This window comes from Dama dama, chromosome 33 (assembly GCF_033118175.1).
Source record: "Dama dama isolate Ldn47 chromosome 33, ASM3311817v1, whole genome shotgun sequence".
Classification (NCBI taxonomy): domain Eukaryota; kingdom Metazoa; phylum Chordata; class Mammalia; order Artiodactyla; family Cervidae; genus Dama; species Dama dama.
The window spans coordinates 37,666,631-37,810,809 of NC_083713.1; the positions used below are offsets into that span (position 1 = coordinate 37,666,631).

The window sequence follows — 144,179 nt, forward strand, 5'->3', positions numbered from 1 at the left end:
ACAGGGTTGGGGGGGGAGTGGTGAGGCGGGGACGGGGGCCCTCCCGAGGACATTCACCTCCCACTTCTCAGGCATCCCGCTCACAACTGCCTCGCCTCGGCGGGGGTGGTTTTTTCAGACTCAGCGTTTCGTGTGTGAAGCTTTTTTACCTGGGAGCTGTTCTTACCCGGCCACGCGTAGCAGGTGCCAAGATGCAGCCCCTACACGACTCAGGATTGAGAGAGGAGACCCGGCGGGTGCCCGCTCCACTTATCAGGCTGCAGCCAGCACCACCTCTGCAGTGCAGGCTTGGAGCCTGGGTTTCCAGGCGGCCTGTCCCTTGGCCCGAGAAGGCCTCTGGCCCTTACAAGTTGGAACTTGGGATAGCACTGGAACCTAGCAGAAAACAAGAGTTCCCCGCTTACTAGAAGTGATGGAGGTGGGAAAAGGGTGGCCTGGAGGAGTCAGTGATACACTCTGAGTCCCTTTCTGGGCCATAATCTCCTTCCGTTGTCAGTAGGCTAGTAGATGTCAACTGTGAGAGAGGAACTCTTCCTCACCTAGGAAAAGAGAAGGAAAAAGAATCGCCTTTCACTAGATAGATGCAGTGGTATATTCTGGCTGGAATACGTTGGGAAGTTTTTTTTGAATTTTGCGTGTGTGTGGGAGGAGTGAGTGAGAGGGGAGGTTGGGTGGGCGGGAGGTAGGGGGGAAGGGAAGAGACTTGGATAATTGTCTAGGCATTTCCATTCAGCCCCAGTGGCAATGAAAGAAAGATGTACATGCCTCAGACCCTTCACAGTGAATGCCTAATAATCACTGTCACCTTGCTGAGGAAGATGTCAATGTGATGTGCTTGGCACCCGGAGAAGTCGGGCCACCACTCTCATTCTTCCACAAGCTAAGGCCCTTCACCGTGGCACAGGTGAAATATGAACAAACTGCTCCAACCCCTTATCAGAAACCCTCCCCACAGCTTTCTAAAACACTTGCTCCCAAGAAGGCTTAATTTTCTGTTTTGAGAGTTGCAAATCAGTGTTTACTTCATAAAAGAGAAGCCATTCCTCAAACATTTTAAAAAATTGAGAGTGGGGTGGGGGAGGGAAGAGAAACCTAAATGACAAGAATCTAGGGAAGTCTCATTTTAAACAAAATTCTGCAGTCTTCTGAATTTGGTATCCTCTCTCTTAAATATCCACCACTGGTCATCAGGCTGCTAACAATGAATTAACAATTTCTCAACAAGAATGTGAACATTTCTAATATAAATAAATATGGATAATCCTTACAAGGTTTTAGATTTGCTCCCATTAAAGACAAACGTGTTCCTTTAGAAAGTTTAGCTTGAAAAATAATTTTAAATTTCAAAGTGATCTGTTAACTGTAATAAAATGTCACCAGATCTGGTATCACCCTTCTTTCAGATTATTGGAAAGAAACATGAATTATATGAATTTCCCCCAAATGTGATTTATTTTTTTATTCAGGAACAAAGAACACATTAACTATCACAACATAAGCAACTCTTAATATTTAACTAACTTCACCATGTAGCTATACATACAGAAAGAATTAAACCTATGTCTATTATTTAAAAAAAACTAAAGTTTTTAAATAATCCCACCAGTGATTTTTATCACCGAGCAACAAATGTCTTAAGTTTGGCACTTACTCAGATATTTATCTTGTCTGCTATTCTCTATTATAGGTTTATTCAAAAAGAACACCCAATGCATAAATAATCTAAATTTTAAAATGAAAACAAATTAAAAAAACCCTATAAACATTTGACATCACCACATTCAATAGATCTAACTAGAAACCCAAGCAATAAGCTTAGACATTTGAAAAAACATAAATTATTGTTACACAATTGCATAATCCCATACATAATAAAGACTGTAAACATGAATACAATGAATTACAGCTTTGTACAAAACAATCTTTTAAAAGGCAATAAAAGACAGTTACGATATTAAGTTTAGAAAAAAATTCAAATAGCAGTGACTGGACTTTTCAGTAAATGATCTTGAGCTAAGTTTGCAATCAAGTATTAATATATAATATTACAAACCCAAAATCATCACGTAGAACTTGAGATGTCTGTTTTCAAATGCATCTTAAGTCTCCCCATTAAAGTGTGAATTAAGATGCCGGAGGAAATCCCCCCTGGATGTAATGGATGGTGGGAAAACTGCTTGACAGAATTCACATACTCGAGGTATACGCAGTTCAGAGCCTGTTCCACTTGGTACCGATAAGTCACTGTCTTGATTAGGAAAGGGCTTCCAAATGGGCTGCAGGAAACAAACAAAAACATCTTCTGTTATTTGTATTTAAAATCAACTTGCACTGAGTTTCAAATTCAAATTTTTTGAATGGGATATATACATATATCTGAAATTCCCTAATATGAAAGCAAATTACCTTTCCATAGAATTAGCACAAGGACATGACTCAATTTTCTTTTTTATAAAGGGTATAGCTTAACTTAAAGAATCACTTAAAATACATATTCACACACTTTATCTTCACAAACTAAAAAATCTTTCAGCTTTAACATCAGCATGTTTTAATACCCATTATCACAGTGATAATAGTTCTGGAGCAACAGTCAATACCGAGACTTTAAAAAAATTAAAATTCTATCTTTTTTATTTTAATTGGAAACTTTCAGTTATAGGACCTTTATTAATACACAGCACACTAGACCTGATGTGTGTGAACATGCATTTTGATCAAGAGTAATTTAAATTTTACTACCATTTACCAGCAAATCCACAACGAATAAATCCTAGAAATAAGTACTTTAATTTTTGAAAATAATTTTTTTAAGTATGAAATGAATTCTATTGATCAGTTCTTTTTTGAAACCTCAAATATTTAATCCTTCAACAAAATCCAACACTGGATGCATTCTTTTGACTTCTTATTTTGCTTCTGTTATACAGTGTATACTTTGGCCTTCTTACCTTTTCTAAGTGGCTAAATAAAGTGAAGCCTGTCAATAGTTGCCCAATTAAAGAATCATGGAAAAGCATAATTCAACAGAACTACCTCTAGTATAATAAGCAGCACATACATATTCTTAATTGTATTTACTATTAAAAAAATATTTAGAAGGATAAGAGAAAGCATTTAGTTCAAGAGTAGGTGCTCTGTAAATGTTTGTTGACTGGAATATCTTATTTTCCTGAAATGCTATAAGCCAAATTATTTCTAAAATTTGCTTTCTTATCTTAAAACATCTAAACTCTGGCACTCTGAGGAAAATCCCCTCAAAAAGTCAACTTAAAGAGACCCCTTTGTGCTCCTATTACTAATTTGCTTTTAAAATAACAACCTAATCCAACTCTTGACACAGTGTTAGTTTTCATTCCCTTAACCAATCTCTTTCATCCTGGCTAACCAATCATTACGTAAACAGTATATTACTAACTGAAGCATTTGGGTTTCACGTCATCAATGTCTTCTTATAAACATTTTACTGGACAGCTGTGTACAGTTGGTGTAAATATACAAAGTCTGTCTAAGCACCCAGATACATTCAAGTATCAATACAGAGGGCTTATAACACTGACTCAAATCCTTTTGTGAGAAGCAACAATTTTATAACAAAAAACAGTAATATTTAAAATACATATTTGAAATTTGGGGTGAAATCATTTCCTTTCTCCCATGATAAAAGAAAAGCAGTACTAACTGTGAGTATATAAGAGTTATCTAGACTTAAATTTTAGTGTTGGCAGTTTAAACAAAAATTAATAGGTACCATTCTAATGGGAAATTGATATGGATATAAATAAAAGATTATAAAGTTAAAGATACTTTTAATTAAAATATGTAAAATAGTTATAGGCTCAGGAGCAAACTAGCTTTTAAATTTGATAAGCCAATCTTCTACTGCCAATTAATTTTCAAAGTCCATACTTATCCTTCTCTGTTAGGACCTATTAGTTCAGATTTGATCTTTTCACAGAATTTGGTTGGGACCCCAATGACTGACTCAGCAAAAGTAGGAAGAAAAGAAAATCACATAAAGCAAAATAAACAGATATATTTTAGACTTTATTATGATAGCTGAATGTATAAAAAAGGTGTTAAGTAGTAATGATATAAAAGTAAAAATCTGAATTATGAAACCAAAATTTCACTTCCTTTTGTTATCAACAACTCAAGAATTTTGTATTCCTCATAGTAGCTTTACTAAAGCAAATAAAACAACAAAATGTTTTTAAAAACCCATTTTAAGAAATATCCTTTGAATCCTAAACTGTAACACAGCATTCAAAACAAACGAGTTTCTCTGCCTTTTCTGCCAAAATATCAATTATCTAACCTTATGCCCCATGTCTTGTGACAGCTCAACACCAATTCTCCTGCATTTTTTAAGCTGAATACTTTTCCATCAAGTTGTAATCACATACCAGCTGTTTCTCTTGCTGTAGCATAGAAAGCAAATGCACAATGCAGGGTGCCATCTACTGAAACATGACCGTACAGACTAGTAAAAGAACAAGCAGGAGATATAATGGGGAAGAAGTAACAAGCATTAGAACTGACGTACTTCACAGCTCCACAGGAATTCTACTTGCAATAAATGAAATTATTTAATTTGTTTCATTAAGTAGTAACTATAACTGTGAATATGATGTAAAATAAGGTACAATGTAGAACATAAGTGAGTCAATAATTAAAGCTTATTGTCAGAGCTGCCTCCTTTTCTCCACTGCTAAACTATACCACAGCTTGAGTACTGCCTTCTTTGTATGTGGATTTAAAAGTCTATAACCTATAAAAATACTGACAAAGCCAAAGAGTATTAATCAAGTTGGTGGTGTTTTTTGGTTTTCAGTACAATATCTCAAGGCAAAGGGAAATCAAACAAATGTCCTTAAGTTGTTTTAGACACTTGTATCAATCTGCAGTTTTTTACAAGCTCCTGTTTATTTTAACAACTGTATATTTTTCAGTTGTCTTCAGGCATTAACCCTCATCCCCAATTTTTTTAAACCTAAAGAATCATTTTGTAATAGCACCTGAATAAAAGGGAGGGTAGGAAGGGACTGGGGTGGCATAAGGGTGGGCTGAAAGTAGTCTGCAAGCTTTAGAAACACTAAAGAATTTGATAAAAATCATACATATATAATGACTATTTAAAAAATATATTAGGCTGCATGTTCAGGGCCAGATTAGAAACCAAAACCAAACCCTCCAGATCCTAAGTACTGTATAAATGAGACTGCAACAAAAGTATTATTTGAAAGACAGTTCACTTATTTTCAGAAATAGAAATATACAGTGTGATTATTTACTTATTAAAAAATGATGCATTCTTATAAAGCTAAGTATGATATATACAACTTTTTGATAAAAAATGACATCGGCTTCACTGAATAAAATTTAATAAAAAATCTTATTATAACAATGATACTGAGTAAAAATCTGAGTAAGGGACTAGGTAAGATAATGACACATACTAGATATAGATAAGGTTTACATCTATTTTTAAATGTGCCATAAATTTTAAGGTACTTTGTAATAGACCTTTGCCATAATCATCTTTTAAATTTCAAGTCATTTATTTTAAGACCTGGATTTTGTTAGTTGAAAGCTTAACTTTGGCTAGTCAGTAGTTTAAAAAAGATGTCTGATAACCTGAAAGAGATGCGTATCTGTGCATGCATGGCAAAATGTGTGTTCACACATAATATATTTGTTAATGCAAAACAGTTACCTGCTGTGGTCCTCGGATAGCTTTTCCTGGGGAATCGAGTGAAGGAAAAGGTGCATCAGATGGGTCCTGAAGTGGGAATGTATTTACAAATAATGCATTATGGTCTCCAAGTGGCAAACACGGAGCTCTGTCCAGAGATGTCCTAATACAAGGATTTGAGGGTTTTGTTTTGTCAGTTGTTTTAAGGTTTTGTATAGCTGAAGCTATGGGGTCAATTCCCTGAATTTCAAATAAAGTTTCTTCTGTTTTGACAAAGTTTCCTGGATTGTCTCTGGGCTCCATACTAAATTGATCCTGGCACACAGTCTCAGCTGTGACAGAACCAAGGACATCGGGTCTTTCTGGAGTGCTATGTAAGAAAGTCGAGTCATTGTCCGTAGGTGGAAACTTGACATTGAATTTAGAAAGTGAATCAAAAGATGTGTCTTCCTCATCTTGGCCCAGTCCTCTTGGTGTGACAGATGTGATGCATGGTGCACCTCTATTTATATCATCTTTTGCCTGGGGCTTAAACAGCACTTCTTGTTTATCTGTTTTATCCGTACACTGTATAGGCATAGAGCACTGTGTCTCTGCAGGGAAAAAAACACAAAAGGAAAACAGTCGCATTTCAATCATTCTTACAAATCTGAATGTTCAATTAGCTTTGGATAGATGAGTATTATTTTTTCTATTGGTTTTTATAGTAACTGAAGACAACTGGCATTTTTTTTTTTTACATTTGTGACCATCTTACACAGAAATATTAGCAGTCTCCAGTGGGTGAACTGGAATATAACTTATTAGTCACAGTTTAACTACTTTGTCTTTTCCTAGGTCTTGTGCTGTAAGCCTTGAGTCTTGTTCACAGTTATTTGCTCTACACGTAAAAACATTTGCTTATAGTATATACATTTCAACATTTTGTCAGTAATGGAAGCTGCAACTGTTAGCTTACTTAGACAAGTAAGTTATTAAAAGGGAAACTCCTTACCAATCACATATATGTACAGGTTAAGAATCTATATGAATTAGGTCATTTACTCCCCTATAATATGTCTGTGTGACAAATATTAATATATCACCAATCAGCTTAGCCACTGTCTACTCTATGTGAGGGAGTGGTGGTGGTGGGTGTTAGGGACAGAAAAGCTTGGAAGCAAAAGAAGGATGAAATTTTAGGATGCATGTTCAGAAAACTCTATGTGAATATAGGATTTTCTCATTTAGAAAAGGCCTCTCTAGGTAACAGGTAATATCAGGTAGATACTAGAAACTCCGAAGCTCATTTATCTAGAAGATACTTTTCCAACAAATTCAGCTCCCAAGGACATAGGCAAAAGCTAGAAAATAAGAAAATAGTGCTTTTGAGGAGTCAGGTTTAGAGCCACAAGGCCCACTGATGAATTTTGCTCTTATTCTCATTTTAGATTCATTCTAACAAGCTTGATGATGTCTGCCTAGTTCATAGCTGGTTAGAAGCAGCACACTGCAAGGTATGGACCTGAGTTGTTGAAAGCGGATGCAGGCATCAGTAAGAGCTGAAAGCACGAGACAGGAAAAACAAAAAAGCAGATATAAGAACTCAGAAAACACTACAGTTCAGTGTAGGGCCGACCAGAGCTACGTTTTCCAATGCAAAAAAATGATGATCAAAGCACTCTCCCTGCTGATGATATTGAGAGATTAGAAAAAGCTAAATTACGCCCCACAATGTTACTTAAGATGACAATGAAATTGGAGGCTGGTAATATGCATATTTTCATTAAATGGACAAATGGTAAAAAAGAAAATTTTTAAGTGAAAGTGAAGTCGCTCAATTCTTTGTAACTTCATGGACTGTAGCCCACCAGGCTTCTCCATCCATGGAATTTTCCAGGAAAGAGTACTAGAGTGGGTTGCCATTTCCTTTGCCACTGGATCTTTCTGACCCAGGGATTGAACCCGGGTCTCCTGCATTGCAGACAGATGCTTTACCGTCTGAGCCACCAGGGAAGGCTGGTGATTTTTTTAAAAATCAGCACGCTAAAAAGGTAGTCATCAGTGAAGCTGTACATTAACCAATGATGCCAATTTAAGCAGACAGGGTATAGAGAGCACTGTGCAATACAGCATTTGCCCAGATCAGTAAGCACTTAACAAATGTCGTTCTTTTCCTTTCCTTTTGGTGTTTACAGTCTCATGACACCTTTCTCTTCTTTGCCAAGCTACATTCCAACACAAGATGTTTACTGTTTGGACATGATTGTAGTACGATGCCAACAGCTTCTTTAGTTCATCCTGTTACATACCTCTGCCTCTCTTTAGTATGTACCATCTTCTCTTACTGGATTAACTACAGCAGCCTTTGAACTGTTTCCTTGCATCTAAATTTTTCTCATATCCACTCCACTATCTACACTGCTTTCCCCTACCCTGCCTTAGTTTTTCTAAAACACGTATTTGGTCAGGTTATTTTCTTAATAAACCCTTCTCATGGCTCTCCAAGCCCTTCAGCCCTAACATTCATATAAAACAATGCGTGATTGGTCCTTGATCATGTCTCCATGCTGCCATCTTTCACCACACCTGCTCCATTCCTTACTCCAGCTTTAATGAACTTTGGTACAGTTGTCCCAAAGGCCATACTCTCTTGTCTTTGGGCCTTTGCGCATGTGGTGCAGACTATCTGAACTGCCCCTTTCTGATACTCTTTGCCAAACTCTTATATGCTCTTCATTTCTTGGCGTAGGCATTCACTTCTCTGGATGGCTGGCTCTGGCTTCCCAAGACTGGTTTAGTAATGACTTGTGGGTGCCCTGAGGACTAAACACTCTGCATTTTATTTGCAAATTACCTCTTTCTCCCATTAAGGTAGATTTATTGAGGTCCTTAACTATGTTTTGTTTCCCACTTTCTCCAGTACCCTGCTCAGAACTTGCACATAGTATGCCCTCAATAAATGCATTCTGAATTAATCTGTGTTCTCTTTCCCATGGAGCTTAGTATAATAATCTACATTTGCTAGATAATCTGTCTGTAACTAGGAGTGAAAAGTGAAAGCGCAAGTCTCTCAGTCATGTCCGGCCCTTTGCGACCCCATGGACTACAGAGTCCATGGAATTCTCCAGGCCAGAATACTGGAGTGGGTAGCCTTTCCCTTCTCCAGGGGATCTTCCCAACTCAGGGACTGAACCCAGGTCTCCCGTATTGCAGGCAGATTCTTTACCAGCTGAGCCACAAGGGAAGTGGTACAGTATTAAGATCAAGCACAACTGGTTGGCAGGATTTCTTTGTCCTCTGAGGTTCTTAAAGTCCATTAACTCTCAAGTAGTCATTTTTCCTGGTAGTAGACTTAAAAAAATGGTAGGAAATTCTAGGAAATAGTACTTTCTTTGTAGATTACTTACTAATTGCAAATAATAAACCAGGAACCACCTCTTGAGATAACTAAATTTTGTTAACACCTTAGAAGGAGGAAACGCTTATCTAAATGTTCTTCAATAGGAGAACAGGGTGAAAGCGAAAGAATCTGCTGCTGCTGCTAATGACAACTATTAACATTAACAGAACTTCTATGTGCCACACACTTATAACCATTGTATGTGTGTTAATTCAGGGGTTAATTCCAGGGCTACACAGCTAATAAATGAGTGGTAGATCTGGAACTGGAACTCAGGCAGCCTAACTCTAGAGCCTGTTCTGAATTATTATGACACATTGAACGTGCTGCTTTCTACATTATAGAAAAGAATCTCCAAAATGATAGAAATGTGCTTTAAATTTCTTTTCCAGAAGTAGATCTATCCCCTTTGTGAACAAAACATAGAAAACCCAAACGAGTATAAAAAAGCATATATTTTCTTTCAGTATAGCTAGTTGGCATACCTCTCAGCACATTAATCTTCTGAATTAATCTGTTCAAGCAACAAGAGTTACTATTAAAAAAAATTTTTTTTTTTGTTTAAACCTAAGATTTCTAAGGCTACCAGAAATCTAAGCTTAGAAAATTTAAAACTCAAGCTGTATGAAAGCACTTCCATTCTGACACTATACTAAGAAATATGATTAGGTGAGCTTATTGTCTTTCTACTTTGTTTACTTCAAGGACACTTATCTCTAAATTTTAGATTTCTAAATTTTAAGAACAGGCTGTCCCTTTGGACTACTTCTCAGTTTAATTATCTGGTATATGACAAAAGAAAAAGATCTGATGGTTGTTTTAACTTATAGTCCTGTATCTTTGTCTCCTGATCCCCAATGAAATATGACCCTGCTTCATGGACCAAATAGTTCTTCTTCCTGAAGCCATAACTGCTTAAGCATACATTTCATCTTTATCCTTTCTCAAGGTTATTGTCATATGTGGATGAGAAGAAAAAGTTAAAAGAAAATTTATAACTCTACTAACTCAGCAATTTATGAATTATATCTGTTTCTTAGAAGTAAAAATCAAATTTTAACAAAAAAATAACACAGGGGACAATCATGTTAAATATACTTTTTCCAGCTATATTATGCAAATCACATTAATACAGTTACTTTGTATTTGTATTCAACGTAGTGTTCACCCTTAAAATAAACCTGAATAGGCAGGCGTCTTCCCCAACCCATCTCCAAACATTTCTTTTTCTTTTTTTCCCCTTTTATCTACTCCTTTCAGAAGCAGAATATGTGATATTGTGGTTTGTTTGGAGTCAGAAAACTTCATTGGAATTTGTAGCACAAAAGACCTAAAATGTTTCCAGAATAATGCTGTATTTATTATTTGTGACACAGTTAATATAAAACATAAGAATATTGTTATGAAGCAGTTTTAGTGGGAAAGGAACTGAAGTTAAACACTCCAGTTAAGTATTCCAGTTGACAGATACATACTCATATTTAGACCTGTGCAACTTAAAAATGGTCAAAGTATTATGCCATTGATAATGGGTAGGTTCTCTGTGTAACAAGGAATATGTCACCATTACAATGTTTTGATAAGATGTTGATGTTCAAAGAGGCATGTTTATGAATTCTAGGTACATCTCTATAGCTAGTAGATTTTAAATAAAGATAATTCTTTTACTTCAGAAGTACTTAGTGTTTTCAGTCTGTAGAAAAGATCAATTTCTCATGAAAATGACAGAAATTAAAGTGTAGAAACTCAGAGCTCTTTCTGGGGAAGTACAGCAAAGGGACGTGAAGTAAACTATGTCTGTTTACAAAGATTGTTTTGCTTTTCCAACAGAACACTGTGTACCTTTTCTGAAAACAAAATGGTAGTAGTAAGCAAAAAGTGAATTTACACAATAAAATGATTTCTTAAATAGCCTAGTTATGAGTTTTAAGAAATGGGAAGTGATCTTTAAAGGGGTGTTTCAGATTGAAAACTGTAAATCACATCTCTTCAGAACTGTATGCAGAATATCTCAAATCACAAGGGTAAAAGAGAATTTATCATTATAAATGATCAGTTTACCTTCCTTTTGTTTACACAGATGCTTGGTAGCCAAATTCAATCCTTCCTTGGTATTTTGCTATTCATATTTAACCACTGAAGCAAATACCAGGAAGCCTGTCTGGGGTTTTAGGGAAGGGTAGAGCTTTTAAAAACCACACTGCACGTATCTGTAAAACAGATATTCCTTTTGAGTTGTATTTTATGCTAAATTTGCACTTGGTACCTTCAACAGAACTGGACTCATGAAATGTGAAATGTTTATTTCTTCAATCAAATTAGAAGAATGTATCTATGGTGTACAATTAACTTTCAGGCAGAAGTTAAAAAACAAATCTAATATTATAATTTTATTTAGCTCATATATGATAGTGTAGCTTCTAGGTTGTTTACTAATATATCAATTAATTTTAATAAGACACCCAGTAGCAATTGAAGATTTTGAGAGATATATCCTATATTTATTTTTCCAAGGTAGGACTTCTTATTAAGAGGATTAGTAATTATGTCAATCAATTCAATCTGAATAGCGCCACACAAAATAGAGGGAAGAGGCCAATAATTATATAATGTAATAATTATAGAATTTAAACAGTACTTACCCATTTTAAGTGGTGAAAGGCACAAGTCACAATCCTCAGCACTTAATAAGCATTTAGAAACATTTTCACAATCAAAAAGAAATCAATTTCAACCAATTAGATTAACATTACTGTATATTAAATCAAACCTTACCAGCTGCAGTGGTTGGTACATTAAGTTTGCTTAAGTGGTCTTTTTGTGCTTTAGCTAGCACGCATATTCTATGAAATTCTTCTTTCAGATCCCGGAAAGTCTTCTCTATACAGCTTCTGAAAATAAATCAACATTTTAAAATGTAAAGACTATATCTTCAAATTTTAAAAATCATGATTGAATTTACAAGCACCTTTGAATGTACCACAAAATAATTACTGAAAGGTTCAAGTTTAAAAATGTCATTTTAAATTCCTAGACAATATTTCCTAAAACAACTTTAATATTTGGCAAGCCAGGCACAAAGTAAATGATAAAGTTCTAATACATACATATTGCACAAACTAGCATGTCTCCTTATTCATATATTCCACTTATGCTGGCTGTCTCATTCTTGCATTAGAAACTACAATGTATTGACTTTTTGTCCTCTGTGGATATTTTAAACAGAAAAAACTTAATTTTTTATTTTTCACATTGAAAAGATTAAAGATCTATCCATATAAAATGATGCGGCCATAATACTTGTTCTACTGAAATAGGAGAACTTCAGAGAATTCAGTTTTTAGAACCATCTCTGATATTAACTGTATGACTTATTTAGGTCATTTTAACATGGAGAAGCCTTGAGTTCATCTCTTCTAGTTTTAAAAGGCTGCTGTTTCTTACAATTTCTAAAAACTTAAATATGTAAATAAAAATATATTTGAGTATTTATAATTTGTAGAGTGGGCCAAGAAGGACACAGAACTACCTTTCATGGAATAAAGGAATGCCAAGACTCCTTGGTGAAGTTTCTTTTCTTGGAGAGGAAACCTCTTGTCTTCTTACCTTCAAGATATAAAATGATTACCACTTTAAATTGCTTCCAAACTCAAATGAGAATGGATTAACAGAAAACAATGGAACATTTATCTTCCTCACTGAAAAGTAAGTTTAGTTAGTTTTACATATATATGTTTATATATATTAAAGTGAAAGTGTTAGTCCCTCAGTCATGTCCAACTGTTTGTGACCCCATGGACTGTGGCCCACCAGGCTCCTCTGTCCATGGGATTCTCCAGGCAAGAATACTGGAGTGATTCCCTTCTCCAGGGGGATCTTCCTGACCCAGTGACTGAACCCTGGTCTCTTGCATTGCTGGCAGATTCTTTATCGTGTAAGGCATCAGGCAGGGAAGCCCCATATATATGTATATATTACAACAGATTTTTAAAAAATGAGAACATTCAGTGGAAAAAGGAAAATGAAAATAGAAAAATAAGATGAAGTCATGAAGTATTTCTGGTAACTTCAATACTATTTCCAGTATTGATAATTCAAGGAATTTCCTCAAACTCATATCTTGATGAAATTGCTACTCTGATCAGCATCTGACATGACTAGAAACTTTAGGAAAAAAATCCATGTGAGTTTACTTCTTTTCCGTTATTGGCCTATACATCTAAATCAGTGTCTGCTACAGATTCTTTGATGAGAAATGCAGCTGTATAAGAGGAATAAAGAAAACCAAGTTACAGCTCTTTAGCATTTAACAATCATTTTTAAAGACAGGGCAATTATGAATTTAAGCTCCTTTAACACAAGTTCTTGCCACCACCCTGTGGCTTCCACTGGTATTACACTTATCACGATACAAGTCAACATTAAAGAACATGTAATAATTTACTGCATAGTTTAGATTTTTAAAAAATCTTCAATCACACCTAGAGAACTTTGTGTAACTTTTAAAATTACAAATTGATAAATTCAAATATTTGAAAAAACCTTAATATTATTCAATTATTTATACTTTGGCCAAACTGCATAGGATCTTATTTAAGTTCAAATTCAAACCAGTATTTTGTATTAAGTGACTTTTCAGATTTTATTCAATTAAGGTCACTGTAGCTATTACTAAAATGGATAATTTTACTTCATTGCTTACCACCTGAGTACATCTCCCTTATAACCTTACTTTCCAATAGGTTCTTTTAATTTCTTAAGAGTATTGTTCGTTCTTTAGGGAAAAATCTGATTCTAGTTTGCTCTTCTTAAAATTCATATCTGCTCCAATTTCTTCAGTTTATTGTTCTACTTTTCCAGCTTTTTCGAAATACTAGTGTTTGCTTAACATTTCTAAAATAGTGTTATTAGTTTATAGTAAGTAGTAAAATATAATTTTGGCAACACAAACATATGCGATTTTATATATTATGTTTTCAAACTGAGGTAAAACAAAGATCATTTGCTGATGCATACTTTTTGTCTGCAATATTTAGGCCATTTCTTCTTCTGGATTAAAACTGCTTTGTTGAGCTTTATGGCTTCCCAGTTGGCTCAGTGGGTAAAGAAGCCACCTGCAAAGCTAGAGATGCAAGAGAATGGATTTGCTCCCTGGGTCAGGAAATCCCCTGGAGAAGGGCACTGCAATCCCTCCAGTATTCTTGCCTGGAGAATCCCACGGTCGAAGGAGCCTAGTGGGATACTGTCCAAAGAGTCGGACATAACTGAAGTGACTAAGCATGCATGCATGCACACACTGAGCTTTATAAAGCAGTCATATAAAAGACATTTTCACATTCACAGTTTGTTTTTAAAAGTGGTAGACAAGGTTTTCCTTTGGTGTTATGTGCAATTAGAACACTCAGTAGATTTTAGTGTAGACCAGGCAAAAAGGCAACATTTTAAAGCTAACCAATCATGTCAGGACACTACAATAAAAACCTCTTAAAAGGTTATATTAAATCTATAGCAACAAAATAGAGAAGAGGTAATGTTAAGAGAACGGAAACACCTGACAATTTAAATAATAAAAAAGGTGATTAAACTAATAATCTCCTTTTAAAATTTAGTATCTGAGACTCTCAACATGGAAAAAAAAAAAACAACTGTGTTAGGAGCCAGAAATAACCAAAGAGAAGTAACTCCTATAATTTTAGCCTGAAAATGAAGATAGTTAAAGAAAACAGTGATGACTTCTCCAGTTTTCAAAGTATACTGATTTAGACATAAAGTAGGAATGACTGCTTCTGAAACTAAAGAAGCCTGAAGACCAATGGGTGGGGGTGGGGTGGGGGAGGAGACAGAGGTGAAGAAAAAGGTAGGAAAAGAACGATGAATTTTTGTTTGGCTTGCCAAATAACTTGTGTCGACTTACTTCTGAATTTATCTGGAAAAGACTCCTGGGTTGTACTGGCAGGAGGTAAAGGAAGACAGACTTACTGAGGAATCTATGAAGCATCTAAATTAAGGACTTCAAGTTTCTTTGGAGTTAGGAACGGCTCTACTTACTATTATTTCTGTTACTATTGATATATTTCAAATGAAATTTTTATGTCCCACATCCCAAGAGAAAATTCAAGAGATCTTAATACGCTAGTTAAAAAAAATAAAGGAAAGTACATTTTGAAGCCGGGTTTATCTAGAATGGGTAGAGAAAGTTAATGTTAGTTTCCATTGTAGCAATCAAACACAATTTTCTGAAAAAGATTATCTATTTTCTCATAGGATTTAAGATTAGTACAGTTAATAGCAACTCAGAAGCTCAGAATTTCTTTTAAGTGGTAAAATTATCTTACCTAATGAAGACTACTCAGTTTTGTAAGCATCTCAGAGAGTAAGTAAATATTAGAAGAGATAACTAATATTTTGCTATTTTCAAATATTATCCAGGTGGGTCCTGCACTGCAGGAAATTGAAGTTACTACAACTTCAGATAAGGAAGCAAGAAAACTCTGAACATTATATTTTAGGAGATTTTTAACATGAAATCATTCAACAAATGAATTTATTTCGAGGTACTAAAACTTAAAATACTTAACATTATAAACTGTTCCAAGTACTAGTTTGGAAATGGCGAACTTGTGGAATGAATACTGAAATAAGAGTTTTACACGTCGTACTTTTCATTTACACTTCCAGTATGGCACTGGATAAGTCATTCAACTAAATCATTAAGATAAACCCATTTGAAACAGTTGGAAGACGTTGTGAAACGATTCCTTAAATTTCCTCTTATGTAAATTGGGAGAATTTGTTTTAGTGTAAATCAATTTAGGTTTCTCATAGATGAGTAGTATATATAAAAAATGTTCTGTTCAAGACCTAGTTAACTATGCAAAGATATTTAAGAAGGAGAAAAATGAAAAAGTGCTAATATTTCATTAGTCCAAAACCTTCTTATTCTTAACGCATATGATAACAGCAAATATTTTTGTGTTGGAATCCAAGATTTGTCACACATCAACATTTCAAAGAAAGAAATGTATATTTCCCCCAATGCCTGCCTTTTTAATATTTGGCACTAAAAGTATTTTGTTCTTTTTATAAATCAATGTAAAAAATACAGAAATGATTCACAATAGCAAACATATGAATTCAATCTATGTGTCAATTGATGATGGATGAGTAGTGAAAGAAAATGTGGTATATATGCAATAGAATATTGTGTGTGTATATACACACACATTTTACGGATGAAGACATCAGCTTTAAAAAAAGAATAAAATTCTGTCATTTGAGACAATATGGATAAATCTAGAGGACATTATGTTATGTGAAATAAGATAAGAGAGGCACAGAAAAACAAATATAGCACAATCTCGCTTATATGTGAAATCTAAAAAAGTCAAACTCATAGAAGCAGTGTAGAACGGTGGCTGCCAGGGTTTGGGGGAAGGTGGGGGGAGATGTTGAGTACAAAGTTTAAGTCATGCAAGATGGATCAATTCTGGAGATCTAAAGCAGAGTATGACAACTACAGTTAATATTACTATATGTATATTTGAAATCTGCTGAGAGTATAAATCTTAAATGGTTTCACCACAATAAAAAAGAAAATTATATGAAGTGATAGATATGTTAATTAGCTTGACTGTGGTGATCATCTCATAATGTATACATATATCAAAACATGTTACACATTGTAAATATATATAATTTTTATTTGTCAATTTATACCTCCAAAAAGCTAAAGGGAGAAGAAGAAATGCAAAAAACAATTTTAATCAGAATCATTAGTTGACTCTTAATAGTTTTTCTTTAAAATCATTAGTTTTTAAAAATTTTGAACAATTAAAGTCAGCAAAATTAAATTGAGTTATTTCAAACTCTTTAATACTTTTAGGGTATATTCTCTCATATGGAAGGAATTTTAACTTTACAAGGCTATTACTAAATAAAGGTGATAAGTTTTCAATGATACGTATTTGAACTATAGCAATCACTAACACTTTATTCTAGGATTCATATCAAAGATTCTCTCTAAATTTAGCTGAGATCCTTTCATGCACAAGGAATATTTATTTTCCAGTATCTCAGGCCGCTGAGTGTAGGCTATATTTGATTTTACTTCTGAGATTATGCTTTTAAAACAAAAGAGAGGTATGTTTTTACTTGGAACCAATATCAACCAAGAAGTCAAGGTGAGATGGGATGGATCAGTAAAGGGAATGTAAACTGTGGAATAGTTATAAACACTAGCTTAATAAAATTTACTACAGAAAAAGAAAAATGAGCAATGGAAAAAGAAACTGAAAATAAGGATTCAGTTATCACTTAGATTTCTGAAACTAAGAATGAAATGTTAAAGGAGAAACTGAGGTTGCATTTGTTAGTTTAGATATACTGAGACAAAAATGGACTAAGAAAGCGAAGAGCTTAAAGTAGAAAACAGGAACAAAAAAGTTACAAGAGATTTGATAAGAATATAAAAGCATATTAAAAGAAAAGTTTGAAGACAAAATATAATTTTAAAAAATACACAGAAATTGTATTTATAAGAACTTATGACCATGTGAAATCTATGGTTCTCTCACTCTCAGCAGTATTACTGAAAATCTAGAAAAGCAAGAGGAGCACAAATTCTAGGAGCCTTATTGGTTCTGCATGATGCAGTATGCTAGGTAGATCCACTACCAATGCAGGAACAATTCCAGGGCAAGATGGGATCCATCCCAGAGTTCTGAAGGAATGGCAAGAAAATAAACAACATAAAAATAATATTAAATATCCCAATTATTTCCAAGTGCTTCACAGGGTTTTGGTTTAATGTTAATCCCCCCAAACTTCTATCAACTCAATGTTACAATAAAACACTAAAAAAAGTTATCTTGCTGAATTTTCTTAACAAATAATTGTATCTAATTGTGGGAATGCCTTTTTATGTGGAACAGAAAATAAATGATTAATCTTAAAAAGTAAGGTTTCCCATACTTCCCTCACCCCTTTGCCGAACACTGCATTTAAAACGAAATAATCTGGGAAAATTCTTTTCATTAACTACTCATTTTATGTTTTATCATTACCATGGTGAACAGAGAATATCTTCATGAAAATAGCTGTTATTTAAGCAACTTGCATATATTATTTAACTTAATCCACATAATTTTGTGAATTGTTGTTGTTTAGTTGCTAAGTCGTGTTTGACTTTGCAACCGCATGGACTGTGGCCCACCAGTCTCCTCTGTCCATGGGATTTTCCAGGCAAGAATACTGGAGTGGGCTGGCCACTTCCTTCTGCAAGGGATCTTCCCAGGAACTGACCTTGAATCTCTTGTATTGGCAGATGGGTTCTTTACCACTGAGCCACCAAGGAAGCTCAATCTTGTGAATTAAGTATTAATACTTGAATTTGATTTTAACATTTGCTAGAGGCTTTGCTAGAGGCTCCCTGGTAGCAGAAGACACAGGTTTGATCCCTGTATCCAGAACATGCCCTGGACAAAGAAATGGCAACCCATTCTAGTATTCTTGCCTAGGAAATCCCGTGGACAGAGGAGCCTGGCGGGCTAGTCTATGGAGTTGCAAAGAGTCGTACATGACTTAGCGACTAACTACAATAGTTACTAAGGCTTTGGAGAGGTCAAGTAATTTGTCTACCGTCTAGTAGGAAGAGAGGCTACAATTGGAACCCCAGGCTCTCAACTTCTTGGCTTTTAGGTCCTAATTGCTAGAGGAGTAAAATAGTAAGGTTATCTAACCTGGAGAAGGGAAAGGCTACCCACTCCTGTATTCTGGCCTGGAGAATTCCATGGACTATGTATAGTCCACAGGGTCACAAAGAGTTGAACATTACTGACTGAGCGAACGTTACTGAGCGACTTTCACTTCACTTCATCTAGCATGGTGAGGAAGATGGATAACACACATTGCACCAATGCAAAGAAATTTTAAGATTCTAAAACTTGTCTGTCATATAACAAATACAGTTCTCAGTGAGGCATAGTTATAAGCCAAGTTTTGATGTTTAAATATTACCTGGGGGAAGAAACTTTTGGTATGGCCTTTTTTTGTGCTCAAGAATGTCAAGAAGAAATTTAAACCCCAAAATCACCTGGATAGATTTACTGAAATTTTACAAACCAGTTCATGTATCAGAGGCAATTTGGCAACAGTTTCTTAACCAAAATTTCAGTTTAAGTGTTTCTCAACCTTCTGACAATGCATGATAACTGGAGTACCTTACTGTTAATTCTCTCCTTTCAAAACCTTACTTCTCTACCTGCCTTCCTAAATACCTCCTAATAGACAACTGGACATAGTTATAGTAGCTGACTGAAAATCCTTGTCTGATAATCTCAGTTGGTACATTATCTCATGATAGATATCTGTTCCCTTGAAACTGGGTGAGACTTTTCTTGACTCACCATATGTTGAATAATTTTGGATTATACCCCAAACATTGTGAATATTACACTGAGGAGACAGTATTTTATGGTGCCAAAGGGTGTTGATGGTTTTTGTCTTCACCAGGTAATTGAGTGGTTTGGATGCAGACCCCACACTGCCCCTCCTCTGAAGAGCAGCAGCTCAGATCTCAGCTCATCCCTTTATGCTTTAGCTGCAAACTGCTTCCAGTGTGCCCACACATCCTTGGTTTTGGGGAGATCCAGAGACTTAGGCTTAGTTTAAACACAGAACTTTGAGTTCATTTTCTCTTGCTCTCTCCTCTCTGGGGCTCCTTCCCTCTCTGGTGACAGCTGTTATTCTGGGCTCATTTTCCTTTCTGGTTCTTGCAGCCAGGATGGTGGGTAGGCTTTCAATTGGAATTTCAGCCACTCGAAGTGTGGCCCACCCTCAAGACAAAACCACAGAAAACTTGTGAATTTACTCTGAGCCAATTATATGCTCCACATTTTGACTCCTCTCCAAAATATGCAAAGTTCATATCCAAAGTCCTCAGATAATTGTTTTGTTTGTATGCTGCACAGTTATTACTGTTATTTGTAGAGGACTGGTTTGCTCAGTACTCATTCCTCATTGTAACATAAGCTGAACTTCCAAACTCAATTTTCTTTTGTTAACCCCTCCATTCTTTAGAGGATTCACCATGGTTTTCTAGAGATGTCTTCATCACCAATCCAATGACCTTTCCTAAAGTTCACCTTCTGCTTAATGCTCATTTGACAGTTTTTCACCCTAGTAAGCAGCTTTTCTTTCTTGATAACTTTTTGGGTACCAGTATAATATTTAGGTTTTCTTAAGTTCTGGTGTTTTCACTGGTCCTTATTCTTCCAAGACTAAAAATGTGGGTATTCTCTAAGATTAAGACATGAGGGTATACTGTTCTTCCCTCATTATACACCTTTCTTATTCTTCATTCTTATGTTACGTCTATTGAGTATTCATTTCTTAAAGTCTGTCTTCAGGCTCACCGTCTCTCTTGATAGCCACTCTCAATTTTCTTTGAATCCAATATATTTTTACCTATTCTGTTGCCTATTGTAGAGCACCACATTTTAACATATAATGTAATAACCATTTCCTCAAATCTGTTTCACACCTCTAATCTTCATTTTCCTTTATTAATATAAGGCCATTCTCCTTAGCATCAAAAAACCTTAGATAAAGATAAAACCTTAAGGAAACTGAGATTAGGCTTTCCTGGAATAGTAAAATTCAAAACAAAACTAGAGGTCTGATAAAGTGCTACCAACTTTTTATTTTGCCAAGAAAAAGCTTAGTAAAAACAACTAACTATAAAGATCTATTATCTTTTTCATATAAACGAGAAACTGAGGGACTTCCTTGGTGGTCCAGTGTCTAAGACTCTGCACTCCCTAAGGAGGAGGCCTGGGTTTGATCCCTGGTCAGGGAACTAGATTCCATATGTTGCAAATAACAGTTCATATGCCTCAACTAAAGATCCCACATGCTGTAAACGAAGACCAAAGATCCTGCGTGCTACAACTAAGACCTGGTGTAACCAAATAAATTTAAAAAAGAGAGGAAAAAAAATGGACATTTATCAGAAAAGTAGAAGGGAGAGTTTTAGATTTAGCTTTACCAAAGTTTTCACTCTGTCCCCAGGACAAGATAAGAAACAAGAGCTGGGACAAGAACAGGGATTCTGTGACTGCAACATGGGAAAAGAGGAGGAGGAGAGAAGGTTCCATCAGCAGCATCAAGAAGGAAAGGATTTACTGTGGCAACTGACCATCCAGCAGGGATACATCCTAAATTACACTTTCAGGGAATCTGGACAGGTAAGTGACCCCTTGCAGCATTATTTGGATGAAATGTAGAAGGAAACATGCTGCCTTAATGTTAACTAGTGAAGAACAATTAGAGGTAGAAACAGCAGTGGGTAAACCCATCCAATATGGAATATAAAAATCATTACTGATAAACAAAAGAAGAGAGAAAACAAAAGACAGCCACCTCAGAATTATTTGGTTTTCCAAAAGGAACTTACCAGAGAAGGAGGAAAAAAAAAAAAAAAAAAAATCACATTTAATGGCTTAGAGAATGCACAGGAACTAATTTACAATAGTTTTATTAGGATTCTAGGATCTTTCTCTCTATTTTAGAGCAAAGTATCGAGTGTATGGAAAGATGTCTAATCGACAAAGAAAGAAAAAGTCTTTCAGGGAAAAAGTCAGCTTTCATAACAGGGCAAGAGTGCCTTAAGCAAGCAACAAAGACACTGAAAGAGCATAAAATACTAGGTACAAATGATAAATTAGGTGTGCCCTCCCCATCTCTTTCCCATCAAATGCTAACAATATCTTATAGAAGACTAGAAATTCAAGAAGTGTTGTTAAAGTAGCAACTTCCCTGGTGGTCCAGTGGTTAAGACACCATGCTTCCACTGCAGGCCACACAGGTTCGATCCCTGCCTTGGTCAAGATAAATCAGGAAAGAATAGAATACAGTAACTCTGTTTTGTGGACTCTGGAGAAGAGTAGAAAAAAGAAAAATGGGAAATGTAAGAAAGCGTACAAAAGGGGGAGATAAGGGGAGAAAAGCCACATTAGGGATATTTAAATCTGCTTAGAAGTCAGAGAAAAAGATTTAAAAAATAATATGCCACGTCTCATTATCTTCTCCCCTCAAAATTTATTTCCAGTATAATAACAAAGCAAAACCTAAAATTACATATTAAATTAAAAACCAGAGACTCACCAACATAGAGAAATCTGTTCTGTTTCTTTACATTAACAATAAAGTATCAGAACTGGAAAGTATCAATAAAAGAATAATGCTTTTAAAAATCACATCACCAAATAAATAAAACACTTAGAAATAAACCTGATCAAGGAGGTGAAAGACTTATATGCTGAAAACTAAAGAACATTAATAAAGGAAACAGTAGATGATTCAAGGAAATGCAAAGACATTCCATGCTTTTGGATTGGAAGAATTAATATTGTTAAAATGGCTGTACTACTCAAAGTAATCTACAAATTTAATGTGATCCTTATCAAATTACCCATGACATTTTTCACAGAACTAGAACAAATAAGCCTAAAATTTATACAGAACCCTAAAAAACCCAAAATTGCCCAAACAATCCTAAGGAAAAAGAACAAAGCTGGAGGTATAACCCTTCCCAGATTTCAGACAATACTACAAAGCTGTGGCAATGGCAACCCACTCCAGTATTCTTGCCTGGAAAATCCCATGGACAGAGGAGCCTAGTAGGCTGCAGTACACTGGGTCACGAAGTTGGACACGACTGAGCGACTTCACTTTCACTTTTCACTTTCATGCATTGGAGAAGGAAATGGCAACCCACTCCAGTGTTCTTGCCTGGAGAATCCCAGGGATGGTGGAGCCTGGTGGGCTGCCGTCTATGGGGTCGCACAGAGTCAGACACGACTGAAGCGACTTAGCAGCAGCAGCAGCAGCGATTAAAACAGCACTGTACTGGCACCAAGAGATGGATCAACCGGACAGAGTGGAGAGCCCAGAAGTAAACTCACACACCTACAGTCAAATCATCTTCGAGCAAGGAGGTAAGAATATACAGTGGAGAAAAAACAGTTTCTTCAGCAAGTGGTTACTGGAAAAGACAGAAATCTATTAAGTTAGAACACACCCTCACACCATACACAAAAATATACTCAAAATGGCTTAAAGACTTAAATATAAGACATGACCCCATAAAGCTCCTAGAAGAGAACATACGTAAAATGTTCTCTGATGTAAATCGTACCAATGTTTTCTTTGGTCAGTCTCCCAACAGAAACAAGACCAAAAACAAACAAATGGGGCCTAATCAAACTTATAAGATTTTGCACAGCAAAGAAAGTATAAACAAAAGGAAAAGATAACCTACAGAATGTGAGAAAATATTTGCAAATGATGTGACTGACAAGAGCTTAATTTCCAAAATATACAAACAGCGACACAACTCATTAACAGGAAAAAAAAAAAAACCCAATCAAAATATGGGCAGAAATATATATGGAATTTAGAAAGATGGTAACGATGACGCTATATGCGAGACAGCAAAAGAGACACAGATATAAAGAACAGACTTTTGGACTCTGTGAGAGAAGGCAAGGGTGGGATGATTTGCGAGAACAGCATTGAAACATGTATATTATCATGTGAAATAGATCGCCAGTCCAGGTTCGATGCATGAGACAGGGTGCTCAGGGCTGGTGCACTGGGATGACCCAGAGGGATGGGATGGGGAGGGAGGTGGGAGGGAGTTTCAGGATGGGGGACACATGTACACCCATGGCTTGGCTGATTCATGTCAATGTATGGCAAAAACCACCACAATGTTGTAAAGTAATTAGCCTCCAATTAAAATAAATTAAAAAAAAATATGGGCAGAAGACCTACATAGACATTTCTCCAAAGAAGTTGTAAGACTGCCAATAGGTACATGAAAAGATGCTCAATATCATTAATCATTAGATAAATGCAAATCTAAACTACAGTGAGGTACCACCTCATACTGGTCAGAATCAGTACAGTTTAGTCACTCAGTTGTGTCCGATTCTCTGCGAGCCCACGGACTGCAGCATGCCAGGCTTCCCTGTCCATCACCAACTCTCGGAGCTTGCTCAAACTTATGTCCATTGCATCAGTGATGCCATCCAACCATCTCATCCTCTGTCGTCCCCTTCTCCTCCTACCTTCAATCTTTCCCAGCATCAGGGTCTTTTCTAATGAGTCAGTTCTTCAATTTTTATAGTAGAAATTTCAATGTAAATATTAAAATGATTTGGATATTGATTTTTTTCTTAAGAGTTTTTGATATATTTATTATGACACTTTGGGAAAACTTTAAAGAATAAACTTGTTGAAAGCAACCTTCTAATTATTATTCTACCAGAAACTTTATAAACAAAGACTAATCATCAAAGAAAGTAATACATAAATGTTACATATAAAAAGAAGGCATATTTGATCCAATCTCTAAAAATAAAACCAGGGGGAATGGAACATTTGCTCTGAGAAGGCAAGCTGCTATACACAAACACGTTTTCTCCAACCCTTAGTAATCCCTAGGCTAGGCTGTCATGTGCCATTATATAGTAGGCATTTCTATCTAATAAAAGATGAATCAAGCCTTAACGGAGTAAGGGATATACATATATATACTTTTTTCTTTTTACAAAAGTAAGAATGTAAGAAGTCATTTTTTTTTTAAAGTTCCTCTCTCAGGAAAGGTAGTGAGTGTTTGGTGGTATAAATCATATTTTATTTTGTCATGGAAATCACTTGATAGTTACCTATCTTGATTAATGGTCTAATTTCTGTTCAAATAATAAATATTTATCATATACCTATATATGATAACTTTTATTTTAAAGCATTTACTATGTATATAAAACCAGGTACCTGATAATATATAGCAACCTAGCCAACAAATAAATCTAGTTTAAGATACTTACAACAGAGAAAGTATCTCAGTGGTGAGAGAAGCTATAGGGGCCTGAAACTCAGATGAAGATCGTGAAGTGAGAGGTGCACTTGAAGTCCAGAGTATATGAGATATGAACAATTCAAGGATGGAAACCTTCCAAGGCCACCCAAGACCTAGACTTGTGAGGCAAAGATTTTATAAGCTACAGTGCCTGCCAAAATTGTCACACATAATAAATGGAGGAACACACCATGGGTAAATGTCTCTTACTGAAGAACTGTCTACAGAATAAAGAAACAAAAAGCAGCACTATCCTCTGAAGTCATGATTATGTCATTTAAAAAAGGTTATAGTCAGTGAAATTGGTTTTTCAAAACCCTCAGTTTGAGCTTTCTGTTTATTTTATGTTCTGCATAGTAGCCTGGAATAATATTGGTCCTTGCCTAGAAATTATTCTTTTTCCATTAAAATACTGCACAAAACTTAAGTTTACATGTCTACGCATATAATATTAAGATATAAGCAAGTTAAGAATTTCCACCCCCCCCCCCCAACTTAAACTAAATGCTGAGTGCCTGATCAAGCCTACCTTTAGCTCACTGGGAATATTTATTTCTAAATTAAGGTTCTATATACTTATCTGTGGGCTTCCCTTCTGGCTCAGCTGGTAAAGAATCCACCTGCAATGAGGGAGACCTGGCTTGATCCCTGAGTTGGGAAGATCCCCTGGAAAAGGGAAAGGCTACCCACTTCAGTATTCTGGCTTGGAGAATTCCATGGACTGTGTATAGCCCATGGGGTCGCAAAGAGTCAGACACAACTGAGCGACTTCCACACATATTTATCTGTACCATAAAATGATAATTAGGATTTCATTTTGTCATGTAATTAGGATTTCATATTGTCTTATAATTTGCTTGCTATTATTACTATGGGTCTGCAAATCTTTGTTTCCCCAACTAGGTTGTAGCTCCTTAAAGGAGGCAGATTTTACCTCTTATTTTTTTGTATTCCTATCAAAGACTAGCAAGACTGGGTAAATAGAAGTTCAATAAATACTTCTTGTCTAAGTGATTGACAAGTGAATTTTTAGACATCAGTTTTCTTCAAATATGTCATAGCTTCTATATATACTTGCAATTGCCAGGTACAGCATATCTTATTTCCTTAATGTCAGCACTGATGGTAGCTCCACAGGTCCATCACTGTTTTACTATTCTGAACCTACAAAATTTTTCCTACTCCTCAAAGCTACCATATATTTGCTGATCTAATCACAATGATAGCTATATTAGAAATTTGCCAAGTGTCTAACTGGCATCTTTCAGCAACAACTGTATTCTTTGTATTTTTAAACTTTTGTTTAAAGTAAATACCTCAGATGAAAAAAGATGCATAAGGAATAAATTATATACAATCAGAAATAGGCATAAAAACAGCTCTTTATACACATGAATACATGGTCTCTAAATAGTTAAAAGTTCAAATAAACTCATACAATACCTACTTTGTATCCTGGATCCTAGACCATTCAATAATGTCTATTTGGTTATTAAATCAGGACTTTAAGTCAGAGGGCAGTTTAGAGGTATTGAATGAATGAGTGAAAAAATTTACTAATATTGCTAAATTCTTTTATGTATTTTACATTATTGCTCTTTATATATTGTGTCAAAACACTCTAGACTTCTGTATAACTTACACACACACAAATGGAAAAGAAAGATGCCAAAATTTTTTGTCACACCCTATACACCTCGGATAGCATTTAGTTTGACAACTGAAGTGTTTCCTAAAGCACTATTATAGAAAGTTTTGTTTTCAAGATCATAAAAATGACCCAGGGGATTTTTCTGGCAGTCCAGTGATTAGGACTCTGTGTTTCCACTGCACTTGGCCTGGGTTCGAGTCCTGGTAGGGAACTAAGATCCCACAAGCCATGTGGCGCAGCCAAAAAAAACCCCCAACATATTACAATCCTAGCTTTTTTATAAAAGTAAATTAAACAATGTCAATTTGTATTTACATTAAAATACAAAATTTGCTAAGTAATAACTGCCATCATGACATATGTTACTATGTCTGACAATGGTGTCCTGCAAACAAGATTGTAGTCTTTGCCAAGAACAAGTATATGTATTTTTGAGTGATTTGATTGTTTACAATTTTTAATTTTCACAGTAATAACATGCAAGTTTCTTGATTCTCTAAAGCACCGCTCAGCTAATCTCCCCTGGAAAGTCTGTATTCATATTAGAATTTTTGAAACTACTCTCAAGATAAATAAGCTATGATATTTCTTTCCTCTGAGATGAATAATAATAGAATTCAGGAAGTCAAATTCATTATTAAGTTCTGCCAGATTCCTTTATCTTTCATTCATATTTATCACATGGTAAGTGAAGCACTGTGCTGTCCCCCCACATACCCTTGATCTTTTTGGTACCCTCTTCTGTACACCACAATCTACAATCCCTGTGATACTTTTAAATACAGTAGGTCTACAAAAACTTCGATAATCTTTTTTCCAAGAGGAAGAACTTATTTTCTTATCTCTGGAGCACTTAGTGATTCATTTCTAATAAGCAGAATAAAGCAGAAGCAAAGGTGTGATTTTAGAGACTAGATTTTAGAAAGCACTATGGGCTCCTCCTTGCTATCTTGTATCTCTTTCTTTCTTAGTCTGAGTAAGACACCTGTCAGTGTGATGAGAGGCCTGTGTGGCCAGGTCTCTTGTCAACAGCCATCTTGGAGTAAGCCATCTTGAAAGTGGATCCTCCAACCACAGTAAAGCCTTGAGATGACTGGAAGGCCTTGGCAACATCTTGACTTCGATAACACGGGATCCTGAACCAGTACCACCCAGCTAAGTCACTCCTGAATTTCTGATTCACAGGAAGTGATAGTTGTTGCTAAGTACTAGGGTAAATCTGAGGTGGTTTGTTATATGATAGATAATATAATGAATTCTATCTCATCAAGAAACACTGTACAAACTACTGTGGTGAACAAGAAGTGAAACTCAGGTTTTCCTTTAAACTGAGGACTTCTCCCCTAAAATGTCTCTAAACTGTAAATAGAATACTAACGGTCATTCAACGATACAGGTTCTGCTATCTTGACTCTTTATATCCTTTTAGAAATCAAAGGATTCTTGCATGTGCTTTGTGTAAAAAAAGTGATGTGTTAGTCCCTCAGTCCTCTCTGATTTTTTGTACTTGTGGCTCCTTGTGTAGGATTACCATAAACAGAGACTGAACTACAAATTTCCTATTTCTCAAATACAGTCTTCTAAAAGGGCCTCTTTCCCCTCCACTCTGTGTCTCGTTTTCCAAGGCAGCCATTGTTGATATTTACTATAGTGTCCAGGGATCTTTCCCTTTTCAAATACCGTAATCAAGTCCTAAACAAGATAAATATTCCTCAAAACTTCCCACCAAATAGAAGGAGGAAAGCGCTGTGAGTGGTTAGTAGCAGCTTCCTTCTGTTACTGGTTCAAAACGTTTCTGTTAAGTCACTAATTCATTAGAGACTTGGCCAACTGATTGGGAATGATATCAATTGGAGTTTTTTATAACACAGAGAACTATATTCAGTATGATAAACCATAATAGAAAAGAACATACAGAAAAGAATGTTTACAGTATAACTGAGTCACTTTGCTATACAGTAGAAATTAACACAATACTGTAAATCAACTATACTTCAATTAAAAAAAATTAATTCATTTTTGAGAAGGCTAATAAACATAAAGTCACACTGAAAACAGAAAAAAAATTGTACCATTATCTTAGCCATTTCTGAATACTACCTACTACCTGATAGGTTTTATTTTGTGTATACATGCATACTTTTTTAAAACTGCAAGCAACCAATATGGAATTTTTTTCATTTTGAAAAAATCTTAAATGTATCCATACCATTTAAAGTTTTTAGGAAAGAATTTCACTTGTATTAGCTAAAAGTGTATTTAGTTATAACTTAATAAGCATAGACCAACATATATGCCAATGGAAAAGATTTTAATTTCAACTGGCCAGTATTTTTCTAAATTAGGTCTAAGGTTTTACAATGAATATATATCTAGCTCTTAAATACTCAATAAATCCAATTTATTCATTCCTTTAAAATATATCTGTTCTCTTTAATCCTTTATATGTTCAGGGCTTATTAGCACTTTGGCTCTAGATATATAAAAGGGCTTCCCTGGTGGCTCAGATGGTAAAGCGTCTGCCCAAAATGCGGGAGACCTGGATTCGATCCCTGGGCTGGGAAGATCCCCAGGAGAAGGAAATGGCAATCCACTCCAGTATTCTTGCCTGGAAAATCTCATGGACAAAGGAGCTGGTAGGCTACAGTCCATGGGGTTGCAAAGAGTTAGACACGACTGAGCGACTTCACTCACATATAAAAGGAGATGAGAAAATTGAAATGTAAAATCATTAATTTTTTATTATAATACAAAAAGACTGAGTTGATGAGCTACTCAAAGTATTAAATACATGTGTGTGCTCAGTCACTCAGTAGTGTCTGACTCTTTGTGACTCCATGGACTGTAGCCTGCCAGGCTCCTCTGTCTATGGAATTCTTCAGGCAAAAATACTGGAGTGGGTTGCCATTTCCTACTCCAGGGGATCTTCCCAACAAAGGGATTGAATCTGCATTGCTTGCATCTCTTGCATTGTTAGATGGATTCTTTACCACTGTGCCACCTGGGAAGCCCATTTTTAATGTATGTGTGTGCTCAAATGCTCACATTAAATATACAGTTGTCAAATATAGTAAGGAGAATTAAGAGAACTCAATGAATTTTAGATTTATTTCTTATTTGGAGCTTTATATATTTTCCTCTTATCATCTGTCTACAAATATAATCAATGCAACATTATTAATTTTTTGATAATAAGCTACCTTTGACATGATTCCTGTTACACTTAATTTCAGCTCAAGTGTTCATAACTGACAGATGCTAATAAAACTTTCAAATAATGACAAATTATCCAAATTCAAAATTAACTAAATTAGTAACACATCTTAGAGTTTTTCACATTACCCCTTTTGTTCTAATCAAGATTGCTATTTTCAAAAATACCTTCTATGTATTTTGAACTGGAGATATTTTATTATCCTCAAAGATATAATTAGAATAAATGTAAGAATTGACTAAAAATTAATGGTAAATCATGACATTTAGAAGTCCCTGAAACAAGAAAATGGTCTGCAAATATTACTTACTTAAGCACTACCTTTATAAGTCAGTATTTTATAGTAGTTTAATGATTTTAAAATGTACTTACTAGGCTCTATCACAAAACTGTATTCTAAAAGTCAGAATCACTGTTTCTGAATTTTGTGTTTGGCAAAATAAGTCTATAAACATATTCCAGTGGCATGGTTTCTTGTATTTACTAGCAGTTTTAGATAAATGGAAATTGGAGTGAGGGCGAAGAGAGCTGAATGATTCAAATAAAAAAACCAATACTGATTCTTAATAAAGAACTATGAACTGAGAGATACTGTAGGAAATTTTTCATTCTAAAATTTTTATTTATAGGGAAGTATCCAACAGGATTTCTCAATTTGATGTTAAATAAAAACAAGTTAAGATAGTCTTAATTCTCCCCATCTTTATTTTTCTAAAGAAAATATGTACCCTTCCTGCATGTATTTTTCTACTTTATTATGCATTTATATTTTTATAAATGATGTCATTTTACATTAAAAAAAATCTAAAAAAATTATTCCTATTTTATCATTTTGTAATCTCCATTATTTATTCAACACTGCTTTTGAAATCCAAGTATAGTAGTAAGTAAATGTTCAGTTTAATTTTTCTAAAATGTTTAACTGTAATGATGTACCACTGTGCTACTGATGGATGTTTAGGTTATTTCTAACCAAAGTGCCATGAACATCCTTGTGCATGTCTCCTCCACAGATATGCAATATTCATTTTTACACTGCTTCAATGAAGACTTTTGCTTCAGCTAGTTAGGTGGACTTTGTTTTTTAATTAAACACAGGCAAATGAAAAAACAAAAATGCTATTTTCTAACCCAGAATCATCTGTGTCTTACTATATTATTTTTATCTTTCTTTGTTAAATCTTTTATCTCTTTGGTAAACACCTGTGATATAGAAAAGTGAATACTAGAAAATAAGAAATTTAAGCCTTTATTTTAGTGCTTCAAATATATTTAGGAACATGTAAGTTACTTGCGTGTATATAAACAACTTCTGTTTAGAATTCCAGTGGTGGATTCACTTTAAGAAAACAAAATGAGGAAGATGTGTTATATACTAGCATTTCAATTCTACTTCTTGTAATAACAGTGTTAGGGTTGAAAAGAATCTTGTCCGCTTTCTCCAACTTTCCTGCCCACCCCAAATGTAACAGAATACTGACTAAATAATTCAGAAAGTCTGATTTTTCATTTATTTCCTTTAGGGAATGAAATGGCAGCGCAGTGTACCTTTGATTCTTTTTCTCTTGGTATTCCTGATTTTGCTTTATCATGAGGCTGATCAAGAGTCAAATTATTCTTCCTTGCTTCACTGTCTTCAAGCAGGGGAACATAGCCACAACTGTTATCTGTAAGACAAAAACCTCTTGGATCTAAGTGGGAAATCCTTGTTTTGGGTACCACTTAGAAAAGTAAAAAGAATATACACCCAAACCCCTAATTTTAAAGAGCAGAGATTTTAAACTATGGGTTTTAAAAATTCTTTAGATAATAGTTAACTTTAACAATTTACATTTGTCCACTTAGATTCTGGCATATTTGATTCGTATTTTTAAATTTTCATTCCCAATAAGCACACAAAATTCCTACACTTCCAGTATTAGTAGTATACAGAATACATAGAATTTACAAAACTAAAATTATGCTGTTTGTATCTTATCATCAGCAACCGCAATTAAATTTTTATTTAAGAAATATATTCAGGTATGCATTTGCTGTTTACTTACTTGTATAATGACTCTATGCTTATTATAAAAAAACCAGAAAATGCAGACATGCTGAAAAGTATAAATAAAAAGCTACTCACAGTTTTTATCATCTGTGAATGATTCCTAGTAACATTTTGGTTTATATTTTACCAGAATTTTTCTTTCTCAATACAAATAAACTCACAAGAAACAATTTTTTTTCATAGATAAAATTACATGTTTTTTATCTTGCTTTTCTCATTTTGCTATATATCATGAATATGTCTCATGTTTCTAAGTGAACACCTATTATTATCACTTTACTTGGCTACACAGCTGTTTCCTACATGAATGACTGTAATTTAACGGTTGAACATTCCATTATTAGAAATTATTACTGTGATGAGCATCTTTGTAATATATACCTTGAGTACCTGAAGAAATATTTTTTTATGATACATTCTTAGGACTCAAATTTTTGGTTTAAAAGGCACACACATTTAAAAAGCTTTTGCTAGTTACTGAAAAATTGTCTTCTAGGAAATTTTACCAACTTAAGAGGGCCACCATATGGTACACGTGGCTGTCCACTTTCCCATTTCCTGCAAGTGTTCATTTCTTAAATAAACATAAAACTTAACTGCACCACAGGTATTAACATACCAGAAATACTGAGAAACACAGGAAAAATAAAACAGAAAAACTTAACTTCCACCTTTCTTTTCCACAGAGGTTTAAGAAATACTTAAAAATTTAACATGAACATACCTCGACTGGAGTTCACAAGAAGTAACTGTGACTTGAGCTTGTCAATGAGCGTTTGCTGACGTGACAGCTGTTCCTGTTGCTCACGTATTCTCTGCTCATAGTTCTCAGTCTGCTGACCATAAAGACCAGTTAGCCTGGCATCTACTGACAGACATGTGTATACATTAATGTCCGTTAGTAATTACATATAGGTATGAGTTACCCATATTGCCATTTCCCAGCTACAGGGGCATTTATTTACGAGCTGAAAACAGGATTCAATCATGTACTTACAATCGTTACAAACAAAAGTGATTTAAAACACTTTAAGCACTGTAAAATTTTAGAGAAACCTTAGAGAAATTTCTGTTAAGAGCTCAATGTACAGTTTCTTGGATAAAAATTATAATTTAGAATTTAATCTGTAATGATAACAAAAAAGCATGAATGACAAAATGGATGCTACGTTAAAGTTTTTCTATAAAAATACTAACTTTAAAAAATTAAGATTTCATGTTCTTAAAACAAATGCACTTTTAAATTTATTTTTAGAGTAGAAAAACACAAAGTAGTTACAGCTAAAACACTGTGAAAATCAAAGGTACAAGCACAAATTATAAAATTACATTGATCAGAAATTCCAAGATTAGGATTTAAGAAGTCAAGAAACCACATGGTTAATTTCTAATGGACATCTTAAATACCACAATTTCCCTTATATTTTTAATCCAGTCACTTTACTACTATTGCAATGGCTGTGAGAATTAAGTAATGAAAGTCTATGGCCATACCACCCTGAATGAGCCCGATCTGGTCTGATCTTGGATGCTAAGCAGGGTCAGGCCTAGTTAGTACTTGGATGGGAGCACTGAAAAGAACACACAAGTTCGCACTGCAGCATATAAATGTTGCAAACCTGATATTTGAAAACACTCCATTACGATGATCAAGTTAGCACAAAGTCTGAAAAATATATAACCAAAAAATAACAGAGAATTCTTTACCAATATCTATCACTAGAACATATAAATGACTAAATTGTAAATTCCCTGAAATATGAAATGGGGTTCTAATAATCTTGGAATGTCCTTCAATAGATACTAAATATTTGATTTTGAATTGATTCTTAATCAGTGATCAAAATTAGTGAAGCTCTAGTATTTTCAGAGATCCACAAATACTAAGTACTTTATAAATGACACAGCTGTTTCTAGAGTCCCAAAAGAAATTAGCTTAAGAAATGAAAGCAAAATAGCACATTTTCCCAAATAAAAGGTGAAATTTTGTACTACATTTTAAACATGAGTAACTGACAAAGCTGGTAAGTAATCCAAGTGGTGTTTTGTCTTGCATGCTGCCTGAGGGTAGCTTCATGTAACTTGATATTTCTATGCAAAGTAACTTACACATAGGACATATTCAGTACAAGCTTATTGAAAAAAAAAAAAAGAATCCAATTAAAATAAAATTCAAGTAAATTTTATTATTTTAAGTAAAAGAATGAATCTTTTGAATCTGTCTGAACCATACATCCTATGACTAGGAGTGTGATAATAGAACTTTGGATACCAAATTCTAGCCTAGGGCCAGGCTTCCCAGAACAAGACTTATTCATACATAAATTTGCATCCAAGCCCCTACAAAGAGTGGGTGGGTTGACTATAAGAAGGGTTTAAACCTCTAATGCTAATTCTGTAATACTTTAAATTTGCCTTGTCTACACAGAGCTACCAGGGCTGAGGAATCAGCAAACATGCCTGATATTATGGTTTGTTCTATCTACTTTTGTGTATTTAGAACTTCCTCTAAAGAACTCCAAACTTTCCATAAACATGAACCAAAAATTATCCATTCTTTCACTATTTTTCGATAGGTATATATATTTTACTATCAAGCATTAAATGACCAGTACAAAAAACTTACTAAGTTAGAGACACACTCAGAATAAATGTATAAGTTATTCAAACCTCAGCCCATTCTCTATCTACTACATATTTTTTTCCCAACCTTAATGAAAAAACAAATGACCTGTATTTTCTTTTGGAAGCAACTCAGAAAGCCTCTGCCAGGTAATTTTCATCTTCTAGTTTCTGGCTTAAAAACATACTTTAGCACATCTCCATATAACATATTATAATAAATGAAAAATGCTGAAAATGTTTTCATTAGCAGGTAAAAAAATCAAGAGATCAACAATTTCAAGTTGAAGTTTTCCACTATTTAGTAAACCACTTAACAAAGTACTTCATAAACTTAAGCAAATTCTGTAATAATTTAAAAAACTGATACTCTGGAAGTATAGCAGGAGAAACAGAATAGCAATAACCCATGTTCTTTTAAGTTCTTTCCACACACTTTCATTGTATCAATTATTAGTCTAGCCTAATTGTTTATATGTATGATTTCTCTTCAGACTATAACCTCCTCAAGGACAGAGACTATTCTGCTATCTCCAGAGTACCTGGCACATACTGAAATGCTCAATAAATATTAGTCAAATAAATAATCTAATTAAGTTAAGAAAATATAAGAGAAATAGATATGTCTTCAGAAGTTAACCTGAAGGAATGGAGATAAGGTTTTGCTTACATTTCTGAAGAAAAATAGGAAAAATAGAGATAGTAAGTCAGTAAGTAAATAAGACAAAAGAAAATTAAGCTTCAGAAGATAGATGCAAAAAAATGGCTATGTCTGAAGATTTTTTCGTTTTTCCTTTTTTTGGAAAAAAAGGGAAGCTTATACTGTCAGAAAAAAATTTACTAATTTGAGAAGAGAAAATATTTAGAAACAGTATAAAGACTGACCACAAAGCCATGAGAGGGAAAGTCCAGAAGAGGATATTGTATCAAATTGGGAAATAACCAGAAGAACTGAGTTTACTTGCTATGTTTGGAAACTAACAGAAACAAGAGGCTTTTCTCCTTTTTATTAAATGCTTTTTGTTCACTGAACAGATGTATATAAACTTATTATCTGAAAATTCCTTTTAAAAGGTCAGATAATTGTTTCACTGTCATAGTATTTACACACACAAAAATCAGTACAATTACAAAGCAAGTACATTCCAGCACTACCAAAGACCCTACAAAACAGAAAAATTACTAACAACCACATTGAAAATGTACAACAGCAATGTCTTGTCAACACTTCTGTACAGAGCACAGACATGACAGCTAAAACAGACAGAAGAGAAGATGCTTTTGACAGCCAGTGTGTGTGAATGATTCTTTGAGTCAGATGGCAGCAACAAGTTACCAACTAGGAGATCTGCATGACAACTAACCATCCATCTGTATCAAACACCATCTGGCCAAGATGACTCTGGCTTCTGTGTATCTGACACTCCTTCCAATTCCAAAGAATAGCAAAACAAGTGGTCTACCAGCATCTAAAGAGGTAAACAGGTACTGAGGTACTTGTGCCAGAATATACTTTAATCCTTTCTCAGTGTTCAAAAGCAAAACTTGTAACAATGCTGATCAAATATAGCACACACCTTGGATTTACTAAAAATGGTTCTCCATACACTCTCTTGACTATCATAAATAAAGCAAAAAGCTTATCTTAAGAAAAGTCCCTTTATCCTGGCAAAATTTCAGTCCATCTTCAAAATTAAGGCAGCATATTTTCTATAATTTTGGACATACAGCTGCTCAAGTTTTCATGGGTTTCATAAATATTAAAATAGAGTTCTATAAACTGAATTTTTTTCTATTGCTAACATTGAAAATTCTCATTTTTCATATTTTCCAAAGCACTTATTTCCTAAATGGGAAAAAGTTCAAGTGTCCTCAGTCATCCATAATACTCTAAATAGGTCAAACATAATCTCTCTCATCCTCAAGAAATAATCCCAATATTCTGAGAAATACCATTTTTTTTTCTTCCAAGTACAAAAAAGAAGAGAAATTTAGTAAATATTGAATGGATTCAAAGAAAAAGTTTAAAAATCTTCCAAACTATTGCAAGATTAACAAAGAGAACAAAAGCTTTATTGACGGGTTTGCTTGGCTACTACAAAAACTCTCAATAGGGAACTCCATAGTTCATGAAGGAAGATAATTAAATATTAATTATTCCAATATATAACATTTTAGACAAAAACTATCTTGAAAGTGGTAAACCAAAAACATCAACTTCAATTTTAGGTTAAGAAAAAGAGAGACTGCATAGGATTAGCAACTGGAGATCTGGTTTCTACAGCTCATTTCTAAACCAAACTCTTATATTCTCTTATAACTAGGGAGTTATAAATCCTGCCCTCTCCCACCCTCCTGATACCAACACTTATCCAGGAGACCTACAGTCTGACATTAGATTATCAATCTGATTATCTACTTTTAAGTGATGGTGCTGTCACCAATTTCTCTGTATACCAAATGGTAAACTATTTTTATTTTACAATATTGTGTTTTGGTCCTGACTAATTTACTTAGGTTTTTTGGGCCTTGGTTTCTTTCACTTTGAAATAAAATTAATATTTACTTGAAGTACTGAAGTAGATGGCATGTATAAAATGTATGTTATGTAGTAAGCTCTTCGCAAATGTTAGCTCCCTTCCTGTAATAATGAACAAGGTTTCTACATACTATTATTAACATGTGTGAATATGCCCATTAACTAAAGCTCTGATTATCACTGATTATCCCTACATATACAATTTGTCACCAGACTTACCACACAACCACTGCATGCTCTAAGCCAGTTTTTTCAATTCTTCTTATAGTTCACTGTAATTTAAGACTCAGAAGCTTTTTCTCTGAAAAATCAGTGTGGTATCTTCATTGAATCAAAAACATTCTATGAAGCAATAAACAAACAAAATAATTAATAAACAAACTCTGGTTGTTCAAAGTTTACAAAGAGACAAAATAGGCTCAAAATGATTAAGAAACAAAATGGTTGCTAAAAATTACAAAAGTAGCACATCTGTTGAAAACAATGCAAAAAACAACAAAATGTCCACCATCACAACCATATCAAAACCTCAGATGTGTACAAAGTAAAAAACTAACAGTCTCTTCCTTTACTTTGCCCTCCATTCCTCCTTAGAGGTAATTCCTATTGACATTTTGGTATGTGTTCTTTCAAAACTTCAGCGTACATGTGTATGTATCTTTTTAAAAAATGTGAATTGTTCTACAACCAAATTTTTCATCAACACATTATTCTATGATCATTTCACTGACTACTATGCACCAGAATCAGAGAGCTTTATTTTCTCTATTTCACTTAAAAGCATTAAATTAACCTCCTGAGATTATTTCCCACATTTTATAGATGAGAATACTGAGGCAAAGAGCTAGAAAATAACCTGCTCAAAGTTTCTTAGTAGGAAGTAGAGCTGGGATTTGAATCCAGGTTAGCCTGACTGCAATGCCCAAGCCCCCTGAATAATCACCATGACTAGACGCACAGGAGTCTATCTAGCTCTACCAAGATCTTCTTTTTGCTATTTACTCTCCAGTTGGATATGCAGATGAAACCACCCTTAGGGCAGAAAGCCAAGAGGAACTAAAGAGCCTCTTGATGAAGGTGAAAGAGGAGCGTGAAAAAGCTGGTTTAAAACTCAACATTCAAACAACAAAGATCATGGCATCTGATCCCATCACTTCATGGCAAACAGAAGGTGAAAAAATGGAAACAGTGGCAGACTTTATTTTCTTGGGCTCCAAAATCACTGTGAACTGCAAGGAGATCAAACCAGTCAATCCTAAAGGAAATCAACCCTGACTATTCATTGAAGACTAATGCTGAAGCTGAAGCTCCACTACTTTGGTCATCTGATACGACGAGCTGACTCACAGGAAAAGACCCTGATGCTGGGAATGATTTGAGAACAGGAGAAGGGTGCAAGAGAGACTGAAATGGTTGGAGGTATCACTGAATCAACGGACATGAGTTTGAGCAAACTCTAGGAGACGGTGCAGTCCATGGGGTCCCAAAGAGTTAGACACGACTTAGTGACTGAAAAACAACCTCCCCCCCAGGCAATCTCATTTCCAGTGGTTGGTTATTTGCCAGACTTTCAAATTCTCCTTCCAGCAGACCTCTCCTTTAAACTATCTATTTATGTGGCCAAGAGCTACTGAAAAAGTATTTGTTATTTGTAGCAATGGAAAGCAGATGGAATACCTGGGAAGGGCTGTGATTTAACTAGGTTAGTATAATGATTACGAACTTAGAGGAGTCAGATAAGCTCAGTTTCAGTATCAATTCTGCCACTTATGTTGCAGTATTGATTTATTTCTGAGTCTCAGGTTCTTCATTTGAGAATGGGGCTAATAATGCCAACTTTGTAGGGCTGGGCATATTTACATGTAAAGGATGTGACATTTGTAAAATATATTTATTCATAAAAAGTTAATTCTCTTTGCTGCTTTATGAAGTAATATGAATTTAAGGACTGAAGGAGCAAAGAGAATACAATTGGTTCAGTATTATCTGGGATTACCTGACATTTTAGTATGGTCTAGGATAAAGGCTATCCTGTGAAGAAAAGCTAAAAACAGTCAAGTTTTCATAAAGACTAGAGGTCCTTAGACAAACAATTTAATGTCATAGTGGCAGGAGTGTCTAGGTATAACAATGGAAAATTTGGTATCAAGAAGAACACCTCTCAGGTCCCAGGGAAAGTGAATATACTTGATGACCAACAGGACATTAGTAGCAGTATCAGGAATCATCCTTGGAAATTTAAGTGAGATAATTTAGGATAAATAAAAGGCACTATTATTCCACACAGTAGCTTATAAGACTCATTACTCTTTTAACATGGTATAGGTGGGAAAAAATAGAGGATGTATAAGCTCAGGTCTGACAAAATATGGTTTTCAAGTGACAATGAGACATATGGATCTAGAGCTCAGAGGGTAAATCTGGAGTACGGAGATAAATTTACAAGTTATTGTCATAAGTATCCAAAGCAATGGAAGATGAAGTAGTTCATACAAGAATATAAAGTAAGATACAAAGAAGGGCTTGAATAAGTCTAATATCTAGTGGCCTGGTATTAGAGAATAAACCTACAGAGAGAAATGAGGAATTGCAACCCAAAAAGGAATGAGAAAAATCAAATATGGTGTCTGAAATGTTAAGGAAAAATAATGCTTTAAGGAAGAGGTAGCACAAGAGATACAATCAGTTATTAAATGGAATAAGGTAGTTTTGTATGTGTGAACTTGAAAGACTATCTATGATCTTAGGCAAAGAAGTTATAGATGTGAAATCCATGGTCAAGCAATTTTTTTCAAATCATAATTCTACTACGTATTAGTGGAGTGCTTGTTATTTCACCTTTTTTGTTTGAAAAATTTAAATAACAACTTACTCAAAAGAGCCATATAATAATTAAATGAGATGACTGTAACACTTTGCCAAACATAAGCTTCAATAAATCTTAGTGATGATGATGGTGAAGATAAACACAGTTTTAAAATTTTAAAATCTTTTCCAGATTAGCACAACTCCATTTTTGAAAAGATATGATTCACATATTCTGAAAGGATAGAGGTATGTTATTAACAGTGGTGACCTCTGGGAAATGAGGGAGAGGACCATCACTTTATACTCTGTATATCTTAGATTATCTGCATTTTTTTCAATAAGCATGTGCTGCTTTTGTAATTTTAGCTAGTAATATTTTAAAAAAATCACTTACCTGTCTTATTTGTCTTTGTCTCCTTTACTGATTTGGAATACTCGGATGTCTTTGCTTGACAGAATGTTCTAAAATGGATGTAGCACACTGACTTTTCAAAGAGGAGCTTCTGAATCTTAAACTGAAGTGAACTAGAAGAAACACTGTGAGAAGAACTGGCCTGGAGTATGGACAGCTGAGTGGTAAAAGGTGGGCAAGTATAAACTAATGAATGACAAGTGAATAGAAATAAAACATAGTCAGAGAATCTACGCTAATTTTTTAGTAATAGATTTTTTAAAAAAGTTTGGTAAAATACATATAGCATAAAATTTGCCATTTTAATCATTTTTAAGTATATAGTTCTGTGGTATTAAGTACAGTCAGACTGTTGTGCAAGCATCACTACCATCCCTTTCCAGGGCTTTTTCATTTTCCCCACCTGAAATGCTGTCCTTTACAACATGAATTCCCCACTCCCTTCCCCCAGCCTCCAGGAACCACTCTACTACTTTCTGTCTCTTTGAAGTCAACTATTCTATCCATTCTATGTATATATTGTTTTTTGTATATTGTATATACATATACAAAATGTATGCATATTTTGTTTATCTGTTTATCCACTGAGGGGCACTTGAGTTGTTTCTACCTTTTGGCCACTGTAAATAAGGCTGCTACAAACATAGGCATACAAATATCTCTTTGAATCCTTGCTTTCAGTTTATTTGGGTATCTATCCAGAAGTGGTATTGCTAGACTATGTGGTAATAATCCTATGTTTTGTTTTGAAGAAACATCATTTATTTTGCACAGTTGATACACCATTTTACATTCCCATCAGCAATGTACAGGAGTTCTAACTTCCCTACATCCTCACCAATACTTTTTAAAAAAATTTTTTTATAATAGCCATCCCAATGGGAACGGGATTAGTGTGGTTTCAGGGCTTTCCTGATAGTTTAGTTGCTAAAGAATCCGCTTGCAATGGAGGAGACCCTGATTCGATTCCTGGGTTGGGAAGATCCCCTGCAGAAGGGTTAGGCTACCCATTCCAGTATTCTTGGGCTTCCCTGGTGGCTCATACGGTAAAGAATCCGCCTGCAATGAGGAGACCTGGGTTCGATCCCTGGGCTGGGAAGATCCCCTGGAGGAGGGCATGGCAACCCACTCCAGTTTTCTTGCCTGGAGAATCCCAGGGACAGAGAAGCCTGGTGGGCTACAGTTTAAGGGGTCACAAGGAGTCAGAACACGACTGAGGGACTAAGCACAGTGATTTCAACTTGCATTTCCCTAATGATGTTGAATTAATGTTGGCTTCCTAGGTAGGCTATCCACTCCAGTATTCTTGGGCTTCCCTTGTGGCTCAGCTAGTAAAGAATCTGCCTGCAATGCAGGAGACCTGAGTTGGGAAGATCCCCTGGAGAAGGAAAAGGCTACCCACTCCAGTTTTCTGGCCTGGAGAATTCCATGGACTGTATAGTCCATGGGGTTGCAAAGAGTCGGACACGACTGAGCGACTTTCACTTTCACTTTCCCAGGTGGCTCAGTGGTATAAAGAATCTGCCTGTCAATGGAGGAGACACAGGTTCAATCCCTGGGTTGGGAAGATCCCTTGGAGGAAGAAATGGCAACCTATTCTAGTATTCATGTCTGGAAAATCTCATGGACAGAGCAGCCTGGTGGACTACAGTCATTAGCACGGTAAAGGGCTACACACAATGGCTGAGTGATTGAACAATGATGTCGAGCATCTTTTCATGTGCTTATTGGTCATTTGTATAACTTCTTTGGAGAATGTCTATTCAAGTCCTTGGTCAATTTTTTCATCAGGTTGTTTTTTGTTGTTGTTGAGCATAGTTCTTTATATACTCTAAGTATCAATCCTTTATCAGATACATGATTTGCAATTATCTTCCCACTTTTCTTGGGTTGCCTTTCACTCTGTTGATAGTGTCTTTTGATGCAGAAAAGTTTTAATTTTGATGAAGTCCAACTTATTAATTTTCCTCTTGCTGTCTGTGTTTTTGGTGTCATAGCTAAGAAAGTGAAAGTGAATGTCACTCACTCGTGTCCGACTCTTTGTGACCCCATACAGTCCATGGAATTCTCCAGGCCAGAAAACTGGAGTGGGTAGCCTTTTCCTTCTCCAGGGGATCTTCCCAACCAAGGGATCGAACCCAGGCATCCCACATTGCAGGCAGATTCTTTACTAGCTGAGCCACAAGGGAAGCCCAAGAATACTGGAGTGGGTAGCCTATCCCTTCTCCAGCAGATCTTCCTGACCCAGGAGTCAAATGGGGGTCTCCCGCATTGCAGGCAGATTCTTTAACAACGAGCTATAAGGGAAGCCAACAGTAAGAACCCTCTCCCAAATCCAATGTCATGAAGCCTTTCCCCTATGATTTCTTCTAAGAGCTTTACAGTATTGGCTCTTGCATTTAGGTCTTTGATCAGATTTAGGTTGATCTGTATATAGTGAAAGGTAAGGGTCCAACCCATGAACACAGATTTTCCCTCAAATGTTCATTTTTTTTTTTTAATTATTATTATTATTTTTGAGTATACCATAGAGCTTGTGAAATCTCAGTTCCCTGAGCTGGGACTGGACCTGGGCCATGACAGTGAAAGCTTGGAATCCTACCCATTAGGCCACCAGGGAACTTCCTCTTTTTAAAATTTCTTTCAGCAACATTTTGTAGTTTTCAGTGTATAAGTCTGTTGCCTACCTGGTTAAGTCGATTCCTACTTATATTATTCATTTTGATACTATTGTAAATTGAATTTTCTTAATTTCCTTTTCAGCTTGTTTAATGTTAATATATAGCAATGCAGTTGATTTTTGTGTGCTTATTTTATATCTTACAACTTTGCTGAATTTATTACTTCTAACAGTTTGATGGAACCCATTTAGGGTTTTCTATACATGGGATCCAGAAATCGGCAGAGATAATTTTTCTTCTCCCTTTCCAATTTAGATATTTTTCTTGCCTGACTGCTTTGGATAGGGCTTACAGTGCTATGTTGCATAAAAGTAGTGGAAGTATACATCTTTGTCTTGTTCCTTATCTCAGAAAAATAAAGCTTTCAGTCTTTCACCATGGAGTATTATGTTAGATGTGGTTTACTCACACATAGCCTTTATTATTTTTTTTTAAACTGTGGTTATTTATGGCCCAAAGCAAGTGGTTGGCTGTTTGCTAGAAGCCAAGGGTTTTCTTTCCTTTTTTAAAAAACTATTTATTTATTTTAGTTGGAGGCTAATTACTTTACAATATTGTAGTGGTTTTGCCATACATTGACATGAATCAGCTATGAGTGTACATGTGTTCCCCATGCTGAACTTCCCGTCCCACCTCCCTCCCCATCCCATCCCTCTGGGTCATCCCAGTGCACCAGCCCTGAGCACCCTATCTCATGCATCGAAACTGGACTGGCGATTTGTTTCATATATGATAATACACATGTTTCAATGCTGTTCTCTCAGATCATCCCACCCTTGCCTTCTCCCACAGAGTCCAAAAGACTGTTCTATATATGTGTCTCTTTTGCTGTCTTGCATATAGGGTTATCGTTACCATCTTTCTAAATTCCATATATATGTGTTAGTAAATTGTATTGGTGTTTTTCTTTCTGGCTTACTTCACTCTGTATAACAGGCTCCAGTTTGATCCACCTCATTAGAACTGATTCAAATGTATTCTTTTTAATGGCTGAGTAATATTCCACTGTGTGTATGTACCACAGCTCTCTTATCCATTCGTCTGCTGATGGACGTCTAGGTTGTTTCCATGTCCTGGCTATTATAAACAGTCACACATAGCCTTCAATATATTGTAATAGTTCCATAAAGTCTGTTTGTTGAGTGTTTTTACATTAAAAAAAAAAAAAGGTGTTGAATTTTGTAAATTCTTCTGCATCAATTGAGATGATCCTGTGCTTCTGTCCGCCTCTTCATTCTGTTAGAGTGGTGTATTACATTCATTGATTTGACCATTCTTGCATTGCAGGAATAAGGTGTATAATTGGTGAAGGTGTATAATCCTTTTAACACACTGTTGAGTTTGGTTTGCTAGTATTTTGTTGAGGATTTCTGCATCACTGTTGATAAGGGATATCAGCCTATGTAGTGCCTTTGTCTGGCTTTGAAGTTAGAGTAATGCTGGCCTCATAGAATTGAGTTAGGAAATATTCTATTTTGATCAATTTTTTGGAAGAGTGTGAGAAGGACTGGTGTTAATTCTTTGAATGTTTGGTAGAAATCACCAGTGAAGCCATTAAGTCCTGGGCTTTCTTTGTTGTAAACTTTTTGGTAACTGCTTCAATTTCTTTACTAGGTATTGGCCTATTCAGATTTTCTAGCTTTGCATCCCATTTTGTTACTGATGTCACTAATTACACCTTTATATATTGTAAACCCATTAATATAGACTTAAAATTATCTTCATATGTTTGTGTTCTAAATATGGCTATAGAAAATAAAAAGCAGAGTGACAAATCAAAATTATAATAATACTTATATTTATATTTGTCTATTATTCACCTTTCCCAAAGGGTTCTGTATTTTCATTTGGCTTCAAATTATTCTCTAGTACCTTTTCACTTCAACTTGGACATTCCTTAGCACTTCTTATAGGTCAGGTCTAGGGGTAACAAACTCCTTCCACTTTTGTTTGTCTAGGAATATTTTATTGTCTCCCTCAGTTTGGAAGGACAGTTTTGCCAGATATAAAATTCTTGGTTAATAGTTGTTTTTTCCCCCCTCTTTAATACTTAAATACAACACAGCATTGCCCTCTGGTCTGAAAGCTTTTTGTTGAGAAATCCACTGACAGCCTTATTGGGGCTTCCTTGTACACAAGTCCCCTTCCTCCTGCTGCTTTCCAGATTCTATATCTTTCTTTTTTTTTTTTTTAATCATTATTTTTTTTTTCATATTCTATATCTGCCTTTCAACAGTTTGATTACAATTTGTCTTGATGTAGGGCTCTTTAGATTTACCCTACATGAAGTCTGTTGAGCTTCTTGGATTTATATATATATATATAGTTTATTTTATAGTTTATTTTATATATATATATAGTTCCTTAAATTTGAGAAGCTTTATTTAATAATCTATTTCTTCAAAAGAATCTCTCTCTCCTTCTCCCATAGCGCATACTGCTGTACTTGATAGTGTCCTGTAATTCCCGTAGGCTTTGCTAACTCTTCTTTATTCTTTTTTTTCTTTCTGTTCCTTGGATTCCAATCTTTCAAATGACCTGTCTTTCAGCTCACTGATTCTTTTCTCTGCTTGTTCAAGTATATTCTTGAACCTCTAGGGTAAAATTTTTATTTTCTCATTTTGTTCATATTATTGCTTTCCTGATTTACTTTAGCTCTTTGATTCTGTCTTACTTTAGCTCTTTGGGCATGTTTGCAACAATTCTTTGAAAGTCTCTCTCTAGTAAATCTGATGCATATATTTCCTCAGGGCCTGTTTCTGGGAATTTATTTTTTTCCTTTGAAAAGGTCACATTCTCATTTTTTTGAATGCTTTGCTATGGTTGAAAACTGTGTGTTTGAACAGTCACTCGCCAAGCCTGCAACCTTGTGTGGATGATCTTCACTAATTAGCAGGTCCTTTAACCTTGACATTAGTCCAGGGTAAAGGTTTAAGGTTTTCTCAAGTATTTTCTGGATGTGTATCCTGTTTGGTTCTCTGTTTGTGATTTTTTCCCTCTTGATTTTTCCTGGCTGTTTGGAGGTGTCTTCTCAGGACCTCAGATGTTCCATTATATTCCTTTTCCCACATCTCTTGCACCACGTGTTCACTGCAATCCCCTCTCCACGGTTTCCGTATGTCACGATGCCACCACTGCTTTCCACAGTTGCCAGTCTGAGACCTAAACTATGCAGTCAGTCATTCCCAATTCCAAGCTTCAATTCAGATTAAGACAGAAAACAGTCCCTTGGGTAGTCCACAGACTGACCAGGATGTTTCAAAAATGTTCCACTTTGCTTGTTCCTTTCTTCCCTCCTGAGGGAATCAGGAACTGGGCTGCTTCCTTCCAGATGCACCATGCCATGCTGGGGAGGAGGTGGGTCAAGGGTGAGTAAAATGCCCTTAAATTTTCTTTATTTTCAATGTAGGTTTTTCTTGACTAAGTGTTCACTTTGTTGCCATACATCACTGACTGATTTCCAGAATTCCTAAAAAAATTTTTTCAGTCTGTTTAATTGATGTTTTTGTGGAAAATCATGGGATTGGACTTCCTACTTTATTACCTTGCTGATGTCATTCAACAGACCAATTTATTTTAAGCTTAATGTTCGGAAGCACAGCCAAGCTCACTCAGAGTACAGCTCCTGGGGCCTTTTCAGAAGGCCAGGCAACTTCTCCAAGGTTATTTTCTTGCTTCCCTTCTTCCTTTGCTCTATTCTCTTTCTCCTTAGAACCTCCTTCCCCTATCACTCCAAGTATCACTCTACAAAGCTGATTCCTAAATTTGTATTTTCAATTGTTACTTTACTTCAAAGATCTGTAACTCAATAGTCTGCTGATAATTTTCCCCAATCATCTTCTAATTCTTGAACTCAAAATATCAGATAAAACCAAATAACTTCCTTTATCAAAATCAGCATTCTCTTTTCTTGTGCCTGCATCATCAATCTTCCATTTATCCAAGCTAAAAATCTTGGAAGTGACATTTGTTATCTTCTCATACTACAAGCTTGAGAATGTGTATATATATATATCTTATATATAAGATTATGAATAGGGAATATCTAACTTGATTGAACTTTTCAAAGTTCAATCTCACTTCTGAGAGTAGACAGATAAGGAGAAATTAGTGATTTACACTTGGTACATCTGAGTCTATAATTTTAAAAAATAAATGCTCCATAAAATAAAATACAAAAAAATGTCAAAAGGATGTATAAGTGTTTTCTCACAAAAATGTTTTAGAAAAATGTTAGTTTTTTAAAAAAGGAACGAATGAGATCAAATTTCTAAACTCTTATTTCATTGTACTATAGAGAATGTAATGGCCAATAAAATTGAATTTCAGCAAGTCTAGCATCTCACATTAAAATGGGAATAATTATGTTGTCTCCTAATAATTATAGATGCCTCTGTAACCCCCTCACATGAAGCTGTCTAGTGTTATATCAAACAGGGATCGGGCAATGGAGTTAGATGCAGGAGAACAAAAAGGTAAGTCATTTGCTTCATTATTGCCACTATGGGCCATTATTCCTTTAAACTTAAGCAAAAAGCCATTCACATGGCATTTTAATTATACCAGTCTCTTCTCAAAACAGTTATCTTCCAAGACACTAATCATTTCCTTACGTTCAGGAATTTTTGCTCTTCCCTTCACGTCTCTCTAAATGTTCTTAAATCTACCACCATTCTAGGAGAAGTGCTCTAGTCTTAATTTAAGAGTTTCCTGAATTCCTCAATCTCATTCCAGCTATCCACTTTCATGACTCATTATGAAAACAGAAGATACTAAACATCAATCTTTGCTCACTGACAATAATCCATCCTTTGAACTCACATTCTTCTACTCCCGCTGTATCTGTCCTCTCACTTCATGAACACTTCATCCATAAACCCTCTTTTTGTTCTTAGTCTTAAACTCTTCCTGGATTAGCTTCTTTCTGATTTTAGCTTATATATATCTCAAAGCACATAACTTCAATTGCTTTTGTATGTACTTTCTGGTCACCTGACCAAAAATTCTTTTACTTTAACTCTACAATCTCTTAATCTTGGATCTAGCCATCCAATTACTTCTACATCAAGAAAGCTGCTGAAAGAATAACCAGCAAACACAGCAAACAAAAATTCATGATAAAGGCTGGATGCCATATTTTTCTTCTTTCACTTAACTGAAGCTTTCAAGTCTTTATTATCACCTTCAGACTATCTTAAAATCCTACAATCATTTCACTCAGTAGATGATCTTGTATTTCACAGCAAAAAACTGGACTCTCATAAGAAAATCTACTCTTTTTTGATTTTTTAAATTGAATAAATTTGACATATAATAATATGTAAGTTTAAGGTGCATAGTGAGTTACTTTGATACATTTATTTCATAATATGATTGTTGTAGTCATACTTAACACATTAAATAATTATACTATAATATTATTGTTTATGTTCATTATAACATGCATTAGATCTCCATGGCTTATTTACTACTTGTTATAAATTTAAACAACACCAATCTTCTCTGCCTCTCTCCATCTCCCAAGTAAACACCGTTTTACTGTTTTTACAGGTTTGACTTTTTTGGATTCCAGATATAAGTAATACATGATAATCCCTTTAAACTTTCTGCCATCTCCGCTTCTTACATACAAACTTATTTTCATTTGCAGCCATTTTTCTCTCTTGTGCCCTCCAGTTCTCAGGGATGGGTGTTTCTTCATGTTCAGAGTAAGTTCCTTAACCTCTTTCTGAATCTCTAGCAACCGCCTGGCTGGCCATGTTTCCATCCTCTGCCTCTTCTCTTCCTCAAATATCCCTTCACCCCACACATTGTAATTTGGAAATGTACACACTCAGGGCTATAATGAAATTGTTGTTCTATAATCTATATCCATAATCTCCAATTCAGGACATTTTCACCTGTATGTCCCAGAGGTAACCAAACAATTGCCATTCATTTTTCTTTAGTAAATTGAAACGTAATATTCAGTTCAGCTCAGTCGCTCAGTTGTGTCTGACTCTTTGCGACCCCGTGGACTGTAGCATGCCAGGCTTCCCTGTCCATCACCAACTCCTGGAGCTTACTCAAACTCATGTCCACTGAGTCATCGATGCCATCCAACCATCTCATCCTCTGTTGTCCCCTTCTCCTCCCGCCTTCAATCTTTCCCAGCATCAGGCTCTTTTCCAATGAGTCAGTTCTTCGCATCAGGTGGCCAAAGTATTGGAGTTTCAGCTTCAGCATCAGTCCTTCCAATGCATATTCAGGATTGATTTCCTTTAGGATGGACTGGTTTGATCTCCTTGCTGTCCAAGGGACTCTCAAGAGTCTTCTCCCAACACCACAGTTTAAAAGCATCAATTCTTTGGCACTCAGCTTTCTTTATAGTCCAAATCTCACATCTATACATCAGTTCAGTTCAGTTCAGTCACTCAGTCATGTCATGACTACTGGAAAAACTGTAGCTTTGACTAGATGGGCCTTTGGTGGCAAAGGAATGTCTCTGCTTTTTAATATGCTGTCTAGGTTGGTCGTAACTTTTCTTCCAAGGAGCAAGCATCTTTTAATTTCATGGCTGAAGTCACCATCTGCAGTGATTCTGGACCCCCCAAATAAAGTCTGTCGCTGTTTCCATTGTTTCCCCATCTATTTGCCATGAACTGATGGGACCAGTTGCCATGATCTTAAGTTTTCTGAATTTTCTAAGAAATCCAGAGTTTTAAATCAACTTTTTCACTCTCCTCTTTCACTTTCATCAAGAGGCTCTTTAGTTCTTTTTTGCTCACTGCCATAGGGTGGTGTCATCTGCATATCTGAGGTTATTGATATTTCTCCTGGCAATCTTGATTCCAGCTTGTGCTTCTTCCAGTGCAGCATTTCTCATGATGTATGTAATATATGTGTATTAATAGGTAGGCTTCCCCAGTGGCTCAGGGGTAAATAATCTGCCTGCAATGCAGGAGACACAGGAGATGAAGGTTCAATCCCTGGGTTGGGAAAATCCCTTGGAGAAGGAAATGGCAACCTGCTCCAGTATTCTTGCCTGGAAAACTCCATGGACAGAGGAACCTGGCAGGCTACAGTTTAAAGGGTCACCAGACATGACTAAGCACACAGGCATGGCATATTAACAGGTATATAATTATATATTTATATATAATAAAGTGCAAATTGATGGTTGCCACTTATTTTTATACTCCTGATCTTAGACCACTGCTTAGCACCAATATGCTTGTTGAGCCAATTCCACACTATTCTCTATCCTATCTATCCTCTATCCCACTGTCAGGAAGACTTTTCTAAAGCACATATTAAGTCCTTCAATATATTTTGAATGAGTAAGAATACAGTACAAAACTACTTGGTTATAATCATCATAATGCCCTAATCTATCTTCACAGCTTCTTTTCCTGTACTGCCCTCACTTCTGAGTTTTTACTATATATAGTTCTCTTCCTGCTTTCAGGATCCATCTTCCCTAATTTACCCAGTTCCTCCTAATCTTGGCTCAAGGGTTGGGCTTAGTGGTAGGCTTATGACGTGACCCTCCCAGAGTGAGTTAAGTGCCTCTTAACTGTGCTCACATGTTATCCTGTACAGATCTCTACTACAGCACTTAGCACGCTATAGTAATAACTATTGATCTTTTTTACTTATTGAAAGTCATTAAGGACATAAACCATATTTTATTTCAGTATTCTCATAACCTTATTAAGAGCTCAGTACATAGCAGACACTCAATGTTTCTTAAATTAGTATGTCTAGAGTTTAACATTTTTTCTTCTCCTATTTTTAAACAGTATTTCCCTTTCCCCTCTTTAGGATAAGTGCCATAGTGAATAAAGGTTTCTTCCACGGCAGAGATTAAATTATACGAGTTTTCAGTTGCTTACTACTGGCTAGGGCAGAAAGATCGGGAGATAGATAAATACCTGTCTCTGTCTTATTGCAAGAATATCTCAATATTCCTATTCCCTAATTCTGTATTTCCCAGTGTTCCTAGAACAGGCACAGCATTGTTGAAGTTTCTTAATGAACCTAATAAGAAAATAAGAGTAAAAGCTGCGAATTTTTGTTACTCTCTTTAAAAAGTGATTATGCCTTATACATGAACTGGAAAGGAAAACAAATCCAAATTCTAAATTTCACTTCAATAATCGAGAAAGTATCTGTCATTATCCTATCTCTGTTTCTCTTATGCACCCCTACTGAAGATCTCTAGACCATTAAGTTTACCTAAATAACTGGGAGTATTCTTTTGTAAATCAACATGAGAATCACACACAAAAAAGATAATTTTTGAGAAATGGAGTGCAGCAGGTATAACACCAGTTTTATAGTAGATGTATCAAATAGAAAGGAGAAAGGGAATTGTGTATTCCTATACTTATGGAGGAAACTAAGAACTGCATGACTAGCATATTTCTTAAGACTTCACAATACCATAGACTAGTAAAAAAAAATTTTTTTTTAATTGAGGGAACCAACATAAGATCCTCTACTTTCCACAGCCTTACAGGAATGATTTAACATAGCAGGCCTTAAGCTATTTATCTTCAGAAAGGCCTATTTGCAAGGCTGGCCCCTTGACTGGCATCTGGGAATGTAATCTTCAAAAACATTTCTTAAGTGATAAGATTCTAAGTGCTGTGCCAACCTACTTAGACTACCATGATATTTATGGTGAATAACTACTTTCCCTCTGACACAGGGTGCCTATGTAACCAACCCTTAAAAATAGCCCAAGCTCGTGAGTCTCAAATGGAGTTCCCTGTGCCAAAGCACTGCATATAGGCTGGGTGAACTTCTGAAAGCTGGAGAGAGGGTGCACTCTGTATGACTCCTCACAGAAGGGAAAGAGTATAGGAAACCTGCACATGGATTCCTCTAGACTCCACCTGGTGTCTTTTTCCATTAATGATCTGGCTGTGTATTTTCACTAGTCTCTGTAATAAATCCTAGCTCTGAATATGACAGTTTTACTAAGTCCTGTGAATCCTTTTAGAGAATTGCAGAATGTCTGGGTGTACTGGGGACTCCCAAAACACTAAGTAATGATACTAACTAAGCAACAAAAAACACAAAAACCAAAACCTCTATGATTATCATTTGACAAATGGGTATGTTAACAAAATTTTTCTCTTTATTCTGACAGTACAGAAACATAGAAACAGTATCAGAATAAAGGATAGAATTTTAAATGGAATAAATTTAGCATTATAAGAAGTTAATTACTTTATTCTTATTTTTCTCATTTTACTGTAGGTTGGTGAAAACCTTATCAAGGACCATTGACAGACATGCCTAGGAACTACTTAACCAGTAATTTTTGCCTGGATATACCTTTCTTCCAGTTTACTTTCTTTAGAAACTGAAAACACTAAGCAGAAATTTGATGTGAACAGGAGTATTTTAAAAAGCTGAAACTTCTGGTAAGACATTAAAGATTTCACTGAAATAATAGTTTATCTTTAACTTATAGTTAGAGAATAAATTAATAACAAATTTAGTTCCATGATATTTTAAGATTTGTATCGTCTTCCAGTCAGCCAAGTAACAATATGAAACAAACAAAAAACTAGCTGAGATACAGATACTCTGACTTTTAGTTTGTCATTTTACTTAAAAATTATTCATGGAAGATAACGTACTTATTTTTCCTCAATACAATCATCTTAAAATGAATTCTTTCCATAGGTCACAATATTCTTTAAAAAGTTAGCAAATAAAAACCTCAAATTTCATCTATCAATATATCCCTGTGTTTTAGTTCCTTAAAAAGTTCTTTCTTTAGTTCTAACAACATAATATTTTCCATTGCAAAAGATTCAAATTCCATTCACCAGGATAAATAACAACTTTCAAAACTAACACCACATACCTTTTGCTGTAGTTCTTTTACTGCAGAATCTCTATCCATGCATGCCTGTCGAAAGGCTTCATAAGCTTTATTGAGTTGCTCGCCAATGTTTTTATCCATTCCTCTCTGTCCTGTTGCATCACTATAAATGATGGAGTAAATGACAGATCTGGAAAATAATTGAACAATTTAGATAGCTATCAAGTAGTATACATCATTTTAAAAATGTGCCTCAAAGACAGTTCTGTATTGTTTATCACGAACATTATGGGATCATGTACTATAAAGTTTTTTAAAGTATATTTATTTATTTATTTCTTTGGCCGTGTCAGGTCTTAGACGCAGCACACAGGATCCTTCACTGTAGCACAGAGACTCTCTAGTTGCGGCGCCTGGGTTCCCGAGCCACAGGCTTCAGTCATTGCGGTATGTGGGCTTAGCTGCTCGGTGGCATGTGGGATCTCAGCTCCCCAATGAGGGATTGAACCCATGAACCGTTCATTGCAAGGTGGATTCTTAACCACTGGATCATCAAAGAAGTCCCCATATAAAACAGCTTTATGAAGGCAAAAAAGTCTCATATAAAATCCTGATCATATTTTAATCCTGGAATATTGTGAAACCTTAACTTCTACAATTTTGAAATATTCTTTATGAATGTTTAAGGAGCAATTAGGGTTCCAGTTCATAAAGATGCTACTTTGCAAATGGTATTCTATAAATGCAAGTTAAAAATGGAAAAATATAAAAGGCCACTTGTTATTAATCTTTTATTATAGAAATGCACAACAGGCTTAGCAATGTTAGAAGGGGTTTCTTTTTACTAAATGGACAGTTACTTCCACTCATTAGGTGAATGCTTGCTATACTGAAATTAGAGCAAAATTAAGTAGATAATAAATGTTTGTGGATGGAGTTCACACTGTTATCACACAGCAATTAAAATGTGTGAAAATGCTCTTATTTTAGCACAAAATCTAGGGGAAACTGCCACTGGATTGTACATTAAAGAAGGAAAATCACACCCCATCAGTCTTACCCCTACTCTATATCAGTTTTCTGACTTCTCTGCTATTTCTGAACTACAGGTGATTTCCTCAGTGGAGGTAATTTAGTTTTATCATCTCAATTTGCATTATATCTTTAAAGACACTCCCTGACTCTGAGCAGAGGATCATCTATCTAATGACTGATTTTTCTTGTCAAGCTGTAAAAACCACACCATGGAGCCTTTCTCTTAATCCTCTGAAAGCCACAGAATAGACAAAGTTGTCTATCAGTCACATGGGGTTTTGGGGATACCAAATTATTTCATACCCTTTATGACTGGAAATCCTTCATAATATCAGTCTCTTTCATAACATCTTTATCTTTGAGTATACCTGCTTTCCATATTTTACGTTAAGATATAATTCATATAAAATAAATTCACCATTTTAAAGTATACACTTCTGTGGTTTTCTGTATTCACAATGCTGTGCAACTATCACCAAAATCTAATCACAGAACATTTTTATTAGCACAGAAAGAAACTCTGTACCTACTAGCAGTTAGTCCCAATTCCCATCTCCCCTGTAACCCCTGACAATCACTAATTTGCTTTCTGACCCTATGGATGTGCTTATTCTGAATGTTTAGAATCATACAGTATATGCCAGTGTGTCTGGCTTTTTTCACGAAGCATTAAAATTTCCAATCTTTAAACACGTTGTAGCATGTAATAGTACTTCACTGCTTTTTATGTCTGAATAATATTCCATTTTTTAGCTATACTACATTTTACTTATCCATTCCTCAATTAATGGATATTTGGGTTGTTTACATTTTTTGGTTATTTTGAATAAAGTTACAATTTGTGCATACATATCTGTGTGAACACAAGTTGTCAATTCTCTTAGATATATACCTAGGACCAGAACTGCTGAGTCAGATGTCAGTTACGTTTAACTTTCAGACATTACAGTCATTTCCACAGAAGCTGCATCATTTTATATTTTCACTAGCAATGCCCAAGAGTTCCAATTTTTCCACATTTTCACCAATAATTATTGTCCATTTGAAAATATGTTAGGATCCTATTGGGTGTGAAGTGGCACCTCATCACAGTTTTGATGTTGAGCATCTTTATAGTGCTTATTGGGCATTTGAATATCTTCTTTGGAGAAATGAATAATCAAATTCTTTGCCTACCTTTCATATACATGTGCATATACACATACATATATGTACATGTGTATATATGTGTGTGTGCATGTACATCAAACGTCTAGTCAAATCCACATGTGCCTATATGTGCACGCTAAGTCATTTCATTCATGTCCAACTCTTTGCAACCCCATGGACTGTAGCCTGCCAAGCTCCTCTATCCATGGAGTTCTCCAGGCAAGAATACTGGAGTGGGTTGCCATGCCCTCCCTTCTCCAGGGGATCATCCCAAGCCAGGGATCAAACCTGCATCTCTACATCTCCTGCACTGGAAGCAGGGTTCCCTAGCATTAGTGTCACTGGGAAGGCATATACACACACTGCGTGTGTGTGTATATACATGTGCATGCATGCTCAGTTGTGTCCGACTCTTTGTAACCCCTATGAACTGTAGCATGCCAGGCTCCCCAGTCATGGAATTTACCAGACAAGAACACAGGAATGGGTTGCTATTTTCTTCTCCTATATATATATACGTGTGTGTATATGTGTGTGTATATATATATGTATATGTATAAATATATGTATTTATGTATATGTACATGCATATATATAATTTCCAATATTTTCTTCCATTCTGTAGATTATCTTTTTGTTTGATAGTGTCCTTTGACAAAGTTTTAATTTTGAGGAAGTCCAATTTATCTTTTTTCTTTAGTTCTTGTGCTTTTCATATCTAAGAAACCCCTGCCTAATCCAACCAAGATCACACAGATTTTCACCTATATTTTCTTTTAGAAATTTTGTAATTTTAGCTTTTACATTTAGACCTTTGATTTGTATTGAGCATCTGTGTAATACAGTATGAGGTAGGGCTCCAGATTCATTCCTCTGTATGTGGCTGGTGAGTTCTCCTGGCATCATTTGTTGAAGAGGCTATTTTCAACTGAAATGCCCTTGGCATTTTCCCACTGAATGTCCTTGGCATCCTTGTTGAAAACTAGCTAACCATACATCACAATGCCCTTAAATACCCAGGTAATAGTTCAATCCTATCAGTCAGTCTTTAATATACTAAGCACACTCCTACATCATTTTCTAGACTTGGTAAAGAATAATTTTCAAAGATTTTATTATGGGGATCAAACTATGGAAACTCTTCAAGAGATGGGAATACCAGACCATCTTGAAAAACCTGTATGCCGGTCAAGAAGCAACAGTTAGAACCTTGTATGGAACAACTGACTGGTTCAGGATTGAGAAAGGAGTACAACAAGGCTGTTTATCGTTACCTTGTTTATTTAACTTATATACAGAGCACATCATGAGAAATGCTGGGCTAGATGAGTTCCAAGCTGGAATCAAGATTGCTGGGAGAAATATCAACAACCTCAGATATGCAGATGATACTACTCTAATGGAAGAAAGCAAAGAGGAAATAAAGAACCTCTTAATAAGGGTGAAGGAGGAGAGTGAAAAACCTGGCTTAAGACTCAATATTAAAAAAACTAAGATCATGGAATCCAGCCCCATCACTTCACTGCAAATAGAAGGCGAAAAGGTGAGAGCAGTGACAGATTTCATCTCCTAAATTACTGTGGATGGTGACTGCAGCATGAAATTGGAGGACAACTGCTTCTTGGCAGGAAAGCTATGACAAAGCTAGACAGTGTGTTAAAAAGCAAAGACATCACTTTGCTGACAAAGGTCTGTATAGTCAAGGCTATGGTCTTTCCAGTAGTCACAGATGGTTGTGAGCGCTGGACAATAAAGAAGGTAGAGTGCCGAAGAATTGACGCTTTCAAATCGATGCTGGAGAAGACTCCTTAGAGTCCCTTGGATAGCAAGGAGATCAAATCAGTCAATTTTAAAGGAAATCAAGCCTGAACATTCATTGGAAGGACTGATGCTGAAGCTGAAGCTCCAATACTTTGGTCACCTGATGTGAACAGCTAACTCAATGGAAAAGACCCTGATGCTAGGAAAGATTGGAGGCAGAAGGAGAAGAGGATGACATAAGATGAGATGTTTGGATGTCATCACTGACTCAATGGACATGAATTTTGGCAAATTCCAGGAGATGGTGATGGAAAGGGAAGACTGGAGTGCTGCAGTCCATGGGGTCATGAAGAGTTGCGGACACGACTTGGTGACTGAAAAACAACATTATGGGGATCACAGTGTTTTTACCTTGTGAAGCAATGAAGTGACTGAAGTAAGTGAAGTTGCTCATTTGTGTCCGACTCTTTGAGAACCCATGCACTGCAGCCTAACCAGGCTCCTTAGTCCATGGAATTTTCCAGGCAAGAGTACTGGAGTGGGTTGCCATTTCCTTCTCCAGGCAAGATCCAGGGGATCTTCCTGAACCAGGGATCAAACCCGGGTCTCTTGCATTGCAAGCAGACGCTTTACCATCTGAGCCACTAGGAAGGCCCTGAAGCAATGAAAGTTATACTTTTTTAGGCATTCCAGTTAGGAAGTCTGTTTTTACTGCTACCTCTGATAGATGGAAAAGATGAAATACTGTTAAGATAATTAACATTGCCAGGATCTCTAACATACCATAGACACTATGGAAACAGAGTAATTAGCATTAGCACAAAGCATCATTTTGAGTATTTATTTAGATACTATTATCATTCAAAAAAGGATTTAGGGTGGCTTTAAAAAAGCACATGAGATTAAAAGTAAGTATATGAGCAGGAAAAGAAAAATAAGGGTAGGAAGCTATAGGGAATATAGTATACTATAATATGCTCATACAGAAATTAGACAATTTAAGTAGCTATGTGGCTTGATTGCCTAAAACTGTCTTAACAAACTGCAGATGTCATAATAAACTGTCAATGTAAACCACACTTATATTTTAAAATCTGGGACAAACAAGAATCTTGAACTGGGAACTCATCTAGTTTCTTGTTTTATTCTGTCACTGACTGACTGTGGGACCTTATTTCAGGGCTACTAAATCTTTTTGGACTCAAGTTTCTCTCCCTTCAAACAAAAAAAGATGCTTGGATTTGATTTCTAAGAAACTTCTTTGTTCTACACGTCTTGCGTCTGTGAATTGAAAAATGCATGTCTGTTCCATCAAGAAGGTGCATTCTTGTTTTTAAAAATGTAAATACAGTACTAAAAATAGCTGCATCATATGCAAGTAAATCATGTGCAGTCTTCATTTCAGGTCCTTGAATTAGATCACACAAATGTCACTACGAAGAGTTACTGAGTAAATTCCACATGGATGCATCCTATTTCCTGAATTAAGAATGTATGCTGGGGAGATATGATTCAGGTCAATACAACTAAATAAATGATACATTTCATTCCTATCCCACAGCCAAGAAGAAAATTGGGTGTCAGATCAGTGATACTGACTAGAAAAAAAGGAAACAGTCTCTGGAATCCAGCTAGTTAAACTGGACAGGTTTCAAATATTAACACCGTAAACTTTAAAGCCACTTGTTCCTTTATTTTTTAAAGCGTTTGTTAAGTGTAAAATTAACTTCACAATTCAAGAGGTAGTCCATTTCAATTACATTTTGGTATCCCTTCTTCAAAAGTTGCTGGACTCCAAGGAAACGGTTTTATTTATAATAAACATGTTCAAACTCAAATCTAATGGCCACTGTGCTGTGCTTAGTCGCTTAGTTGCGTCCAACTCTTGGTGACCCCATGGACTGTAGCCCGCCAGGTTCCTCTGTCCGTAGGCATTCTCTAGGTAAGAATACTGGAGTAGGCGGCCATGCCCTCCTTCAGGGGATCTTCCCAACCCAGGGATCGAAACCAGGTCTCCCGCACTGCAGGCAGATTCTTTACTGTCTGAGCTACCAGGGAAGCCCCTAATAGCCACTACCATCCCCCAAATCCAGGAGGTCCAAGCTAGAGCTATCTCTGCCGTGGAAACACTCTTTTTAGTTATGGCTTCACTCTTTTAAATGTGTTTTCAGGAAAGCTTTCTGTGCTAATTTATTTCTGGGTTTGGTTTGCTGGTTTCCTTATATTTACACCAGGAAGAGATTAACTTACTGATGCCCAACACTATAGCTGAGTGGGCAAAACACAAAGCATGCCACCCCTAGTGTAATCCTCTTGAAAGCAAGGTAGTCTTGTCATATCCACCGCTATTACTCTGACAGTATTTCCTTTTTTCCTTTGGGTACTTCCTGTAAGATGGAAAATGAAGAGGGTACCAAGTTCCTCTTCTACCTCCCAGGTCCAGCAGGTGCTCACCCAGGAGGAAGCACTAAGAAAATTCATGGGCATCAGGCTGCTTTCTCTTTTCACTGATCCTTGGTGCATAATAAAAGTGTCCCAGAGTAGGAAAATCAGCATGCACAAGGGCGATAATTTTATTTTTCCCTTGGTAACATTTCCCAGATGTGTCGACTACAAGGGCCAAATTTTAATTTTAATAAAATATATACCATTACTACCCAATTAAATGAAAAAGTAAAGCATGTGTTTGCTGAATACATGTAAGGCACTGTACAGGACGCGGCAAGGAGCTTTAGGGATAGTGCCACCTTAGTTTTATGTGCCTTTTACGAAGTTGTTTCCCCACCAGTTCATTTCCCATTACTCATATTTCAATTTGACTGACAAGGCGCAGGGTAGTTAAATGACCTGTGTATAGTAACAAAGCTATAACTGAGTGACTAGGACTAAGTTTCTGGAAATCTTAGTTCAAGGATTGTTTATTACAGCCAGCTCCAAAATATTCTCCCAGGATGCCATGATGGATATTTCATTCAGTAAAACAAAAAACAAAGCCTGGGCTGGGCACCACTGATGTTCTCACCACTGTGAGAACAAAACAGACACGAAACCCACCCTCAGGAAGGCACCACTAGCTGTAATTTAAAGAATATATATGAATACCTGGATATATCTGAAGGCTAGAGTTTGGAAAGCAGAGCGCTCACATCTAATATTTATGAGGTTTAGGAAAGGCTTTGAGAGGTAGATGTCATCTGAGTTGGGTTCTGAATTATGAGTAGGAATGACTTCACCCATTCCTTTGACTATCAAATAGCATCATCCTTTCTAAAACTGGTTCCTAATAGCTATAAAGACGTTTTTATTTTATTTTATTTTTATAAAGACATTTTTAGTGCTAGATAATACTCATTCGTCACTAAAACAGGCCAGGATTATATGTATTTATTGTGCACTGTCCAGCCTGAACTTCCAGATCAGAACAACTCTGCAAACCTGAGACCTGTTAAGTATACCACTGAGAGTTACTTAGAGAAATGATGACCCAGGCCAGTGTTTGTACTATGAGGCCTGAGATGAAGCAATGGTGGTAACGACATCAAGGGCAAGTTCTGCCTCCTCTGGACCTTGATTTTCCTTGCTTTTAAAATGAAGGGGTTAAAGATATCAATACAAGATGGTCAATACCAAAATCAGATTGATTATATTCCTTGCAGCCGAAGAAGAAGCAGCTCTAATCAGTTAGAAAAAACAACACCAGGAGCTGACTGTGGCTCAGATCATGAACTCCACATTGCAAAATTCAGACTTAAGTTGAAGAAAGTAGGGAAAACCACTAGACCACTCAGGTATGACCTAAAATCAAATCCCTTATGATTATACAGTAGAATTGACAAATGGACTCAAGGGATTAGATCTGATAGACACAGGGCCTGAAGAACTATGGATGGAAGTTTATGACATCATACAGGAGGCAGTGATCAAAACCATCCCCAAGAAAAAGAAATGCAAAAAGGCAAAATGGTTGTCTGAAAAGGCCTTACAAATATCTGAGAATAGAAGCAAAAGGCAAAGGAGGAAAGGAGAAACATATCCATTTGATGCAGAGTTTCAAATAACAGCAAGAACAGATAAGAAAGCCTTGCTAAGTGATCAATGCAAAGAAATAGAGGAAAACAATAGAATGGGAAAGGCTAGAGATCTCTTCAAGAAAATTAGAGACATCAAGGGAATATTTCATACAAAGATGGACACAATAAAGGACAGAAATGGTATGGACCTAACAGAAGCAGAAGATATTAAGAAGAGGTGGCGAGAATACACAGAAGAGCTATATTAAAGAGATCTTCACGACCCAGATAATCACGATGGTGTGATCACTCACCTAGAGCCAGATCCTGGAATGGGAAGTCAAGTGGGCCTTAGGAAGCATCACCACGAACAAAGCCAGTGGAGGTGATAGAATTCCAGCTGAGCTACTTCAAATCCTAAAAGATGATGCTGTTAAAGTGCTGCACTTAATATGCCAGCAAATTTGGAAATCTCAGCAGTGGCCACAAGCCTGGAAAAGGTCAGTTTTCATTCCAATTGCAAAGAAAGGCAACGCCAAAGAATGCTTAAACTACCGCACAATTGTACTCATTTCAATTCTACTCATGCTAGCAGAGTAATGCTCAAAATTATCCAACCAAGGCTTCAACGGTATGTGAATGGGAAACTTCCAGATGTTCAAGCTAGATTTAGAAAAGACAGAGGAACCCAAATCAAACTGCCAACATCCACTGGATCATAGAAAAAGCAAGAGAATTCCAGAGAAAATATCTACTTCTGCTTCACTGACTATACTAAAGCCTTTGACTGTGTGGATCACAACAAACTGTGGAAAATTCTTAAAGAGATAGGAATACCAGACTACTTTACCTGCTTCCTGAGAAACCTGTATGCAGGTCAGGAAGCAACAGTTAGAACTGGACATGAAACAATGGACTGGTTCCAAATTGGGAAAGGAGTACAAGGCTGGATACTGTCACCCTGCTTATTTAACTTATATGCAGAGCACATTATGTAAAATGCCAGGTTTGATGAAGCACAAGCTGGAATCAACATTGCCAGGAGAAATATCAATAACTTCAGGTAGGCAGATGACACCACACTTATGGCAGAAAGCGAAGAGTAACTAAAGAGCCTCTTGATGAAAGTGAAAGAGGAGAGTGAAAAAGTTGGCTTAAAGCTCAACATTCAGAAAACTAAGATTATGGCATCCAGTCCCATCACTTCATGGCAAATAGATGGGGAAACAACGGCAACAGTGACAGACTTTATTTTCTTGGGCTCCCAAATCACTGCAGATGGTGACTACAGCCATGAAATTAAAATATGCTTGCTCCTTGGAAGAAAAACTATGACAAACCTAGACACATATTAAAAAGCAGAGACATTACTTTGCCAACAAAGGTCCTCCTTGTCAAAACTATGGTTTTTCCAGTAGTCATGTGTGGATGTGAGATTTGGACTATAAAGAAAGCTGAGTGCCGATGAATTGATGCTTTTGAACTGTGGTGTTGCAGAAGACTCTTGAGAGTTCCCTGGACTGCAAGGAGATCAAACCAGTCAATTCTAAAGGATTGATTTCCTTTAGAATAATCATTGGAAGGACTGAGGCTAAAAAGCCAATACTTTGGCCACCTGATGCGAAGAACTGACTCATCAGAAAAGACCCTGATGCTTCAAAAGACTGAAGGCAGGAGGAGAAGGGAACGACAGAGGGTGAGATGGCTGGATGGCATCACCGACTCATTGGACATGAGTTTTGAGCAAGCTCCGGGAGTTGGTGATGGACAGGGAAGCCTGGTGTGCTATAGTCCATGGGGTCGCAAAGAGCCGGACACAACTGAGCTGAACTAAACTGACAAGGTATCACCCTTGTCAACTTTATGACTAAATAACATTTCTAAACAAATACCAAGTACTGAAGCTTTTGTTCAGCAAATACAGTGATTTATTTTTCCTCATAAATGATATCTTAGATTTAAAAATTAAAAACCAGTTAGCATGGCAATTTATTTCAAGATGTGTGAGAAGTGTGGAATAAAGTTACATAGGATGTCCTAGAAGAGATGACATGATACTGTGAAAATATGTGATATGAAAATACATGATGTAACACTGTGAAAATTAATGACTTTAACAATTATATATTTTCTCCTAACACTTTACTAGGTAGAATGGAAAAAAAGGCTTTGAATTCAGATCTCAGACCTGCAATTTTTCTGGCTATTTACTTAGATCCTCTGAGTATTAGTTTTTTATATATAGTTTGTAGGTTTATTGTGAAGACTGAGGTCATATGTGAAACATATCTGTTAACTATTTCTCAATATCCATTCTCTACTCTTCTAGTATTCCTGAATTTTAGTTGATGTGGTCATGTGACCATGTTTTGGTCATAGGCAAGTAAGAGTAACTTCCAAGACAAGCTCTCTTTTTTACCCCTTTCCTTTTCTTTTATTGTGGTGAGACACCCGAACCATTGTGGTGAGGGCAACACTTCCGGATGGTGGAACAGGGGGATGTGGAATGACAGGAATAAAGATGCCTAGGTCCTTGACCCTGTGGAGCTGCTGTATTGGCTCTGGACATCTTATACTTTGAATTGTCATACATAAGAGAAATAAAATATCCGTCTTGTTGGTTTAAGCCACTGCCATCGGGGAGTTCTTAAAAGAGAAGCTGAGCTGTATCCCAACTGGTACCATATTCAAGACTGACCCAGCACTGAAGACAGTAGGCTCCCTTTTTTTCCAAGGGAAAGAGATAAACTTATATAATCTTTGCCTTTTTCTCTAATTAGAGCTTATAATTTAGTAAGGCAAAAACACATGAGGTCACCCAAAGGTTCACACCAGACTTGTGCATTGCATTGTATACAGGTTTTACCTCAAAGGAAGAAGAAAAGAACTGTTAAGTAAAAGTGTAAGCAGTAAAAAGGTATAATAGAAGGAACAATTAAAAGGAGAGAACTGAGGAAGGTTTCACAGAGGATCTGACACTTATACTGGGCCCTGAAATATGAGAATGATTTCAACAAGTAGAGTGAAAGGAGAACAAACATTCACTCTGAAAAAGTAGATGCTCTGAGAAATCACTAGTATAATGCATTTAGGGATTGGTGGTGAATATAATATTTACGCAAGTGAGGCATGTATACAGAAAGGATGCAGAGGTCAGGGTGCTGAGACAGGATAGTTGGGGCCACCACATATGACTGTCCTGCACTGAAAAAACCCTATGGGTCCCAATCATGTAGACCATAATTGGAATGAAGCACCCTAGAGTTACGGAGTGTACTAACTACATAAAACTGTACACAGCAGACTTAGATATGGCCAGACTGCAATAGACCTTGAATGTCACTAATTTTAACCTGCTGACATTAAGGAATTTTCAAGCAGGAGAATTTTCAAGCAGGAGATGAATATGTTTTAGAAAGATAAACCAGATACCAGCAGAATACAAACTAATGAGGGAGACAAAGTGAGTATATCCATAGGAAACCATTGTTGTATTCTGGTAAAAGATAAGGGCTTGAACTAGAGTAAGGGAAATGAAAGAGGAATGGATTCAAGAGACATTTTAAAGGCAAAATTACCAGGATTCACTGGCCAACTGGATGTGTACAAGAGATGAGAAGGAAGCATTCAGCGACTCTGAGTGAGTTGGCCTGGGATGGAGTCCTAGCATCTATGTTTTAATAAGCAAAGTAACCGGTTTATTTTGTTAAAGGTGGTTGGCCAGCCATATTTTTCAAAATATAGGGCAAACAGCAATGCCAGTCAGCCACAGAGAAATAGGAAGAAAAACTGAGAGAGACAGGAGAGGATACTGAATTCAATTTTGGACAAAAGTGCTAACAGAGACATAATTAATAATAGGCAGGAAAAAATGTACCAACTGAGTGATAACGAAATCTAAAGAAGAAATGATGGCTAAGTAAGCCTTCCCTCCAGCTACTATTCTTAAAGTCCTGTTTTTAATGTCCTCTGATACTGGCTGACAGTCAACCAGGCCAAAATCTTTCTACCAAAAAACAAATAAACAAAACCTCTACATTGTTTTAAAAGAAAACAGCGAGAGAGAAAGAAGCAAAACTCATTATTGTACTACTTTGTATCACAAGATATACACCTTTCTTTCTCCCAAATACAAACCAAAATATAGGTAGGAATATTGTCTAGTGCTCTGCTGTGTTAACCCTTATATACTGTTAAATAACAAGAAAAATAACTTTCTGGTAGAGTGTTTGAATGTGTGATTTTTCTTAAGTCTTTCTATTCTACTCTACCAAACTTATGATAATGAAATAGTAATCATCTTTCACAAGAGTAGAACAGTTTCTACCTATTTTCTGGTTTTAACTAAAAAAGTTTGAAAAAAAGGTCCCTTCATCCCGAAGACAATGTAAGAGATGTCACAGGCTGTACCAGATTCATAAAAGGCAAAGTTGTTCTTGAAAAAGTAGTTAAAATTTCATGAGTTAACAGGTTAGGGGCCCCTCCAACAACTCTGAGTCATTCACTAAATCACAATCACTATGAAAGGGGAGAGCTCGTCTATGAAAAGAGAATGAAACTTCGGGAGACAGAGGACCTTTTTCACAAAAAGGCCTATTTCCTCTTAAACTGCAGTTTAAATTGCTGGGCAGTCATTTAGCCTTGAGAATATTACCAACGATAAATGGGAACAGGCAAAAAGTCTACATAATTATAAGCTGTATTCTGTGCTCTTAATCACTGGCACAGAACTCTTCAAACCCTGGCTTTTAATTTCCCGGAGGACACCTAGAGGCTGTTGGGCCAATGCTTGCCAAGTCCCAACTTGTTTTACTAGAAATAATTGAGAGAACTCCAGTGAGAAAATAAATAAGGTTTCAGAGATTTCCAGATCTCCATTTCCAGGCATTCCCAAGAAGTTTAGGGTGTGACTGTAAATGTATAATATGATAAAAGTTTAAAATCAGATAGAATATTTTTATACCATGCAACACACTTTCTTACTCCTACTGTCAAATACTTCTGAATACAGGACCCCAAATCTCTGAGGAACCCTACAAACCAACTTCTCAAACCTGTCTCTGTGCCAAAATTACACACATTTCCACTCTTTTCAGGGCCACCCCAGTTTTCCTCAAATGTGAATCCTCAGATCTAGTAAGTCCTAGCATTTGCTATGCTATCCTATTGTGGAGAAGCAAGAGTTTATTAAAAATTCTGATTTGATGTTTCATTTCCTTTTCCATCTGGAAAAAATAAAAAGATGCTATAAAATAAAAATTCCAAATCCTATTTTTAACTGAGGCCACATCTTGTGTAAAATATATTAGCTTTTCTTAATACAAATCAGAGAATCAAAATTAGAAAGCCTAGTCAACCAAAGATAAAATCAGAGTTGGAGTGCAGAATACATGTCCAAGGTAGACATGCTTGTTGATGGGTGAGAGTGAATAAGCTATAACCTTTCTGTGAACCTCAGTTCCCTCATCTGCCCCAGTTTAGAATGTCTGGGGTACAGCATGCTGTAGGCCAATGGTTCCCAACCTGTCAGTACATCAGAATAATCCAGGGCAGTTCAAATAAACAACAACAACAAAAAAATTAGCAAACCCTGTCCAAGACTTCTAGGACCATAATTTTTTTTTTTTTGGCATGGGGTGGAGTAGGGGGAGGTAAGTGAGGGTAGAAAAAGAGACAAACAACTGCGAGAGATTTCGAATCACTGCTGCAGAGGGTCAAGTCATAATGGGAAAGCACTGAGCTCTGAAAAATACTACACAAATATGTACCAAGGTAGGGAAATGGGCTTCCATAAAGTGTCCTTTTGTTCCACAGTGATCTGTTTTTTTAATTGTTCTAGAAGTGCATAGAATTCAGAATCAAAAATAGCAGTTGCTAAGGTAGATGTTCTTTAAAAAAAAAAAAAAAGGTATTTTGATATTTTGGCAGATGGTTCAGAGCAATAGCACTCTTGCTGATCTTGGTTCATGAAATCTCCACAATTCACCAGTCTATGTGACAAGTGTTTTCTTTATTAATGGAAGAGACACCATTAATGGCATTTGCATTGAAGTTCGTGTTGAAAGACAAATCTGAGACCACAGCTTTTCTCCCACCAAGCAGTCCTTTTATAACTTGATTCTCACTGCTACCAACATTCCAAATCATCTTAATTCTTTTAAAATTCTCTATCTATAGATAGTTGATAAAGGACAGAGATCCCAGTGACAGACCTTAGTCTGAACAGGCACACACACAGCCATGAACCTGAAGATTCTGAACACTAAGAACCTTGTATCTGAAAGGTAAGCATCCCAACAACGGTGGTCGTTCCCTATTTCCTCCTAGGAAACATTAGGGACAGGGGTAGAATCTTACACCTACTGAGATAAAAATTACTTGCCAGCTACTTTACTAAACTACCTTATTTTAATCTTCCCTCTCCAGATACGGAAACTGAGGTTCAAAAGGTTAAATAAGGGGCCTAATGTCAACAAATTAGAAAAAGGGAAGACCCAGATAAATCCAGGTCTCTTTGATGTGAAAAGACCAATATCTTAGTTCTTTTCACTATAATTTAATTTCTATTTTATTTTTAATCAAAGCATAATGCATCTATATTTTAATGAGACAAATGACTTTATAAGGTTTAAGAAAAACAGTAGTCCCTTACTCTCCTCTCCTCCCTCCCCACTTCCTGCTTCACCCTGGCAACAATTTTCAGCTCTTTTGATTCGTTTTGGTATTTACCTTTGTATTTCTAAATAATTTGCTAATATTGTCACTACTGATTTCTATTTTACTTGTCTTCCCACTATGGAAGACAAGGATTCAGCTCACTTTTAAAATCTCCTCTCCCTTTATATCCTCCTCATCCTTCTAACAGTTATGTACTATTTGATTAGATCTACATTCCACTTTTACTTTCTTATGACTGTGTAATGCTATTCACTGATGAGCCATATACTAAACTATGGCTCCTTTTTCTTTCCTGAAAAATATTTTTCCTGAAAAAACTTATTTGCTTTATTTCTTACTATTACTAATACAATTCCTCAGTAAGTTCAGACATTACTTTATCAATTTCATTTTCTAACAAGGATCTCTCCTTGAGCTTTCCGACTTGCTCAAGTTTAGATTTGTTCATCTCTGTGCAGAGAGGAAGGCCTTCACCTTGAGACCTTCTTTCAACCTGAATCTGGTGATTCCCTTTATTCATCTCTCTCTCTAGCTGAATCTCTTATTCTCAGTATTCCAAATCTTCATCCTTCCTGTTTTACTCCTCAGTTTGATGGGGTAAACCCTCCAGTAGCTTTCTGATGAAGTGCTTGCAAAGTAAATTTTTTGAGACCTTGCTGAAATTATATTTCAGATAACTGAAAATATCTTTACCCTAAGATTTAACTGACAGTTCGCCAGGTTAAGAGTCCCAGGTTGAAAGTAATTTTTCCTCAGAATTTTCTAAGTTTTGCTACACTCATTTTGCTTTTGTTGAAGTTCAGGGCCATTTTGATTCCTGCTCTTGTACTTAACCCATCTGGAAGTTCATCCTTCAGTTGTTGCAAATTTTCCTGAATTACTTTTTGGGCCATTTCATTCCTTCTCTGTGCCATTTGGGACTCCTACTATCGGGATGTTAAATTTTGTGAAGTGGTAGTCTAATTCCTCCTACCTCCTTCTTTTTAAACAAACATTTACCCCCTTACTTTATAGATAAATATATCTTAAGTCTGTTGTCTTTGACAACAAGCATTGTGATGACAAATGGTGTCTAACCAATCCTCAATAAAAAGTAATAATCAAGGAAAATAGTGTGCTTCTGGAACTCCACTGAGGCTGTGGGTGTGTAGCCAAACAATGCTCTACTACCAATTGCCCAGTTCAACCAGAGCAGCTCAACTTTGATTAGTTATACACATTTGGATTTCAAGTTCGAAAAGAATCACATGCTTAAAGGTAGATTTCCTCCACCCCTTTTGCTTTTCAGTTGCCAAGTCATGTCTGACTCTTTGGACCCCATGGACTGCAGAATGCCAGGCCTCCCTGTCCCTCACCATCTCCCTGAGTTCCCCCAATTTCATGTCTACTGAATCAATGATGTCATCCAATCATCTCATTCTCTGTCACCCTCTTCTCCTTCTGCCTTTGATCTTTCCTAGCATTAGGGTTTTTTCCCCAAAGAGTCGGCTGTTTGCATCAGGTGGCCAACGTATTGGAGCTTCAGCATCAGTCCTTCCAATGAGTATTCAGGGTTGATTTTCTTTAGGATGGACTGGTTTGATCTCCATGCTGTCCAAGGTACTCTCAAGAGTCTTCTCCAGCACCACAATTCAAAAGCATCTTTAACAAGGTCTACTTTTTGTGGACAAGTAGAGACAAGTGTGGGTGATTTAGTAAGTAGAAAAAGGGTCCTCTCCTGGGTTTTCCCCACTGCTGAGATTATTATGCTTCTGGGTAAGTGTTCTACCAGGGTTGACACTTGTGGTAAGAGGCCAGTTTAAATCTAAAGCAGTTTCAGGATGGGGTGATTCTAAAGTAACTGTTTACCTCTTCTACTCTGCCCTAGAAAAGAAAGTCACCTGCTTTTCCCAACCCCTTGGGGTATGAATAATAACAGTTCACATTCTACTTCAGAAAAGTTGCCATCTTAGCAAAGGAAGAAGTGAGTAAGTGAGTGAGAGATACATCCTGTCTTTTCTATTTAGCTCTATGTTTGACTCCTCTGCCACAAAAAGCAACAAAAGCAAAAAGCAGAAAAAAAGTCAATAATGTAGAATATACACATAAATAAAAGAACATCTGTCTTAGATGGTTAAGGTAAACCTTTGATGGCACTGAAAAGTATGTGTGTTTCCTTACTTGAAGAAAGGAAATGGAAGAGAACTGTCACTCCTGACATTAACTTCCAATCATTTCCCAGTTTTAAGAGAGTTCCATTAGTACAAGCAGCCAGTTACCCAAAATGACAGCTTCCATTTCTATTCTCCCTTTCCAGGTTGTAAACTTCAGTTATGGATACACCCATAGCACACTGCACTACACTGTCACTGTGTAACACTGTTCCAATCAGGCAGCTGAAATCATAGAAACTTAAATATCATAGATCCAGCAGAGTCAGAATTTGCATTTTGCTTTTTTTTTTTTTTAATAAGCTGGTTGGCTAAATGCATCAGGATAGATAAGGTAAGACAATCCCACAGATCAAACCCAAAACTCACCATACTAGGTTCTCTATTTTTCTGGATGTCAGAACTTGGTGAAACTTTTTGTTATCTTCTAAGAGTTAAAAGGAGACTTCATAGCCAAAGACCACACCCATGAGTCTCAGCTTTGCCTCACTTCCTTTTTTATCTCCAGTAGCACTTCTTTCCCTCAAGTTGTATAAAATTCTATGGGCTGAAGTGCAAAACTAAATAGTGTAACACCAAAAGGGAAACTAGACATGTGATGTTCTACCCATCTCAGGCATTGCTCAGTTAGCTTGCTTAGCCATGTTAAGGGGTATCTTTTCCTCTGAGTAGGGGGCCACGTTAGAATCTGGAGATGCAGGAGAAAGAATTATCAGTTTGAAATGGTTACCTAATATTAAAAAATCTGTCTTTCATAAATTATATAAAGTAGGGCTCTACAGAATATTCTTGGATGGGGAAAACTTCAAGAGGAAGTTTACATTCAGTAAGAGGAGGTGTAAGAACTTTGTGGGAAGAAAGGTCACATATTTTTATCTCCTAGGATTTGTGGTATTTTAATGTTTATAAAAAAGGAAATATGGATTTTAAAAGGCTGAAAAACATCAATATGAAGGGAAAGGCATTTTAATTTAGGGATAGCAAATACATAAAGTCATGAAATTAATCATGGTAAAAGCCATATATTTATTGGATGGAAATAGTAAAACCACTTATATATCCAACAAGAACAGTTGATTTTTTTTTTTTGAGAAATTTAAAATCATTATCATCTTGAAGGGACTTGAGTCCCTGATTTCTGTCCTTAGAGCAAATCATTCTTCACAGCAAAATCACCTGATTCAGTTTATTCTGCTGCTGAAGAGAACAATTCTCCATACCTCATTCTACTGCAAATATCTCAAGGATTCCTATAACTTCAGCTAAGTAACCATCAAACGAACTCATTATTTTTCTTAGTCCACTCAATTTCCAATAATTCATAACTACAATGACTTGCAGACAGACTGTTTTCACTGTTAACAACCTATTTTCAACAGACCCTTCTTTTTTTGCAAAGAAAAAAGCATCGTGGTAAGTGAAAGCTACTACAGATTATTGCTCAAAATGTTTACCCTCATAATTTAGTAATGATAATTACCATTAAAGAAAGTATATCTCTAAAGTTAAAAAGAAAACAAGGTTACTGTTTAGGACACTTCTCCCAGGAGACAAACAATTATCATTATTATTTACTTCCCAAACTTTTTTCTTAAAATAATTTAAAAAGTCTCTTAAGAAATGCTTTTCTTGCTTGAACAACAATGTGAATACATTCAACACTACTGAACTATACACTTAAAAATGGCTAAGGTGGTAAACTTCACAGTATGTGTATTTTACCACAATTTTTAAAAATGTTTTTATAGATTAGGAATTGAAAAACTGTAACATATACAATTACATAGGTCCCAAAGGCTTGTTTTCAGTTGCAAAGGCTCTGGTACCACTGCCTATTTCAATCCTCCTCAACTTTTCTGAACAGTTTTCAAACAATGCACACGGTTCAAAAGATTCCGTATGCTAATTTGCCACCCACCCACAAGGGAGTTCGATTCATATTCTGTTATCCTTTTTTGAAAATGATTCAGAATCTTGGTCTTGGACTACAGAGAAATTTTGTTACCTATTCTTGCTAACAGCCTCCTCTTTTCCCCTACCCATGATTGAAAACCATAGCAGTAAGCACAAAAGACAACATGGGATGAATGGCAGCCACAACGTAAATCCTACAGAAAATAGAAACTAAAAGTTGATTTGACATAATTACATACAATCAAGTTGAAACCGAATAGTAATATTCATGCTTAGAAAGCTGTTAGAAAACAAAAGGATATATAGTAGCAACAGCTAATCAGCTAAAGCATGAGTATATGGCTGGCTGTTGAACAACACCAGTTTGAACTGCACAAGTCTACTTATCCATGGATCCATGGATATTTTCATGAGTAAATACGGCAGTACTATATGATCTGTTGTTGGTTGAATCCCTGGATGTGGAAATGCCGATATGGTGGAAGCACAGGTACACAGGAACCTTGGATACAGAGGGTTAACTTTACACGCAGATTTTCAATTGAGTAGAGGGTTGACATGCCTAACCTCCGTGTTGTTCAAGGACCAACTGTAGTTAGAATAGTGTTTTACATCAAGAGGCTATGTATTCTTTTTTTTTTTTTTTTTACCATTTCCTGACAGATAATTGGTATGCTTTTAAAAAATATGCAGTCTTTGTCTGTTATAGGTTGTTGTTTAGTTGCTAACTTGTGTCCGACTCTTTGCGACCCCATGGACTGTAGCCCACCAGGATTCTCTGTCCATGGGATTTCCTAGGCAAGAATACTGGAGTGAGTTACCATTTCCTCCTCCAAGGAATTTTCCCAACCCAGGGATGGAACCAGTATCTCCTGCATTGGCAGAAAATTCTTTACCAGTGAGCTACCAGGGAAGGGCATGCCCCCAAATTATGCCAATAATCACTTGTTCTAGATTAACAGATTTTTAAGCTAAGCTACTCAAATATCCAAACACTGACAGAATACCTGCATTCCTCTGTAAATAACATTTATGAGCGTCTTGAAGTTTCCTCCAGTTCACAGATGTATATTGCTAAACTGCATTATCTAAGGTAATAGTCTTGCTTGAAAGCAATCAAAAAGTATTTCAAATAAACATTCATAAAAGTGAATAGCTCTCCCAAAGATTACATAATACACTACTATCCACATATTAACAGTACGCCATTCGTTAGCTGAGTAAAACAGTGGGCTGTGGTTATATGGTTTATATTCCTCAGAAGCCAGCCCTGTTCTTATGTGTGTCCACAGACTATGTACATACCTAGACTGTTACAGATTTTCACTTCATATTCAGTAAGTAAAAGCAAGCTGAGCTTGCATATTTTCTCAGCCACTCATTTTGAAACTCCCCTATTGGATTTGGCTTGAGTAGAATGTCAGCTAGGTTACTACCTCTAAAACAAGAAATTTCCTGGGAAAATTGGGAAGCTGCTGACAACAAAGTGAACTAATGCTCTTTTAGTTGAATTTCACTCAATGTTTCTTTCAGGTCATAAAAGTTTGTCCATGTAGAAGCAACACCCTTTCCTTTATAAATTGGAGTAGAGGAGAAAAAACAGTAAAGCACTTTATTATCACCCCCAGTCTACGTACAGCATTTTCCCTGAAAAATAAAAAAAAGGTGGAGGATAAAAATGACCAGGATCAGCACAGCAGTTCTTCATTCTCTACATTACTGGTGCTTCACACCCCTTCAATTATAAGGATTTACTCTAAGGAGCTTTTGTTTGCTTTTTAAAGTTCTGGATCTTTCTGCTGAATATTATTGCTGCCTTAAGAACAATGTACAGTTGACCTTGAACAACATGGGTTTTAACTGCATGGATATACTTACAGGTGAATTTTTTCCCCCACTAAATATATACTACAGTACTACACTATCTGCAGTTGATTGTATCTGAAGATGCAGAACCTGGGAAACAGAGGGCTGACTATAAATTGCTTGCAGATTTTCAACTGTTGGGAGCTGTGGCGCCCCTAACCTTCAAGTATTATTCAAGGGTCCACTGTATTTTCATCAATTAATTCTTTCAGACTTTCAAACAGAGAGCTCTTAAACTATTTTAGGTTTCACTGGTGGCTCAGCAAGTTGAGCTGAGTCTGCCAACGCAGGAGATGCTGAGTTCAATCCCTGAGTTAGGAAGATCCCCTGGAGAAGGAAATGGCAATCCACTCAATATTCTTCCTGGGAAATCCCATGGACAGAGGAGCCTGGTGGGCTACAGTCCATGGGGTTGCAAAGAGTCAGACACAACTTAGCAACTAAACAAGCTATTTAAACCACCTCAAAGCAGAGAAAGAAAGAACTAACCTAAAGTCTTTTTAGAAAATCAGCATAGCCTTGATATCAAACTCTGGCAAAGATAACAGGAAAAAAGATATCTACAGATGTAACTCAATTACTGATTTTAAATAAAATTGTTATCACACACACAAAAAAAATAAATAAAAAAATAAAATTGTTATCAAAAAGAAACCTATATGCTGAAATTTAACACAGTGATGAAGTGCAAGTTTGGTTCAAAAACTAGAAATCAAAGATACAAATGAGCTTATTTACAAAACAGAAGCAGAGCACAGATGTAGAAAAAAAAACTTACAGTTAACATGAGATAAAGGGGAGAGGGATAAATTGGAAGACTGGGACTGACATATACACACTATATAAAATAACTAATGAACCTGCTGTATAGCACAGAGAAATCTATTAAATACTCCATAATCAATATGTAGGTCAAGAAGCAACAGTTAGAACTGTACATGGAACAAAAGATTGGCTCTGAATCAGGAAACAAGTATGTCAAGGCCGTATATTGTCACCCTGCTTATTTAACTTATATGCAGAGAACATCATGCGAAATACCAGGCTGGATGAAGCACAAGCTGGAATCAAGACTGCCAGGAGAAACATCAATAACCTCAGATATACAGATGACACCACCCTTATGGCAGAAAGCGAAGAAGAACTAAAGAGCTTCTTGATGAACGTGAAAGAGGAGAGTGAAAAAGTTGGCTTAAAACTCAACATTCAAGAAACTAAGATCATGGCATTCAGTCCCATCACTTCATGGCAAATAAACAGTGAAACAATGGCAACAGTGACAGACTTTATTTTCTTGGGCTCCCAAATCACTGCAGATGGTGACTGCAGCCATGAAATTAAAAGATGCTTGCTCCTTGGAAGAAAACCTATGACCAACCTAGAGAGCATATTAAAAAGCAGAGACATTACTTTGCCAACAAAGGTCTGTCTAGTCAAAGCCACGGTTTTTCCAGTAGTCATGTATGGATGTGAGAGTTGGACTATAAAGAAAGCTGAGCACTGAAGAATTAATGCTTTTGAACTGTGGTGTTGGAGAATTCTTGAGAGTCCCTTGGACTGCAAGGAGATCTAATCAATCTTTTTTTTTTTCCCCCAATCAGTCAATCTTAAAGGAAATCGTCCTGAATACACATTGGAAGGTCTGATGCTGAAGGTGAAACTCCAATAATTTGGCCACCTGATGCAAAGAACTGACTCACTGGGAAAGACCCTGATACTGGGAAAGACTGAAGGCGGGAGGAGAAGGGGACGACAGAGGATGAGATGGTTGGATGACATTACCGACTCGCTGGACATGAGTTTGAGCAAACCCTGGGAGTTGGTGATGGACAGGGAAGCCTGGCGTGCTGCAGTTCATGGGGTCGCAAAGAGTCAAACATGACTGAGCATCTGAACTAATGGCCTATATGGGAAAACAAACAAACAAAAAAAGTGGATATATGTTCGTATACTTTGCTGTACAGCTGAAATTAACCATTATAAATCAACTATACTCCAATAAAAATTAAAAACAACAACAACAACAAAGGTAGAAATCTACTAAAACAATTTGCCATTCTAAAAGGTCAAGGAAGAAAACCACATGATTGGCCATATTAGATACCAAAATGCCATATATGACAAAACTCAACTTCCACTCCTGATAAAAATGTTTAGCTAAGTAGCAATGAAAATACATCAACAACAAATATATACACCAAATGAAAACTCAACATCTACTATTCAAAACTGCTCTCAAAGTGCTGGCCAATGCAAAAGAAAAAACAAAATAAAAAAACCCCAACTTTAGACACAATCCAAAATCCACTCCCTGCAAAAATCCAAGTAGCTAGAAATATTAAAGATATTTCTTTGATAAATAAAATTATTTGAAATTTATTATAAAATTCATATTCAATGATGACACAATAAAAACAACTACAAATGAATAAATACGATAAGGATGCCCAGAATCACTGTTATTATATATCACTGTTTTGGAGAAGCTAGATATTTACAAACAAAAGAAAGAAGTATAAAGAAGGAGATAAGAGTATATTAGAAAATTCAAGAGAATTTATTAAAACCAGTAATTTTAGAAAGTTGGCCAGAAATATAAATCATCTACATGTCAGTCACAAAATATTAGCGGATAGTTAAAACCCCCCAAGGGCTTCCCTGGTGACTCAGTGGTGAAGAATCTGCCTTCAATGCAGGAGAATCAGGTTCAATCCCTGGGTTAGAAAGATCTCTCCCCTGGAGAAGGAAATGGCAACTCATTCCAGCTTTCCTGCCTAGGAAATCCCATGGACAGAGGAGCCTGGTGGGTTACAGTCCATGAGGTCACAAAGAGTCGGATATGACTGACAACTATACAACAAAACTCCCCAGAGAAACCTGTTTTAATGAAATATAAATAGTTTACTTTAAATTTTACCTGAGAGAGAGTACAATCATCAAGGATATTTGAAGAGGGGCTTGCTTTATGCATGACTACAAAGTGCCTAACCAAAGAGAGATTGGTAATTGTATAGGAAGAAGCAAATACAACAAAGGAACACAAGAATCCAAAAAAGACTCATGTATGCCTGGAAATTTACTATATTAAGGTAGTATTTCTAGCCAACTGGAAATGAATTAATTTCAGCAAATGATTGCAGCAAAAATGGCTAAATCCTGATCTTATACAATTTTCAAAAATAATTTTCATATGTTTTAATGAATAAAGCATAACAAAACTGTAAGAAGATTTAATGAACAATAAAGGAAAATATTTTAATAATTTTTAAGTGAGGACCATCTTCTTAAGTGAAAACCTGGGCATTTTAACCCAAAGACTGATAGTTCTTGAAAATATTCACCATGTAATTCACAAAGGGTTAATATATCTGTATCCTAATGAAATACAGATTAAATAATTGTGAAGAAAAGGGCAAAATATATAGACAGGCCATATTAAGAGATGTTTAACTACATTTGGATCATCCAGGCAAAGAAATCCCATGCTGACATTAAGGTAAAGCAGAGTTATATATGGTAAGATTTCCACTGTATATATTCTATCTGAAAAACCAAATAATAGGACTGTATGCACATACAATCTTATTTTCATAAGAAAGCGAAATGTTTATGCACACATAAGAGAGATGTGCAAGACGTTGGAGTACCTGTGGCTGGGGAGAGGGCCGTGAAGGAGTTTCATTTTCTGCTTAAAACATGACTGTTACCACTTTAGGGTTCTCGTCTCCTCCCCAGTGAGAGGGACAAAAATTTTTTTCGCAGACTACAGAGCTCGCTTCTCTGCTCCCCCTCTTTGAAATGTGTATTCCCGTCGTGGTAGGGAAACAGATCACGCTATTTTCCTTCACTTTCGTGTCACTTCACTTCCTTTACTAACCATTTCTCTCTTAAGATAAAACTTGTCAAAAGCGTCTGTGAGACACAGGACACTTTATATAGCAAAGGCTGCTATACTTCTCCTTGTTACAGCATAGTAAGAAACACAGAGACTCCTTGGTTTGAGTATCTTCCCCCTCCTTGCTTCACTTCGTGACGAGCACGGCTTGTTACACGTGTAACTCGTCACTAGTCCGTTTACACCGCGCTAGGGATTCCGCCTAATGCCCGGTTCCCACTGGGGGCAGGGTTTGCTTCCGCTCTTTCCGCCTCAGCCATCCAGTTTCTCCTTGACCCTCGGGGACGTTACCCAACTTCTCATTGACAAGGCGATGATGACACCCCACAGGAAAGCTGAGAGAGAAACTGTGCAATAACCTTGGTGAAAAAACAACAGAAAGAACCCAGGAAGTTTTTGAAAGAGTAACAAAGATAGTATTAACTTCTGGAAGGCAGCCCCCGGTCCTCAAGGGAGGCTGGGACCTCCAGGTGGGGTCCACTGCTCACCCTGACATCACAGGCCTGCCTCCTTAGTTAGCAGGCCAAGAAATCAAGTCACACAGAGCTGCCGACGCGGAGTCGGGCAGGGTCCCTCCCCAACAGCCGTCGCAGAGGGGGCCGTCGCTGCTGCGCAGACGCCGTGAGCCCGGAAAGCCCCTCCCGGTCCGCTCCGGGACGGGGACCCAGGTGATTTCTCTCGCACAAAGTCCCTCCCCACCAGAAGAACTGGTTGTCTCTGCAGCTCCTCGGTTTTTCTCCCTGCGGCGCCCATACGGCAGCGTATCCCTTTCGCTCACACACACAAGTTCTCCGTCGCCGTGCCCGACGCATTCGGACACAGCAACTCGCTAGCGAAGTTTCTTACTTACAGCTCAGGGTTTCCGCACCGGTCTCTCCACCCTCAAGTCGCCCGGCGCCCGGCCGAGTGACTCCGACCGGAAGTTGTTTTCCTTTCCAGTTCAGAGGGCAGCGCCTGCGCGTGGATCCCTTAACCCTTCACCCTCCACCCTTCCAAGCCAGACCGTGCCCCTCCCGCCACTTCCCCCCACCGCACCCAAGCCCCGCCCCGCCCCGCCCAGCGCAGCGCAGCCCCGCCCCGCCCAGCGCAGCCCTGCCCGGACTCAAGGGGGAAAACCACAGGCCCGGAAAGGCACGCGAAGTCAAGTTTAAAGGTCAGCTGAGGGTCTCTTGTTAAAGATACAGATTCACCCTTAGAGATTCCCAGAGTTAAGAGCGCAGCTAAGTCGCTTCAGTGTTGTCCAACTCTTTGAGACTTGGTGGATGGTAGCCCATAAGGCTTCTAGTCCATGGGTTTCTCCAGGCAAGAATACTGGAGTGGGTTGCCATGCCCTCACCAAGAGTTAAGAGGAACTGGGGTGAATTCCAGGAATCCTCATTTTCAGCAGATATTCATGTGAATGTGATTAGGGTTATTAAACTCCACATGCTGAGAAAAACCACACACACACACATACACACACACACACCTATTTGGGTTTTCCCCAACTAGCAACACCTATCATTAAAAGTACTTGCTAAAGTTGAATGATTGCTATATGCAAGTAGATCTCTTTTAAAAAAATTTCCCCTAACTTAGGATTCTCCGTTATTCCATTTCCTACCCATGCTTGAATATTTTCCAAGGTGAACATTTTAGACAGATACCTCAAGAAAAGTTTTATCTTGGATATCTACTATCTCAGGCAAGTTGCTTTAATCTAATGAATCTTGATTTTCTAAAATCTGACAGCAAATGACAATGATAACCTACTTCACTGGATGGATGGTTGCAGGATCAACTGATAATGTAAGCCAAAAAAAAAAAAAGAAAAATCGTAAAATTCAAAATGCTCTGCAAATGAAAGGGGCTGTCTGGAGTCAGTCATGTCATCCTGGCTCCTTCCCACCATCAAGCTCATTCCTAGGATTCCTTTTAGGAAAAGAGTAGTCAAATTCACAACATATATACATATGGACTCTCCCTGAGAACACTGAAGGTTGGGACTCTCCACATTGACTGAAGTATAACTGTATTTGGTCGAATGCATGTAACACTTTTAGAAGCTTCCATGGTGATTACTTACTATTTATTTAATTAAAACAATATTTTTAAAAACTCTCACTATTTTTGCATGTATCTGACAAGAGTTGGTGGTGTTTGAAAAAAGACTTTATCACCAAGCACAAGCATATTAAGGGTGCTGAAAATAGCAAGTTCAAAGCCAAGATTAAAATGACCATGAATACTATATATTGTTGTCAGGCAGAGCCTGCTCTAGAACATAGCTTTATATCCACAGACTTGATGAAATTTCCAAATTTGAGAACATGCCTGTCCTAGTGATCTTGGACAAGCCATGCTTGGACAGGTCTTCAGTCCATCCAAGATTCTTTCTTCATCCTGAGTGTTTCAAGCCTAGCTCTGCAGTCTTGAGCTCTTTTTTTTTCCTAGTTATACTGCTGCATATAACTTAGAAGCTGCTATCCCTCCAGGGGAGTCCAGGATCTTGCTCCTCCTAGGATAGCAACTTTTCTCTGATACAGCATAAAGATCAAGTTCTGATTGCCTCAATTTCTCCCTATACTTCTGAATCATGGATATTTATACTCCTTTCCTTAGGCCCAGTACATCCAAGGATTTAAAGACTTGCCAAATTACAGTGTATTCTACTGGATTATCTTGAGTATTTGGCTTATTTTTTAAGTCAAAGCCAGAACATAATTTTAAAAACATTGTCTTTTTAAAAAACGGAAATGTTTTGGTATAGCATTGTGACCAGTTGAATAGTTTTCTTGTAATAAGTAATTGAGTTAATCATGACAGTACAGTACCTTTTAAAAAAAGAATTTGTGATTGATTTTAAGTTCATAGCAAATTTGCAAGGAACACATAGAGATTTACCATACACTCCCTACTCTGAAACATGCCTAAGACTCTTTATCATCAACGCTTCCCACCAGAGTGATACACTTGTCACAACTGATGAAATTACATTGACATATCTTTATCTTCCAAAGTCCATAGTTTACATTAGGGTTCACTCTTGGTATTATACATTCTATGAGTGTGGACAGAGGCATAATGACATATATCTATCCTTATAGTATTATACTATCCTGGAGGATACCAGAGTATACTCTATGTACTCTGACATGTATCCATAGTTGTAGTACCATACTATATGAGAATAATTTCACTATCCTAAAAATCCTCTATTCGCCACTTATTCATCTCTTCCTCTCCCTAATCTCTGACAGCCACTGATCTTTTACTGTCTTCATAGTTGTGCCTTTTCCAGAATGTCATATGTTGGAACCACACATTATGTAGCCTTTTCACATTGGCTTCTTTCACTTAGTAATTGCATTTGAATTTCCTCCATGTCTTTTCATGGCTTGAAAAATCATTTCTTTTTATTGCTGAATAATACTCCATTGTCTGGATGTACCACAGCTTATCCATTCCTACTGGAAGACGTCTTGGTTGCTTCCAACTTTTGGCAGTTATGAATAAAGCTACTATAAACATTAGTGTGCAGGTTTTTGCGTGTGTTTTCAGCTACTTTCAGCTACTTTCACACTCCTAAATATCAAAGAGTGTGATTGTTGGGTTGTAGAGCAAGAGCTGGAGAAGGCAATGGCAACCCACTCCAGTACTCTTGCCTGGAAAATCCCATGGACGGAGGAGCCTGGTACGCTGTAGTCCATGGGGTCACACAGAGTTGGACACGACTGAAGTGACTTAGCAGCAGCAGCAGAGCAAGAGCATATTTAGTTTTGTAACAAGCTGCCATAGTGTATTCCAAAGTGGCTATACAATTTTGTATCCCTATCAACAATGAAAGAGAATTATTTTTGCTTCACATCCTCATCAGCATTTGGTGTTGTCAGTTTTCTGGATTTTGGCCATTTTAAAAGGATGATAGTGGTATCTCATTGTGTTTTAATTTTCATTTCCATGATGATATATAATGTGAAGCATCTTTTCACATGGTGATTTTAATCTGTATATCTTTTTTGTAAACTATCTGTTAAAGTTCTTGACCCATTTTAAAACTGGATTGTTTGTTCTCTTATTGTTGAATTTTAAGAATGCTCTGTATATTTTGTATCACAGTCCTTTATCAGATTTATCTTTTGAAAATATTTCTACCAGTCTGTGGCTTGTCTTTTAATTCTCTTTACAGTGTCTTTTGCAGAGCAAAAAAATTTAATTTTAATGAAGTCTAACTTATCCAGCCCTGCTTTTGAGCAAATTGAAAGAGCTACTTTGACTATTTCTAATTTAAATAGTAGAATTTAATAATACACTCAGAATCTAAAACTGAATTCATGAGCATTTTGAAATATAAAAGTGCTAAACATTTTAAATAAAGAAAGAAGAAATTAAACATATCCATTTCTTAACTATATATTTTTATCTTTCCACTCCCATAATGTTGGAGTCATGAAGAGAAGTGGCTACATACTTCTCCAGTGGCTGAAATATGCATAAATGCTGGGCTAAATGGATGAGTTTTGTGCTAAAATGGTGTCAAACATTTTCCTTTTTTATAATGATTTTTTCAAAATTTATTTTTGGCTATGCTGGGCCTTCGTTGCTGCGTGGGCTTTTCTCTAGTTGTGGAGAGTGGGGGCTCCTCTCTAGTTGTGGTGCTTGGATTTTCATCATGGTGGCTTCTCTTGTTGCAGGGCTCTAGGGCACATGGGCTTCAGTAGCTGTAGCTCCTGGGCTCTAGAGCACAGGCTCAATAGTTGGGGCACATAGGCTTAGTTACTCTGCAGCATGTGGAGTCTTCCTGGACCAGGGGTGGAATCCGTGTCCCCTGCATTGGCAGGTGGATTCTTTACCACTGAGCCACCAGGGAAGCCTGATGATAAACTCGTTAAATATAATATGTTTTATTAAGGTTAGGAATTTGAGGAATAACCCTTTAAAAATGATGTAATTTCACTCTAATTTTCCTGATATTATTATGTACCTAAGGTTAGCAAGCAAGTGTTGGAGGGTAGGATGAAATGAAAATGAGAACTGCAGGCTTATTAAAACCATTTCAGAACCTGTTTTCAAAACTGCTGAATATTTTATTGAGAGTTCTGAATATCAATCCAGAAACAAGGAAAGCTGCCAGTATAAATACTACTACAACTTGGAATGTCAGGTATGCATCGGTGAGCTCAGTCAAATCTTTGATGTGAAATATCACTATTAATAGAATCTGGTTGACTTCTGATTTAGGATGACATCTGGACTAGCTGTGTTTGTCTCAGACTCTCTGAATTAAATACCTTATGAAAAATCAGAAAAATATGAGAACTCATAATAACATCAAAAGGCAGGATTGATGACCAGACCCACTGCACATGGCTGAGAAACTATACCCAGTACAGGACCCTCAATTGAAATAGGCACTCACTTGGCAAGCTTTGCTACTTTGGGACTTAAGTCTTCCAAAGTAGATGTTGACAGGCATCCTCTGACAGAATTTGACAAGATTTTTCACCATTTTCAAGAACCATGGGGCCGAAATGGACATGAAGCTTCATGGTTTGAAGGTGAGCAAACTTGTGACTTTAAGGATAGTAAGCAAGCTATCTGCCTCATGGCACCTTCTAGTGAAATGGACAGTACTAACTCCACTACTGTGTGTTACCTCAAATACTAGTTTGTTTTTGTGTTTTTTTACATCTTGTTGCCCCATCATTCCCCATTAGTACTTCTTTTTATTATCTATTGATAGTTTGGACCTCTGGTTTGGAGAATACCAACATGATTCCAATAGGTGTAGACACATGTGATATTCTGTATCTCAGGATATGTGAAGCAAATAATGGAAGGGCCTGGGCAGACAGACCGGTGTGTTTGACCTTCTGGGAGTTTAATTTTAATACATGGTGCCGGTCAAGGAAAAGATGAATGATTTTTTTTCTAATTTAACCAGGAATTCTCTTCTTCATATTAAAATAACTCGGCAATAAGGGTGAGGAATCTCACCTCAGGCCAGTACTCATAGTGAGAACTTGCTAAATGTTAGCTTTAGATTCAAAAGTTAGATATGAGCTATGCATGTCTTTATGTCTCCCAGCTCAAGACCTATGCTGAGGAGCTAGTAGAAACCAGGCAGATAATGAGAAGAACCAAATAAAATCCACACATCTGGTTATAAGGGCTACAAAAAACTTGGAATGAGTTTAATACAAGATAAACTTGTATTAATAAGTGTAATACAAGATAAAGCATCCTTTTGAAAAGATTGTGTTGCATAAAGGAAGAAGAACTAAGTCCCCCCAAATTTTGGGAAAGTGAACACTTTAGAAAATGGTTTGCCATAACCATAAGTAAATGGAAAGAATTGGATTTGTATTCTCTGTGATACAGAACTTGAAATCTAAGACATGATATTAGACTAAGATAAGAAGGGAGAAATAACAAAGATGGGTAAGTTAAGGCTGTAAGGACACAGAACATGCAATGTCAAAATCTGAATATTTATTTGAACATAAGAAAAGGAATCATATTACAGAATGTTAAGTCAATGATTAGAGGAAAGATAATGAAGTGAAAAAGAGAAAGTGTCAGTTGCTCAGTCATGTCCGACTCTTTCTGATCCCATGGACAGAAGCCAGTCTTCTCTGTCCCTGGAATTCTCCAAGGCAAGAATGCTGGAGTGGGTAGCCATTCCTTTCTCCAGGGAATCTTCCCAACCCAGGGATTGAACCTGGCTCTACCCACATTGCAGGAGGATTCTTTACCATCTGAGCTACCAGGGAAAGGATAAATGGATGGAAACAATTAAATGGAATTAATAATAATGGAGAGAGAGTGCTCCATCTTCTGAAAAAGAAATCTGAGGAAATGGAACAAAAATAACAGCTAAAGATATATCAGAATATATCTGAAGTAATACTTTGATATAAGGCAATCAGAGATGAAAAAACCTCAGTGAGTTTTGAAACGTAGCAATAAAAAGAGATCAAACATTTTGATCTATCCGGAGAAAAATTTTACTATTCAATGATATATCAACTCATTCATTAATTCAGGAACTATTTTGTGAGTGCTTGCTATATGCTAAAAGTTAGGGTCACAAAGACTACCAAACACAGTTCTACCTAAAAAAGAATTTAGTGTCTTTTGTGGAGGATATGCATGTAAGAAACAGGCAATTTCTACACAATGTGGTATTATAACATTACAATGGGGTAAGAATAGGGTGCTCAAAAAACATTGGAGAGAGGGGATGAGGGAAAGTTTTCTCAGTCTCAAGTATGGAAACAGTTCAATAAAAATCCAGAGAAGAGACTTCTCTGGTGGTCCAGTGGCTAAGATTCCCCACTTCCAATGAAAGAGGCCCAGGTTCAATTCTTAGTCAGGGAACTAGATCCCACATTCCACAACTAAGATCCCACATGCTGCAGCTAAGATAGTGCAGCTAAAAGAAAAAGAGAATTCAGAAAAAAGAAGCTCCTTTCAAAGGAAGAAAAAGAAAAATAGACTTATCTTCAACATTAAACTTCAGAAGCTGAATAGAATAACATATACAGTAGCCTGAAATAGATTTGACTTACAAAGTTTATACCCACACAAATTATCATTTGCATAGGAAAGGAAAACTTAGACATTCTTAGATACCTCATAGTTCAGAAATATATCACCTCTGTACCGAAATAATCGAACGTATACTTTAGTAAGTCAGGAAGGAAATCAAAGTACAAGAACTAAGAAAGATGAAATTCTGATATAAAAGAAATACCTATAAATATTTGAAATAATTTAAATATTGAATGAGGCAAAAATATAATGAGAATATTAAAAGTGATCTTTAAGACATACAGTCTAAGTATAAATAAATAATTTAGTAATAATGTGTTCTGAACTTCCTGATTATAGCAATAAGATCTCAAGTGGTTGGAAAAGAGGTGGTAGGAAGGAGAAAGTTCTAATTTCCTCATTTTCTTATTTTCTATTTGTGAAAACAAGGAAATGATAGGTTTTCATTCTAACAATGACATTGTAATTGAACATATACTATTTTATGTTTTTTTAAAAAACATGAAGGTAAATAATTACAAATAGAATCAAAAATTATTTGTTTATTTTTTCATGTTTGTTCATTTATTTTTTTTGCCACATCTCATGGCTCATGGGTTCTTAGTTCCTTACCAGGAATTGAACCCAGACCCTCGGCAGTGAAAGCACAGAATCCTAACCACTGCCCCCCCAGGTAATTCCTTATTTTTTCATGTTCCTCAACAGAGGAACAAAGAAAGGAAAACATTGCTCAGATAACAAAGATGTAAAACTCTCATCCCAGTGGTTTATCAATCATCCATTAAGGAGCTCTTGTGAGCATTCCTCTACAACATTAAAAAAAATTTTTTTTGGCTGCACCACATGGCATGTGGGATCTTATTTTCCCAACCAGGGATCAGACCCATGCCCCCTGCAATCAAAGCTCAGAGTCTTAACCACTGGACTGGCAGGAAAGTCTGAGTTTTTTTTTTTGCAAGCATATACTGTGTGCTTCGGCTTCTCTTGTGGCCCAGCTGGTAGAGAATCCACCTGCAATGCGAGAGACCTGGGTTCGATCCCTGGGTTGGGAAGATCTCCTGGAGAAGGGAACAGCTGCCCACTCCAGTATTCTGGCCTGGAGAATTCCGTAAACTGTATACTCCATGGAGTCGCAAAGAGTCAGACACAACTGGGTGACTTTCACTTTCACTCTGTCCTCATTGTCATCCTCTGTCCTCACCACCACATTGTTTCTATTGACACTCTTTGTTCAGACCATCATCAAATTCATATTTACCATGTTTTTCTTCTAACTTTCCCCCTAACTTTCTCTTTTGGAAAATTCTAATTTTTTTTCTTTTTTAAATTTTTAATTGGAGGATAATTGCTTTACAATATTGTGTTAGTTTCTGCCATATATCAACATGAATCAGCCATTGGTATACATATGTTCCTTCCTCGCACCTCCCACCCCATCCCACCCCTCTAGGTTGTCACAGAGCACTCAGTTTGAGTTCCCTGAGTCTGACAACAAATTCTCACTGGCTATCTATTTTACATATGGTGATGGATATGTTTCAATGTGACTCTTTCAATTCATCCCTCTCTCTCCTTCCCTGAGTGTGTCCACAAGTCTGTCCTCTATGTCTGTGTCACCATTGCTGCTCTGCAAATAGGTTCATTAGTATCTCTTTCTAGACTTCATATATATGTGTTAATAAATTTATTTTTCTCTTTCTTTAGTCTGTGAAGTAAGATTCAGACTTATTTCGCTCTGTATGATAGGCTCTAGATTCATCCACCTCTTTAGAACAGGCTCAAATGCATTCCTTTTTATGGCTGAGTAAGGAAAGTTATGACCAACCTAGATAGCATATTAAAAAGCAGAGACATTATTTTGCCAACAAAGGTCTGTCTAGTCAAGGCTATGGTTTTTCCAGTTGTCATGTGTGGATGTGAGAGTTGGACTGTGAAGAAAGCTGAGTGCTAAAGAATTGATGCTTTTGAAGTGTGGTGTTGGAGAAGACTCTTGAGAGTCCCTTGGACTGCAAGGAGATCCAACCAGTCCATCCTAAAGGAGGTCACTCCTGGGTGTTCATTGGAAGGACTGATACTAAAGCTGAAACTCCAATACTTTGGCCACCTCATGCGAAGAGTTGACTCCTTGTAAAAGACCCTGATGCTGGGAGGGACTGGGGGCAGGAGGAGAAGGGGACGACAGAGGATGAGATGGTTGGATGGCATCACCAACTCTATGGACATGAGGCTGGGTAAACTCCGGGAGTTGGTGATAGACAGGGAGGCCTGGCGCGCTGCGATTCATGGGGTCGCAGAGAGTCAGACACGATTGAGTGACTGAACTGAACTGAATATTCATGTATATGCAGTGGAATATTATATATGTAACTTCTTTATCCATTCATCTTTTGATGGACATTTAGGTTGTTTTCATGTCCTAGCTATTGTAAAAAAAACAAAAAGTGCTGCAATGAACATTGGAGTATGTGTATTTTTTTTCAATTATGGCTTCTTCAGGGTATATGTCCAGTAATGGTATTGTTGGGTCATATGGTAGTTTACTCCTAGTTTTTTAAGGATTCTCCATACTGTCAAATTTGATTATGCTCCTTTAGCATCTAAGGTCACTTCCTATTAACCTTAGGATAAAATCCAAACTCTAAACATAGTATGAGGTTTCTTCTTACTTCTCTATAGACTCATATCCTGCCTCTTCTGGCTTTTTTCAATACCTCAAATGTTCCCTGTTTTGTTCTTTTCAGACAGGATAGTTCTGTCCTGTTTGCTAGTGTGTTTTCTTCACCACAGAACATGTTTCCTTCACATTTTGCTTGGTCTGTTAAGGCCTCAGCTGAATGGTCTGAGTTAAAGCAAGGCCCCCACTTCACTTCTCTTCCAGGTTAGAACTATGGGCTCATATTTCACCCTATCTGTTTCCCTTTATGATATGCACTACACTTTAAATTCTAAGACATATATTTAGATGTTTTTGACGTTAGAATGACTATTACAACTGATATTAAAGAAACTTGCAATACCATTCTGAGGCCTAAATGGCCATTGCCCTTACTAAGGCAAACTCAAGCTGATATAGGCTAATGCAAACAGACTACAAATGCGAGTTCTCATTAAAATTGCCTCATTCATATGTTGGTATTGCCATTCACTAACCACATGACTTTACCAACCCTGAGCTTCAGTTTCTTCTCCTGTCAAGTATAAATGATAATATTACTGGCCTCAAATGTTGTGTCTATATGTGTGTGTGTACAGTGAGATAATATATGAAGAGGACCTGAATTATAGGAGGAACTCAGTAAATATTAGCTAATACAGTTGATAGTTGAACAACCAGAAGGTTGGGACACCAACCCCCCTAAGGAGTTGAAAATACACATATAACTTTATAGTCAGCCCTCCGTATCCATGGTTCTGTAGCTGCAGATTCATCCAACTACAAATCATGTAGCACTGTGGTGGTGGTAATTGGTGGTTTAGTCACTAAGTTGTGTCTGACTCTTGTGACCCCATGGACTGTAGTCCGCCAAGTTCCTCTGTCCATGGGACTTCCCAGGTGAGAATCCTGGAGTGGGTTGCCATTTCCAGCTCCAGGGGATTTTCCTGACCCAGGGACTGAACCCAGATCTCCTGCATTGCAGGCAGTCTCCTGTTTTGCAGGTAGATTTTTTACCTACTGAGCCACCAGAGAAGCAGTACTGTAGTACATGTTTGTAAAAAAAATCCATGTATTAGTGGCCCACCAGTTCAAACCCATGTTGAACAGATAATATCTGTAACTTAAGTAGCTGGCTCTACATGCAGTTGATTTTTAATTTAAGTAAGTAGTCAGAATTACCATTTAAAAAGTCTTTAAAAGTTTACCTTAAGGAAATGTAGAGATTGTACTTAGTAGAAAAATATCTTACTTTAAATCAATTGTCTCACATATGCCCAAAGAGTTAAAGGAAACCATGGGCAAACAACCAAAGGAAGTCAGAAAATGGTATATAAACAAAATGAGATTATCAGTAACAGGATAAAAAATTGTAAAAAGAAACCAAATAGAAATTTTGGAGCTGAACAATACAATAAGTGAAATGGAAAATTCACTAGAGGAGTTTGATGACAGATTTGAGCAGGCAGAATAAGTTTGTAAATGTGATGATAAGATAATTGGAACTATCCAGATAGAGGGACAGAAAAAAAAAGAAAGAATAAAGAAAAGTGCATACAGTCTAAGAGACCTATGAAACATCATCTTGCAAACCAAAATATACATTATGGAAGTTCTGAAGGAGAGGTGAGAGTAAAGGAGCAGAAAATAAACTTAAAGAAATAATGGCTGAAAACTTCCTGATGTGTTGAAAGATTGAATCTGCACATTCAAGCAGTTCAATGAACTCAAGTAGGCTAAACTCATAGATTCACCCTGAGATACGTTATAATCAAAGTGTTGAATGCCAAAGACAATAATGAGAGAATCTGGAAAGCAGCCAGAGAGAATCAACTCTTTATATACAAGGGATCCTCTGTAAGATTAACAGCCAATTTCACTTTGGAATCATGGAGGCCAGAAGGCGGTGGGATGACATACTTAAAATGCTGGGGAAAAAAATAGGTGTCAATAAGAAATTCTGTATCTGGCAAAACCATTTTTCAAAAATGAAAGAGAAATTATGACATTCTGAGATTAAAAAAAAAAAAAAAAGCTGAGAAAGTTTGTTGCTAACAGATTTACCCTTAAAGGAATTATAGAGGGTCCTTCAGATAAAATGGAGAAGGAAATGGCAACCACTCCAGTAATCTTGCCTGGAGAATTCCATGGACAGAGGAACCTGGCTGGCTACAGTCCATGGGGTTGCAGAGTCAGGCATGACTGAGCAACTATCACTCAGATAAAAGGGTCATTAGACAATAATTCAGAGCAACACAAAGAAATACACTTTGGTTAAGGCAACTATCTAGGTAGCTAAAAAGACTGTCATGATTTTGTTTTTGGTTTGTAACTTTTAATTTCCTACATATTTAAAAGAAAATGCTTAAAAATAATTTATCAATCTATGTTAATAGGCACACAATATATAAAGATGAAATTTGTGATTACAAGAATGTAGAAGAGGGAAATAAACTGTATAGGAGTAGAACTTTATATATTATTAAGCTAAGCTGGTATTAACTCAAATTAGATTGTTATGAATATTTCAAATTATAATCCCCATGATAACCACTATGACAATATCTGAAAAACTACATAAAAGAAAATGAGAAGGGAATAATATGGTACACAGAAAAGAATCAAACACAAAAGAAGGCAGTAGTGGAGGAAGTGAAGACCAGAAAAATGGTATAAGGTATATAGAAATCAAATAATAAAAATGCAGAAGTAAACCCTTACTTATCAGTAATTCCTTAACTGTTAATAGATTAACCTCTCAATCAAAAGGCAGAGTTTTGTGGAGTGGATAATATAACAAGGTCAAGCAATATACTGTCTATAATAGACTTGCTTTAGATCCATAGACACAAGTGTGTTGAAAATAAAATAACAGAAAAAAATTTTTCATGCAAATAGTGGAAGAGAGATGGGGTGACTAAATTGATATCAAACAAAATAGATTAAGTTAAAAACTGTTACTAGAGACAAAAGAGAGAGCTTATGTATGACAAAAGTGTCATTTATCAAGAAGACAACAATTACACACATATACACATCAAACAATAGAGCCCCCCCCCCAAGTATATGATGCAAATAATGATAGAACTTAAGGGAGAAATAGAGAGTACTACACTAACAGTTGAAGACTTCACTACATCATTTTTAATAATGGATAGAAAAGCAGAAGACCAAAAAGGATATAGTAGACTTGAAAAATAACATAAATAATATATCTAACAGATCTATATATAGAATATTCTACCCAGCAGCAGCAAAGTACACATTCTTCTGAAGTGGATATAGAACATTCTCCCAGACAGATCAAATGTTAGGCCACAAAAAATCTCAATATATTTAAAAAGATTGAAATCATGCAAAGTATATTCTCCAACCAAATGAAATGAAGCTGGAAATCAATAACAGAAGGAAAAATGAAAAATCCACAAATATGGAAGTCAACCACAACATTTTTAAATAACCAATAAGTTAAAAAAGGAAATCATGTTAAAATCACGAGTTAAAAAAGGAAATTAGAGATGGGTGAAAAAAAATTAAATCATACCAAAACTTTTAGGATGCAGTAAAAGCAGTGCTCAGAGGGAAATTAATAGAAGTAGATGTCTACGCTAAAACAGAAGAGAGATCTTAAATCAATAACCTAACTTTACAGCTCAAGGACGTAGAGAAAAAGAGCAAACTAAATCCAAAGACAGAAGAAGGAAGGAAATAATAAAGATTGGAGCAGAGATGAATGAAATAAAGAATAGAAAAACAATAATATCAATGAAGTCAAAGTCAGTTCTTTGAAAAGATAAAAAAAAAAATAGAAGAAACTTTAGCTAGACTTAAGAAAAGGGCAAAGAATAACAAGTAACTAAAATCAGAAATGAAATGGGGACATTACCATACCAAGTAGGAAAAAAAAAGAAAAATAGAAAAAAGAAAGAATTATTTATAAAAGAATCGTGTGAATAACCACACACCAAAATATTAGATAATCTAGATGAAATGTATAAATTCCTAGGGACACAAAATACCAAAACTGAATCTAGAAAAAAAAAAAAACTGAATAGATTTATATTAAATACATTGACTCAGTAACCAAAAACCTCCCAACAAAGCAGTTCAGAACCAAATGGCTTCACCAGTGAATTCTACTGAACACTTAGAGAAGTGAATACCAATCCTTCCCAAACGCTTAAGAAAATAGAGGAGGAGGAAATACTTCCCAACTCATTCTATGAGGCCAGCATTACTGAGATACCAAAGCCAGACAAAGATACTACAAGGAAAGAAAACTAAAAACAAGTGTTTTTCATGGATGCGGCTGCTGCTGCTGCTGCTGCTAAGTCGCTTCAGTCGTGTCCGACCCTGTGCGACCCCATAGACGGCAGCCCACCAGGCTCCCCCGTCCCTGGGATTCTCCAGGCAAGAACACTGGAGTGGGTTCTTTATGGATGAAGATGCAACAATTCTCCACAAAATACTTGCAAACTGAATTTAGTAGCATATTAAGTGGATTATACATCATGATCAAGTGTGATTTATCCCTGGAATGAAAGGGAGGTTAAACATAAGAAAATCATTCAAATGCACAATTACACTGTGAAGCATATACTTAAAAGAATTGAATTAGGTACTCAAACAATGCAAATGCACAGTCATAGCAGCATTGTTTACAACAGCCAAAAAGGGAAAACAGTTCAGCTACCCTGTCCATCAATAGACGAATGTATTAATAATAATTATTAGTTATAATTATTAGTTATAATAATACTATTATAACACAATTAATAAATTGTGTATAATACACATTACATAGATGTATCTTGAAAACTTTATGCCAGGTGAAAAAAGTCAGACAGAAAAAGTCACATATGTGATTTCACTTACATGAAATATGCAGAATAGCTATATTCTCATATAGACAGAATACGGACTGGTCGTCCCCAGGGACTGAAGAGAGCAGGAAAGCAGAGCAACTGTTTAGTGGGTACCGGGTTTCCTTTTGGGGTAACAAAAATGCTTTGAAACTAGATAGATGTGGTGGTTGCACAAGATTGTGAGTGGACAAATACCACTGAATTGTTCACTTTACAGTGTTTAATTTTGCTCTGTGAATTTTACCTCAATTTTTTAAAAGGAAAAAAATAAGGAAATTTAAATAAACTATAAACTGAGTTAATAAGAATGTACCAATATTGTTCCTCAATTGTCACAAATGTACCATACATTAATATGTTAATAATAGGGGAAACTATGTGTCTTGGGGACCAGGGGGAAGGATGGGGAAGAGGCAGGGTTGTACACGGAACTCTCTGTAGGGTTTGTTCACTTTTTCTCTAAATCTAAAACTGTTCTAAAAAAACTCTATTAGCTAAAGAAAAAAGCCCTTTGTTTTCCTAAATAACTCTGGGATCAGAGAGGAAATAAAATGGCAGTTAAAAAACAAAATAATAATGTGAAATTGACATAGCAAACGTGTTTAAGAATTGTTAAAATGGTATTCAGAAAATTCTTAGCCTTAAATACTTTGATTCCAAAATAAGAAAGAATACAAGTAAATGAACTAAGCATCCGACTCTAAAACTGAGGAAAGGAAAAGTAAAATAGTCTAAAAAGAGGGAAGGGCAGTAAGAAAATAGAATAAAGATAAAAGGCAAAAATTAATTATTTAAAAAACAGCTAACCATAAAAGTGGTACATCCAAGAGATTCACACTTTGACATGTCATATCAGGGAAAAGAGAGAGAAAAGATAAATGGACAAAGTTAGTAATGAAAATGGGTATCCATATGGTTATGAAGATGATTAGAAATACAATACTTAGCATAATAATACATTTGAAAACTTTAATAAAACTTTACTTATACATAAAAAACCTAAACTGTGTGAAAAATAAGCATAAAACTTGAATAGATCAATAACAATAGAAAATATTGAAAAGTTTTTAAAGAGTTACTTCCAAAAATGTGTGCCAAGGACAAATGTGCTAAGATTTTTCTCTTTAAACATCTCAAGGAGCTGCTAAGTCCCATGAAACTTTTTTAGAACGTGGAAATGTTTGGTAGTTTTATCAGAAAATAAAAATGCAGATTAACTTCACTTATAAATAGGAATGCAGAAACTCTCAATAAATTATAGGCATTTCTTTTTCAGTATGTATTTTGTTAATATAAACTGGTGTAAGGTAAATCAATTTGGACAAACATTTTGCACACCACTGTTGGCTGAACTGTGGCCTGCAGATAGCACTGCTAAAATAGGGAGAAAGCTTTTTGCACAATGTGTAGGAGCAGCTGCTTTGTTTGAGTAATGGTTGCTCTGCCTTGATAGGGTTCCTTGGCTATGCCACATTGTTTTCATTCTTTTCTGTTAATTTGAGTTGTGAACTGAATTGTGAAGCCAAAATAATAGAGGAGAGGCGTAAAGCATGTGGACTGAAGAGAAAATGAGGAAATGTGTAGGTTTGGTTTGTTTTTTTTTATCAGCCAATTTATTATCTAGAGTGATAACAAAATACACTATATAATTATAAACCTACTTTTATTACTGTGGGAAGATTTTTATAACAAGTACTTTAAAAAATGCAATTACTGTATCATACTGTATCACTGAACAGGACCCATATAGTTTAAAAGTAGAAACACTGTACGGTTGTCTCTAATGATATAAAAAATATAATGAATATAGTTTAACCTGAAGTCTTGATTCACTTTTAGCAAATTAGGGTTAGGAGTATATTTGGTAGTTATTTGGTTTTTATGATTAAGGTGTTTATCTCAAACCAATAGCCAACGTCATTCTTAATGTTAACCACTAGGGAAATTCCCACCGAGATCAGAACATGATGAGGTTGGCTGCTATCTCCTGTTATTAAACACTGTTCTAGAAGTTCTGGCCAATGTTACCATTAGAAGAAAAAAAGAAGACAACGTTATGTTTTTCCTATCTGGGCATTGCATATGAATTACCCAAATAATTTAGAATAAGTAAAATAATGCAATGACTGGATGCAAGATAAAATTATTATATCAAGGACTTTCCTAAATGTCAGCAGTATTTAGTTAGAAAATACAATGGAAAGAATGTCCTTATCAAGATTGCATTCCTATTACCCTCATGAAGAAGATAAAATACATTGGAATACATTTTATAATAAACAACCTGTTTCCTGAGGCCTTAACACATGGAAAGAAAAAATGTTTGCAGACAGGAAATTTCTTTCCCATTAAGAATGATTGTTTTCTTCAAATTAGTGCATAAGTTTCATGAAATTCCAACCAACACTTTTGGGGAGAAATTTTAGAGATTTCTTTGAATCTTCCAGTTGGCCAGCTCTTTCACTGTCACAGGTGTTTAAGAGAAATAATTGAACATTGCTTTAGTTGACTGCTAGCAGGAACTTCAGTCAGGTTAGACCTGGAATACAGTCCCAGGTCCTCGTCCTGCATGGGGGCAGATAAATGTGAGCACCTGTGCCCAGGTGGAAGCGAGCCCTGGAGGGAGTGAGGAGATGGGGTGGGCAAGTAAGGACAAGGAAGACCTAGGAATGAATTACAAGTTTCTGTAAATGACTTGGCTTTCCTGTGACCTTGGCCCAGTATTGATTGCCCTTCCCCCGAAACCCCATCTTTTTGCAGTTTGGATAAGATATCTCAAAATATTTTTCAATATTGTAAGAAGGCAGGGCAGTGGTAACAGAGAGCCAGAGAAAAAGAAGTGATGGGGATTTATGGTTAAGCCCTGGCTCTGCCCTGGCTCTGCTAGTTACTCGAAGGCAATGGCACCCCACTCCAGTACTCTTGCCTGGAAAATCCCATGGATGGTGGAGCCTGGTAGGCTGCAGTTCATGGGGTGGCTAGGATTCGGACATGGCTGAGTGACTTCACTTTCACTTTTCACTTTCATGCATTGGAGAAGGAAATGGCAACCCACTCCAGCGTTCTTGCCTGGAGAATCCCAGGGACGGGGGAGCCTGGTGGGCTTCTGTCTATGGGGTCGCACAGAGTCGGACACAACTGAAGCGACTTAGCAGCAGCAGCTGCTAGTTACTATTTGGAAGGTCCTGTGATCATTTTCCCTCTGGCAGACACAATAAATGGCAGGTGTTTATATAACAGTAGTGATGATCCTTGTAGTTTCACCTTTTTGGAACAATCAACTTATTCTTAAGAATACACTACGTAATCTTTAATATTCACTTCTTGTGAAAATAAAGGCCAATTGATAATAAAGTAAGACTGGATTGCTATTATAGTATAAATTTAAATGTTTGAAGATAGGTAATGCAAAGTTTTCTACTAATATAAAGAAAATGCTGTAAAGAAATATTTATAAACATATTTCTTAGAAGATGGAAATGAACACACTGAATCAGGTCAGAATTGATCTTTAAAAATTTAACCAAAAAAGTATGAATATATATATAATATTTACTTTTCAACCTAATAAGCTATATACAACTTAACTTATGCCAAATAGATACCTTTTAAGTTTTACGTTATAGAAACCACTCACTGGAGAAGGCTGTATTCCAGACATAAACTTTAAAAAAGCATTTCAAATAGAAACATAAATTTTATCTTAAAAGTTGGGACAGTAGCAAAAGGATCACAGTTTTTAAAAATTTCTCATAATCTTGGCCAGGGACCATATTTTTTAAAAGGCTGAATTTCCAACTATGGCAGTGAACAAAAGACATTATTGAATCACATCATAAATTACTCATTTAACAGAATCAATTGTAGAGCAAATCTGCAACACAGCAGTTTAAGATATCCAGGCTACCTTGCTAGTTTGTGAATAGGTAGGAACTACTAAAGTTCTGATTACCTCTTCTGCAGGTTACAAGATTTCCTTCGTAGACTACTGCTCTTTAAAGAAGTAGACAGTTAGAGTCTGGAAGTTTTATCTGCAGGCTCTCATAGTGCCGCTTAAACTGTCCTGAGATCTCCCTTGTGTTAAACTGGGAACTTCCACTGAGAAATCCCCCAAATTGAAGACTTCCTTTTTTGTAACTATCAACAGCCAATCGTGGCAAGATATTGAAATGAAGCAAAGGCTACCAGAAATGTCTGTAAACCACCGTGACTGTAACTTTGACTTCCTTTTGAAGTGAAGATACTTTACTTGAAGAGCTAGGACATTTTAACAAAAATCCAGAAATTGTAAATCCCAAAATACATTTGGATTAAGCACATTTTCATGTCAGAAAATTTTAAAGAAAGCTTATTTGATAAATGGCTTTTTAAGGTTTTAGGAAGTCACTTTTGGACCTAAGCAGTATAATTACAAACAGCAGGTAAAGACAAGATTTTAGTATAGCTGTCTTTGCTTCATAGCCTACAGAGGTCACTAGGATGAAGCCTCAGAATAATAAAGTTTATGCTGGAGTCCAGAGTCCGACCACAATTTTCTGCTTTCTTAAACAGTTTTCCTCCTAGGGAATTAAGATTCGCTCTTCTATGGATAAGTGTATGTGCCAGAACACTGGGGAAGTGCTTTACAAACATATAGATTCTTCTCAGGCTACTTGGAGAAAAACATCAAGTTCTACATGCAAACAGAAGGCAGCATATGCACCCCAGATATTTTTCTTTGTTGTACAATTTCAAAGCTGGTGTCCTTAGACACCATCTGTTCCATTTCCTTTTTATTACAGATGAGGAAACAGGAGAGGGCAAATGCTCAAAGTCACCAAGAAGGTTAGAGGCAGCACTCAAATTAAAATCTGTTTTTTGAATCTGAGTGTATTTTTCTCAGCGTAGCAGGTTATTAAACAAGAAAAGGACTGTGGCAATGGAGCCCCCTCCTCGTTCAACTCCTGCATTTTGTGGATGAGAACTCTGAGATCTTACTCAAAGTTTCCCAGTCAGTAAAAGACTAGAATTTAGAACTTCAGGTTCTCAGTCTAGTTTCTTTTCCACCTTAAAACACCACCCTCTCTTAAGTATCAATTAAGCCTGAGATATTTCTACTCCTGAAGAAATTATTGTATAAAAAGGAAATAATTCTGAATTAATCTAAAATGATGAACAAGATTATGATTAAAAACATTCCATTTACTTATCTAACATATAAGGAAGTATTAATACCTTTAGCACCTTACATTGTCTAATTAGCTTACTGATATAAACCTCAAACTCTCTTGTGTGTAATGGGAAAACAAAGCCTATCTAATACTGTAAATATAGCCAACAAAAAAGTGAACTAGCCATTGGTGAAAGGAAAACTTTTCTCTCAAGAATTTACTTTTTTGAGTTGGATATTAAAAACATAAGTTTTGTTTGTTTGTTTTTAAATTGCTGTTGATGCTTTAACTGGGAAATGCCCCAATAATCCCTCCATTCTAGGCCCCTTCCCTCTTCCTTTTTTTTTTTTCACTTTGGTATATGAGCTTGGTTTGAGCCAAAGTCACAGCAGAACCAGTTAATCCTGGGTAATTGGTCTCAACTTGATGGAGCACTGTTTGCAAGAAGGCCCTGAGGCCAAGACAAAGAAGACAAAGAGACTCTTTTGGAAGAAATTTTGGCTGTGTGTGTGTGGAATGTAGAATCTATGCTGGTTCTGGCTCTAGGCAAAACATGTGAAGCAGATGGAAGTTTTTGTTGTCTCTAGTGGTTCCTTTTCCTATTCCCGCCCCCTCCTGTTTTCCTCTCACTGACTAGAGCGGACAGAAATACAGTGATTTCTGCAGGGGAGGAAGCAGCAAATTGGTCTGGAGAGCCGAGAGAGCCAAGCTGGTATTGACAAGGTTAGAGTATTATGGTTAGGACTGGAGGGGACTCAGTGGGTGGGGAGCTCCAAGCCCAAATTAGGGGTTGGGAGTCACAAGTGAGGTTCCCATTCAGGCAGAGGTGAACAACCAACAGTTTGCTAATCAAAGAATGAAGAGATTGCCACCATAGAATGACAAGGTTCCCTAGGCAGGTCTGGGTGAAAGGCCTCCTGAAGAAGAGTTCCTGGAAAGCAGAGTCTACCCTGGAGGAGGTGGAAGGCACAAAAGCTGGTGTTCCTCATTGCTGACCGGGATTCAGAGATAGGCTTCTTCCTTCAGGAGGGGGACCCAGCTGCCTGTAACTCTGGCCAAGGAGATAGGCAGCCAGGCTGCACGGGTAGGTGTTTAATTGGGAAACGTGGTGACAAAGACACCTGCAGTACAAATCCATGTTCCAGGCATGGTATTTGTGGGAGAAGCAGAATTTTCTAGCCTCTACTTGTTGGTGGGCTGATGCTCTGGGATTTCATTGGCCAATGGCCACAAGGCTGGCATTTGGGGGGATGATGGATACTCTTTTTTCACTACCACCTCAATCTCTGTAAACGGCACTAGGAGGAATGGTTGGTATGGATAATTTGCAACATAAAAATTCCTGCCAAGGTATTGCTCCAATAGGGTTATGTACATTTTCTGTCATAGAGACTTATAGAATCAAAGTGCCATTAGAGTGAACAGGGGAAGGAGATTTGGTGGAAGTAGGGAGGAGGTAGTCATCCTAACTCAATAAACATATATTATCTATGAAGTGTTGGGTTCTATGTTGGGTGTAAAAATCATTAAAATGATTTTTCTTGCCTTGGAGGGGCTCATGATCTTAAGGGACAGACAGACAGCAAACAACATTTTCCTCTGCCCATTGCCAAAGATGAGAGCAGAGATACATACAAGGTGCTGTGTGGGCAGAGAGGCAGTTCTCAGAGCTAGAGCGACTCATGAGAAGATGCCCGCCTAGACATCCAGGAACTGAGCAAGCAAAAGATCAAGGGTTAAAAATCAATTTTGTACCTTTTACATATTCTCAGTAAGTTCATTCTGATTTCCCTTAGGCTAGCCTTGTGGCTTTTTGCTCATTTCTATAGATTTATAAGTAAAAATTTCCTAAAATCTTAATTTGGCTTTTAACATTCTAAAGGATTATTTACAGTCTTGATGAAAGATAGACACTATTTTAGTGTTTTGGGTAACTGTTGTTACAAACCAAAGCTGCGAGGTGCCCAGAGAGCCTGAGCATTTAAGAAGTATGTTAGGCCAGTTATTTTAAGACTAGGAATAAAAGTAGGACTCTACCTTTCCCAGTACTCTGCCATCCTCATTGTATGATGGCTACATATTTTTGGCTATCAAAAGAAAGAGGACACTTCGTTATGTATGAAGAAATAAAGGTTGATAAAACTAAAATCCAAAAATATCCTGACAAACTCATGTTGTAGGCTGATGCCTTATGAACTATAACAAGGGTAACTATAAAGTTGTCTAGTTACTAGTTTTACTTACAGACTACATTACTCTACAACCATCCACCATCCTATAAACAAACAAAAAACAGGAAAAAATTTCATATGGTCAGAAAGGGACGACGAGATGCAATTTGTAGCAGTCATACAAAAAAAGACTTAAGACTTTCACCTGAGGTAGATATAGGGGGATGCTAATAAAATTCCAAAATGAATAGGACCTTTGGATTCCCTCTAGAATGAGGGAAGCACTAGTTCTTCTTCCAGACCCATCTTTCCAGGTGTCACTCTTTAACAAGACCATAGATAAACTAGTTATAAACTCATCCATGTTACATATGTGTGATTGCAGGAATGGAAGATGTTTAGCTTATAGAAAGGAAATAAGAGCATTTAAATATCAATTATATTCTTCTGTAGAGTTCCAAGGTAAACCTCAAGGTAAGTAGGAGACAAAAAGAAAACAATTTTGCTTCACTGTAGAAAGATCAAGTAAGAAAAATAGTAAGTTACCTTGGGAGATAATGAGTTCCATGGTCTGGGGAAAAATCAACATGGGATAAATGACCGCTGCTTGGGAAGATTGAAAGGTTATAAAAAGTCTCAGCTAAGATAAAATGACTAATACCTACATAGCATTTCCTGTGGTCCTAGCACAATTCTAAGTGATTTACATGTATTACCTCATTTAATTCTTTGAAGTACCCTACGAAGACGGCGCTCTTTTATAGCTACAAAAACTGAGGCATAAAGAGAGGTAACTAATTTATCCAAGTGCACATAGCTAGTAAGTGTAAACCTCTGCCTACAATGCAGGAGACTCCGGTTCAGATTCCCAGGTCAGGAAGATCTGCTGGAAAAGGGATAGGCTACCCACTCCAGCATTCTTGTGCTTCCCTTGTGGCTCAGCTGGTAAAGAATCCGCCTGCAATGCGGATTGCATTGCAACCCAACCTCGGTTGGGAAAGATCCCCTGGAGAAGGTAAAGGCTACCCACTCCAGAATTCTGGCCTGGAGAATTCCATGGACTGTATAATCTATGGGGTTGCAAAGAGTCGGACACAACTTAGCGACTTTCACTTTCATTTTCTGACATTTGTCTCTAAAGTCCGTGTTCTTAACAACTTCACTGTCGTGCATCTGGGATGTCCGTTACAGTGTATTTTATTGAACAGATTCCTTCAGTCACTGAGAGCACGAAATCTTAGAGGCAGAAAGAAATTCGGATGTGTTCTCCACCACTTTTTATTTCTTCTCACATCCGATTTGAAAGCTTCCAACCTGCCAGGAAGTTAACAAACTGAGCGTATGTCACCTCTGATCCCTGCCTGATATCTACCAGTTTGGTCTTAGGATGGGCATGTAAGGATGATATTACTAGAGACAGCAAAAGGAGTGTGGGGCAGGAGAAGTGTGGGGAGAAGTGGAGGAGGTTTTAGGCTTGCTGCTTTTTCTCAAGTGTCAATTTTAGAGCAGCCTTGGAGTAGATTCAATACCATTAGTTAAGGAAGATGACAGTGCACATTTTGTTTCTGCAGATTTACTTAGCCTTCAATTTTTTTCTCTTCTAATCTGTTATGGATTGCTCAGTAAGTCTCATAAAAAAATCTGTGATACTTCCTACCAGATACAAGGTGAACGATCTAAGTCTCCATAAAAAATCTCTGTAAGTTGACAGAATTTCATCAGGGAATGAAGGTACCTCATCACAGAAAGGTTTGTTTCAGTATTATACATTCTACTTTCTCTTTTAGTGGCCAATGTAGCAATATATTTAGTTTATTGCCAACTGGTCCTTTCATTTTGATCTATGTACTGGGATTTCTCTTGTCTGAGGTTAATGAGAATCACCAACCAAAAGAATGAGTCTCACAGGCACTTTCTATCAAGCTGAGAAACCCAGAAAATGGTTTAGGTATTAGAACAGAGAACTTAGAAATTATTTGGATTCTTTATGAAGGTCCAGAATTTATAAATGGTGGAAAGCAAATTTTGCACTACCTGAGACATATTTATTTTGGATTTATAAATTTATGAAATTGAAATTGCTCTGAGGTGCTTAATGTGCATCAATAATTTTCTATGCAAGCACACAGCACAGTAATTTAGTCCTGATATAGTTTCTAACATTAGCAGGATTAATAGTTCCAACTTGTAATTCTATATAAATGAGGAGATAAAAAAAACATTTTATCCCATCTATAACCTCTAAGACATGATGGCAGTGAGAAAAGAAAAGAGGGGGAGACAGGAAGGATAATCCATAAACTCTGGATTTTTATATGGCTTTAATAAAATAAGTTAGGCTTTCAAAGATCTGACCTTTGAAAATGGTTTAGCTTGATTCCAGGGGGTTGTTGGGAGGATTAACTAGCTGAATCTTGCAAAGAGATTTCATGATTTCTTGTGTGTTATTTATTCTTTGGTTTACCAGTTAAGTTCCTTTTTAATTTGATCATATTTGGAGAGATTCCAGAAACATGATAAAAAATTCAATAAACATGGGTTCCAAGTAAAATCACAAGCTATTGTTTGAGGAGGAAAAATTGAGGTCGTACTAGAAGTGTAGGAGTAATTGTGTGTGTATATGTATATATGCTGTTTTTTAGATAACCTAGTTGTAGCCCTCTACTTCAAAGGGGAAGAAACTGAGATTCAGATTGACTTTTTCAATACAAAGCAGCTGATTGATAGTGAGTGTTGACAGCTTTCCTGTCTTTAAGAATTAGAGATTCTAGATCCCATGCACCTGATCATCCTTGACTTTATAATATTTGGTTGCTGTTCAGGTTTGGAAGCTGCGTGGAGGTGACTAGAGAACTTTAGATTACTCTGTAAGTGAAAGGCCTATGTGCTTTGTCTCTTGTCATTGGCTTTCAGGCTTTGAATGGGAAAAATCACTGCTTTATTGAGAGGTAGTCTAGCAGAAGAGTTAGGCACACAGTTCCTGGAAACTTACTGTCTAGGTTCCAAATCCTAACTCCATTCTTGGATAGCTCCTTGCCTAAATCTTATGGTAGTTTTGAGGACTGAATGAGTATAGAGAATTTAACCACTTAGCACATGATGAGATTTTTGATTGAGAGATTTTTGATTTTTGATGAGATTATGTGAGATTTTTGTTGTTGTTTATTCACAGTCTCTATAAAATCACAATGTGAATTTAAACGAGCTTTATAGGAAAACTAGACAGAGGCAGATTAAATTATTTAAGCAAGATCTTTTTATATCTCTGTGTAGCATCCATATTGTCTTTTCTTTTCCCCCCTTATAGTCTATCTACAGTTTAGGAAAACTCCACCCTTGATTCCATGGGTAAGCTGCTGCTGCTGCTGCTAAGTCACTTCAGTCGTGTCCGACTCTGTGCAACCCCATAGACGGCAGCCCACCCGGCTCCCCTGTCTCTGGGATTCTCCAGGCAAGAACACTGGAGTGGGTTGCCAGTTCCTTCTCCAATGCAAGAAAGTGAAAAGTGAAAGTGAAGCCGCTCAGTCGAGTCCGACTCTTAGCGACCCCATGGATATGGGTAAACTAGGATTGTCTTAAATCAGTCAGCATATAACATTTCCCTGAACTTTGCTATTGTGGTGAGCAGATCTATTGGTGAGAGCTATTAAGTGACTCAAGTCAATCTAATCTGAGTGAGTTCCAGAACTCTGGTCTGGAATACAGAGCTTACTTTCCTTTATCTCTTGACTTCCCTATTATGTAGCACTTTTAAAAATTGTTTAAGCTAATTTGAGTTGGCTTTTCTGTTACTGGTAACCAAAATCTTCTTGCTATGATACTCATTGAAGTAAAAAAAGAAATCATGAGTAACAGCAATAGCTATCAAAAAAAAAAAAAAAAAGACTTTTGGAGAAGTTGCTATGTGGCAAGCACTGTCCTAGGTACTGATCTTTATAATAACTCCGTGAGACAGTCATGAATCTCAAGAGTCAGAGTGAAACTCTGAACACCATGTACAAAGTATCATGACTGTAGGCCTTATGTTTCCAGCAGATCTGTTTGTGGCATGTTTTGTACTAATATTTTTGCAGAAAACAAATATAAAAGTCTAACTAGTTTGGCTTCCTTTTCCTTGATCCCTCAGATGATTTTTAAAAATAAGTACAGGACATGATCATTTGGGCACAACAATACTGAAACTTGACAATTGATTAGGGCCCTTGTGTATTTAGGTATGAATTTTTAATTTTGTTTGTTTATTTTGCTTTGTTTTATTGCAGGCTTAGTATGAGAATTTTTTCCTAAGATTTGAATGTTCATTGTTTTTTTTCTGTATCATTTATTATAATCAAGGTATTATGTTCATTTGCAACAGATTGCTGTGGCAGAAAGTCAAACTGTCTGATTCTTTGCATTCTTTGAGTTTTTAAACAAATGCTTTGATAGTTTATTCTTCAGAAATGAAGATTTTTTTCCTCCCCCTTCTTATATCAGTGAGAAGCCAATAGAGGAAACAGATACCATAGAGTAATTTAAACAGGAAAAATTTTATATAAAGAATTAGCAATTGTAACAGATGGTGATTTATAAAGGGTAAAGATAACTCAAAAGAATAGCCTAGGGTTCATGGAGGGTATCCAAAGAGGGAGCAAATGTGGAAAATATTCCTCTTCCCCAAGGCTGAGATTAAGGCCACATTGGAAAAGGTATGGCTGTGGACCACTGGATTGCAGAGAGTTTTGCAATCCAGTTGCCCAGATTAGGATTGATCTATGAATACTGGACATGCAGGAACCACTCCTCCAAAGTGGAGATGGGCTTCTGGGATGGGCTTCTGCAGATGATTTCTGGGATGCCTATGAGACTCATTAAGAAGCTGTCAATCAGGATGCTGCTGAAACTTGATGAGAAGCTGTCTGTACATGTGCCAGAGTAACTTGATGGAGATGAGTGCCACTGGTTGAACTTCAAACATGAAGCTGGCAGCAATGAGCTGGGAACAAGAAGAAGCAAGTGGAAAGTACCAGAATCAGTAGGAGAAGCCCTGTTCTTCTCATAGTGTCTCTCCAGTTCTCTACACTGACAAAGCTTGACATCACGCTTATTGAAAGAAGAAATATTCCAACATTTCAACTCCATTTAATAGGGCATACAACAAAGAGTGGTTTTGGAACTGGGAGGAAATATACAGTTTCAGCTGGAAACTTTTGAATGTAGGGGATTTGTTTTCATTTTAGCCTGTTATGACAATGTTCAACAGTAGCTTTTATTGAACTATATTATCTATATTACTTGAAGATAAATATAACAAGTTTTAGCTCTAAAATGTTTTCTCAGCTCCCCACTGAAGCCTTGGGGCTCCCCAAATTCTCCTTTACTGGTGTCCAAAATAGGCTAGACCTTTACTTGTAATAGAAGTCTTTTACCCCAATTAAAATGTAATTCATAAAGGAGAACCATTATTCTGTTATAGGCCATTAAACCTTGGGGTAACTGAAGACTCTAATGATGACTATTGATAAGGGAAATGAGAAATTTTTGAGGAACGAGGATGGGGGTGGTCAATGAAGAGGAATGTGGGCTAAGAATGAAGAGGTTAGGAGTACCAAAGAGTTTTATCCATTTCTCAGTTTTGTCTAACCTGATGACATAGAGAAGGAGCAGGAGATAAGATTCTTAAGGACAAATGGGATTTAGCAGTGAATACAGTTACTGGGAATGTTGTATATGGTAGGGTGGCTTAGATATCTTTGAAGTGAAATAATGAATAACTGAACCGTAGTGGAAGATGGAAAGTCCTTTGCATACAGTGGATGAAAGGAAGGGTAATCTATGATGTCTAAAATGACATCTGGCTCTAACACATCAATATTTTATCATTCTGTTTCTTGTCATCATCGAAACTTCTAACACAGAACTTGTTTATGAGGGGATAGGACATAGGAGAAAATTAAGAAGCAAAGACGGTGGAGCACAGGTAAAGGTGGGGAGTGAAAATGTGAACAAGGATGGTTGAGTGCAGGTGGGCTGCAGAGATGGGCTCTTACCCAGTGTGCAAGGCTGAGGTGGGGATTCTTGAGAAGAAAAATGAAGTTATCCAACTTGAAACAAACATAGTTAATTTAGTATTTGATGACACATTCATTGTGAACATTCTGTTCTTGAATTAGAAATCTTTTTTGTTTTCCCTATGCTGAAACTTTCCCCTATCATTAGGGAGACTTTCCTGTCTCTTTGGAACTTTTCTAAGTACTGAAATTCTGAAACACACAGTTTAGCTATATCTTATATATTCTTTTACTGTTCTAGAATTATTCCATGTATTTTGAGAGTGGAGGCCATGCTTTGCACATAATTTGTACCCTCACAGTACCCAAAAGTCCTATGAGGTTAATTATACATTTGAGTTAATGATATATCCAAAGGAAGAATTTCCTATTGGCATTACATGTTAAGAAAAACTTCCTATAGTAACAAGACTCTTATTCACAGAAAAAAGAGACTTAAAGGCTTTGGACATTCCCTCTTTTCTGGAATTGAGGGAATCATCTCAGCCACACTATTAAGTAGATTTTGTTCTCATTCTGCAGGTGAAAAAACAGAAATGGCAAGGTCACACAATAACCAGGTGGAACCAGGATTTGAATTGAGGCCTGTCTGATTCTGGATCCCAGCTCTTTCTACCATATGACATACTCTTTCTTGAGAAGAGAATCTATAATAATCAGAATGAGTGGAAAATTCACTTAGTTTAGGTGCACAACCTGAGTCTCCTCTAAAAGCAGAGAACGTTTCCATGGGGATTGGGTTTGTAGCTTTGAATGAAAGTGGTTGGAATGAAGTGGGGGCTTGTCAGGGAAGCTGCCTGCACAAGAACCAGTTTTCACCCAACCGGTAACCCAGCAGGCAAGGGAATACTGGGCAAGGTTTTTTCCCAGTCGAGTGCTCCTTGCCAGAGTTAGGGGGTCATGCTCTGGAAACAGGTGGAACCACAGCTAGAATAGCTTTGGAGTCTTGTAAATTTCTGAGGCTAAATGTACCTTGGATATTTATTTGTTGGGATTTCCCATTATGTTTTAAAAATTTCTGTCATCTAGAGGAGACATCTTTTTTATATACCATTCTCTTCTGAATCTTCAGAGGAAATGGTTATTTAATGGCTGAAAGCTCTGAGTAGAAGTTATTTTGTACTAGTTTGTGGGATACAGAGAGGTATAAAACATTATAATCTAATGAAGAGAAGAAGGCCAGAGGTAAGGAAGTCAGTTAGGAATGATGCTTTGACTGTAAAATTGGCCGAATGTGGGGGACTGATTGTGGAAAACCAAGGAAAAGCAGTTGTTGACGATGCTACTGGATCTGTAAGTAGATGACTGGAAAGTTGGTAATGCCTGTGACTGAGAGAAACTGCTGTGCCAGACAACATTCTAGATACTGTATGCAAATCTCTCATTTCACTGAAACTTTGTAGTCACCCTAGAACCTAGATGAAGGATGTAGAGAGAATGGGACTATGGTGGTGAGGAGATGTTCAGTTTTATGGAAGTTGATATTCAGGGACCATCGAGCCTCTGTGTGGAGATAAATTCAGTTCAGTTCAGTCACTCAGTCATGTCCAACTCTTTGCGACCCCATGGACTGCAGCATGCAAGGCTTCCCTGTCCATCACCAACTCCTGGAGCTTACTCAAACTCATGTCCATCAAGTCAGTGATGCCATCCAACCATCTCATCCTCTGTCGTCCCCTTCTTCTCCTGTCTTCAGTCTTTTCCACCATCAGGGTCTTTTCAAATGAGTCAGTTCTTCACATCAGGTGGCCAAAGTATTGGAGTTTCAACTTCATCATCAGTCCTATCAGTGAATATTCAGAACTGATTTCCTTTAGGATTGACTGGTTGGATCTCCTTGCAGTCCAAGGGACTCTCAAGAGTCTTCTCCAACACCACAGTTCAAAAACATCAATTCTTCAGCACTCAGCTTTCTTTATAGTTCAACTCTCACATCCATACATACTACTGGAAAAACCATAGCTTTGACTAGATGGACCTTAGTTGGCAAAGTAATATCTCTGCTTTTTAGTATGCTGTCTCGGTTGGTCTTAGCTTTTCTTCCAAGGAGCAAGTATCTTTTAATTTCATGGCTGCCGTCACCATCTGCAGTGATTTTGGAGCCCAAGAAAATAAAGTCTGTCACTGTTTCCATTGTTTCCCCATATATTTGCCATGAAGTGATGGGACTGGATGCCATGATAAATTAGCAAGGATTTAAGTCCACCCATTAAATATTAAGGTGATAAATCCTATCAAAATCTGAGGAGACTAATTGAAGCTCTGTATCTCAACCATTATTTCCCTTTTCCCCCATAAGTTCACTGAGAAATAATGGGCATACATCACTGTTTACGTTTAATGTGTATGGTATAATGGTTTGATTTACAAATATTGTGAAATAATTACCATACTAGGTTTAGTTAGCATCCATCATTTCTTATAGACACAACAAAAATAAAAGGTAAAAAATTCCTTGTGATAATAACTCTTAGGATCTACTCTCTTCACTTTCCTAGATGTCATGTAGCAGAGTTAACTATGGTCATCATGTTGGACGTTACATCTCTAGCACTTATTTATAACTGGAAGTTTGTATCTTCTGACCACCTTCCTTGAACTCCTTTTCCTCCCACACTCTACCTCTGGTAACCACAAACCTAATTTCTTTTTCAATGAATTTGGTGAGTTGGTTTGTTTCTTTGTTTTATATTAGATTCCACATGTAAGTGAGATCTTATTCCTTCTTTGTCTTATTTCACCAAGTATAATGACTTCAAGGTCTATCCATGCTTATGGATGGTAACAAATGGTAGGATTTCCTTGTGCTTTTGTATGGGTGAATAATATTCATATATATATATATATATGCACATATCTCACAACTTCTTTATTCATCCATAGATGGACACTTAGGTGGCTTCTGTGTCTTGGCTATTATAAATAATACTACTATGAATATGGTGATGCAGATATAGTTTTGAGTTAGTGTTTTCATTTCCTTTAGGTATATTCCCAGAAGTGGAATTGCTGGATCATACAGTAGCTCTATTTTTAATTTTTTTATGAACCTCCATACTGTTTTCCATGGTGGCTGTGCCAATTTACAATTCCACTAATATTGCAAAAGTGTTCCCTTCTTTCTAAATGCACACCAGTATTTATCCTTTGTCTTTTTGTTATCATTTCCTTTTGAAATTTTTCAGTAAATGATTACTCTCTGAACAATTCCTTCCCCCACATTCCCCAACCCCCATCCCACCCACCCCCATGCCAACTATAATCTTGTCAGGATTCATCACCTTACTGCCTTTTATTTTTAAAGTTGAGTTTCTGGATTCGCTTTTTTGAGTGACTTCGGAGCAAATTTATGATCTGAGCTCTTAACATTGTTCTCTGCTCTGGGACTTCAGAAGAAAACCAGAGGCAACAGGAACAGGTCTACTTATACTGCTACACACATCAGTAATTTTATTATTGAGACAATTTTAACACAAAGTGTAGATTCAGGCTGTATCTATCAACAGAACACAATGGCTTGATTTACAGACCTATTTAAAGTATTGCTTTAGTCAGTATGACCCAACCAGTTTGGTGAGTAGAATCAACCTCAGAAGCTTTCATCATTCTTTCAGGGTAGTTTCCACAAACAGGCAATGAATAGACTGTTCAAATGAGAGTTATTTTTTTAGGCTAGATCCAACAGAGGAGCAGATTTCCAAGAGGTCTATTTAAGGTCTCTTAGATCTTCTTCTCCAGAAAGCCTGAGTCAGGGGCTTCCCTAAGCATTCTCCTGCCTCTGGCCTTTTATGTTCCTGAGTCTCAAATAATGATCTAATGCTGATCTATTGTGTTCCCAGTTTTGGCATGATCAAGACTCACAGCCGTGGCCTGTGCTATTTCTGCTTTACTCTTGATTCCAATATCGTACTTCCAATCTTGGTGTTACAGTCTTGGCCTGATTCCTGCCTTTCCCTTGCTTGAAATCCTGCCACTGCTTTCCCAGCCTACCTGCTAGTAAAGATTTCAAAAGTTATTATTTCTCTAATCGCTCCAATTTTTTTTTCTTTGATTTCATCTTTTCTGTCATTGAGGCCAGCTTAAGACTGGGAGAAAGCAGAATTGTTTTGCCTTCTTTTCAAAGCCAATGCAGCTTCTTAAAAGCAATGGCAGGATTAAAATCCTACAGAGAATCAGAAACTTGTTCCTCTTCTAAGTACTTAACACTGTGTGGGCTGCCTCATAAGTGGGTTCATAAAAGCAACCCACACAGTGTAAAATAGTCTGTGGTGACTTGCTAGAAATCAGAGGTTCACATTCTAGGATAAATGAAGAAAGGGAAAGCTCTTTTGTCCATAACCTGGCCTTTTCCTCAGTAGGTCGGAGAGAGGATTGCCATATGTATACATGATAGAATTTATCACTATGGACAAGCAGATGAGGGAAAGAAGCTGAGATAGAGCAGATGGATACAGGAGCTGGCCCTACAAGGACAGCTGGGTGTCCTCCATACAGGGCACAACACCATGATATGCACAGGGCTGATTTAGGCAGGCACTGATTTCCAAGTCTGGTTCAAATAAAGCCAATTCATTCCCTGAGCAAAGAAAGACCCTAGTTCTTGTTGTTGATGAGGAAAACATTACCTGCTACCCAGAGTTCTAATTACTTAAATCCATAGTGCCCAAAGGACAGTATATAGTCTATTTATTGTCTATGATAAAGTTTTTAACAGGCCATGTGATGAGGAAGATAATGTAGTGATTTTTTTTCCTAAAGCTAAGTTTATTCACTTTAAAGAACCACTTTTTATTCTGAGAGTTGTTCCCTCCTACTTAATTTTTTTTGTATTAATGTGAGCTTTTAAAAAATAAAACAGCAGTGTTAGTGTATGGTCACTATTTGTTTTATATCTTTGCTTAGTAAATTAAAGATGAACAGCTTTATATTGGTCTCCAAAATATTTTTTGAAAATATTACTAGTGCATAAAATCCAAACGTTTTGGGAGTTCTGATTTAAGCCGCATGCTTTCCAGATATACACCAACTGACAAGGATCCAGGAGATGTAGTCATGGAGAGACCATATTCCTTGCATGGGAGCAGGTGGGGTGTGGAACAAATGTCCTAAATGTTTTCTATGGATTTTCTATCAAAGCTATTTTAGAGTACCATTTAAAACTATTTCTGTTTGTTGTTGATAGTAGATCAGGAAGACTCAAATCAAGGATTTTAGAAGTATTGATAAAGCACAGATACAATTACATAGTTATGGATAAAATATATATAATGTTATCTTAAGTGTGTGACCATTTGAACATACTAATTTATTTTCACTGTCAGGTTGGTGTCACCAAGAAATGTTATTGTTTGGCCAGAATAAATAAAATTCTACTCTCTTTGGGAAATGCTCTTCTTGGAGTTGTTTCTCATCATACCCATGTCAGGGATGCAAATGTTGGATATTGAATACTGTGTCGGGAAGGAGTCTAAGGCTAAGTTTGTGCTCAGAGAGAAAGAATATTATGAATGGTCACTGATACCTGCCAAGGGCTCCAGAAGCGATATGCTGGTGTTTGTTTACCAACTTGGGTTGATATTTTCATTGGATATACTGTTCCTAATTGTAGCTTTCAGTTAATTTACACAGAAAAATTCTTTCTTTTTACCATGGTACTTCCTGTGAACTGAATATAAAAGTGGGTTTTCACAAAATGGATCGTGTTTTTGTGTGGAAGCGATGCTTTAATTGTGCTTTAAATGCTCAACATGAAATATACTGGAAGTAGCAAAGAATGTTCCACAAAAGGAAAAAAGGCCTTGAAATAACAGAATTGATTCTTCCTTAGAATTTAAGGATGAAGAGACCATCCATGTCCTTGCTACCTACATGTGGTTGATGGACCAGCAGCAGCAGCGGAACCATCAGGCTTTTAGACATGCAGAATTTGTGGGCCCTGCTTCTGCATTCTGACGAGATCCCCAGGTGATTCTTGCTCTGTCAAGGAAACCTGAACCTGAAGGACTAGCAGACAGAACAAAATCTCTCATGACCACAGGATGGAGGCATTCTTAGCACAAGTTTAAAAGAGGAGCCCAGTGCAGTGGGGACGCAGAACCAAGCCAAGTCATTAGGAGGGTTGAAAGGAACAGCTAGCTGTGTCATAGCAAATGCTTTGGGGCTGAGCTTGGGAAGTGAGTGCAGACTCACTGGGCTCTTTCCTGGAAAGGGATGATGTGGCTCTTCTAAAATCCTATCCAGAGCCTTGGCTGGAGTCGGGACTCAGAGATTAATCAGCGGGGAGAGGTATAATAAACAAAGAGGAGAGAACTAGTCATGGCTTTTCTATTCTGCTTCCCTCAGGCTATTCTTTACAATCATCTGGGGGAACTTAGAAACCCTCCAATGCCTGGCACCACCCCAAGAGACACTGATTTAATTGGTCTAAGGTCTGTCCCAAGTGTCATTATTTTTAAAATGTCCCCAGTTGATTGTTCTGTGCAAACAGCATTGCAAAGTCTTGATATTTTATTTCTTTAAAGACCTTTAAAAGAAAACCCTGCAGGGGAAAAATAATAATAAGTATTTTTACTTCATAAAAAGCAGTTCTCCTATAGCATACATATATGTGACATAAATTAATATAAAAATAATTGTAAACATTTAATTAGAAATATCTTTTTATTGTGTTAGAATCTAGAAGGATGGGGCAGGAGGAGCATGAATTTGAAGAGCCATTTATTTTTTAAAAACTACAAATAAAGCCTTTGCATGTCAGGTTTCCTGCTGCAGATACTCAGAAGTTAAATTGGGATTAAGAATCAGGAGGCCTGAATCTGCTCTGTGACCTCCTTCTAGTGATTAACCCTGTTGAGACTGATGAACACATGGGTGAAGGTGAAGAGTGGGTGTTAATTGGACTGCCTTGAAGTGGAGCCACTCCACAAAAGGCTAATCTTGAAAATTCAGAGATTCTTTTTATTACTTTAACACCTAGTAGGCAAATTCCTATGAAGGAAAGGAGCAGGAAGCTAACATTTTTTTTTTTTTTTTTATAAGAAGCTAAATTTTATTGGGAGCCTATTCTGTGCTGGGTTAGGCTTTCTCATTGCATTTTCACAACTCCCTTGTGAATTAGATGTTTTTCAGAGGATAAAATAGGCTCTGAGGGACCAAGTAACTTGGACGTAGTAAATGGCAGACCAGGATTTGAATCCAGGTATGTCTGTCTCTAGGGCTTGTGATCTTTGTATAGCATTAATGCTGTGTTCCCCAGGGGGCTGAAGGGCCTGTTAGATCATGTATTTTGATATCCATAAAGCTACTGCCCAAACATGATGGATGTCTGACAAGTATTTCTTTGAGAATCCATAGTCAAGTTACACCTGACACACACATTATTAGGCAGGTGTGTCCAGCTGTGTTTTATATCATGGCAGTGAGCTGTGATCTGCTCCTCTCACTTTCCATCATCTCTCATCATTCTCTTTCTGATAAATCTCCATCTATTCTGATTCTATGATATGCTCCTCCTCTCCCTGTGGAGATGAGAGGCAAACGCCAGTCTAACTCTTAGACTCTCTATACATCCTATAACCTACTAATTCTGGCCTGACAGTCTTTGCCACTTTAGGTGGAGAATCAGATTGGACCAAGCCTGGAGGCACCAAGGGAATTCAATGAGCTGCATGGTGTCTGAACCTTGATTTGAATTAGATACAGGTGGAACTGGGATAGACTCATAACTTCAAACAGTCTAATTCAGAGATTTATTCAGTCTTAACACTCAGTAGTTAACATTATGGGTTTCTAAGACTCTTCATATTTCTGAATTATGGCTGGAACTGAATAAAAACTGTTGTCAAAGGTTAATTCTGGTGTTGCTTCTTCTGTATAATTTGATGTGTTCAAGACTGCTTGAAAATGTCACATTGCATTTGAAAATATGTGGGTTATTTTAAAACATCTTTTGATATTGATTTCTAACACAATTCCACAATGATAAGAGAACAGACCCTGTATGATTTTAATACCTTTAGACCATGAAATTTTTGCATCTCGTTTTATATCCTTGTATATGTTCCAGTGTCTCCTAGTTTACAGACTATGGGAACTTGAATAGAATTTGTTTCCTGTGTGAGAATTGTATAAATCTTAATTATGTTGAATTGGTTCACAGTGCTTTTCAGGTCTACTATATCCTTCTACTTCTCTGAATATTTATTTATTTATTCTATTTTTTAGATAGAATAATATTTATTCTATTAATTTTTGAGTTTGATATTGAAACTCCAACTAAAAATCTTTATCTACTTAAAGTTAATTTTAATATATAGCAGAACTATATGTAATTTTGTTTTGTATTTTCCAAGTCTCCTGTAAATGTTATCATATTCATAATTTAAAAATATAAATGAAAAAATAGACTGCTTGAATCACTAAGATGACTTCATAGGAAAAATTTTCCGATAGTAACCACAAAATGGACACTATTAAATAACTAAAATTAAAGCTGTAGTTTTTGTTAGAGTTGAATTAGAGAAAAAGCTAAAAATAAGTAGTTCTATAAAAAAATCAGCGGTTAAAGAATTGATAACAATAAGATAGGTTTGGTGGTAGAAGCAGTTTTGTGGTGGTTTGGGGCAGCTGTGTGGGCACATGACTGTCACAAGTTATGGTTTCAATACTAAGCATGATATGAACATTCATTAATCTGGGTAAGGGTTAGCTAAGCGGAAAATACAATTTTGGAACTAGTCTGAAACTTACCCAGTGCATTACTTTGTGTTCTTCCCACCTACAATTGAGTGTTTGACTGGTTTCCTCTTTACTCAAAATTTAGATGAGAGAGACAACAATGATGAGAATATTTGTTACTCATTAGGTATACAATGATTCTGGATTTTGTGTTAAGCACTTATATGCACACATTATTTCTGAAGTTAAAGCGCATAAGGAGAAAGGACTTTTTTTACTTAAAATTTTTTTTAAGTTTTATTGAGATATAATTGACATACAGTACTGTAAAAGTTTAAGGTATACAGAAAAATGATTTAATTTACACACATCACAAAATGATTACCATAATAAATTTAATGAACATCTACATCTTACATAGTTGCAAAATTAAAGAAATAGTAAAAATTTTTTTCTTATGATGAGAACTCAGGATAAACTTTCACATATAACATACCGCAGTGGTAATTACATTTATCATATTGTACATTACATCCTGAGTATTTGCCTATTTTATAACTGAAAGTTTGTATCATTTGATAGGGAAGACTTACTGTAGATACAAAGAGCCAGCTGACCTTTTGTTCTCAATATCCTGAAGGAGTTATGGTATTTTTAGGGGCACCAGTATCATTACTATTGAGCTTCCCTGGAATTGTGCTTGAGTGGGACAGATGCTAGAGTTAAGTCAGGTAAACATGAGTCATATTCTGTTCAGGAGTCTGTATTCCCTGAAGAAATTGAGCACCAGTAGTCGTCTTGGGAGGATCTGATCTAGGTCCTTTCTTTTCCATTATGGTTAAAAGGACAGGTGGGGGGAAAATGCTAAGAAAGGGAACATTTCTGTATTCACAGGTTGTCTGCTATATTGAAGTCTTTCCTGGGCAGGCATTTTGATGGGGTGAAAACCATGCAATCAAGGAGCTTTAAAAATAAACAAACATAAGGAGGATTTCATCTCCCAGTGGAGAATGTGAAAGTGAAAGTGTTAATCACTGAGTCATGTCCGATTCTTTGCGACCCCATGGACCGTAGCTGCCAGGCTCCTCTGTCCGTGGAATTCTCCATGAAAGAATACTGGAGTGGGTAACCCATCCCTTCTCCAGGAGATCTTCCTGAGTCAGAGATCGAACCCAGGTCTCCTGTATTGCAGGCAGATTCTTTACCGTCTGAACTACTAGGAAAGCCCTGAGGAGAATGTACAGTCCCTTAAACAAAGGAAAAGATCTTGTGAGCAGGGTTTTGACTCCATGTTGGCCCCCACTTAATCTCTTGACTAAGCTCTTGTATGCTGCACCTCCTGAACAGGGATGTCATGGCATCCCTGACACAAGATTTAATTTTATTTACGTTAGTTTACTGCTTACGAGAAAAGGGGGTGGTTGAAGAGAGGTATTTCATCTTCAGAGTCTCAATATCGTGTGTTCAACTTGTAAATAGAGGGAAAAAATTCTTTCCTCCTAAACTGAAACTCTAAGAAGAACCAAAAATCTCTAAAAAAAAACCCAAGTATGTCTAATTTTCGTAGGTCAATCAGGTGACTTTTGCACTGCAGAGCAAAATTTATTGTGAATTCTATTGTGGGTTTCCAGAGAGGGGAAATGTAGGTACTTTTTGGAGGCTAGATCATGGTGCTATCCCTTGAGAGACAGTGGACAGATGCAGGAACTTGAAGCCACTGGGGGAGGGAGGAGAAAAGGGAGAGTATTTAGTTTCTAGTTCGAGAAGTGAGTTAAAAGTCTTAAGGATAAGTGTTTGGATGTTAGGGCGAAGGTGATGGAAATGAAAAGACCTTAATACATTAATGTAAAATCTAGGCCCCATCAGAAATCAAAATATACAGAACTAGTTACTTTCACTTATTCTCATTTCAAAATACTTATAAAATAACACTGTTATTCTACTTTATAGAATTATCAGAGGCTGCAATTTGGATTCCCAAACTCTATCACAATCTATTTCTTTAGCTTAAATTATAGAAAAAATACATTAAATATATTTTTGAAAAAAGACAAAGTGGCATATTCATCCATAACTCTGACCTTTTCTCTCTTAGTTTTTCCTAAACTCATATATATATTTAGTTTTAGAAGTTATGTGCATGCAATTTTGTACTGTACACTTTTGTATATCTTTCATAGATATTTTTATATTGCTTAATTAGTTTTCATAAGGATCATTTGCAACAACTGCAAAATATTCCATTGAGTGGACATATAATACTTTATGTAACCCTTTTCCAATTGTTGTTAATCAGGCTATTTACATATATATAATTAAGATATAATTGGTCTTTAGAAGTCATTCTATTTAATTAAAAAACAATTATTTTCTCTTTCTTGGCCTATGCATCTATCTTGCAGTCTATAATTTAGAAAATGAATACAATTACTGAAATTCTATTGGTGGTTATTTTAAAGGTTTGTTCCTCAGACTTTAGTGACTTCCAGAATCACCTGGGGCCTTTTAAAAAGCACATTTCAGGCTCTATCCTTAAATGTATTGATTAACTAGATCTAGAGTGTGGCTCTAGGTTTTCTTGTGTAGGGGATATAGAGTATACGTGATAAAGAATCATTGTCTTCAGGAAAAGACATAGGGGTGTAGAGATGTTGTAAGGAGAACCCGAGGTTCCTGAGCTATGCAGCAATGTTACAGACAACAAATCTGTTGGCTTTCTTAAGAAATCTAAACAGTGATTTCAATAAAAACAGAACATTTAAGCACATCTAGTCAGCTTTACTAGAGAAGGCAATGGCAACCCACTCCAGTACTCTTGCCTGGAAAATCCCATTGGCAGAGGAGCCTGGTGGGCTGCAGTCCATGGGGTCCCGAAGAGTTGGACATGACCGAGTGACTTCACTTTCACTTTTCACTTTCAGGCATTGGAGAAGGAAATGGCAGCCACCCTAGTGTTCTTGCCTGGAGAATCCCAGGGATGGTGGAGCCTGGTGGGCTGCCGTCTATGGGGTTGCACAGAGTCGGACACGACTGAAGCAACTTAGCAGCAGCAGCAAGAATCAGCTTTATGGGCTTCCCCCGTGGTGCTAGTGGTAAAGAACCCACCTGCCAATGCAGGAGACCTAAGAGACTCAGGTTGGGAAGATCCCCTGGAGGAGGGCATGGCAACCCAGTCCAGTATTCATGCCTGGAGAATCCCATGGACAGAAGAACCTGGTGGGCTACAGTCCCTAGGTTTGCAAACAGTCTAACATGAATGAAACGACTTAGCAGGCACACAGGCAGTTAGCTTTATGGCTTCCCAGATGGCTTAGTAGTAAAGAATCCTTCACCACTGCAGGAGATGCAAAAGAGGCAGGTTTGATCTCTGGGTCAGGAAGATCCCCTTGGAGGAGGAAATGGTAACCCACTCCAGTATTCTTGCCTGGAAAGTCCCATGGACAGTGGAATCTGGCAAGCTATAGTCCATGGGGTTGCAAAGAATCAGACATGACTGAGCAACTACAAGTCAGCTTTATAGTTTGATGAAATTAATGGCTTAAATTCACATTCAGCATGAAAAAATTAATATTTTCACATTATCAGAGTGAAATATCTGTATGCTTATCATACTTCCTTCAAGGGCATCAGAGAATAATAGTGTGATTAGAACCCAGAATGTTTTCATGTGATGTGCTTCTATTTCAGAGTGTCCATCATGAAACTCAGAGCATTTGTTAGACTGTTCTTTTTCCTTTATTTCTCAAAATAAGCAGTGAGTGAGCAGATATCATTCCTATTTCATAATCACAGGAAGAGAAGCTCTGGAAAATGAAGTTTTCTGTTTCGCAAACCAGCTAATTGGTTTCTTTTACTGGATTATTTGAGAGTTGAGGTCATGTTAGTTTTTAGCCTTTATAAATGCTACAGCAGGCTCAGCACTGTTTTCTGTGTGTCCTTCACATTTCTGCAGAGACAAGGACTGCCCTTTGCTCCAAAATGTCTTTTCAAGAAGGTTTGTATAGCAAACAGCCTTTGAAGACAGAGTGTTTCCTACCAGAACAAAGGGCAGACATGCTTCCTGTCCAGTATAAAAGATCTAAGTTGCCTAAGTTCAAAGATCTTTTTCTGAAATGCAACCCACACATGTGCAGCATCCATCTGGGCTCATCTGCATTGCCTCCCGGGGATTTGAAAACAAGGAAGAACTGACCTATGCTACCCATGCTGCTTGCTGTGCTTGTGAGTAATAAGTCCTTCATCTTTGACCCAAGAGTTATGTCTTATGTCAGCCAACATTCATGAAACTATGGCAGGCTAACTATTGTTATCTAATCAGTAAGTAAGATCTCACAGCCTTCACAATTCTTGACAACCACAAAATGGTGTTCAAGTAACTTAAAGTAACTTAAAGTAACTTAAAGACCATAGAACAGAATCAAAGCCCAGATAATAGAGTCTGGGTCTTCTGATCACAGAATCGTGGTCCTTGGAGAAGTCGGCACTGCCCTACAAAGTATAACCAAAGAAGAAATAACAGCAGCTACACAACCCCTGGGAGAAAATGACACCTAAGTAGAATGCACTGCTAACAAATGTGCTTAATCTATTTTGTTTGCATTTGAAACTGTCCAATTTAGAATCATACATATGTGTGACTAAGAAATGTTGTATGACTTTATTTCCTGTGAGTTACTAAGCAAGTTAAAAAACAAATCCAACCTTTGTCATTACTCCTTTTGCTTCCTTCCAGAGGTTTAAATTTTGCCCAGAAAATAGAGTCAGAGACCGCATCGTCACCACTGATATGCACTTTGTCTAAGCCTGTGAGTGTCTCCTTGAAGCAGCCAACCCTGCTGTTGCCATGACACCTGGCCCTGGACATCTTCTCTGCTGAAGCTCCACATAGGGTAAGCGGTACAGGTTGTAAGCTCCTCTCTTCCTAGATGAGAGAGGAAGGGACCCCCTCTCTCTGTCAGATAACTTCTTTCTCATCATCCTTATGACATAATACCATGATACCTTCAAGGAGCTCTTAAGTGTTGACAAACAAAGTCAAAAAGGAAACCCTGAGCTCCTGCAACAAAGGAACCTAAAGGGTGTGGCTCTTTTTCTGGAAGTGGGCTGAAGACGGAAGTGTAATTTGAGAATAAAGCATAATTTAGTACATCAGTAAATTATCCTGCCATACTGTGTTTTATATTTTTTCTTTCTTTGCATTCTCCTTGGATCCTTTCTTTTAATAAATGTGGATGACCGGTTTGAAAGTGTTGCATGGACTGTGTTAAACATACAGTTCCCGAACAGTAGCCTGGGGGTGGGAGCAGGGTTTAAGGAAAGAGGCAGCACAGAGAATGAGCAAAATGAATAGGAAACGTGTGGGTTGGCGCCTGTGGTTCTAGTCCTCTTTGTTCTCTTCAACTAGTAACCTTTCATCCCTCCATCAGGCTCTCAAGGTAAAAGCAACCAGCGAATTGCCTGTTTAACCAACCCTTCTACACTTGAAGGCTATGTAAATGACAATAAAACACTGGCGGTCTGTGCAGATTCTCTTGCATACTAGATGCAGCAAGGAAAATATGGTCTGTCTTGACTCTCACTGCTGTCAAGTGTTTAAATTGTCCTTCCAGCATATATTTAAAACACATTGTCATTGCAATGTTACCAAACAGTGAACAAGTCAATGTATCTGAGACCACACAGTGATTGACACTCTCTAAATCAAACAGAGCGACATGGAACCTCAGCCTGTGACTGCTGTTTCCAGCTCGGAGGACGGCTGACGCCGTTTCTGACAGTGTGGAGAGATGTGTCGTGTCGGTTCACAACCACAAGCTGTAGAGTCAGAAGGTAGCTTCCGCTCCTTGGTCTCTTGGCACATGTTGCTTCCTTGGGTGGGAAAGAAATGAGGCAAAGGGCAGTGATGTTATGAACATATTTTTTAAGCAGTTGTTCTTTTCAATGTGAATGTTGGGGAGGTTTCTTACTTTATTGATTTGGGTCTTTAACTTTATTTGGTTTGGAGAAGATGAGCATATATGGGTTATAAGCTCACATAGGATTACTTGCAGGATCACGGAGCAAGCCTTCTGGATCGCATCGTCGTATGTGAGTGAGCAAGGTCCTTGTTCTCAGTTTAAATCATTTGTTAAGTTTCTTACAAATCATCACAAGGACTCCACCGAACTGCAACTTTAGAAACTGGAACTTGCACTTTAGATAAAAGGTCAGGCTAACCTTCTCAATTAGAGTGAAGTTCTGTCTAAGCAGCTGCTCGCACTACCACTTCAGCTGAATTAGGGTGAAACAATTTTTCACCCCTAGATTATGTGCAGTTGTGGGAGGCAGAAAACGAACTTTACATCCTTATATTCTAAACATGTGTCTCAGTGCCTGGCACAAAATACGTTTGTCAAATGAGTAAAGGAATGCATGCCAACAATTAAATAGCAGTGCAAATAAAAAAAGAGCCTTTCAGGTTTCCTGGATCTTGTTTTCAGAGGTTACTCTTCCTAGGCTGTTTTTTTTTTTCCCAGCTCTAATGACTACATCTCATTTTATTACATCTTTCATTTTTTTTCTAATTAAGCTTAGCATGGTTCACAAACCCTGAGAAAATAGCAAGCTTATCCACTAAAGAGTGTTTTTCGACCCTCATTCCCTTAATAAGCGTTCCTGGCAATGTTTTTGACTTCCCCAAAGAGTGGTTACATAGATTTTATATTATTTAGATGGAGAAAGAAGAGAACAACATGATCAATGAAATTAAGGCTTTTGCATAATTAGGGAAAAAACACCCTTTGCTTGGCACAGCTTCAATCTTCTTTTTCACCAGCTGCTAAGTCATTTTCATATCCCTAGCTGCTTCCTCCAAGTGCAAACACACCTGTTCTCCGAGCTCAGTACCCATTTTATGCTGGCTCCTTGTGAGCAGGAGATGTGAGTGTTTTGACTTGCATCAGAGAGCTGAATTATCATCTCTTTATTATGGGATGACAGTAGTTGTCATTGGCAGAGGAAGGCAGCTGTGCAGTGGTCAACGTCAGAGTTTTCCTCCTGAGACTCTGAGTAGGACCATTCACTTAGTATCTTTTAGGTAAAGCTACAAGCTTGAATTTCTCTCTCTTTTGGGTCAACTTGTTGCTGTCAATCTGTGAAGGCACCTCTGGCCCCGGTTGGACTTTATGTGTTGCCCAGGGCCAAGTATCTGGTGGTCAGTCCAGAGACAAACAATCTTGTGCTTCCATGTCTGCTGCAGATGAAGTCACCAACAGATTGGGTGACTGGCAGCCTAAGGGTCTCCTCTGACTCTGGCCCACAACGAAGGAACTTAAACTGATGCGTAAAGCCTGCACAGCTTCTGTGTTAATGGGAGCAAAGCAAAAGCAAGCATCAAGGATAAGATTAAGGGAGATCAAAGGCGGAGCAGTGTGCTGGCAGTGGTATTTGGCAAAAGTAGGGGCTCCTTCCACCACTGCTATTAGCGTCATACCCCCACCAGGTACAGATGAATTACACGGAAGTCAGAAGTTTCGCTTCTCAACAGCCTTAGCACTTTTACTCTCAGAATGTTCAAGAGTGACTGGCTCATTTTTATTGGAAATTGCTTATAGGCCCCCAGCACCCATCTGATTCATAACAGTTTCCAAAATAATGGTGTCATTCTGAGGATTTCTCTCCATTGTTCCACTCTGTTTTCTTCCCATCTGGTTAGCACACCACTCATCTTAATTAGTAAAATGCCATCCTGTCTGGTTCTTTGCCAGCAAGTCATTCAGTTCCCAAATCACTTCTTCACCTCTATCTGATAGTTGAGTGTTTTGCAGCAGGAAAACTGTAACATACCACATTCTTCTCTGAACAGGAAAAAGTGAAATCCACTACAGCAGTGCTAATTAAGCAGAGTTTAACATTAGGTTTAATTTAAAGTGGCCCTCCTGAGACTTCCTAGCATACACTCAGGGTGTCATAAACTATGAAGCCACACTGCCTCTCAATTAGCATCCATTTATTTGGGATCAACACCAAGAGGCAATAAACAGGCACAGCCTGTTCCTTTTTCCCTTATCCTGCCCGGCAGTAGACTGCTCATTGGAGACTTGCTTCAGCAGCTTTAACAGCATCCTTTAGGTGTCTGAGTTAAATCAAACTGGGACTAAATAATGTGTCTTTCTTGGGGCTTCCCAGGTGGCTCAGTGGTAAAGAATCTGCCTGCCAAGCAGGAGATGCGGGTTCCATCCCTGGGTCGGGAAAGACCCCTGGGGAAGGAAATGGCAACCCATTCCTGGGAAATCCCATGGACAGAGGAGCCTGGCAGGGTACAGTCCATGGGTTCGAAAAGAGTTGGACATGACTGAAGCAGCTGAGCACGCATGCACACAAAGGGTCTTAGTAGGCATCGCTCTTTCCCTCACCTTAGTTGTGTTTTACAGCTTAAAGTGCACCATGCCGGTCAGGCAACTGTTGAAATAACTTGTATTAAAAGGAAGACTCAGTCACATTCAGGATGGAATTGGTTTGGTCATAGGTGATTTTAGGCAGAGAATAAGCAGGTGATTGGAGACTACTGGGAGCTTGGGTCTATGAATCAAGCTGTCGTTTACAAACCTCCTGTGTCTCTGCTTTCACACCTCTACCTGCTAGATCACACCTCCAACCCTCTCCTTGTGTTTCCTAGTGGGCAGGACCTTCATTACCAGGTTTTCCTGATCCCCTCCTTCATTGAACTGTAAAGGCTCAGGGTATCTCTGGCCAGTAGTTAATGCTACTCTATTAAAGTGTTTACATTTTACCTTCCAGATAAGCATTTTTAGTATAGGTAGGGTTCAAAAATCCTTTCTTAATTTTTATTTTATAAGCCCCAAACACCTAAAAAGGAGATTTTAAAAGAAACGAAAGAAATCCTAGCACATCTATAACATCTTAATCCAGTTGTGTCTATTGTTTCTGCTGGTAAGACCTCAATGCATTTAAAAATGAAGAGATAGGGACTTCCCTTGTGGTCCAGTGGTTAAGACTCCACGCTTCCCCTGCAGGGGTCATGGGTTTGATCCCTGGTCTAGGAATTAAGATCCTACATGCTACAGTGTCTCCAAGGGAAAAAAATGCACTGGAATAATACATTTTTAAACTGCCTGGATAAGGTGATCTTTGTAAATTCAGCCCGAACACAGAAGCCTTCTGTTTTCTTCTTGTTATGTAGATGAGAGTTAGAATTTTAATAAATAATAAATAAGAGAGGTGGGAAGAAGAAAAAACTCCAAGGGAAATATCAATAGTATCAAACATCTTCTTGGTCCCATCTGTTGCATGGTCCATTAGCTGAAAAAGTGCAGAGAGCACTAATAATAGTACTTGTGATTTAAATAGCACCTTTCAAACAAAGAGCTTCGCTATCAGTAATCTCATTTTTTTACAACATTCTTACAGGAGCACATGGGACAGGAATTGTGATCCACGTCTTACAAGTAGAAACACTGTGGTACAAGGGTTAGTGATTTAAGCAAGGTCATGCTCTTGGCTGGGATTCAGCTGGTAAAGAATCCACCCTCAATGAGGAAGACCTGGGTTCGATCCTGGGTTGGGAAGATACCCTGGAGGAGGACATGGCAACTCTCTCCAGTATTTTTGCCTGGAGAATCTCCATGAGCAGAGGAGCCTGGTGGGCTACAGTCCATGGGGTCACAAAGAGTCAGATATGACTGAGCGACTAAGCATTGTGCATGCTGTTTGCTGGGGCAGATAGAGGATGTGGACCATACGCCATGACTATGATACACCTTTCCAGCAGCTACACTGTTTAGGTCTATGCAGACCCAGAAGCAATGTAATGACCTGAACAACATTGTTTATGAGCTGATTGTAAGCAAAGATCAGGTTCTCTGCTTAAGGGAACACTGGTTGCATACATAATAATATACATTCTTTTTAAATGCATGATGAGCTTCCTTTGCCTAGGTGAAAACACTTAAAGGATTATCACTTAACAGCCTTTCTCTAGCACAAATTTCTTGTTTAGATGGAAATATATGTTTATCATGGCCTGAGTTTGGTTCTTTCTGTGTGTGTGTTGTGTGCATGTTTGATATGCTGGTCAAATCGGAGCTAGTGCTAGTAGAACAAATTTATACAAAAAGCAACAGTAAATATGGTCAGAGATAAATACGTAACAAAGTTCTGTCAGTCTTAGATGCAATCCAGCAGGTTTTTCCAGGATATGTAGTTGGGTGTCATCTTCCAATGATGGAAAATATTTCAACTGGAGGTCCATATCTCCTTGGCTATGGGCACGACCACAGTGCTTCACAAGAGAAACTACAGGGAGACCAGTAGCTCCTTTAATATTTAAGAAACATTCAGTACTTCAGAAAAGGACAAGTAACACATTTTTTTAAAATGTCATCTGGATTTCTCAGTTTTTCTTATTTTATAGCTCCGGAAACAAGTATTTAACAGATTCAATTAGTTCATTCAGTCAACTGACAAATATTAATGAAGCCCCTGCTATGTGTCAGACCTTTATGAAGGTGCTGAGGCCTGAGCATAGAATGAGATAATCCAGGTCCCTGTCTGCATGGAACTGATATTTGAGGGGAGAAGTAGATAATAATGGGTCTTCCCAGGTGGCTCAGTGGTAAAGAATATGCCTGCCAAGCAGGAGATACAATTCGATCCCTGGGTTGGGAAGATCTCTTGAAGGCGGAAATGGCAACCCACTCCAGCATTCTTACCTGGAGAATTCCAGGGACAGAGAAGCTTGGCGGGCTACAGTCTACTGGGTCACAGAGTCAGATGTGATTGAGCATGCATGCATGTAGATAATAGCAAGAAAAGACTGGGAACTACAGAAAACAAACACATAGAAAACAGAAGAAAGAAATAAAATAGAGATTTTTAATAAGTGCTCTGGAGGAAATAGGGTAAGGAGACTTACACTCAGCAAAAGAGAAGAAGGAGAGGAGGAGGGAGAGGGAGGCCCCTTTGGATGGGGGTGGTCGTGGAAGATTTTCTAAGAGAGTGGCATTGAAGTTGAGGCCCAAAGTCACTGTTAATATGATATCTGTGCTATTTATGTGTTCTTTCTCTCTACTTGATCCTTAATGCTGTAAAAGAAGAACAATATTTTATTGCTGATTCCTTTGCTGTAAAACTTGCTATACAACACATGCCTTGGTTCTCACAGGCCAGTGGTTCTCAGGATCTCTTTACACTCTTAACAACTGTTGAGGACCCCAAAGACCTTTGGTTTATGAGGGTTATATCAATATTTAACATATTAATAGTTAGAGAAATTTAAGCATTTAAAACTAATGTATGATGGACTTATCATTTCTAACATAAGTAACATATATTTATTATACATTCATATATAAATATTATTTCTTAAAATAAAAAAATAAAGCAGTGGCTCAGATTGTTCTGCATTTTTGAAAATCTGTTTTTTTTTTGGCTTATTAGAAGACAGCTGGATTCCCATGTCTGCTCTTGCATTCAATCTGTTGTGAAATGCTGTTTTGGTTGAAGTGTATATTTTAAAAAATCCAGTCTTATACAGCTTTGTAGTTGGAAAAGGGTGAACCTCGTGTGTCCTCTGAGAATCTACTGTCTTAGAGTAGCTTTTAGTGCAATTTTGAGAAAAGTGAAAAATATTTGTGGGAGCTATATATCTGGTGATCTTAATCATCCTTACATTTATTGCTTTCAAGTGGTTTATATCCCCCATTGTTATGGGCATGTGTTGGGTTAAACTTAGACAGCTATAAAACTCAAATCTGACTTTCAGTAGCTTATTTCTTTTTGAGTGATTTACAAACTGACTTTTACATTTCTGAACATAGGAAATGTAGCAGGTGGTAGAAATTTACACACCAAGACTCATATTTTCACTTTATTTCCTACAACTGATTTCATGGTTCTCTAGAGACCTCATTCCCACTGATGGCAGAGCGCATTGGCTATGCCAATAACACATACCTTCTCTGCAGGTTCAAAACAGTCTCTTTTCTGTACTCAGTTTTTCAGGGTCCCTTCCCAGGGGTGAATTTAAGAGCAGCGTATGCTTTAGGGATTCACTTGCCTGGGACCCTCCCAAGTCCCTGGGAGTCACCCTAGCAATTTTCTATTTCTATTTTGCATTCTTTTTCCTGAACATGAGTCTTTATATTGTAAAAGCTTCAGGCACTATAAAACTTGGATTTGTCTTTCCCTTCCCCTTCTCAAGAGTCTTCCCTTCTTTCTTCTTCCCAAGATGGGTGAGAGAAGATGCTATTATCCTTTTGGCAATGGGTGAGTGATGTTTGCCTTGGCCTGCCCTCTGGATTCTTGCTGAAGGAGCTCTGAAGTTCCGTTGGCCTCATAACATGGTTTTTTTGTTGACTTGGCCTTCCCCTTAGTTCTAGTGAGAGAAAACGTCTGGGGTCTGGCTGCAGTCCTGGCTTAGCAGTGGCTCTGTTACAGCTTCCTCCCCCATAATCTTAGTGAACTGCCCATGAGCATGACAGCCCATACCCTGAACAGTCTTCTGTGATCACCCAGCCATGTGCTGGCCCTAGGGGAGAATGTGCTCTCCTAGGCCTGCCTGTCCAGTACCTCCTGTAGTTACTACTCTACTGCTCAGGGTCCATTGACTGTGAGACTTTTTCTGAGAGGCTTATAGCTGGTCCAGGAGAAATGTATCTATTTTTTATGTATGTATATATATATAAACCCATATGTAAATATATATATATATGGACTTCCCAGGTGGCGCAGTTGTAAAGAATCTGCATGCCAATGCAAGAGATGCAGGAGATTCCGGTTCAACCCATGGGTTGGAAAGATCTTCTGGAGGAGGAAATAGCAACCAGCTCCAGTATTCTTCCCTGGAAAATTCCCCGGACAGAGGAGCCTGGCGGACTATAGTTTGTGGGGTTGCAAAGAGTCAGGACTGAGTAACTGAGCAATATATATTTAAGAAATATTAGAATAGGGATACATGCCATTTTGAATAAGTTTCTTAATCCTAAAAATCAATATAAAAATTAATAAAATTTGGAGAGTGAAATAAAACAAAACTATGTGGTTCATACCTATAAGAAATTTGCAGTCTGCTAACAATTTCATAGTTGAGTTCTAGTAAAATGTCCTAAATAACAAGGAATTATGTAGGAAGAGGGAGTCATTCTATATCTAATTTCATCCCCATATATTTTAATAAAGTGGGTGCACTGTTTTCACTGTCAGTTTCTCCTTGTCTCAGACTAATGATCCAGGTGCTGAATCATGTAGGGCATTAAGATCTGGATATTTAAGAGACATTCTTTCTCACTTTACCATCACTTAAGTTTGCATGCCGAAACAAACATGGTAGAATAAAATAACACATAATGTACTATATTTTCAAAGTTCTTTATTAACTAGTTGAGTATCTGTCTTGGACTTTAGCTCTATCTCCCATCATGGTTGACCACCAGCATTACTGTGGCTGAGGTTTACAGAGCCCTGCTGCTCTTTTTTTTTCTTTTTAATATTTATTTATTTGGCTGCATTGGGTCTTAGTTGCGGCACACAGGACTAAGTTGTGTCATAGAGGATCTTTGCTCCATGGCTTGTGAGATTTTAGTTCTCCAACAGGGGATTGACCATGCATCCCTTGCATTGCAAGGCAGATTCTTAACCACTGGACCACCAGGTAAGTTCCTATAGAGCCCTTTCAGCTGTACTTCACATGTTATTTCCTCACATGCTCCTGTGTCTTAGGACTCCTCAGCCAGTATTTACCAGGCAGGGAGATAGGTCTCATCTCTTCCGTGTGACTCTTCAAAGGGCTACATACCTGTAAGGTGGCCTTATTCCTCTTTTCCCTGCCCTACATCTGTGCCTTTGACGACTGACTCCTGAGGGGCCTGAGGATTGGTTGTAGATGTTTACACCATCAGTAACATCTTAGAGTTCAATTTGAAAACTGGCACATCCCCTAAGTAGTCAGAGATAGATGTTTTTCACATTTTCTTTCTTTGATGCATTTTGTCCTGTTCAATCATGTGTTTTCCAGAATCATGGTTAGATAAATGTTGGTTATTGTGTTGTTGTAATCTAGTCCCCAGACGTTGAGCACGTCCTTAGATATGGGAAATCTGGGATTTGTGCAGGTTCTGATCCTTACTGAGTAAATCTGGATAAGTCATTTGACAGAAGGCTCTGTTTTTTCATCTATCATGGATTTCAAGGTTTCTTTAAAGTTTTGAAGAGATTATTTGTGAGCGTGCGCTTTGAAAGGTATAAAGTGCTATACAGTTTTGACTTGGTATTATAATAATATATTTTTGACACACAGCTGGTAAATTTCTGTTGACAATCATGTGAATGAATTTTTGTTATAATAACCAGTTCTTTCACCTAAATCAACCAAACACCTGGTGAAATCCATTGTAATGTTATTTTGACTGAATTGATAAGTAGGCATGAGAATTAATCTCTCCAACACCTGTAGAGAAAGTCCAAAATAGCCTGGAAATGTAACTTTGCTATTTAATAAAGAAGCTTCCTGTTTATCTCCTTAATGGCACCTGTATTACTCACTTTGGAGCCAGATGTTGTACTTCGTCATTTCGTAACGTGTCATTTTTGCACACCGGATTTCTTTTCATAGTTTCTGAAGCAAAATCTATTTCATCCCATCACCAGGATACTGTTAGTGACAGCTGCAACACCTGAATAGGTAGCTTCAGCTTTCACATGGACATGGAGGTGGAATATGTTCTCAAAACGGAGCCAGTAGGGAATGAAACATGTGGCTGGAAGTGGAAGAAGTGGAGAATAGTTCCTGTAACAAACTCCTGTGAATTTTGACAAGGCTCTCTGATAGACTCACACCACCCCAGGCTAAGAGGCAGGTAACACTTCTCCATCTCTAGTGTGAACATTAAGGCTTGCCTGAGGAAAGAACTTTCTTACATTGTTATCCAAAAATCTGTTGGAAGGCAGTGAGTTCTTCATTACTGGATATAATAAAGAAATGGTTTGTAACCTTCGCAGCTCATCAGATCCACCTGTGTAGATGTTTAGACTATTTCCACCCACCCACCCCAACCCTACCTCCACCCTTAGATATTTAATTCAGTAGATCAGGGATGGGGTTCAGACATCTATATTTGTAAGAAGCACTTCTGATGTTTTTGATATGCCAAAATCTAGGTAGAAATGTATTAGATAATCTAACTGTGGTGTTGGAGGAGACTCTTGAGAGTCCCTTGGACAGCAAGGAGACCAACCAGTCCATCCTAAAGGAAATCAGTCCTGAATATTCACTGGAAGGACTGATGCTGAAGCTGAAACTCCAATACTTTGGCCACCTGATGCGAAGAACTGACTCATTTGAAAAGACCGTGATGCTAGGAAAGATTGAAGGTGGGAGGAGAAGGGGACGACAGAGGATGAGACAGTTGGATGGCATCACTGATTCAATGGACACGAGTTTGAGTAAGCTCCGGGAGTTGGTGATGGACAGGGAAGCCTTTGTGTACTGCAGTCCAAGGGGTTGCAAAGTGTCAGACACGACTGAGCGACTGAACTAAACTGAACTGAATTACCTAGTGAATGGTGGTTCTCGGTGACAGACTTTAAGGTTAAGTTCATGTGAAAGCATGAAGATAAATCTTCATTTGAAGGGGTCAAAATCTGAAATGTATACAGTGAGTAATAGATAAGAGAATTGTGTGTGTGGGGCGGGGATCGGAAGGGAGGGGATATATGTAAACTTGACTGATTCATATTGTTGTACGGCAGAGGCTGGCACAGCATTGTAAAGCAATTATCCTCCAGTTTTTTAAAAAAGTAAACTGTGAAGTGCTTCTGTGAAATATAATATGTAGTGGTTGGGGTTTTGGCAACTGAGGAATGATGCTCTATGAAAGGGCTTCCCTGGTGGCTCAGATGGTAAAGAATCTGTCTGCAAGGCAGGAGACCGGGGTTCGGTCCCTAGGTTGGGAAGACCCCCCTGGAGAAGGGAATGGCAACCCACTCCAGTATTCTTGCTTGAAAAAGTCCATGGATAGAGGAGCCTGGTGGGCAACAATCATGTGGTCGCAAAGTTGCTCCATGGAAAGGCACCACAGTTAACAAAACACACCTGTGACAGATTTGGCTCCTGGGTCTCCACTTTTACCTGAATCTAAAGTCTTCTGGGGGTTGAGGGGTTGGGGAGAGCTTCTCATGCCTAGTGTTTTCTTCAGATTCTCCAATGTTTTTCGGGTTTTTTAAGTGAAAGTGAAAGTTGCTCAGTCATGTCCGACTCTTTGTGACCCCATGGGCTATATAGTCCATGGAATTTTCCAGGCCAGAATACTGGAGTGGGTAGCCTTTTCCCTTCTCAGGGGATCTTCCCCACCCAGGGATTTAACCCAGGTCTCCCACATTGCAGGCAGATTCTTTTCCAGCTGAGGCACAAGGGAAGCCCAAGAAAAGAGAAGTGGGTAGCCTATCCCTTCTCCAGAGGACCTTCCCCACCCAGGAATCGAACCAGGGTCTCCTGCATTGCAGGTGGATTCTTTACCAACTGAGCTATCAGGGAAGCCAGTTTTTTTTTTTTTTAAATCTGGGATTTTTTTTTTTTTTTTTTTATTAGTTGGAGGCTAATTACTTCACAACATTTCAGTGGGTTTTGTCATACATTGATATGAATCAGCCATGGATTTACACGTATTCCCCATCCCGATCCCCGCTCCCACCTCCCTCTCCACCCGATTCCTCTGGGTCTTCCCAGTGCACCAGGCCCGAGCACTTGTCTCATGCATCCCACCTGGGCTGGTGATCTGTTTCACAAATCTGGGATTTTTGAAACAATGTTAAAACATTAAATGTAAGAGGTATATCTTGTTGATTGCCTTTTATACAGATGGAGGAGAGAGAGATGACTAAAATGGATCCATTTCCTTCTCTTGTTTTATTCCTCAGCTTATCCCCACTGATGACATGTTTGGAGCTAATGTGAATTACATGTGGATAAGCAGAGTATGATGAACCTGAAGTTGAGTTTACCTTGATTTTTCTCCTGGATCCAGTCCTTAATTCTGTAGGACAGTGGTAAAAAAATGTTAATAAATGAAAAGAAATATAAGTGAATAGCAAGCACTTCGAGAAGATTTAAAGAACTATTTTAAAGTTAGAAGTATTTTAGGGGCATCTGCTGAAAATGTTGCCTAACTGTGGTATTCATTTTTTTCACTTTGGGGCAATGAAATTTTATGAGTCACTAAATACATATTTTGACATCTGGCTTCACTGCTTTATTTTCCTTGAATGCTGTAAATTCTCATCATAAGAGTTTCCTTCTTGTCAGTCTTTTGATACTACACTTTCAATCATTTTCTGGGTGATTTACAGATGGTTATACCTAATTGCCATAGGTCTTAGTTTCCTATGAATTGTTTAGGCTAGGATAAGGCTTTAGACCAAGGAATGGAAATGTTGAATTATATGTGAGGATAGGCTAAGTTTTGGTCTTCCTTAACTGTGTCGTTTTTATCCTCGTGCCTGTTTCTTTTGCTAATGTAAATGCTTATATCTAGCATTATTCAGACATGATTTCTTTCAGATTTAAAGATTCTCTTGCCTTAAAATTTCTTTCTGATTTGGAACTCTGATCCATGTGAGATTCTCAGATGTTTTAATTTTGAATTTGTCTGTTGATTTTGTTTTGTAGAGAAATTAGTTTTACATTGACATAAGGTAATGAAAGCTCTTTTTATGAGTAAGTTTAAAAAACTTAAAAGATTCTAAATAGGGGGTTTGTAACCAGAAGAGAGTTTTAATTTCTATAACTGAGGAAGTATGTCTGTGCTGTTTGGTATATGGGGTCCTGGTTCCATATTTGTAGATTCACACTTTGATGTATGAACTTTTATATCAAGAACTAGATAATCCAAACTTCCCTGGTGGTCCAGTGGCTAAGACTACTTAAGATTCAGTGCATTCAAATAAATAAATAAATATTTTTTAAAAAAGGCTAGATGATCCAGTGGAAATGATATCAAAACTGGTTGCCTAGAGAATGTGTATCTTTTTTATTTTTAACCTTATCTACTACTTCTCAAATTTCATAAATGTCTAGTAGTATCTGTAAAACTCGCATTAAAACCTGATCATCCTCATGAGGAGAAGGACTTGTGAAGAGGTAATCAATCATTCTCCATTAGAAAATTTCATGAGGAGGTACATTAAGAAGGTGCTAGGATGCTAGGATGAGTTTGCAAATCACACGTGCTGGGACATTTAGAATAATGTGAAATCCCAGGTCTCTAATAACCACCTTAATTAGTGACATTGAGAAAATGGGAGGAATTCCTGCCTATGTATATATACTTCTAGGAAATTAGCTCAGAATCCCTCTGGAAAACCTAACATCAAGCCCTGGCTGATTACAGAGGAGGAAATGGAAACCCACTCAAGTATTCTTGATGGGAAAATCTCATGGACAGAGGAGCCTGGTGGGCTACAATACCTGGGGTCAAAGAGTCAGACATGACTGAGCATCTGAGCCCTGGCTGATCACATTATTTCCTTAACTAATATTCGCTAATCTTAGACATTGCTGCCAGCATCTGATAGAATGTGTTTCGAGTGGGTTGCTCTGTGCATTTGCCAGCTATACTCTTTGGTGTAATTGCTGAGTAAACTCTAAGAACTCTGTAGCTCTTAGGGCTCTTACGAATGGGGTATTACCCTAAATACCTAATATTTCCCAGTAACTCTGATATCTAGTTAAGAACAACTTGGCATTTATTCTAGAATTTGTTAAATGGCTTTCACTTTTTGCCTTGTTTTGGTTTGCTTTCACTTTTGACTTTGGAATTGGGGAGGAGGGTTTTGCCAGCCTGTTGTTCAGTCACTCGTGTCCAATTCTTTGTGACCCCATGGATTGCAGCACCCCAAGCTTCCCTGTCCTTCACTATCTCTTGGAGCTTGCTGAAACTTATGTCCATTGAGTTGATGATGCCATCCAACCATCTCATCCTTTGTCACCCCTTTCTCCACCTGCCCTCAATCTTTCCCAGCATCAGGGTCTTTTCAAATGAGTCATCTCTTTGCATCAGGTAGCCAAAGTGTTGGAGTTTCTTCAGCTTCAGCATCAGCTAGCCTAGAGCCCTGGAACTCCTTGTTATTTTGGACTGTGGACATACAGTCCATTTGCCTGAGGCTAAATGGACAGTTTTGCTTTCCTGTTTTTCTGAAAGAGAACTGCTTCATTATGTGGCCTAGCTTTGGCTGGGGCCAGAAGTTAACAAAATTGAGATCCAACTCCAAGGGCCAATACTTAAGCTACTCGAAGTCAATTATACTTTTTGTTTCATCAGCTGCCTGCACACCACTCATTGGTTTTTACTCTCACTAACATCACGTATACTTATCCCATAAAATTTGATTAAAATGTTAGAATACACTTTTATTTGATTGCTTTTTGCATCTGAGCGTAGTTTCCCAGACAGCCACATCACATTGAGCACATTATTGATTATTCATGAAGACGCCCTAGGCATTGTAATTATTAGCTTTTCTTCAAATCAAATAGGCCTAGTCATATAACTGAAAAGATTAATAGGAGCTGGAGCAGCACATGAAGAAACCGGGAAGGCCAGCTTGCAAATCTGATTAAAATGTCTAGTATATTGAAATTGAGGAGAAGATGTAAAATTAAGAAAGTTACAAGCAGGAAATGGCAAACACCAGCTGAGGCGATAGGGAATGCCATATGTTATATGTTCTTCATGTTTTTTTTTTCTCCTGCTTTTTTTCAAAAAAGACTATATATAAAACACATTATATATATACATGCATACATTTCCTTGGCACATGTATCATTAAGGATCTCCTTGGAAAGTCAAGTTGATATATTTATTTTTTGGAATTAAAAAAATCCAAAGTTATTTTCCACAGCATCAGGTTTGCACTGATACCAGTAATCCCACGACACTCTATTCATTGTTAAAAGATTTAAAATTCTAGTCAGTTTTCTTTTGGTTTTCCTGTTGGATTTTATCTGTCCAAGTTCTGAGCTCGGCTGTCTCTCTGTGTTTCTGTTGATGAGCATCCAAGGAATGGTTTTGGAGCCTGTTCCCATCTATTCTTCCCACAATATTTGTTTAACACGGGATAAACAACTGATCACAAAGGATAAACAGTGATAGAATATTTTTAATCTTATTGTATTAGGGCCATGCAAATATAGGCAGCATTTATTACATAGAAGCCAATGTGAATTTTATTTCAGAATGTATAGTTAGTTTTGAAGGTCAAAGTGAATTATCCTATGTATGTTCCCTCTTCAGATTTATTTTAAAAATTTGACATTTCCCCCTTAAAATCTACTGTTCCAAAACCCATCTGCATATTTAGAGTCTTTCATCGTATTCTGCTATAAACAATGATCAAGAAAGCATCCAATAAAAAGTCTACAATTGCTAGTTGTTAAGAAAATCAACAGCATTTGCAAAAGGAGCAGCTATTCAATCCTATTGCCTCATCTACATTTTTCCAGGCTTAGATGTCTTTGACCTTCCAAGTTTGCCTTCCAGATGGCAATAGCAACTAAATTTCCTCTACATGTTCTGTATTCATAATTTCATAGAGCTTATCTTAAAAAAATCATAGCCCTGATTAACAATTTATTATCAGTTCACAGATTTGCAAAATTTATATCAAGAATTTGCCTCCTCCTTATTATAAAAAAATAGCAATGATCCTTTCTTTCTGTTTTAGAAAGGAGGCTACCATTTAAATGACTTAGCCTCATTCCCCACCTAAGCTCTCTGCTTTTCTGTTGTCCTGGAACCAGTGGGGACTGTTTTCCTTTGGAGAGAACAATGGCTCCTATGGGAGACAATGGATGTGGCCTCTAGTAAAACAAAGAAATCTGTTTTATTAACATAAAACATGTCATTCTGGATATGCTGTTCTCTCCTGGAAGACCCATTTGATAGAAAGAAAGGATTCCTAGTTCAGTCAAAAATTGGTAGTGACCTGGCATATCAACTCATGCTAAAAATAAACTGCAACACAGGTTATTGTTAAAACATTTTCTAGACAGTGATGACTTTAGCTAGCACAGTTGCCAAGTGTAATATTTTCAAGGGAATTTACTGATAGGGATACAAACATAATTCCTAATTCAGAAGGCCAAAAGCTCTAAGACCTGGAGAGTGTTAAAGGGTTAGGGATTGTGAGAAGCTGTGTCTACAAAGATAGCAATAATCTTTAGATTATTCTACAAAGCCTTCAGTTTCTGAGTGTTTCAAGTAAGTTTCCCCCCTTCCTCCTCTTCTTCATCTTTCTTTCTTTTTTTTTTTAGATGTAAGGTATCTACCTATATCTTAGTTGTCTATTGTATTTCATAGATGATGGGGCTTCCCTAGTGGCTCAGTTGGTAAAGAATTTGCCTGCAATGCAGGAGACCCAGGTTCGATCTCTGGGTTGAGAAGATCCCCTGGAGGAGAAAATGGCAACCCACTCCAGTACTCTTGCCTGGAGAATTCCATGGACAGAGGAGAAGGACAGGCTGCAATCCATTGAATCACAGAGTCCTACACGACTGTGTGACTAACTTTCACTTTCACTTTCATTTCATATATGATAGTCTCAGTTCAGTTCAGTTGCTCAGCCGTGTCCGACTCTTTGCAACCCCATGAATCACAGCACGCCAGGCCCATCACAGGTCCATCACAGACTCCCGGAGTTTACTCAAACTCATGCCCATAGAGTCGGTGAAGCCACCCACCCATCTCATCCTCTGTCGTCCCCTTCTCCTCCTGCCCCTAATCCCTCCCAGCATCAGGGTCTTTTCCAATGAGTCAACTCTTCGCATCAGGTGGCCAAAGTATTGGAGTTTCAGCTTCAACATCAGTCCTTCCAATGAACACCCAGGACTGATCTCCTTCAGGGTGGACTGGTTGGATCTCCTCGCAGTTCAAGGGACTCTCAAGAGTCTTCTCCAACACCATAGTTCAAAAGCATCAGTTTTTGGAGAAGGAAATGGCAACCCACTCCAGTATTCTTGCCTGGAAAATCCCATGGACAGAGGAGCCTGGTGGGCTACAGTCCAGGAGGTCGCCAAGAGTTGGCCATGACTGAGGGGCTGAGCAGACAAGCATGTCATGGCTACAGCCCGGTCATCATGTAGTGAACTTCTTCCATGTGATGGGGGTTTCAGCGTCTGTCAGACAGCTCACAGAAAAAAAGAAAAAAGAAAAAAAAAAAAAGCATCAATTTTTAGGCACACAGCTTTCTTCACAGTCCAACTCTCACATCCATACATGACCACTGGAAAAACCATAGCCTTGACCAGACGGACCTTTGTTGGCAAAGTAATGTCTCTGCTTTTTAGTGTGCTGTCTAGGTTGGTCATAACTTTCCTTCCAAAGAGTAAGTGTCTTTTAGTTTCACGGCTGCAGCCACCACCTGCAGTGATTTTGGAGCCCCCAAAATAAAGTCTGACACTGTTTCCACTGTTTCCCCATCTGCTTCCCATGAGGTGATGGGACCAGATGCCATGATCTTAGTTTTCTGAATGTTAAGATATGATTGTCTAGGGGAGGAAAATGAAACCTGGAAGTAGGGAAATAAATAAAACTTACTCTTTTTATATTATAAATAAAATAGTAGTTACAAATACAAAATCCCAGGATAATTTGGCAGATAAATATGTCAGATTTAGCTGATTTTTTGTCTAAGTCTTTACAAGAAGATGTAGAACAACTGTCAGGAATCAATGTAATTTACGTTTCTCAGGGGGGAAAGAAGAAAAATGGTAGGAAATAAGGACTATGCCACAGCAAATGTTTAGGAAATTACAACGTTGTGAAGTTTAAAAGAATTATAGTATCGGCAAAACAACTGAAGGAGAAAGTAAATGAGCTAGAGTAGAGCAGTCAGTAGGTTTTGTAAGTGGGAGATGGAGAAGAAAGAAGATATTTTGGAACTTTAAGGTAAGATAAGAAGTGAAACATAACTGAACTTCTATTTATCATTGTCTCTCCTCTCTTCCTTCTTCCCTACCCAATCAGCCATCACATAGGTCAGGTACACCGTGAAGGTGTACACCAGCTATCTAGGAGCTCAGTATCCCTAATGCAGAGTGATTCTGATACACATGCTTAAATAAGTACATGTTCCTATTTCAATTAAATCATCTGGTGGGACTCACAGAATAAAATGCCATACCATGAACCATATCAGTTGTATCCTGAAAAAGTGAAGGTGGAGTTTTTGTTCTTATAAATACTGAGAGATGATGTTTCTATTAGTGGGTTTTTTTTTTTTTTGCAATGGTATTTGGATTTCCTGTGATGTTCAGGTATGTAGTATTCCAGGTGTAGGAAGGTAAACAAGAAGCGAAAAAAATAGAAGTATTTTGCAATTTTGTAACATTTCCATTGTACTGATGCTTACCGTTTTCTTTCTTTGAAGTTTGCTTTCCTTAATTTTTCTCTGTTGTACATGCTCCTAAACAGAGTTGTCTTTGAGCAAAGTGTTACTTTTATGGTTTAAGTGTTACTGGGAGAATCCTATTTCTTCCCTAATATTTTAATTTCTTACTCTTTCAGTCTCTATGGTTTGATTATTCAGAATTTATTTCTTCAGGTCTTCAAAAATGTCCCGCTGAAATTTTGTTATACTGGGAAAGATGACATCTTGAGCCTTCTACAGACAAACAAGGGTGGGTGGGTGGGGGTGGACTTAATTCAGTGAGATAAACCTACTGCTAAGTTGCTTCAGTAGAATGTAACATATACGCTAAGTATGAGGCTGGAAGAGCCAGCAAAACTCTAAGAGGGTAGCTGAGCAGGGAGGTGAGAGGTTGTTATGTAGATGGGGAGAGTTGTAATCTACTAGGAAGGAAACTAGTTAGCAGTTGAATATAGCTTCCATTCTAGAATTGAACAGACTAATTGTTTAAAACGGTAGCTTTGGGGGGTAGGTTGAAAAATTTCATGTCGTTCATCATTTTACTGAGAGTGATACACAAACAGGCTTACTTTCTATTTTAAAACAAAGAAAACAGAGGGCTCTGACAGAAGAGCACTGTAATTGTGACCATGTGTGAAACCCAAATATAGGCCGTAACACTATTTCTACCTGCCCCTGTAGGAACTAAGACATTTGGTGAACTACTTTCTAAGACTTCAAATAGATTATAAAAAATTTAGAAAATATAAAGAAAAAATTGCACATAGTATCATTTTTCAAAGACAACTTCTGATAATATTTCAGAATATTAATTTCTAGTCTTCTTTCTTTTAAATTAATAATGTTTCTCATTATCTTATGAATGAAATAGATAACAACTGGACAAAGTTTAGAAAATTTAGAAAGTGGAAAGAGAAAAATTACACCAAACCATACTAGAGATGGCCACCATGAATGGGTATATTTCCTTCCTTTGTTTTCTATTTTTTACTGTATATAATGAGATGTGGTAGACTACTGGTTGACCTCAAAATTCATTCTGCTCTTCTTCTGGGGTACATGGCCATCCAACTATAATCTTCATTTCCTGGATGTGGCCATATGACAAACTTCTTACTAACGAGACATGAGCAGAAGTCATATGTGGAATTTCTGGCCATTTTCTGTAAGGTGATTGCTGGAGCCCTGAGGAGCTGTTTCTTTGTTTCATTTCCATTCACAGTTCCTGATTGCTACAAGGGAGCAGGGAGTTCCAGGCTAAGAGGGAAAAGGCACATGCATCGACCCCAGCCTGGGTCCTACCCATGGTCTTCATCTTGGAGAATCCACATGCTCTTTGGGTTCTCCTAAGGGGCTTCCCTGGTAAAGAATCTGCCGCAATGCTGGAGACCTGGATTCCATCCCTGGGTCAGGAAGATCCACTGGAGAAGGGAATGGCAACCCACTCCAGTATTCTTGTCTGGAGAATTCCATGGACAGAGGAGCTATAGTCCATGGGGTTGCAAAGAGTCAGCCACAACTGTGCAACTATCACTTTCACTTCAAGGGGTATTCAGCAGACAGAAGCCTGAGGGTTTGTAACTTTTAAGTTAAGAGCTAATGATCCCCAAAGGGAACTATATCCAATATGTTATAATAAGCTACAATGGAAAAGAATCAGAAAAAGAATATATATATTTACATATGTATATCCCAATCACTTTGCTGTACACCTGAAGCTAACATAATATTGTAAATCAACTATACCTCAATTAAAAAAAGAAAAAAATTTAAGCTGCAATCTATTAAGCCAAATAAAGGATATATTTTTTTAGAAGGAAACTTTGTTTATTTTTTTTCCATTTATTTTTATTAGTTGGAGGCTAATTACTTTACAATATTGTAGTGGTTCCTGCCATACACTGACACGAATCAGCCATGGATCTACATGCGCTCCCCATCCTGAACCCTCCTTCCACCTCCCTCCCCATCCCATCCCTCTGGGTCGTCCTAGTGCACCAGCCCCGAGCACCTGTCTCATGCATCCAACCTGGACTGGTGATCTGTTTCACACTTAATAATATACATGTTTCGATGCTGTTCTCCCAGATCATCCCACCCTTGCCTTCTCCCATAGAGTCCAAAAGTCTGTTCTGTACATCTGTGTCTCTTTTTCTGTCTTGCATATTGGGTTATCAATACCATCTTCCTAAATTCCATATATATGCGTTAGTATACTGTATTGGTCTTTATCTTTCTGGCTTACTTCACTCTGTATAATGGGCTCCAGTTTCATCCATCTCATTAGAACTGATCCAAATGTATTCTTTTTAATGGATGAGTAATATTCCATTGTGTATATGTACCACAGCTTTCTTATCCATTCGTCTGCTGATGGGCATCTAGGTTGCTTCCATGTCCTGGCTATTATAAACAGTGCTGTGATGAACATTGGGGTCATGTGTCTCTTTCAGATCTGGTTTCCTCAGTGTGTATGCCCAGGAGTGGGATTGCTGGGTCATATGGCAGTTCTATTTCCATTTTTTAAGGAATCTCCACACTGTTCCCCATAGCGGCTGTACTAGTTTGCATTCCGACCAACAGTGTAAGAGGGTTCCCTTTTCTCCACACCCTCTCCAGCATTTATTGCTTGTAGACTTTTGGATTGCAGCCATTCTAACTGGTGTGTAATGGTACCTCATTGTGGTTTTGATTTGCATTTCTCTGATAATGAGTGATGTTGAGCATCTTTTCATGTGTTTGTTAGCCATCTGTATGTCTTCTTTGGAGAAATGTCTGTTTAGTTCTTTGGCCCATTTTTTGATTGGGTCATTTATTTTTCTGGAATTGAGCTGCAGGGGTTGCTTGTATATTTTTGAGATTAATCCTTTGTCTGTTTCTTCATTTGCTATTATTTTCTCCCATTCTGAAGGCTGTCTTTTCACCTTGCTTATAGTTTCCTAATAAAGGATATTTTTTAAAAAAAGATCTAATGAGCCCTTGGATAATGAGTCCTTTCCTCTAAAAAAATTGAGGGGACTTAGGGGAAAGTTGGATTTATATATTGAACTTTTTATGAACATTATGCATTTATAGATACTTTGTAAACATTTTAATAAATTCATTTGTTTTGGTACATATCTCTCTATATCATTGATTAATCTTTGAAAACATTCTCTTTACAGCTGTATAATAATTTGTCCTATAGGTCAACAGTTAAATAACGGTTGGACATTTTAGTTGTTTTTCTTTTTTTATTGTTAGAAATAATTTTTGACATATATAATTTTTGTTTTTTTGACTTATTAATTTTGCACTTTGGATAAAATGCTGGAAGTGAAGTTACTGGGTAAAGAGCATGTGTATCTTAGGACTCTTAATGTTATTTTGAGGTTAGTAAACTGTGACCACAGCTCTGAAGTACTAGGGATGGGTCTGTAAGTCTCTTTTTAAAAGATATGTATATGTCTCTTATATATATGGCAGCAAGGGAAGAACTCATGAAATGTTTGTCCAAGAGTGAAGTGGAATTTGCCCAGTTGTGTCCAACTCTTTGTGACCCCATGGAATATACGGTCCATGGAATTCTCCAGACCAGAATACTGGAGTGGGTAGCCTTGCTATTCTCCAGGGGATCTTCACAACCCAGGGATCGAACACAGGTCTTCTGAGTTGCAGGCAGATTCTTTACCAACCGAGCTATCAGGGAAGCCCTAGGACTACAAAAAGCCCCTCATTATCAAGAAATTATGCCTGTTTACTCTCTATTTCTATTAGTGAACAGAGTAGAACTTGCTTTTCAGTGCATTGAAGAAATCAAGAAATTTGAGATTGATATTACCATAGATCTCAGTTTCAATGGCATAAGACCCCTACACCCTCCAAATTTCTGCTTCAAAAAAGCAGTGGGGGTAACAAAAGAGGAAGTAGTCTTTTTCCCGCTTGAAGCAATTGCACACCTGCCACCTTGGAGCTTGGCTGTCGTCTGAGATCAAAAGTTTTCCTGAAAGCCGTTCCTAAGACCAAGAGAAGCAGTCCAGAGGGGTCTTATATGCAAAGTGTCCCAACTTCAACAGATGCCTAGGAGTTGAGAGGCATTATTGGAATATTGTTTAGTGCTACATGTGTCAGGGAAGAAGAGGAGAATAGAAGCATTTGGTTTAAAACTTCCACTTCACTGTGATGAGAAAACCCAAGTAAAACTTTGCTTGGTGTCAGGGAAGCGACCCTAGTTCTGGTAGTTCATAACAACATTGGTGACTGTTTGGATGCTTCAGTTTCACAGATGAAGTCTATAGCCTGGGGAAGGCATCTTGCTTCCATTGTGCAGATGTGCCATTTGCTCCTCTTCTGAATATTTTTTCCGATTTTAGATTAGAACTTGCAGAATCACCTTCGATATGGAGTTCACAATGAGATTTTCCAACCACACTTCATAAAAAAACCCAAATTTTATATTTTTTCTAAAAAAAGAAATCTAGTTAGTAAAACTGTATTATTGCAATAACTGTAAGTGTTCTCCATAGTGGGAAAGGAGATAACTTCCTAGTAAATGTACACCAGACCTACTTAGGAGTGTGCAAGTCAAATTCCCTACTTCCTCTGCTCCAAGTTGGTTTAAGCCATTCTGAATACAAGAAAAGAAAGTGAAGTCGCTCAGTCATGTCCGACTCTTTGTGGCCCCATGGACTGTAGCCTACTAGGCTCCTCAGTCCATGGAATTTTCCAGGAAAAAGTACTGGAGTGGGTTGCCATTTCATTCTCCAGGGGATCTTCCCAACCCAGGGATCGAACCCGGGTCTCCCACACTGCAGGCAGACGCTTTATCATCTGAGCCACCAGGGAAGCCCTCTGAATACAAAGGATAGCCCATCTATTTGCCCTTTAACATAGGAAACAAGGAAATGACTTTGGTTTCTTGCCTTGGAGATAAGAAAAGGAGTGTAGTTTCTCTTAGCCCTATGTGTTCTAAATGGCAAATGTAATATTCAGTGCCTGTTCCCTCTCACATTCACTTGTGCTACTCACCGGTGTTGCAGTGGCGGGAGCAATGTACCAGGTTTCCCTGCTGCCTATAGTCTAGCTCAGAGCTGGTTTCATTTGGCCCCCTTGCTTGCCAACAATTGAAGGAGCAATTAAATCACGTGCTAAGACTGGCTGGTGAATGATTGGCCAGCCTCAATTCTGAGTCCAGGCCTGCTGTACTATAGAAACTATAAAAATGTACTATAAAAATGAAGGAACCTGAGATGTATGAAACTGGAGCCCATTATACAGAGTGAAGTAAGCCAGAAAGATAAAGACCAATACAGTATACTAACGCATATATATGGAATTTAAAAAGATGGTAACGATAACCCAATATGCAAAACAGAAAAAGAGACACAGATGTACAGAACAGACTTTTAGACTCTGTGGGAGAAGGCGAGGGTGGGATGTTCAGAGAGAACAGCATTGAAACAAGTATACTATCAAGGGTGAAACAGACCACCAGCCCAGGTTGGATGCATGAGACAAGTGCTCAGTGCACTGGGAAGACCCAGAGGGATGGGATGGAGAGGGAGGCGGGACGGGGGATCCGGATGGGAAACACATGTATATCCATGGCTGATTCATGTCAATGTATGGCAAAAACCACTACAATATTGTAAAGTAATTAGCCTCCAACTAGTAAAAATAAATGAAAAAAAATGAAGGAAACTAATTACAGTCTGTGAATCAAGGTCTACAGTCTATATGATATCTCATTAGCAGGAACTAGCCTCTCATTTTCCATTTCTTGCTACATTCCTGAGGTCAGACATTATGCAAAGTGATACTAAAGTTTATCATGGCATTGAGATAGAGAAAGAACCAGCAAATTATGAGGCAAAAGACTGAAAATCAGGGATGGGGCCAGGAATGCTGTAATTATAGTTATAGCAATTTTATATTGAAACTACACAGACCAAAGAAATAGAAATGAAGTCATGAAATGGACCCGAATGTGTAAGGAACTTAGTGTGTTGGAATTTCAAATTAGAGGAACAGATATCCATTATTCAGCAAAAATGTTGGAGTTTTGGCTAGCTATCTGAAAAATATAAAGTTGTATCACTAACTTACTCCATAGCTGAAATAAGTTGTAGACCTATCAAATATTGAATGTAAAAAAGAAATCTTTTTACATAAAATTTCTTACATAAAAATTGTAAGAAACACTGGACAAAATAATTTAAAAAATTGAAACAGGAAGTCTTTCTTGTATCTTGACACAAAATCTAGACATCAGAAAGTAAGAGACACATTTGACTAGTGAAAATTGAAGACTTTCAAAAAGAAAAAAAAAAATCACTACTTAAAAATTTAAGAGACAAATACTGGGGAAGAATAACTTCAGCAAAGGTGGGAAAAAGAAACAAATTCCATTAATATGCAAAGAATTCTTATAAAT

The 144,179-nt window shown here is 37.2% G+C and overlaps 1 protein-coding gene across 7 annotated transcripts; it reads right to left on the bottom strand.

The window, feature by feature from the left end:
• Positions 1 to 1,444: 1,444 nt before the first annotated feature.
• Positions 1,445 to 96,385, bottom strand: TANK (TRAF family member associated NFKB activator). 7 transcript variants are annotated; one of them, XM_061135643.1, is made up of 9 exons: positions 78,105 to 78,205; positions 75,142 to 75,262; positions 52,839 to 52,986; positions 32,639 to 32,750; positions 31,413 to 31,531; positions 12,607 to 12,683; positions 11,853 to 11,968; positions 5,717 to 6,288; positions 1,445 to 2,276 (listed from the first exon to the last, which is right to left on the bottom strand). In XM_061135643.1, exons 2-9 carry the CDS (start codon positions 75,237 to 75,239, stop codon positions 2,100 to 2,102), a joined length of 1,419 nt encoding a protein of 472 aa, XP_060991626.1. In that variant the 5' UTR covers positions 75,240 to 75,262; positions 78,105 to 78,205; the 3' UTR covers positions 1,445 to 2,099. The 7 variants fall into 7 exon arrangements, with proteins under 7 accessions (XP_060991626.1, XP_060991627.1, XP_060991631.1 ...); XM_061135644.1 differs by having other exon boundaries at positions 32,639 to 32,747; positions 78,105 to 78,202; XM_061135645.1 differs by lacking the exon at positions 1,445 to 2,276 and adding an exon at positions 2,287 to 4,483 and having other exon boundaries at positions 78,105 to 78,212.
• Positions 96,386 to 144,179: the final 47,794 nt, after the last annotated feature.

What these genes read in the sequence shown, in the direction of transcription:
- TANK (XM_061135643.1), bottom strand. Translation starts at nt 75,239, where the DNA reads ATGTTTGACTCTTTGCGACCCCATGAACTGCAGCACGCCAGGCTTCCC. An exon ending in AACTCATGTCCAGCGAGTCG is followed by an intron (nt 52,987 to 75,141) that starts GTAATGTCATCC and finishes ATTATTTTCCAG; the next exon opens with ATCTGTCATTTACTCCATCA. An exon ending in CAAGAGAAAAAGAATCAAAG is followed by an intron (nt 12,684 to 31,412) that starts GTACACTGCGCT and finishes TATATCTTGAAG; the next exon opens with GTAAGAAGACAAGAGGTTTC.